The 144,179-nt window shown below is 42.1% G+C and overlaps 4 protein-coding genes across 13 annotated transcripts in view; 1 reads left to right on the top strand and 3 right to left on the bottom strand.

The window, feature by feature from the left end:
* The window catches only part of NDRG2 (NDRG family member 2), a 41,014-nt gene extending 2,253 nt beyond the window's left edge, over positions 1 to 38,761 (top strand). For 3 of the 7 annotated variants that reach the window (XM_063301018.1, XM_063301016.1, XM_063301019.1), the window contains exons 2-16: positions 6,319 to 6,401; positions 10,320 to 10,364; positions 16,649 to 16,754; positions 19,054 to 19,174; positions 19,273 to 19,335; positions 20,965 to 21,025; positions 23,365 to 23,451; positions 24,510 to 24,566; positions 26,160 to 26,263; positions 27,456 to 27,500; positions 30,643 to 30,694; positions 30,870 to 30,917; positions 31,822 to 31,857; positions 35,059 to 35,110; positions 36,680 to 38,761. In XM_063301018.1, coding sequence (XP_063157088.1) covers positions 6,324 to 6,401; positions 10,320 to 10,364; positions 16,649 to 16,754; positions 19,054 to 19,174; positions 19,273 to 19,335; positions 20,965 to 21,025; positions 23,365 to 23,451; positions 24,510 to 24,566; positions 26,160 to 26,263; positions 27,456 to 27,500; positions 30,643 to 30,694; positions 30,870 to 30,917; positions 31,822 to 31,857; positions 35,059 to 35,110; positions 36,680 to 36,840 — 1,116 coding nt within the window. In that variant the 5' untranslated portion in view covers positions 6,319 to 6,323 and the 3' untranslated portion in view covers positions 36,841 to 38,761. Of the gene's footprint in view, positions 1 to 6,318; positions 6,402 to 10,319; positions 10,365 to 16,648; positions 16,755 to 19,053; positions 19,175 to 19,272; positions 19,336 to 20,964; positions 21,026 to 23,364; positions 23,452 to 24,509; positions 24,567 to 26,159; positions 26,264 to 27,455; positions 27,501 to 30,642; positions 30,695 to 30,869; positions 30,918 to 31,821; positions 31,858 to 35,058; positions 35,111 to 36,679 lie in introns of those variants that run through there. The other 4 variants (XM_063301020.1, XM_063301021.1, XM_063301022.1 and 1 more) reach the window with 2 other exon arrangements.
* An 8,531-nt stretch (positions 38,762 to 47,292) lies between these two features.
* On the bottom strand, positions 47,293 to 60,869 carry TPPP2 (tubulin polymerization promoting protein family member 2). Its single transcript, XM_063303028.1, has 4 exons — positions 60,761 to 60,869; positions 49,772 to 49,946; positions 48,466 to 48,619; positions 47,293 to 47,557 (listed from the first exon to the last, which is right to left on the bottom strand). Exons 1-4 carry the CDS (start codon positions 60,786 to 60,788, stop codon positions 47,375 to 47,377), a joined length of 540 nt encoding a protein of 179 aa, XP_063159098.1. The 5' UTR covers positions 60,789 to 60,869; the 3' UTR covers positions 47,293 to 47,374.
* Positions 60,870 to 81,570: 20,701 nt separating this feature from the next.
* On the bottom strand, positions 81,571 to 103,361 carry ZNF219 (zinc finger protein 219). The gene is made up of 5 exons (XM_063301034.1): positions 101,872 to 103,361; positions 93,692 to 93,792; positions 91,005 to 92,373; positions 85,127 to 85,246; positions 81,571 to 84,045 (listed from the first exon to the last, which is right to left on the bottom strand). The coding sequence occupies exons 2-5, from the start codon at positions 93,695 to 93,697 to the stop codon at positions 83,225 to 83,227; spliced, it is 2,316 nt and encodes a 771-aa protein (XP_063157104.1). The 5' UTR covers positions 93,698 to 93,792; positions 101,872 to 103,361; the 3' UTR covers positions 81,571 to 83,224.
* Positions 103,362 to 103,505: 144 nt separating this feature from the next.
* Positions 103,506 to 143,121, bottom strand: ARHGEF40 (Rho guanine nucleotide exchange factor 40). Of its 4 annotated transcripts, none has more exons than XM_063301031.1 (20): positions 142,954 to 143,121; positions 134,527 to 134,724; positions 131,975 to 133,742; positions 125,336 to 125,456; positions 123,389 to 123,494; positions 122,569 to 122,667; positions 121,277 to 121,393; positions 120,845 to 120,943; positions 118,821 to 118,948; positions 117,690 to 117,807; positions 116,370 to 116,962; positions 114,189 to 114,435; positions 112,375 to 112,461; positions 111,627 to 111,851; positions 111,171 to 111,332; positions 110,050 to 110,212; positions 109,108 to 109,263; positions 108,918 to 109,024; positions 108,282 to 108,335; positions 103,807 to 107,501 (listed from the first exon to the last, which is right to left on the bottom strand). In XM_063301031.1, exons 1-19 carry the CDS (start codon positions 142,954 to 142,956, stop codon positions 108,297 to 108,299), a joined length of 4,536 nt encoding a protein of 1,511 aa, XP_063157101.1. In that variant the 5' UTR covers positions 142,957 to 143,121; the 3' UTR covers positions 103,807 to 107,501; positions 108,282 to 108,296. The 4 variants fall into 4 exon arrangements, 3 of the variants coding, with proteins under 3 accessions (XP_063157102.1, XP_063157101.1, XP_063157100.1); XR_010067820.1 differs by having other exon boundaries at positions 107,457 to 107,501; positions 108,282 to 108,813; XM_063301030.1 differs by lacking the exon at positions 108,282 to 108,335.
* Between the last annotated feature and the right edge of the window lie 1,058 nt (positions 143,122 to 144,179).

Below are 144,179 nucleotides of genomic sequence, written 5' to 3'. Positions count from 1 at the left end.
GAAAGGGGAATTTTGAAGATCCTGATGTTGAACCACAGTTCCCAGCATCCCTCATCATAGGCTGTGTTGGAAGTTGGAAAGCAATATCTGGAAGGCTTCAAAGACTCCTCACCCTTAGCAGATGAACTATTCAGCTCAGGATCAAATGCATTCAGCTTCTCTATGTGTATCTGCCTGTGTGTATATGATTGGAGGGAAGAGACAGAAGATACTCATTGCTTACCACATAAACAATACTTAACCCACATCTTAAGTTTTGTGTAACGCTGAAGATGCTGCTCAGACACCTTTGGCTTAGCATATGGAAACCTTATTCTTAGCATGGCTTCTTTTGTATTTAACTGTTCAACAGGTGGGGTTTGTCTAGCAAAGCAGCCCTAGGCTGCACAAACTGCACCTGTTGGTCTTTGGCTTCTTGTTGAGCTGGTGGCAAAGAAACTGGAGCCCTGCCAAACCAGATAAGAAAAAGAAGAAAGGCAGCAATTTTAGAAAGCATGCTGGGAAAGAATGAGGCAAAGAAGCCCAGAATCCTCAGTGTCTGGAACCCAAAATTTAATCTGTTAATCTAGAAACAGGGCTACTTTTCCATCAGCAAGTGCAGATCTCCAACTCCCCTGGCCCATGCTTTCTTTTGCACCTTCTTAACCAGGAGTGGTGGAGCCCTGATTCTTGGCAGTAGCCTAGTCGTCTTTGTACAGGGCCGGGGGTATCTATTAAGCATAGAGTTGTTCCATCATGGAGGCTGGAGTCATGATTTCCTGGATGCCTGCTCTTTACAGGCCCCATTAAGGGCCCCTCAGTGGCAAGGAGCTCCTGGGGAGCTGGATGGCTGCCCGTGTCATGGTGATCGAAACAGCTATTTATGGCCCAGGAGGGAGATCCTTGGATGGAGCCCAGAGTGGGAAACAGACATAGTACCTGAGGGGTGGGGGGTGAGAAGCAGGAGGAGAAAGCTTGAGAATGGAAGGCTGCCTGTTCTTACTGGCCCCTAGGGAGCCTACCCCAGTGCCAATGATGGAGCAGCACTAAGGGATGGGAGAGAGGATGGGCTTGCAGCCAGGCAGAAGAAAATAGGCTAGTCGCTAAGAGTGAAGGGGGGAATGCTTAGTCATCCACTTGTATCCCTTCAGTCCCCTCTTTCTGCACTGCAAGAGAATGCCAATGCAAAATATTTCTGTAGCATGATAGGGCATGTAAGTGTTCTCTGAACTATGTACTAGGGACTGGGAAATAGAGATGAGGGTAGATGGTGATCCAATTGGGAACAGACAGTGCAACATTTCTCTAATTGCTCTTTGTACTGGAATGGACAGATCCATAGAAGAGGCCTTCCCAGGATTCAGATTTCTGCAGCTATAATTCAATATACTATCATATTAGGAGCACATGTATTTGTGCCTGTACAGTTCCCTGTTCCAAGTTTCCCTTGGGGCAAGAGGAATGCCAGTTCCACTTTTTAAGCTGAAAAAGACTCATCAGGATACAAGTCTGTGTTGGCAGAACATATGTGGACACACCTCTAGCACAGTGCAGTTTATTACTTTTTGTTCTGGGCTTGTAAAGGTCCCTATTTTTTTTTTAAAAGTCCTCATAACAAGGTTGTAAACTAGATATATAATGACTGTTCCACATTGGATTTCAGCATTAAATGATAATGTGCAGGTATCAGGATGTGATGGACGAAAATGGTTCCCACATTCAGAAGGATCTTCTACATTGTATTTAGCAACTGCATCTTTAAGCAGAGTGCTATCCTATGTATGATTCATAGTTAGTCAGGATACAGTTCTAAATATTAAGGCTTTGCACATTCAGAAATTATTTGGAATAGGGCTTTGGACCTCAACCTAGGAAAAAAAATGCATGAAAGCGTGAAAAAAAAATGGAGCGACTTTAATGCATACCAGAGAGGCACTGTGGTCTCACAAAGCCCAAAACACTTCTGAATCATTTTCAAAGCATGCACAGCCATTCTAAACATATGAATGAGAACAGTGATACCATCATCAGATAGCCATCAAAAGTTGCATGAGCTAGTATTAGCAATGAGGCCCTGTGGGAACCATGCACAATTTATCCCTTCCAGATGGAGTCCACAAAACCCCAAAATTAAATTAGGAATAATAATTTTTTAAAATAAAATTAAATTACCATAGAGCCAGTTTGGTGTAGTGGTTTAGGTACCAGGCTAGAAACCACAAGATTGTGGGTTTTGGTCCTGCTTTAGACACGATGCCAGCTAGGTGACCTTGGGCCAGTCACTCTCTTTCAGCCCTAGGAAGCAAGCAATGGCAAACCACTTCTGAACTCTCCAAGAAAACCGCAGGGACTTGTCCAGGCAGTTGCCAGGAGTCAACGCTGACTTGCAGGCACACACACACAAAAAAAGACCAAAAGCCTGCAAGATTCCTAAATCTTATGAGATTTATCCACATCTTGCAAGATTTTGGTTAAGAAAGCTAAAATGTGTTGAAGTTGGTGATATTTTGGACATATATATCCTAATATGATATATTTTACATTACATTAGTGCCCATACCAAAGACTATCACAGTACCCTGACAGATCATCAGTGATCCTTGGAATCATCCTAGTGAAAAAGCTTAACTGGACACAGAGGGTCTTGCTCTGTTCACTATGTTGAATTAGCAATACATGAGCATGGATGAATCAACTCTGAAGCAAATGTAATTTGCCCAAAACTGCCAAGTGAACAAGATAGATAGCTTTAACCAAGGTGATTTAAATATTCAAAAATAAAAACTGATTTAATTTAAACTTCCCATTTTGAAATGTATATGTTTTGTCAATAAATCCAAGCAAATTATCAGATGGCTGTAACACAATTAAAATATACTGGCTAGGTTCCACATCATGCATGTGGTTTGTTTGGTTTTAGCTTGGTATGTTGTTTGAACACCAGCCACTGTGGTTTGTAAACTATGGTTTGTCACTCACCACACTAATGTGAAACCAGCCAATTGTTATTATAAGCTAAGCCATGATTAAGCAAATTATGGCTTAGCATAATGTATAAGCCTAATCAGGGAGTAGATCAATACATCATAACAAGCCAGAGCAAGCCATTGTTTTGTTTTAACTTAATATTTTGTGTTATGTTTATATTTAAACCATGATTAATCAAATCATGGCATAGCATAATATGTGAACCAAGTCACTTTGCTCAAATCAACAGTCTTATTCTCTCCTCCTGGGAGTAAAGTGGAGGGAGCTTAAAATGGACATACAACATTGTGCTGTATGTAAGTATGTGCCCCCTGATTCAGCAAAGTGAACTTATCCTAGATCTGTCCTGCAAATTGGCAGGACATTTAATATACATATTTGGAGCACATTCTAAAATGTATGATTGTGTTCCCACACACCATACAGATTCACCTATGTTAAAACTTCTCTTTCTTGAAATTTAAGGATGCATACCCTACACATGTGTATTTAGAAGTCCAAAATGGGATTTATTTTTCCTTCCTAAGGAAGATTTCACATTTAGAGTTTAGACTATTAGGCAAATAATATCAGTTGGGAAGTAAATGGTCATCTTGTTTGCTAAGCAGTTCCATAAATGTTCATTGTTTAGGATCCAAGCACAAGGTAGTTGTTGTATAAAATAGGAGACAATCACTCTTATGGTGTCCTTGGATGAGTGCAACCAGAGATTTCCTAATTGCAGGGACAGGCAACCTGGTGCCTTTACATGTTTTGGATTTCAACTACTATTAGGGGCCTGGCATCATAGACCATGGCATCGATTGTGGGAATGGTGATCCAAAAATCTGGAGGGCTCCAAATTGCCAACTTCTACCCTTGTACCTATAGTAGTTGGCTAATGTTTGAACACAATAAAACATTCTAGCAGGAAACAAAATGCAGGTGACATACATTGTATCATTATAATACTTAATCCAGTCCACATATCTTAAAGTTGCCATGGTTGAGAAACTCTGACTTAATCCCCAAAGTCAGGTGTTCTTACTAATTGTTTTCTTTATGCAAAAGAGTCTTCAGCTGAGTTCTTTAAAGATGTGCTCCCATAACTCCCAACCAGTAAATTGGCTGAGGAATTATGCGAGTTGAAGGTCATTGCATCTAGAAGGCAACAAGTTGGAGAAGGCTGTTTTAACTTGGCCACTCAAAAAATGGACATGGTGTCTTATGTCAAACAAACCTACTTATATTTACATTTCAGTCAGAATCTCTTTTATTTCAAAATGAGCAGCTTTAATGGATCTGAAGTGCCCTTTATCACATTAATATAAAAATTTATTTATATGCAACCTGCATGGGGAGAACTTTTCTTCTAGGAACTGAACGTATCTACTGGGAGAAGACAGAGGAAGGTTTGAGGAAAGGGACAGATAGGGAATCCTGAGATCTGAGAGCGGTTTCCTGAAGAAGGTTGAACACAACTTTCCAGCTTTATGTATCTGACCATTTTGCTGCTCCAGGTGGCTACTAAGATCATATTAGATCAGGGGCTGTATAAAAAAATGGGTTTCGTGTATTATTATATGGCTAATTCCAGTGGTGTTTGGAATATGCTGAAAGTATTGAAGCCTCTCTCGAAATTCTCTTTTTATTACTGTACTACTGATGAAGCCACTTTTACAGTTCTTGATCATCTGCTGCCATCCTAGCAGGAATTAACATTTCTGGTGCTCTCCCGCATGCAGAGTGAGCCGTGGCATTCTACGACCACAGGCCAGTTACACTGAACAATCGGTTGGGTGCATTGGACATTTTTGTTCGAAGCTACCAAGAACAATAGGGTGCTGCTTCTGGAACACTCTTAGAGGTGCCTGATCAGAGAATTGCATCTTGAAACCTGCTAAAATATTGTAAGAGTTCTGAAACAATGTCATTGCAGCCTCTGAAACTTAGTGACTACTGAAAGAAAACTGTAGAGCTCAATGGCAAAGTGCCTGTTTTTCTGGAAGGCTGCTGATTCAGTTTGTGGCATCCCCAGGAAGACCTTCAAAAATATTTTCCATTGGGGGGGGGAGAAATGGGCATGCAGTTGTCAATATCAGTAGATGGTCTGTAGAGGACCAGCAGTTCAACTTAGTAGAAAGCAAGCGCTTATATTCCTGTGTTGTTGGGCTGGTGCTGGCCATGAGCCAAGGTGTGGCTGTTTATATGAAGTCATGCCTGGTTACATAAGCCGAGGGTCTAGACCTAGATGATCAGGGTTGACTTCATCACTGTTGTGGCATTCTGTCCCAGCTTCAGGTCCCCTATCTGCAGAAAGCAAAGTGGCTTTCTGTACTATAATGTGGAACAGAAAACCACCTCAACTCCATAAAGTTAAAGCCCCATTCAGATCAAGGCATGGTGTCTCACAAACACCACAAGGTCACAAAATACCAAGCACATCAGCCTGTTTGCAAAACAAATATTTTTTTCAAACATTTGGCCCATTAAAGGCTGCTTAAAAAGACTATTTTTGAGGTGGTAGACAATTTGTGTTATATTTTAATTCAAGTCTGTTTTGGAGAACAGCCATAAATGGCTTTTCCCAATCCGGCACTTTTCAGGGGTACTCAGACCACAGCTCCAGAATTCCTAAGAGCTGTGCTGGCTTGGAATTCTGGGATTTGTAGTCCCAACCCAACTGGAAGGCAGCAGACTAGGGGAGGCTGATCTTAAAAGTGTATAAAACATATACTGGAAAAGACTTTAAAGATGAAGCTTTAAAAATAAGATGAAAAACTGGCAGTTTTCACAATTAATTGGCCATTCTTTTCCATGTCTGATGTCTCACATTTACAGCAAAGATTAGTGGTTTCAGTGCTGATTTTTAATATGCCCTGTTACACTTTATAACATGTTCATAGGTGTGCCACAGTCCAGAAGAGGTCCATAAGCAGCTAAGTGTTATTCATGGTAGAAAAATACATTTGATGGATGGCAATGTCCACCTCTTCATGTCTTGATGACCTAGGTTTTCTTCCTGAGGACATTTCATTACCTGGCTAGGTAAATCATAAGTGCAGGACTACTAGTATTCTCCACTGTGGTTAGACATGCATGACTTAGCATTAAGTTGCTAGTTGACAGCTGAATGAGAGAAAAGATGATGCCACGTTGGAAAGTGCTGTATTGGGGTGACATGGAACCTTGTCCACATTCTGTTTGTTTGGGTTAGCTCCAGTATGACTCAACCATGTGTGCAGTCATCATTTGAGGATGTCATTATTAAGTGATGAAGAATGCAAATGTGATACCCCCCAATCAGTGCCTCATTAGTATACAGATTTCCCCAACTGACACGTCCCCTGATGTCTTTGTCTTTTGTCCCAGGTGCCATGACAGAACTCCAGGAAGTGCAGATCACTGAGGAAAAGCCACTACTGCGAGCCCCAGGAGCACCTGATCCGGGCAAGGTCAGCACAAATGGAGGCCTCCTCTGTCTCTCCCCATTCTCTTGCTGCTGCTTTCTTCCCTTACCAGCCTACTCCCAAATTGTGTCCAGTCCCGCTTCTTTCCTTCTTTACTGGTCCTACTTCTTTCCCACCTTGGCAGAGCAGTTGCATTCATACCTGCCTTGTTCAAAGCCTATCTTATAAGTTCATCAGTCTGGCAGTAGTTTTCTAGGTTTTCAGGCAGGAGAGTAGGGTCTTTCCCATCCCTTAGAGCTGCAACCTTTTAAAATGGAGATGCCAGGGATTGATGTTTGTGAGCATGCTGCCCTTCATTTATTACTAGCTACAAATGTTGTCCTTTGTCAAGTTGCAAGCTTTCTAGGCCCAGGTCCATAGGTGGTCAAGTGCAATGCCTGCCTTTTTAAAGGGAAGGTAAACAATGTGTGGTTTTCTTTTAATATTGTTGGATTGCAGTTTCCATCAATCCGCCATGCTGTCTGCGACTATTTGGCAATATTTGGAGAGCAACTTGTTGCTCATCCTTACTTTACAAGTATTAGAGGGCCAAGATGTAACAGCTGTTATGTTCTTATTGGAGAATGATCAAACCTGTATCTAATTCCAGACCAGCAGTATGCAATAAATTATAAGTGTTTATCTAAATATAATTCATAGCTGAGGACTAGAGGACCCATGACCTTCTTGAAGTTGCTGTACTTCAACAACCTGCAACCTCCTGCTCGTGTGGAAAGTTGGTGAGAGATGGAAGGCAGTGTAGTTTAGCATATATCTGGATGGTCACAAATTTTCTACCTTCTTATAGCTAACAATATAGATACTATACGATCACTGGGATCCCATCAAACATGACATAGTAATATTCTTAGGTTCTTTTGTTGCAACATTAAAAGATTAAAAGCTACTTGGAAGTACTGTTGTTAGCTGATTAGGACAGAAAAATCAGCTTGACCTATTTATGTTCCTAAAACAGCTATTTGGATGTACAGAATTCAGCAGATAAAGCTTTCCACAGCCTAGATGCATGTGCAGTGACCTGCAAATACATGCACATAATGACTATTCAAGACACTTGTACAGAGCCTATGGAAAAACTGGCAGTTGTTTTCTAAGCAATAGTTAAGGTCGCTGCCAGAAGTAAGATTGATCAATCTGCCAGAGTCCTGCTTCCTCAAGGCCTACTTTTGGCATTCCCTGGAACTTCCTCTTTGCTACTAAAGCATTCATCCAATGACAATAATAAGTAACAAAAAGGAACATCTTCCAATTGCCTTGTGTTCTTCCAGTGGGGGTTAGCAAATAGACAGCAGTGGGGCTGGCAAAGAATTAGGCAGACCTCTTATCCAGTGGAGCCAGTAAAAGGAGGGCAATAAAATAAAATGTCCATAAAAGAGGACATTTTAGCAGATACTGGACTTTTGACATGCCAAACTTGCTGAAAGTTTCTAGTTTCTACCCAACTAAGAAAAATGCAGGAACTTTGTCATCTTTCATATCAGAATAAACCTGTATCCTTCACTCCCCATTGTCAAATATTAGTGCAATTATTGGCAATGAATGTTGAATAGATTTGATCCCTAAATAGTGGCATAATCCTCTGTCCTTGCTACACAAAGATGAAGTGTTTTAAATTAAGTTTAGAGATACACCTACATACGGTGGTTGATTGCAGAACAAACATATAGGGGCTAGGATTCTGAAGGCATGCAATACAACTTTGCTGAAATTAGTGAAAGTTGGGGGAGCTGAAAATCCAGAACCCAGTGTGTTTTACACCTTGCTTTGAGGTCTCAACAGTGGAAATTTTGCTCATTTGTTGTTACTGTAATGTTGAGGAAGACCAGTAGGTGAAATATGATCAGCCTGTTGAAATCTTCTGGAGCTGCACAAACTAGGAGGAGTGGTAATTTAAACTTCTTTGGCAGACCCCTTCTTCCAAGGGTTCCCTATTAAAATATATAATTATAGTTGGTTACCACCAATCAGGCTGAACTCCCTGACACATCCTAATTTGTCTAGCTATAGAGTTCTGAGTCATTCAACTGGATCTGGGAAAACAGAAAAGAAGGTGTTTTGGATCTTCCTGATCAAAGTCGGCAATGCAGAACTTAAAAAACATTGTACCAGTTCTGAAACACAAGATGTAGCTGTGTAACCATGCAGTCTCATACATGGAGGACGTTTTAGCAAGAAATTCTCTTTTTAAGGCACTTTAAATGAAAAGAGGTTTATTGGGAACAGGGCTGCAACTAGGGTCTGTGTCACCCGGGGCAAACATGGATTCCACGCCCATTTTGGCGCCCCCCTGGCACTCATTTTGGTGCTCCCCCCAGCGCAGCGCCCAGGTCACATGCCCCACTTGCCCCCCTGCCCCCAGTTGCAGCCCTGATTGGGAACAGGGTATATAAGGAAAAATAAGGGAAGCCAACAATCACACATGCAGGATTCCAGATAAAATCAATATAGCCAGCCTAACTAAATTAGTTAGTTACTATCTGTTGTATAAAGACTTCAGCATATGTTGGCTGTTCATTGCAGAAAGGATGGTTGGAGAGAGAATACCTGAGTCTGTTATTTGGATGTTGTTAGGCAGGCCTTCCTAGCTGTTACTTTCTTTCTCCTTCTCTTTGAACACTATATTTGCTCTTACAGAATGTCAAGGATAACTGAAAGTCATCCTCTATAGAAAGGTTGAGAGCTTTCTAAAGACTCTATCTCTGATGTCATGGTCTAACCAGCAAATCAGGAAATTATAATCTGGTGCCTGAACCCACATTCCTAACAACCCAGTAATTGGATGGCAAAGGTGCTGAATAATTTTCACAAGCTGTGCTATTGTCCAAAAATAATTATATGGGAGAGGCATTTTTAAGAAAAAAAAGATTAATTCTATTTAGGCCTCTCAGCATGGATCTGTACTAGATGCTTTACGTGTAACATCAGATGTGCTTGTATAGTATCTCAAATGAGGGGCATGATATTTTTGTAATAAACAGCCAGGTGTTTATATGATACACATCTAATCATTGCTTCTACATGCTGTTACAAAGGAAACCCATTTGCAATTATGAAATTGTCTGTTCTTTGTTCAGCTCCAAGCCATTTTTTTAAGTTCTATGACACCTATACAACTACTGAAAGGCATAGGAGGAGAAAAACCACACATACACACGCACACAGAGACATCCCACTAATTCTAAGTACATATTAAAGGCAGTTTAGCCATTAGGAGAAATATGGCTTAAGAATTAGTACCACTCACTCCCAGCAGTGTTTCTTGAATCCAGGGCATCACTTTAATTAAAGCTCCAATAATAGCAGATGTTCCCAATATGTCATGGGACATAGAGCTGGGAGAACAGTTAGTGCAGACACACAGCTTGCCCAGAAAAAACAAAGACAGCTGTGTTGGTTCAGGAGAGAAGAAAAAAGTCCAAAATCCATACCAAAAGGGCATCAAAAACTATGCAAGCTCTTGAGTTCTCCAAAACTTTAAACCAGGGAAGGTGCTACAAAAGGCAACAGTTCAATTGACATAAAATGCATTGTATTTTTATGTGCAGCTGGTCTGTAGTCATAAAAGTTTCACAAAGAGTGAAAACAGGCAGGTTTTTCTCTTTGCCAACGGCAAGCATTTGGCTGCCTCAGTTGAGCAAGTTTCCAGTTAAAAACATAGACTGGAACATGTGAGTTCTTGGATCAATAAGCTGCAGCTCTATAGTGCAACTGCTTTTCCAATGAGTTTATTTGCTGCTCGCAACCCATGCTGTTTTTTAAGGGTGCCAACCAATGACAAAAAGACTGCACACTCTGCTTCTTCCCCCCACCCTTCCCCATAACTGATTCTTCTTCCTCTTACTTGCTACCTTCTTGCCCCCTGTCTGTCTTTTCCCCTTCCCCCTTTCTTTCTCTGTGTTCTAGGATGCTGAACTGATAACAGCCAAACTTCTACAGGAATATGGCCAGGTAATATCCCCACCCCATCCTCTCCATTTTATTCAAAAGGGCAGAACCCATGCCTCCCTTCTCCCTCGTCCTGTAGGGAGCTCTAACTTCAGAAAACAGGCCCCTGCTGGTTATCATGGTCCATTCTTTCTGGCCTTCTTCCACAATTGAACAAGAGAATGGATACATGTAGACTTAGTATTACAGCTATCACCTGCTTTCTTGATGGAGGAATTGCATAAGTCCATCTTTCTCCAGCCTGGAATTTGCAGGGAAGAAGAAAATTGTCAGGTACATAAGTTTAATGGCTGATTCCCCAAAGGGGGAGAGAGAGGGAGGGGGGAGATGTAACCAAAGGGTTTTTCCTCCTTATTTGTACTGGAAAAGAATAGCCCGTCTGGGTAAATTCAGCAAAAGCAGTGACTTCTTTGTTCAGCAGGGGATATTCCTGAAACAGAGATTATGAATCAGGAACATTTTTAGAGCAGTCACTTTTTTCCTGGCTAGACGCTTTTGCGGAAGAACTGACAACAAGGTTTTCCAGGTAGCTTTGTCTCTGTGCTGAGAAGGTGGCTTTATGCTCTGTCAGATCAATATTATCTGTTCCAAAGATGGGCAAACCAGTTGGGAGGTCTGTGTTGGTGTTTGCTTGGTTTTTAATTAGACCAAAAATGGTAACTATAGGGAAATTATCTACTGCGTGCTGTCATGCATCATAAACTGGGAGATATGGAGTTCACCAGTTTGTTACCATCAGTCAGAAATAATAATCTCTCCTGCTAAACCTGGCAAGCAGAATTAAAGACCCAGGTCCAAAACAATTAATGAATCTTCCTGTTTATAACTGAGGCTATGGAAGCAGATGGATAAGCAGTGAACATGAGATTAGCTATGGCAGAGGCTGTTTTTGGTTTGCTGTATTCTACCAGGAGATCTTATTTATGCCATTAGGCCCTGGTCTTCTCTCTCTTGGCTGGGTTCAAATATCACACTTTGCCATAATGTGGTTTATTAGTTTTGGCATAGGTTGTTTTGTGAAACCAGCCATTTGGGTTTATAAATAACAATTTATAGCTTGGGGTGAGGTGTGAACCTAGCCATTTATGGCTTATTCAGCAAATCATGGCTTACCACACTCTATTAAACTATCCACAGACTGATAACAGCTCTCTGTGGTTTCAGATGAGGCTTTCCCATCCTGGAGATTCAAAAGACCTTCTGTAGTCAATGTGGATGCCCTACTATGAGCTTTCCCTTTCCCCCAAATTGACCCATTATGCAATTGTTAAATATACAAGAGCCTTGCCAAACAAAAAAAACCAAAGTAACAGTTATCCCCTGGAATCTTGGCTTTAAGCCAGCCTGTTCCTTGTTTGCTGTCACCACTTTGTAAGATACACTGTTCCAATGGTAACTTTCCAACCACTACACTTACTTGCCATCTGCCTATTTGCCACAGAATTGTGGCATATGAAGTCAGCTTCCTTGCTTTATGATCTTAAATAGTTGTACAATGCCATGAATTTCAACCCTAGCAGCTTGCTTCATCATTGTGTGGTGGGGTCGCCAAATGTTCCAAGCAACTTGTTTTTGTGTTGGTAGCAGCAGCTTAAGCTGTGGACACTAGCAAGAGACTGTGCTTATCACTTCACTTTACCCTGAATACCAAGCAACTTTCAAAGACGTAGGAGCAGACTGAGCTGTTTATTTGATCCATTGGCAGTTCTGTTGCATCATCATATATTTGTTGGAACGTCTGCCTGGCAGGCACCTAAAGAGATAATGAGTTAGTCATGAACCCATTGACTGGACTAAAGCTATCATGTGGCCTCTCTTTCCCCATGTTTACAATAGGAATATTTACGTACAGGGTTATAGTAAGGTTAGATGACACAACAGAGATTTTAAAAAGAGAGAGAAAATCTTCTGCCTATTTTAGATACCAATCAGTGATTTCTCTTTCTTGTTGCAAAAGTTTTATTACATCATCTGACCTCCTGTGAGGTGAGCCCATATCCATGTTCCAAACCAGAAGACTGAGCTTTAGACATTTGGCTAGCCTGGCTTTGCAAGCAAATGCCGGTTACTTTGAACTGCTTGGCTCTCTTACATTCACATTCGCATTCACATTCCATCCCATCCCATCCCATCCCATCCCCTGAACTAGAGGGTGAATCCAGGAGACTTGGCCCCCAACCATTACCAGCTGTTCAAGTCCTGCTCAATCAGCTACACATTTAGTTTTATTTATCATTCCCTCAGACAGTAAATGGTGCTGCTGAGGGCCAAAAAAAAATGGAGCGAAAGTGATTTCATCTTAGGTCTGGAGACATACAAAACATCAGAAACAAGCAAATAATAAGCAAATCTAAGCATGGATACAAACCCTCCAAAACATCTGAACTGAAAACTAAACATGTTTGGGAGCTACAGAATGTTAACAGCAAGTTGGGAAAGAAAAATGAGGAAAGATTAGGGAGAAAAAAGAGTTTGGAGGAAACATAACTAGGATTTGGATGGGAAGGGGAGGGGGAAAGGTTAGAATTCAGCACAAAATTTTGTCCCATCTCCGATTCCTTTGTTTGTCTATGACAGCGCTGTACAAGAAGTCAGCTTATGGCATCCTGCCAAGATGCCACTGAAGCTTAGTATTGGCTTTGGTATTTACTAAGGACCCATCTTCCATTCTGAGGAGAAGCACAGCAACAAGCCAAGCCAAAGAGGGATGCTGCTGTGGCACTCTTTTAATGCCCCACAATGTTTCAAAGATTGTCACTTGAAAAGGGTTCTTTTTGGGGCTGAGATGCACCGTGGGTGGATAGAGGCATTCTCAGGGGAGAGGGGCACTTAAAAGTCAAAACCACATGGTCGTGGCTATCATCTTGACTTTTTCGACTTGCCCTGGGGACACCCCTGTGGGTGGAATAAAATAATGTTAGCAACTTGCTAGTGAAACTTATTATTTTGCCTCTGCTTATCCCAGTCTTAGCAAAGGAAGGGAAAGGAAGGAGAGACCATTAGAACTACTGGCAGACTATCCTTCACTGTGCAGAGGCAGAGGGCCTTTACTAACCTCACCAGTCTTGCCCCTATCTGGGAACTTCACTGGCTTTTCTATTTGTGGGGAAGTGACTTCCTTGGACCTGATGAACCTATGCAGAAGGGCTGCCAAGGGCTCTGCCAAACTGGCACCCGCTCTGAGGCTAGTCATCTAGAGTTGCTACAAAAGTAATAAAAACTACAACTGATAAAACGGAATGCAGGAGAGGTGATAAGACAACCCAAGATTAGATTATACTTCAGTCCTATAACAGTAGCTGATGTAAAGCAGCCAAAAGAAGGCGGGAGAAATAACTTTGCAATTACTCATGTCAACAATACACTGGAATATGGAGCAGTTTTCACCTGTCACCTAAATGGCTGCTGAGTCTAAAACAAACTGCTTGAAGAGATACAAGTTTTCATAAATGGACAAGCCATTAGCTGGGAAACGGTCTCTTGTACTTTTTAAAAGGGACAGAATGTTAGAACTGCAACCTTTCTCACTGCTGTACATTATGGATTCCTGTCTTTATCTTTGACCATTCTTGTACAGGCTAGTAGAATAGTTGACCCATCAAAAGGAACACTACTGACATTTTAAAAAAAAATCCATGGGGGTCTGCCTGGACCTTTACAGTCATGAATACTGTTATATGCCCATGTGGGTTGTGTTGTAAATACAACTATACAGACTCCCCACTTTGATCTTCTGTTGATGTTGGACAAACTGTGCTGTAGGGCATCATTAAGTGCTGTACCAGAGTTGTCTATATAGCCAAATTAAATAAAACTGCTACTTATTACCAAGTCAGTCAGGAACTGTAGACCATTTCAGAATTTTCAGAACATGCTTATACATCTCAACTGTTGGATAATGGGCCAAACATGCAGGGCTGAGCCAAATATGCAGATGTATGAGTTCTTCTCTTGGAAATACTTGAGAAGAACCATTACGTGGTTCTTCTCCCCCAGCGTGGATTCATCCAAAAAGAAATAAAGATTGCCTATATATGCAATAGTTAAGATACAACAAACCTGACAACCACAATGCATAAGTAGTGACCTATATTTGGCTTGGTGGAACTATGCTAGGGTATTCAATCTCTACTTATAATAATAATTATTATCTGCTCTTCTCTGAGAAGTCATATCTACTGCCAATTTCTCCCTTTCCTGTGAGTAGGTTGGGTTGAGCTGAGTCAACAGAGAACTTGAACCTAAATTTCTTCAGACCAATCCAACACCTTAACCATTATATAAGCCCCTGCTCTTTTAAAAAAGATGGGGAGAAGCAAAGTTGTTAACCACAATGCACACTCAGCCTATGTTTCATTTGGTGAGCTTATTTAAGACTCTTCATCTCAGTCCACTAGTTCCCACTCCTTTTTTATTTTTGTGACCACCTTCCGCATGGTCCTCATTACATCTAAGCTTGCTGCTGTCTTCCGAGCTGCCTTCTTCATTTCCCGCTTTCCCTCCTTTTCACGCATTGTGTTATTTTGGTTCTGGAAAGAAATAACTGTGGGTGCCAAATGGCACAGCCCTTCCCTGCTTCTCCAGTTGCTTTTGAACAAGCTGAATTCATTTGTGTGCCATCAGAGAAAATCTTAGCAGGAAGGGCTGGGAAAATAAACAGTGAACTTAAAGCAAAACAAAACAGTACTTGATTGTTTTTTAATATTGACCCAAGTTCTTCTCTGTGCATTATGGGAACTACAAGGTGGAAATGGTCTGTTCTCCATGGTGAATTGAGCACTTGTTCTGAAATGTGGTAGGAGAGACAACATCAACATTACAATTCACAAGTGCCAAGCAAGACCTGATCTATAAATCGCACCTTCTAACCTGCCAAGTCCTTCAGGTGCACAGTGTTTTGAAGATAGGTTTTACTATTATGAAAATACACAAACACCCTTATATCGAAGGGTGAAAACTGGCATAAGGACATTGAACTGAACTCCAATTAGGAGTAAGAAGAAAAATCACCTTGGTTCAATTGATATCCTGAAAAACAGGCTATTGGGAACTGTAAAAATTAATAACAGATATGGCTGTTTAGCACAATGTTTCTCAACCTCAGCAACTTTAAGATGTGTGGACTTCAGAAGTCCACACATCTTAAAAGTTGCTGAGGCTGAGAAACACTGGTTTAGCCAAAAAGCCTGCCAAAACAGAGATACACAGCTACAGTATTGATTTAGATGTTTTCTGTGAGGGATGGAGGAATTCAGCATTCCAACAGTATAGTTTTCATTAAAACAGAAGATTCTGGAACCAAGGTTCCAGCCCTTAAAGCTGGAAATATAGATGGTGGGAGGGAAGCAGGAGCAGAGATCAGTTTTTCAGCTGCCCTGTAGGCTGCGTCTTTAGCTATAACAGGACAATGTGCAGCTCATAGAAGGAAGATAATGCTTCCTTTTATCAGTGCCTTGAGAACTTCCCTTTGACACAGGATCTTTTAAAAATCAAACTTTCATTAAAGATACAGAAGTACTCCATGCTGAGTTTTTTGGTGTTTTTGTTTCTTGTTTTGTTTTGTTTTTGGGTTTGGTCTGGTTTGGGTTTTTTTTTTGTTTTGTTTGGGTTTTTTGAGGGGGCATAGGGCAGAAAGATTTAGGTGACAATCCTGGAGTAGAGATACTGAGCAGGATTTCTAGTAATTTGACTAGGCTGAACAATTGGAAGGAGGCAGATGTCAATTTGCTTCTTTCTGTTACATGGATAAGTAGAATACATTTTGCAAAAATAAGCTAATTAATCTGCAGAAGTCAGGCTCTTTACATTCATGTACAGTACAACTTTTCGTATAAATACAGCTTCTTTTATATGCAGACACTTTATTTACCTAACTTCACATACGTAATTGGCTTGGCCCTGAATAATGTTTGAACTTGTGCCAGTCCTCTGTTGTCTCTTGGCCCCAGAAGGCATTTTTTTCCCCCAACATGCTGCTCTGGCTTCTTACATGGAAAAGCTGTGATTGACACTGGGCTCCATAGGAACTGTTCTTTATGCGTGTATAAAGGCATGCAAGCTTTATTGACATAGAATTTGGACTGCCTCAATTTGTTGCATCCCATATCACAGAGTGAGTGTTTGCGCACATGAAGATTTTTCCCAAATGTTTGAAGGTCTTGCCATCCCCCACAATTTAACTTCCCTTTATATGAATTCAGCATTACCCTCATTGCAGTTATTCACACAGGGCTAGGATCTTTGCAGTCTTCCCTTTGTTCATCTTAGTCTCTCTTCTTCTTCTACAGAAGCACACAGTGGAGACACCTTATGGGGTTGTGACCATCACCATCCATGGAACGCCCAAGCCCAAACGTCCAGCCATCCTCACCTACCATGATGTGGGACAAAATCGTAAGACTAGAACATCCACTTGGTTGGGGCTGTGGGTTGTGGGAAACAGTGAGTTTCACAGTTAGCATAGTTCACTAACAGAGTATATAGAACTTCAGTGAAACTTGTACAAACTTTAAAAGATCTTGTTGTTCTGGAAGAATCCCAAGAATTTCTCATTTTGGCAAGGTCAGAAACTTATGTATGCATGTACATGCAGTGTTGACTTTGTGTTTTATTAAAAGTTCAACTCAATCACTAGATTCCAAGTGGTAACTGAGGGAAAGGAATGGATATGGAAACCAATTTACCTTTTGCAATTTATGACCTACATACTCAGATGACCTATATATACAAGTACAAATGTATATCTGAATTATTACAAATTGAGGATTTTCATGATTGGATCACCTTTTTGTCAATGCTATTGTTAAACAACTGAGATTTGGAGGCCCTTGCTGGCATCCTGCAACTTGACCTACCAGTGACCTGCAGATAGTAGGGCTATCAGACCTAGGCTGCAAAAATATAGACAGATACTAGATGGCAAGAGGGAGGGAGGGAGGGAGGGAGGGAGGGAATTTCTGTAGCCCTAAGTGTGAATGTTCTACTTTCCTCTGATCAATGGATAATGTTCTACTTTCTTCTGCCCTCTGTCTATATTCTACCAGACTCACTCAGGCAAACCCACCCCTGCCACTACAAACCAACCTTTAGTAACACGCCAGAGTTCCAAATCTGATTGCTTGGTGAACTTTGAATAAGAATAATAGGCAGGTGATCCTGAGCCTGCCTACCTGCCTGCCTGCTTCAAGGCCTGACCATGCAAAACTCCTGCGAAAACTCCTCCACCAGTGTTAGGATGTTAGGAGAAAGAAGTGCTGCTGGCTGAATTTCCTGCTTATTTATCACTCCTTATCTTAGTACAGTAGCTAATTTTCTATCCTCCTTTTCTTCCTCCTTCCAACTATTAGAAAAAATTGGCCACTTAGTAAAAGGAGGTAAACAGGAGACAAAGTAAGGAAGCTAGCTATTCTTTTTCCACTATACTTAATGTTTTTATTCCGTCTGGCTATTTCTGCTTATGGGTCAGGAAGTATTCAATTTCCCAGCAGACAGTTGGAACAGCTATCTTTAAGGCATGTGTAATGTGGAGTCAAACATGTAGTTCTCCCTTTGGAAAATAGGAACGATAGCGTGGTCTCTCATAGGATTGTTGCAAGAATTACATGTGCATTAGGATAGCATTCCTTCCACAATCAAGAGTTTAAATAATCACATAATGTGTTTGTTTATTTTTATTCTGCCTTGAAATAACTCAAGGCGGCGAACATACCTAATACTCCTTCCTCCTCCTATTTCCCCCACAACAACAACCCTGTGAGGTGGGTTGGGCTGAGAGAGAGTGACTGGCCCATGGTCACCCAGCTGGCTTTCATGCCTGAGGCGGGACTAGAACTACAGATCCTGGTTTCTAGCCTGTTGCCTTAACCACTAGACCAAACTGGCTCTTTTTATTGAGTTCTTTTGGCCCTTTGGTAGCACCCACTCAGAATTAGGGATACCAGATCTGAGCTGCAAAAGACCAGCTGGTCACTAAGTGGCAGAAAAGTGTTACAGAAAAGTAACTTTTTGCTCTCCTGACCAAAAGTGCAATTTTAAGAAAGAAAACACCAATTCTACGCCAACTTTCTTCCCCCCTCCAGATGTATTGGGGCCCCACCTAAAATTCAGTTGCAGCACTTCTGGAGGATTTCAAGTTCAGAGAAGGTTGCTCTACCACAAAAGTACTGATTTTTGCTATTTTTTAAAAAATTGATTTACCCTTTGAAATTAAGATTCCAAATTCAAACTCTGATATGACATTTTAAAAACGGAATTTTTTATGTTTTCAGTGTGATTTGTGGCCTCTTCTGCAGTTCTCCCTCCACCCATTTGGTTGAGTCATCCCATTATGGCGTCCCTTCTTTATTTTTTCATACCAGGAGGGAGTGGAAGCTCCCTAACTCACATTTACCTAGACTTCTGAACATTCCACTTTCTTATCAGACATGTTTGTGGCATATACTGCGATCCTTTATGTATTTCCTAGATGCTGGTGAATACTGGAAGATGTATTTCTCAATAAAGATGCATAGGACTGCCTTGTGAAGCAGAATATTGAAGTGGCACATTCATTGGCACCCAGGAACTTATGCCTGCTTCCCAGTAGGGCTGTCCCAGTTTTGATTAGGCCTTGCCCTTCTGATGGCATGACCACTTGCCCTTCTGCAGCCTGACACCCCCTTCTTCTGTCTCCTCATCCCCACCCCCACCCCAGATCATTCGTGCTTCGACACCCTCTTCCACTATGAGGACATGCAAGAGATCATAAAGAACTTCGTGGTGATACATGTGGACGCACCTGGCATGGAGGAGGGGGCCCCGGCCTTCCCTCTGGGGTGAGCCTTGCAGCCTCCATTCCTGCCCCACCTGTAGTGTTGGGTGCGAAGGGGATCAAGCTGTCTAATGCAGCCCCTACTCTCTGCTCCCTTTCTAGGTATCAATATCCTTCTTTGGACCAGCTGGCTGACATGATCCCCTGCATCTTGCAATATGTCAAGTGAGTCTGGAGAGGATGATGTGGCATGTGTCTGTCAGGGCGGGGAAGGAAGTCTTGCAGTGGATTCCTCCTGGCTACCCAATAGGAGATGGATGGAGAAAATCAGAGGATGCAGAACCTTGCATCAGAAACAGTACTCCTCCAAGCAAACACAGTCTAAAAGCTGAGTTAAAAACTAAGTGGCCTGCTTTCTACCCAGTTCTCCAAATAGATGCTTTTAGCATGTTTAACTGCTGGGCCAAAATTCGTCAGGCACAGCTTCTCTCATTCTAGAGAAGCTTTGATGTGGTTAGACATACCTGTTGAGTATCTCCTCCTCATATTGCTCCGAAACGATGATAATATCTCAACAAAACCAGTTGCATGCCAAACCTGCTCTGTCGCTTCTTGCTTTTTACTTGCTGAATTCCATGCCATCTCAAAAGCTGGGCAGAGAACGTGGGACCACTGGCTGCAAGCATGAAATCTTAAGCTTGTACTCATCCAGGCATGAACTTCATAGGGCCTTTTCTGATTTTCAGTCCTAGAAATTCCTGGGACTAGAACCAGAAATCTTGTGCACTTTGGGAAAGCACAAGGTCTTTTGGCTGCCTATTGCTTCTTCCCCAAACCTAAAAACTCAAGAGCTATGGCAGAAACCTTCTAGACCTCTGACCTAAGCGCTCTAACTTTTACATCTTTGGGTACCAATCAGTAGGGCACCTACCAAAGCATTAGTGAAATGCTTTGAATTTAATTCCAAAATGCTGCTTTGGAGCATGTGAGACTGAAAACATAATATCTGTCTGCGGGTGTTTAAAGCAGTCATGTCTTAATGTTACCTGGGAACACACAGCAGCTGCAGCGGGCAACTGAACAATCTTGGGGAAAGAGATGGCTGCTTTAAAGAGTTGAAAACAGGTGCTATGCTCACTCTTTGAAGCACTGCACAGCCCTACAATCAGTATTTCTCTGCTTCTGAAATGTAGGCATAGTAGTTCATAACAAAATGGTTTTGGGGCATCTTAAGACCTGATGAATTTATTATGGCCTGAGTCTCCAGGGTGAGACCCATGCCTTAAATGGGTATGTAAAGGGGTTAAGTAATTTTTGGGCAGAGCCCATTTTTTGTTTTTGTTTTTTGAGTGGGGAGCCAAGGGCTGCAGTAAAGGAAAACACTGATACACTTATAGTCAAGACTGGGTTTTCATTTTTCTTAATAGAGGGCCCTTTTAAAAAAAAAACTCTATTGAGTCTGTTTTAGGGCTTATGTTACAATTGTATATCTCAGAATGACTGAAACTGCACCAATGATTTCAACTAACAGGGTATCTGAAGCAACGAAAAAAAGAGAGAGATCTGCAGCCACAAGGCCCCCCAGGCTGTAGTTGCCAACCCCTGCTATGTAAAGAAATTAACATAGGCAATAGGAAAGAGTGAGAAAAAATGTAAACAGTGGAGCTAAAACCGCACAGAATGAAAAGGTGTCGCCTGTGACTTTTCAAACTGCGCAATCAGTGCCACTTGCAAAGGTACAAAATCAGCAAGTCTAAAAAAAATGTTGAAAACTCTCTCTCCTCCATTGAAGGATCGAGGGCGCCAAGACAGCCCCTGCTCCACTGCCCTTTACAGCCTCCTTTCTTTCCACAGCTTCACCAGCATCATTGGGATTGGAGTTGGAGCTGGAGCGTACGTCCTGGCACGCTACAGTGTAAGTGGATTGCGGCCTAGCACCTGTCATGTAGGCAGACATGTTCAGCTTGCCAAAGGGGCATGGCCAGATCCTTTGCTCAGGGTGACTTGATCGCCTCTTAAAGTCACAAGCAAATCAGGCCTCTGAGTGGCTGGTTTCTGGGTGTCTGACCATAACAGGACTAAGGGGGAAAATAATCCACAGTGAGGTTTTAGTTGTTTCAGCTGGGGTGTGGTACTCAGATGGGTCTACTAGAGAGGTATTGCCTTGTCTTGCAGTGGTTAGGAGAACAAATCCAAGAGAATCCACAAGAAGAGTAAAAACAGTCAAGTTGGCAACTGGATTTTATTTTCCCTGTGGGTGTCCCTGAATGGGCTGTAAAGCCAGAAACTAGGGTTTTAGTTCAGTGGCTAAAATTTACATCTTGTCAAAATGTGGTTGGTTTTTTTTTGACTTATGGATTGAATGAACTATTGTGGCTTGTATATCATGTTTTATGGGTGAGCTTGATATGTGAGTCCATCTACGGAAGCTTATTCAACAAACCACAGTTTAGTGAAGTATATAAACCCAGTTTCTGGGTTGAATTAGATAAACCACTATTATTCACCTCAGGCATAAAAACCATATTCTATCCTATCTGACCAACTATGTATTTTGTATCTATCATGTTCTCCTTGAAGTGGCATGCATAATCCCCCACTCCATTTTTTTATTTTTATAACAACCCTTCAAGGTAGGTTACATATTAAGTTTCATGACTGAGTGGGGCTTTACTCCAGGCCTAATTTGAGACTCTTTAACACTTAACCCTACCTCCACTTACAGAAGGTTTGTTGCAATCAAACGTAGTGTCATTTTAGTGTTTAAGAGATTATAATAATCTGCATGCATAGTGGGGAAGAGAGTGAAAAAAATGATGTGGTTGAAGACTTTCCCCTATCAAAACCAAAAAGCAGAAGAAGAGTAGTATTAAGGGTATCAGATAAAGAGTACAACAAATGCTACATCTTCTGCCTATCCCAAACTTCAAGTTGCTTCTGTTACCTGATAACAGATGTACTGAACATCTGTACCACTTCAGGACTTAAGGAGGTTTGATTATCACAGCCCACAATTCTTGGCTGACTTATCTTCCGTTTTCCATCTCCTTTAATGCATTTTCTTAAGTTGCTTACTTGTTTTCTGTGATTTATTTATTTAATTTTTACCCTGCCTTTATTATTTTTATAAATAACTCGAGGCGGGAAACATATCTAATACTCCTTCCTCCTCCTCTTTTCCCCACAACAACAACCCTGTGAGGTGGGTTGGGCTGAGAGAGAGAGAGTGGCCCAAGGTCACCCAGCTGGCTTTCATGCTGAAGGCGGCACTAGAACTCTCAGTCTCCTGGTTTATAGCCCAGCACCTTAACCACTGGATCAAACTGGCACCCCAGATTGTAGTAGCCAAAGCCACCAGTTCCAAACTGGCAGCCATCACCACATCCTGTGTGGTTGCATTCCAAAATTTAACTACACTTTCTGTGAAATAAACCAACAGTGCTTCCTTTTGTCCATGCGGAACCTTCAACTGATCTGTTTCAGTGGGCAATCCCAAACGTTCTCATGACAATGAAGAAGCTGCACTCTTCCCTGCTGATTGTCTCCCCCACTGTCCCAGATCCAATAACTAAAAAGTCTCCAACACCCTAGCCCAGGGACATGCATCCATGCGTCATTCAGATATTTTCAACTATAATTCCCAGTGTCTTGCTGATGGGAATTGAAGTTCAAAACTGTTGGCAAACACCAAGTTGCTTTAGCCTTTCTATTTGAAAAACGTACTTTAACACCACTAGTCATTCTAGTTCTTTCTTTGTGCCTTTTCCTATATTATGATATCCTTTTCCTGATCAGTGGCTAAATCTCACAACAGCAATCCAAATTTAGCTATAGTATTTTAGTTCTCTTCCCAACTTGTTGCCCACTTGGTTGGGCGTCAGTGTTTATTATGTCTAACCAAAAATCTATTGGCCTTATTACTTTCAATAAATGTGGTTAATATGTGGTGTCAACTCAGGCCATTTGGTGAGCTTATGTTCAACGTATCATGGAAACTCAGGGAGTGGATTAATTCAGTAATGAGATTGAGCATGTTATGTGAACACAGCCAAAGTGTACATTGAAGTTTGGACATGGACCATGCAGGCTGAAGGGTACATCTCATTCTGTAGTCTGCTTCTACTGTGTTTTGGCATATCTGAAAAGATAAGTGGGGAGTGTGATGAATACACTAAAGCACAGTTGAGCTGTGTCATTGTGGTTAAAATAACATCGTGGTTAGGGTTATTTCTAATTGTTCTTATTTTCCCACAGCTTTCTCATGCAGACACTGTGGAGGGGTTGGTTCTGATCAATATTGACCCCAATGCCAAGGGCTGGATGGATTGGGCTGCTCATAAGGTAAGGCTGAGGGTGATGCTCATAGCTAGCTATCAGCAAACTGTACACAGGACTCTATTACAGCAAGGAATTAAAATGACCATCAGTCTCTGGTTTAAAGCAGGGATGGACAATCTGGTACCCCCAGAATGTTTGCACTGTCTTACTATTTTTCACTTATTCTCTAAAAGTTTTAGTTATCTTGTTCAAGATCTGAAACACCCACATGCCTGCCTGTCATACTTCTGTAAAACTATAAAGTTTGATATCAGTAAAGCCATGCAGTGACATGTTGGCCACATGGCTCAGAGAGAAGAATCAGCAATTGCTTATGTGCATGCATCAGTTCACTGCTGGTACTTAGAGAAACTAAAAACAGCTTGTTGTTTTCACATAGACATATATTGATAGGTGGGCTAGTGGACCTTAGCACGTTTCATCAAGTATTAAGAGACTTCTTTCTCTTCTAGTTCTTCGCTTAAGCCATTTAAATGCTCATCTCCAATTCCCCACAACAGTTCCTGAATAATGAATGGATCAGTTCCTATTTATTCCTTCCATCCATTCTTAGTTGATTTAAATACATGCGAACAAAATTGACACATTGCTCATGTTTAAAAATACATACTTTATTATACCTTAAGCCAAAGCCTAATCCACTGTCCCTTCAAAAAAGCAAATCACTTAACATCTGGGCAAATGCACCATAAATTATTCTGATCTTGTTTCCCAAACTTTTTGGGAGATAGGGCAAAAAATTTAAAAATACAGGAGTGGAAAAAAGCATCTAAAGGCTATTCCTCTGCAACAGAACGGCAACTTCTAGATCACAGGAATATCAAAAGTCGGGTAATTCAAAGTTGCAAGAAAATACGGTTTGCATATATTCAAAAGCACCTTTTCTGTGGTGCTTTGCATATTGGCAAACTCTGAGCTTGGGCACTGTTTAAGCTGTGGATGTGTAAGTCAATGACTATAGTTTCAAAAACCTTACCTCTTCCTGTTATACAAATACCAGTTTTGTCCCTTCAGAACAGTATCCAGCTTGTCCTCTGATCACATTCTGCTTTTCTCTTAAGCTAAGCGGCCTCACCTCCTCCATTTCTGAGATGATCCTAGGACACCTCTTCAGCCAGGTAAGCATGAACAGTAGGAGAATAAAGGGATGATGGATGATACATAAAGAAGCAGAGTAGGGTAGTTAGTCTCACTTCACTTTCAGCTCCCTGGTAATCCTAGGATTGTATGTTTAAAATGCACATGTATTGAACTTTATTACTTCAAAAATAAATATATAATAGACTGCAGGTGAGTTTCTAACGCAGCTACGCTGGCTGGGAATTTGAATGATTCTTGGACAGCAGCTGATATTACAATGAAGAATTTAAAAAATAGGAAACAAGAAAGTAATTCCTCTTTTAAAAAAGCAGCCTAGGTCTATTCACTTTAGAAGTTTAGGGTTTTTTTCTATTATTTGCATTGCTTACACTATTAGTAAATAATTATTGAGGACAGAAAATCAAGTGCTTTCAAACTAAAAATATCAGACACTCTTAAGTAAAAGGAAAGGATCCTATTCCCCAAAAACATAGATTCTAAATTTCCAGAGGTGGGGAATTTTCAGAGGAAGGAAGAAGGAATACACATAAGGGGAAAAGGGTATTTAGGAGGTTACTACTGCCTATCATCACCTACCCCATTAAATGGTGTCTTTTGCAAGCTGGTTTTCCTCAAAGGTGCTGGACTATAATTCCTGTTATTCCCAACCATTATACACCACAGGCTTCTTAGCCAGGTTACACATTCCCAATTCTGCTTCAGGAAAAGGACAGAAAATACACAAATTTGGAACATCTTCCCAAAAATTCCATTTGAATGCACTGAGGTTTCCACTGCATGTATATTTCCGTTAGCTTTGCACAGAAGAATATCATGCAGTGGATCTGATCTCTCCTTCCCAGTGGTGCATTTAATACTCTCCAGTCCTGCCATTTGACAGCCATGCTCGCAACAGAACCATTGTAAGGGGAAAATAATATTTCTTCCACCATGGAACTTCCTTTCTTTAAGTAAAAAATGGAGGAGGACTGTATTATTCTCATCCCAGTATTGCCTGCTGAAGAGGGGTTAAGCCATCATTAGGGAAGAAGGGTGCACATTGCTTGAGATTCTACTGATAATTGAGTTGGTTGTTCAGAATCAGAGCGGGATGACACAGAAGAGAAACCCACTGCAAAGTCCATCACCATCTAAACTCAAGAGCCAGCATGCTGTCTTTCTACATCTAGATGAATAGATGGTTTTCCTTTGTCAAAAAATAGTGCTTAGATTTGATGCCCATTGTGCACCTCAAAATAAAAGAGACCTTAAGATATTTCATACTTCTGGGTTTTTCAGGGGAAGAGTTGGTAATGGCACTGGTATGACTTCCTTTGCATTTCTGCAAAATAATAATAATAATTACTATTATAATTATAGTTGGCTTAAGAGAAAGTGATAGAAGAAATCTGCATCTATTCTAGTGCTTTTAACATCAGTTGGGGGTGCAGAAGTCAACAGGCAGAAATTTTCTTAGCATGGAGAGCAGCAAATCTCCTGCCAAAGGGGATTGATATTAAGCCCCAAGCAACAGAGGTTGGTTGAAAAGTTGGCAGCCCTAGAGGTTAGATAAATTTAATGGAGTAGCAGTGAGATTTAGTTATAGGAGTAACACTCCTCTTCTTCTGCAGGAGGAACTTTCCAAGAACACTGAGATAGTGCAACAACAGCGGGATATCCTGAGTCATGCTACAAATTTACCCAACATTCAACTCTACTGGAGCAGTTACAACAGGTTGTGGGGGCAGGGAGGCCAGGGCAAGGCTGAGTCCAGGTTAAGCTCTCAGCAGCTGCCAGAACAGTCCTAAGGGTGGAAAACAAGCTAGGACACAACAGAGATAGGATGGCCAAGCAAAAGACCCAGCCCAAACAGGAAACCTTTCAAACACTTTCCTCTTAATGGCTAGCCTATGCAGGTAGGCCTAGATCAGTGCCTGAGAAGAATGTACTCTTTACAGAGATGCGTCAGCTGTCCATGGTCTGCGTCTAAAATAGTCAGACGCAGACCTGTAGGTTGTCCAAGTAGGCCTGAAAAAGCCCCCTACTCCAAATGAAGCTGAGCCTGGATGGGTCTTTCAAGAGTTCAAGATTCTGTAATTATTTAATTGATTTTTCCAGGCCTGTTCCAGGAGTCCCTTCATAGTTTCCAGCTTAGGGAATTGCCATTCTAATAGGGTTGCGACTTTCATATGACTCAATCATAAATTTAGTCTCCGTGCTGTGCAAACAGTGATGGCGAGCCTATGACACGCATATCAAAGGTGACACGCCACAACATCTTGGATGACACGCCAGTGTTCACCAATACCCAACAACAACTATTCTCCCTGTTTGAGTTACCAAAGAAACTGAACAAACAAAAGGCAGACAACTCCCCCCACCCACCTATCTCCCCACCCCATCTCTCCCCAGGAAGCCACAGCCTTCCCAGCCCAGTCCCAGCCACAGTCGCCCTGGACATCTCCGAACCCCCTGCTGCCCTGCCCTTCGCTGTCCCAGCTCACCTTGCTGTCTACTTGCTCCCTCTTGTACGAAGCCAGTTCTTAATTCGGCTGAGCAAAGGGCAACCTGCTCCTTTTTCAAAACATTCCAGCGCTGCAAAAAAAAAAGCCTTGTCTCCAGGCAAAATATCTGCCCAAACCACCCACAAGAGAATGAGGTTGGCAGGGTGGGTCTGGCCCACCGGCCCGTGGCGATTTCTGCAAGGCAAGGAGAATAAACCCAGGGGGAAGACCGATGGCTCTCCAGGTGGGCGCCCAGCTCCTATCATCCAAGCAGCCTGGCCGGTGGTCGGGTACGAGGGGAGTTGGGAGATCCAGACCCACTTGGAGGGCATCAGCCCCCCCTCCCCTGAGCCAAATGAACTCGCTGTTCTACCCTAAGGAGGCTGAAGCAGTGATTTACATTCCTTTCCTTTTTCTTCACAGCCGCAGAGATTTAAGCTTGGAGCGTGGAGGAGATATCACATTCAAGTAAGCTCCAACCAGTCTTTGACCTTTTTGCATCTTCTTGAGCTTACGTATTTGTCCTATGCCTATTCCATTCGAAACTGCCACTAACATTTCTGACAGAGCTCACACGTAATTAACTTATGTACAGCTGAATTCTTAAAACGGAAAGCTTAGTAATGGGGTGAAACTATGCATCCGTACAGCTTGGTCTAGTTCGGCACTAAAAATCATGGCTGTAAGGGGTTGCCAAGCTAATGAAAAATATGGGCTAACCTGCCCTTATGGAGTTTAATATCCTGCAAATGAAACTTCTCACAGTGTGGAGATGGAAATGATGGTTTCTCATTGCCAGAAAAAGTGTGGTTTAAAGCATTAAAATCCGGCAACTCTTTTTACAGGTGTTTGATATCTATACACCTATACCTGGGTTTGTGGGGTTGAAATCATTAGGAAGAAACACTCAAAAAGAACTTTTAAAAAAATGAAGCAGTGCCCCCATCTGCTCTTTTGCTTTTCAGTCTAATTAACTGTATTCTGATTAATCTTACATTTCTCTATTTTTCTATTTTCTTTGTTCCTCAATCCAAAGCCTCAGGGACTTGCTTGCATGATTAATTAATCCAAAATAAAAGGTGTCACCATGTGAATAACTTTTAGAAGTGGCAAGAGAAGTCACAGTGCTAGCTCAAAGAATGTGGGACTAAAAAAAGACATGCTTAAGTTAGGTATGAATATAAGAAATATTTTTTTTCTTTTTCCTTTCCGTGGGTCTCTGTTTAGACCCTCAACCTTTTGACCCTGGAGGAACCCTTGAAATATTTTTCAGGCCTCAGGGAACCCCTGCACATTATATATGTATTAACAGTGTTCTTAAACAAAAAATGAAGAATGAAACACCTCCTTAATGTGAAGTTGCCTAAATTTGAAATAATTTTTAAAATAAATCTTGATCTCCCAGAGAACCCGCCCAGAGTCCCTCTTTTGGGGGAGATGGGTGGTAATTAAATTTGAATAATAAATAAATAAACCCCTAGTGACCTCTCACGGAACCCTAGGATGCCACAGAACCCTGGTTGAGAAACCCTGGTTTAGAGGGCTGGACTGAAAGATTCTTTGCTTGCTACTGATATTGCTACCGTTAAAGTCCAAATACCCGGTATCCCTTTGCTATTCCTAGCTGTCACCTACTAGCTTTCTGGGTGATACAGGAAATGCCTGTAAAGACAAGAAATCCCCAAGGAGTGCTAAAGGAGACAGCTATTCCATTTTTGTTTGCACAGCTCAAAATCCAGAATTTATATAAACTCAGCAAGACTTCTGTTCAGGTGTTCATGCCAGCAACTTTGGTAGAATGCAAAGGAGTCCTTTGATCCACGTGGGACTTGGTTTTTCTGCCAAATTCAAGAGGGAATTGGGCCTCCTTGTTCTATATTTTTGCTCTAGGGGAAAATTAATTTGCTGCTCCTGTCATCTGATATGTAAGTCCGACATAGAAGAGGCCAAAAGGGAGGTGAGGAGGAACAGCAAAATAATTTTTTTCTCTCTGTCAAGGCAGCCACAGAAATTCAGCAGCAAACCACTTCAATTAACATAAACAAGCCTGGCTCATTTCTCTTTGAAACTGTGATTTAAAAGGAAGGGGATTTCTAAACTGAGCCTCCTCACTTATTGTTACTGTTGGAGCTAGGACCCACAGTTTGTCTGTTTTAATTTTTTCAGAGAATTATTATTAAATTCAGAGAATTTAATTTTCAGAGAGTTCAAAGAAAGATCATCTGACTAACATGATTGATGTCCCTGCCAAAAATCTGAGGCAATATGAGGATGCATTTTTTGGGGCCGCACAAATTGGTCTAGCAATGTGCAATCTGGGGATTGCCCACCCCTTAAATAGAGAGAGGCTTTTGGCCTTTTCTTTGAGGGACTTCCAAATGCAAGAGAATGAATGAACCCTGAAGAAATCTTGCTGGGACACTGGCCCTATGTCCTGTTTTCCCAGGTTTCAAGGGGAATTTTGTTTGTTTGTTTGTTTCTTGAAGATTTTTTTTTTTACAGTAAAACTGTCATTTGGAAGTTTGAGACTCTTTCAGCAACTGTTTCTTGAGCTGTGCTAAGTTGGCTGGGCTCATGTCACAAATAAACCCAAATCTAGTTTACTTATTTGTGACTTAGTGTGTGGAACCCAGATGTTGGGATTTTTAAACATGGTTAAGCGAACCAAGTCATTGTCTGAACATGATGGGGCAATGGGGGTGGGAGTCAAAGGCACCCTCAGACAGAAAGAGATGGGGGAAATACAAATAGCACATAAGGCATGTTTTTCTGTCTCTTGTTTATCTCTCCTTATCTCGCTTTATATTAAGCACGAATGTTCCCTGTGCCTCCCTATTCTGGCACGAGGGGAAAATTCATTACTAGAAAGATTGATATGGAAAAGTAAACAATGGAAGGAGAAAAGAACAGATCAGCCAGCTATTATTTTTTGTGTGGGAAGGCAGAGAAAGGAAAGGATTCAAGTCTTCAGCAGCTACTTTAACTCTTGCATAGCAGCAGCCCAGTGGTCTGAATGGTAACTCCAGCAATCCACCTTAAGCCCCTTAGAATTCATAGACACTGGCTGGGCTGACACAGCAGGTTTAACTAGGTCACTAGAGAGAGAACCTGTGGGATGCATTGGTGCTGCATTCAAATCTTAGTTTTTTGCGGCTTAGCATGATGTACCAACCTGGACCTGTTCATTAGTTTCCGAATCAAGGTATTGTATGATTCTAAAAACAGTTAACTCAGTAACCAAGTATAGTTTTTGTAGTCTCTGTGACTTCGGATTTTCTCCTCGTTGGTCCCTCCCTCCATATTTTGCTTAATATTAGCCCAACCTTCCTGGTCCTGACTACTTCCAAATGTTTTGCCCCATAATTCCCACTCATCCAACACACTTGGCAAGAAAAAAGTGAAAGCTTAATTGTTCTTGTTTTTTTTGTTTTGACATTTTGATTACTCAGTTGCTTTTTCCCCTGTGATCAGACGATTTATGCTCTGTTATGTAACTTGGAGTCAGTCTCTAAGTTTGTAACTCCAGAACTGGTTACTGCAAGCAATTTATAGTAATTTGGCCTCCAATTCTAACCTTCTACCGCTTTCCTTTTCTCCTGCCCTTTGCCAGATGTCCTGTAATGCTGGTGGTGGGAGATCAGGCTCCGCATGAAGATGCTGTGGTAAGTGGTGAGGGCCTCTCTTTTTTAAAAGCTTCACAAAATGATAGGAAGCTACTGAATATGTCCTGTTGGACCACTAGTCCATACCTCTTTCCTTACCTAGAAACAAAGATGTGTTCCTTCTTACCTTGTGTTTATTTTAGATTCATGCTATCTGCCTTTCTTCTCTTTCCAGGTGGAGTGTAATTCCAAACTGGATCCCACCCAGACCTCTTTCCTCAAGGTAAGCTATGCATTTCAAATGTATCCAAATACCAACTTGCAGCAACTCTTCCCAGGATTGTTTTGGGCTAACCTGACCTTCCTTAGTCACCCATGTTGTCTGAGCACAAAAGGAAAAGGTTAGCAAAGTGTGCCTCCTCCTGGCACACACTTGAAGTTCTAGAGTGGCCTACCAAAAGAGGAACACTCTACAACTTTACCTCTGGAGCCCTTGGTGCTCTCTGAGCCTTGTTGTTTTCTTGTAGACGTTTCATTGCCAGACTAGGCAACATCTTCAGTGCGAAGAGGGAGTGGGCCTTGCTCTCGAGAGCAAGGCCCACTCCCTCTTCGCACTGAAGATGTTGCCTAGTCTGGCAATGAAACATCTGCAAGAAAACAACAAGGCTCAGAGAGCACCAAGGACTCCACAGTTCAACCCTGAGCTACAAATATTTGCTTCGATTGGAACTTTACCTCTCTTTTCATTTTATTTTTCACTTCCCCACCCTGCAGTTATGTGAGATGGTAAAACTGGCAGAAAGGGACAGAAGCTTGGTAGGCTCCCACTCAGCCACCCCCGTTTCAATTACCATTTTGCCTATGGTACTGCTAACTTGATCATGCTACCATAGATTATTTTTCTTTCTTTAATTTTTTTAAAAGCAGAAAGTGGCAATTTTCCAACTACTTTTTTTGCTGCCAAAGATGGGCATTCCCCATTTGACTGTGGCATCCAAGATCATATACCCACAGGGTAGCTGCAGACCAAGTCAGCAGTCTGGTGTAAACACACCCTACTCTAGTTTTCCCCAACATGGAAGAGTTCCCAGACCTGTCAATCAGCACCAAAGATGGCCAGATTGGGGACAGTTCCCCTACTTTTTAGGCAAGTGTGCTTATTTAGGTTTTGCTTTCTTACCTTGCAGATGGCAGATTCAGGAGGACAACCACAACTGACCCAGGTAAGATGTGCTGATATAACCTGGTGCTCAGAAAGATGATTCAGAAATAGAATTAATTTTGCATTTCAAAATATTAAAAGAAAATAGTGCTTTGTTTCTTAATATATCATTCCTCCTTCCCTAAAACTTTGTTTTAATGTGGCTGCATTTATGTCATATACTTACCTATGGTAGCAGACCTGTAATATGCTCAGTTAATCCTGTTTTCCATGCACCACAGACTGTCTATGCACAAATCACAAAACCAGAGTACACTGGAGTTGGGCAGCTAATAAATTTAAATAAATATTAAACTTAGATAGACAGACAGACAGACAGACAGACAGATAATTAGATAGATAATGCCATTAGCCACTCACATTTAAATCTACCGTTTTGCATAAACCCAACCTGTCTGGTTAGTTTATGGTTCAGTAGGTAGCCTATAGGTAAAGGTTTCCCTTGACGTAAAGTCCAGTCGAATCCGACTCTAGGGGGCGGTGCTCATCTCCGTTTCTAAGCCTTGGAGCCGGCGTTGTCATAGACACTTCCGGGTCATGTGGCCAGCATGACGACTCGGAACGCCGTTACCTTCCCGCCGAAGCGGTACCTATTGATCTACTCACATTTGCATGTTTTCGAACTGCTAGGTGAGCAGGAGCTGGGACGAGCAACGGGAGCTCACCCCGCCACGCGGTTTCGAACCGCCGACCTATAGGTAGCCTATACACTTGAGTTAAAATGTGATTGCATCAATGCAGAAACATTAAATTATAAACTAATCCGAAGGGCTAAATTCACACAGTGCAGTAGGTTGAAAAAAAGTTGGCTAGTTCGAACTTTAGTTTGTAATTCAATACAGCTTATACCTTTCTTGAGAAACCGGAAGAAATAGTAGGTAATTACTATTGAGAAGTTGTACACACCAAATAAAATCTCATTAAAGTGTTGGCTTTGTTAGGGGAATAGCCTCTCCTTTTCTGCTCTACTCCCCCCAATTTAGCCCTGCAAACATATGTCTGGAACACTGCAGAGGGAAAAAGGGCCTGTTGAAATGGAGAAGCAGATGAGGAATCTATGGGCACTTCTGGACAAGTACTCCATGCCATTTTGAAAACATCAGACATTCCCACATCAGCAACATTGGAGAACTGAGCTGATTGATTTCCAATGCAGTTCTGCAATGTAGTTGAACCCACTATGAAGCTAGTGGCTCTGTTTCTCATCTGAGAGGAACTTTGCTTTGCTCCCTCCTCTTGGATCTTGAGTTCCAGGACTTTTATGGGAAAGGTGAACTGGATGGCTTTGCAGCTGCCCTCAGAAGCCCAGTTTAAAAAAGCAGAAGAGAAATCCAGAAGAGTTTTGACAGTTCCCTCTAATCTTCAGCACTGGACTAGACCTCTTCTAAAGCACCAGGGTCCTAGTTTTGTTTTTGTTTTTCTGTTCTTTTGTGGAAAAAGATTGAGAAGGTTTTTCTTGCTGTACAACCTGCAGAGAAGTAAGTTTCACTTCTCATTCTTAGCATTTCAGGTCAGCAGAGGTAAAAATCACAGACTACCTTCCAACATTTTCTGAGGGTCTGGAGAATATGGTGGAATTGTTCAATAAAGACTGAGACAGGCAAAATTTCTGAGGCTGAGGATCAAGCTCTTATTTTAAAAAGGACCCATGGGGGGTGGAGGGGTACAGAGGGAATGGCATCAACAGAAAAGGTAGAACATGAATTTTTTTGTTTGTTTGTTTTTGTTTTGTTTTAGGAGTGAGGGTGCGTTGAACTTTTTCAAAAACAAAGTGTGCTAAATCTAAACAAAATGAAACATCTTTTTCAAGTTGAGCTCAGTTCTTGGTGACTTTATAGAAAACCACATCCATGTAGTTTTCTTGGCAACAATATGGAATTTTTTGCCATTACCTTTTTCTGAGATGTTTCTTCAGTTTCTCAGTCTGACCTATAGTCCTGTAATTCCCTGGTGGTCTCCCATCCACATGCTAACCAGGCCCAATTGCTTAGTTTTTCAGTCCAAAGCTCTCTGGTGAGTGGGAACTACTAAATCTACCAGAGGTTTAAAAACACCAGTTTTAAGTTCTTAACTTGCTAAAAGTAATGTGCCATTGATTGGGTGGGCAATAGGGAACTGTGGGAGTTACAAAAAAGAGCCTGGGGGAAGGCATGAGGACAGTATGTTGCCCACCTCTGATTTAAGAAATTACTTTGTTTGTTGAACATTTTCATCTCTTCCCCAAGTACAGGAAGACATGGAAAAAAATAGGGCCACGTTCTTCCCAATCAGCATGTCTTCTTCAGCATTGACTCTCTGCCCACTGATGAGCGGAGGAAGTCTGAAGAGACCCAAATCACATGAAAAACCTAAACTTGTAGTTTAATTTTTAAAGAAACTTATAGTTCTATGAAGTTTTCAGTTATTCTTAAAATTGGCAGTAACTACCTGAGGCTGTTCCTTAAAGAAACTATATCAAGTATTGCAAACATGGCTAAAATGCATTTCGTGAATACAGTGGCTGAGTTCCCATTCCTCTGATGGTGTGTCAGAATCTGTGCTTTGTTGAATAAACCATAATGCCTGGTTTTACACACTAAACTAAGTGGTAACCCATAGTTTACAAACCACATCATGGCTTAGCAAAAGATGTGTACAGTACAGTATTCTTTAGTGTGTACATCTAATCTAGTGGTGAAGGTGCTGGATTAAAAGTGGGGAAACCCAAGTTCTCATTCACCTTCAGCCATAGAGTTTAACTGGGTGACTTTGGGCCAGCCATTCTCTCTTAGCTCAACCTACTCCACAGAGTTGTTCTTGTGGGGAAAAATGGTAAGAGGGAGCACTCTGTACTCTGTCCTGAGTTCCTGAATGAAAGGTGGAATATAAATTTAACAAATAAATGTGGTAAGAGCTTAAAGGGTGTCTTATACTCAAAATGCAAAATAGGAAGAGGGGGAGGCTTGAAATGGACCTTCTCCCACAGTGTGAGGAAATCAGGATTTGTTTTAATGGATTTCATAAAAAGAGCTTTGGAGGGGTCCCCGTGTCAGATGCTTTTCTAATCTTTGGGGGTCCCCTTCCCCACAAATGTACTCAATGAACAGTAATTTGGAAAAAGAAAGCAAGTAATTGAACTATAAGAGTTTTCCATCCCACCCCCCCTTTCCATATATGAACTTTTATTAATCTTTTTCTCTGCTCTTTCTTTTCTATCCTTCAGCCTGGGAAACTGACGGAGGCATTCAAGTATTTTGTGCAGGGAATGGGCTACAGTAAGTATTGAATCTGAGATCCTCTGTTGCACTCTGTGCCCGCAAAGTTCATGAGTTATTGGGCTGCAAAGCCTTGTATTTCATTTAGCCAAGGGCAGAGGCATTGCTGACAAGGTCCCTGTGTACCCTAAAGCTGTGTTCACAAATCACACTGAGCTGTAGTTTGTTTATCTGTGGTCTATTGAATAAACCACAGTTGAATAAATTTGCATAATACATGAAGCTATAAGTAATGGTTAACAAGCGATAATGGCTGGGATCACAAACTAAACCAGGAAAAAGAAGACGACATTGTGGCTTGGGGCAGTACATGAACCCAGCAAAAATTGTACAACTTGATTACTGGGACTACCTGTCCATTTTTTCACCAGCCAGCCTTAGTGCTGCCCCCAGTTTGGCTGGGCCTTCCACCCAGAATGCTTCACGATAATTGAGGTCGCTTGGAAGTTGTCCTTCTCTTTGGCCCCTCTCATCCCCTCTTTCTTCCCCGCTTATATATCCAACTTCTCCCCATGGCTCTTTAGAGCTCAGTTAGAGCAACCTACCAGTTCAGTCCTTGAACAACAGCCAATGTGGACCATTCATTCAGAGGCCAACTTCTTTGTCATTTTAGCCTAAGGGTATCCTTTCCTGTTTCTCCTCAGTCCCTCATGTACTGGACAAGAAACTGAGTCAGGGGTCAGGTACCTTCTGTGGTATTTCTCCCCCATCATCCGTAATCCTCTCCTCCAATATGTCTGCTCACCCTTCCTATGGTTCCTTCACTCCCCAATGCACAACCTCCCCTTTCCATTAGGGAACACTGAGTTGTTTGCTGTGGTAGTAGGAAAGCAGATGTTGCTTTGTTTGGATTTTTGTTGTGTGCCCAAGTGCTGGGGATGCTCCTTGGTATGATATCATACAGGGGCTGCCAGCAATCCTGCACTATGGTTTGATTTCAAAGTAAAACCGCTCACATGATTAACCATTTTATGCCAATGTACTAATTGCGTACAAATGACATGTTGCACTCCATACCTTTAAGGGGCTCTGTTAAATATTGGGGAATGCAGGGGCTGATGGTATGCACCTTCATTGTTTGGGGCCAAAGCCAGCAAGCCAAGATGGGGTTTAGTGCCAACTGTGTGGAAAAGAGTGTGCAGTTGCAGGCTGTCAATTGAACACCTTTGCAAACAATCTGCAAGGCCTATAAGCTTTCTAACTCAGGAGGGTTTAGAAATTTTCTCCTTGACTTTCTCTTGCACACAGGAGACCCAGATAGGCTTCTTTTGAGAGGTGCTTCCCTTTCTAGGCCCTAAGCAGCTCTCGCTTCCTCATACTTGCTCTTGAGATCTCAAAGAGCACCCAATTCGCAAGGAATTGAGCTGGGCCGATTCTAGACAATTCCCTGATTTTTCCTGGTATCTTCCTTGCTAGGCTTGCTCCTTCCCACACAAGGGCCACTTGCTCCATCATTGGCTCAGTTCACAACAAGGTCTTGGCAATTGAGGTTGGGATGGGGATAAGCCTTCTATAATATGCAAGAACTTTATCTGACTTTGCCCCCCCCCTTTCTTTTCCTCTCAACAGTGGCCTCGTCCTGCATGACGCGCCTCTCTCGCTCCCGCACCGCCTCTCTGTCCAGCGCCGCCTCGGGGGACGGGAATCGCTCCCGGTCCCGCACCCTGTCCCAGAGCAGCGAGGCAGGAGCCCCCCAGCCACCTGCCCCCACCATGGAGGTGTCCTGCTGAGCTCCAGGCCAGGGGATGAGACCGCCTCCCACCTCTGAACAGGACTCCTTCTGCTATCCCACAATGCACTCCGGCCACTGGGCCAGGTGACGATCTCCCCTAACGGTACTAAAAGTCCAAGGAGGCCCAGATGGGATGCGACTTTACTCTTTTTAAAACAAACATTAACTCCCCCAACCTTTTAATCCAGCACATCATACACGCCTTCCTTGCCAGCCCTGCCTTCCTTTCTCCCGTAATTTAAAGCTAGTGTTGTCAGCCTTTGGTATCTTTAGTGATCCCCAGTACCTAGAAAGGTATGGATGGAAGGCTACACGTTTTCTAAACTACTAGAGACTCCGCACTTCCTCTGATGTTCCCCTGTGTCCTCCAATCCTCTCGCACATTTAGCTTCCTTGTTATAGGAGGTCTGGATTATCACTGGGCGTTGTTTTTTCCCCCTTGTATAATCATAACTAACCCTTGTTCCTCCCCTTAAATCTTGAGCTATATATTCTTGGAGTAGCCAGATGGCATCTCATTGCCTTGCTAGCTCTCTTTTGTCCCCTCCGGAGTGTACATAGGAGGAAAAATAAATAAAAGCAGGACCTCACAAGAGAGATGCACAAGCCCCAGTAAGGACTTGCCTTGCTACTGTCATGCTGACCTAGTGCTCCCAAGTAGGAGTTCCTTTTCCACCAGCCACCTCATTTATACCCTTGTACTTGTCTGCCTCGGTCTCATCTCTCATGACTTCCATCCATCCAAACTGTCCTTGAGGTTCTGGTTCCTTCCAGGGGCTTAGACACGTTTTTGTTTTCCACTGACCTTTTAAAATTAAACCAAATCCTCCATTTCCGCCCTCTATGATCTCTCTTGGCTTTTGTTTTATATCCTTCCCACCCCCTGTGCATACACCCTTCCCTGGTCAAAGGGTACACTTCCTCTTTGCCCTCCATCCCTTCCAATTTCATAGATGGTAGCTGCTTTGTGGTGTGCATGTACAGTTCCTGCTAAGACAGCAACTGTTTTTGGCGATTAGGGGCATTGGGAGGCTGGGCAAGATTGAAATGGGGGGCTTTGGGGAGGGTGGGACTGTTCCTTTTGGGAAACGCTGGGGGCAGCGGGCAGCTTGAGACAGATTGCACTGTTGCAGCTGTGCCAGGCACAAATGACATTAGCCAATGCTTCTGTGGTTTCACGTTAAGGAGATGAAAGGAGGAGACTCCAACCGTCATTGGCTGTGATTTTTTTTTTTTTCCTTTGCACCAAGCGCTGATTTAGTGGGTTCTGGCTGTTGGCTTTGAGCAGGGCTCTCATAGTGCCATGGAGGATGAACTCTGTAATCAGATTCTGACTGTATCAGTTCTTTGAATGTTACCAGCTGTATTAAAAACCTAAATGTTTAGATAATGTTTGCCATGTTGATCTCACAGAATAAGGAATGCAAGATATTTTAAAGGGTCAAACTTTTAACTTTGGACCAGCTGCTGAAGGTGAGAGTATTAGTAAGGCTTTGTTCTCAACCTTGGCAATTTTAAGATGTGTGGACTTCAACTCCCAGAATTCCCCAGCCAGCCTTGCTGGCTGGGGAATTCTGGAAGTTGAAGTCCATACATCTTAAAGTTGCCACGGTTAAAAAACACTGATGTAAGGTTTTGAGTGGTGCCCAAACCTGAATAGGGCCCTAAGGCATCCAGTGAAACCTGAAAGTTGTTGGTCTAACTAGAAGATATCTTATTCCCTAACCTGAATAGGCACTGGGAGTTAATTGCTCAGTGGCCTGTAAAAAGGGGAATTGTTTGAAAAGGACTCCAGCTAGAGCTTTAACTCCCACATGTAATGGGATCCTTGTATTTGAGAATGTGTGGGCTCTGCTTTATTTTTCCCGGAGCAGTCAGTGGTGAATCCCCACTCTTAATAATAAAAATGTCTACAGGAATGAGTTTTTGCTTCTTTTCTTATGACAGAGGTAGTCCACGCATGCAGGGCACAGACGACAGTAGCTTCTGTTCAACAGGGAAGCTCACCAAAGACTGCAATAAAAATCAAAATTCAGGGAGTCAGGCTGGATGTCAGATCAGCATTCAGTATTTCAGGAATGGACAATTTGGATGCCTCCCAGAAATTCACAACAAGCAAGATAGATCCTCCTAAATGAACTAACGGGTAAAAGCTAACCTCTGACACCAGAATTGGGCCATAGGAAACAAGAAGGAATCACTTGTCGCAAGAGTTGGAAAATATTCTTAGAAATTAAATGAGGAGGCAGCTTCCCCCTTCTCCCCCCCGCCCAAAAAAACCAGCCCTACAAGGTTTGAGGATGCTTAGCTACCAAAAGATGTTCAGCAGAAAAGAGAAGCAGATAATGGAGCTCCTTACACATTACGAACTGGAAACAGATTTAAGCTGTGGTTTGCTTATATACTTAGTAAACCATATTTGGTTGGGTTCATGAAGCACATTGTTATAAAAAAGGGTTTACAAATCACAGAGAGTCACCCATCACCCCAAGTCAAAACCAGACAAACCACATAATAGCTTAACATATGTGAATCTAATACGGCCATGGAGGTGTTGGGAAGTGTTGGCTAGTATTTTCTTGCAGGTCCCACTAGTAATATTTCAGTTACAGGATATTCATATACAAGTTTAGTAATGTATGGATGGTAGGTACATGTTATTGTCTTACTGCCAATGAGCTGAGGCTGAAAGTATTCTCATGCCTACAGATGCCCAGCAAGTTGGCAGCAAGAACGAGTGTTGGACTGCCCTGCCCACACATTCCACTTTAATCATGGCATTCTAACAGATGCAGCTTCCTTCCTTTCTTTAGCAACCTTTTGCTCCAGCCACCTTGGCTCCAAGATTCTGTAATAAGAAAATAAATCCTTTGGTTGTGGGCCAAATCTAAAATTAATCACTGCTTACTACGATTAGAATTCCCACTTCACAGCTAAACCTACCCTGAAAGAATTGAAAAACATGCTCCAAGTGGCTCTTCTCATTGAGAGGTCTGTATTTACTATCTGTATCAAAGCTATCTCCTGTCCTCCCATTTTTTAGATCACAACTTGCCACTGGCCCTGCTGATTCAGGTGGATGATTGCAGAAGGCCAACTATATGAAGCTACCAGGTTGTCTCTTTCTGATTGACAGTTTATCCAAATGTGGTGTGATGCATCAGGGAAGGTTACAGACCAATGATTAGGGACCTTGTCTTGTTCTTACTGTTTATTTTGCTTTTACAGCCTAAGACTTAATGCTCTGGGAGATAATGTTTAATGCTTTCTGGCCATTTCTTTATTCTTCTCACCACCTACCCCAAGTTGCTATTAGCAATGAAATGAAAGAGAGTACCGTACAGAAGCCACTTGGATTCATTCTCTCACTCCACAAGTAATTTAATAGCAGCTTCAAGTGAGAAAAGTTTGGTTTTAGTTCAAGAAAAAGATGTTAGAGGAGTAAAAAAGACCAGTTGCCTGATTTTCACATCAGTTTTAGTAATTGACAAGCTGAGGATAGAAACCCAAAGGACCAGGAAATGTGAAGATCTGATCAGATTAGACCAAAGTAACATTCTGGACTGTACAATTTCAACCTGCAAAGGGAGGTTCAGGGCCACCCAAGCCATTTTTTGCTGCAAAAGACAAAATCCAGTGAGCACCATTGATGCCAGTCTGAAGTTGACTGAATAAGCAGTTGCATACAGCAATGTCTCTGTTCACCCCCCTGGAAAAAGCCTAATTTAAGGGGTGCAGCAAAGGCAATGTTCCCCCAACACACACACACGCGCACACACACTGCTGCTGTTGCAACACACGCACACACACTGCTGCTGTTGCGACACACGCAGCACACACACTGCTGCTGTTCTCCTTCACCACTCATCCTGTCTTGAGCCAGATGCATTGCTCTGTGAAAAATAGGGCCAGTTCTGGTTTTCATTTAAAAAAAACTAAGGCAAAAAACCCCCAACCTTCTCCCACATTAAAGAAGTCCCTTCAAATGGCACACATGGACACAGAGAAATGGGTTAATTTATTACAGATGGTGATTTTTTTTAAAAAAATGATGAAATGGTACCACTGTGCAATGTGTTGAACCATCTCTTACACAACCTTTGGTCCGAAAATCTCTCTCAAGCACCCAGGGAAGGGATTTTTCAAGACTCGGAAGGCAGGGCTGTTTTCCACCCAAACTTTCTGTCCAGTAAAGCTGACCTTTTCTTCAGCGCCAAAAGTGTAAATCTCCCCCACTTTTCTGCCAGCAAATAGCCCCAAGATCAAAACAGCACGCACATTGCCAAGTTCTCTCCCTCCTTGCCCGCGAAGGAGGACCAAAGCCTCTTATTGTGAGTTCTCGGAGAACAAAAAGAATATCAATCTCTGCGGCACCGAGAAGTTCTCAACCTGTTTCCGCAAAAGGCCTCGGCCCGGCGCCAGGCCACGTGACCGCGCCCGTTGTTTTCACTCCACACTGAACGAGGGTCGGGTCTCCAATTCCGCGAGAGGGCGGGAAGGCCCTTTGTTTAGAAAGGCGGCGGCGTGGAGAGCGGAGATTGGTATGCAACAGCAGCGTCTCAGGCAGAAACCCTGCAGTCCACTGGGAGGGGGAGCGGGGGGGGGTGCTGTCAAAGTGTCCCTTTGGAGGCACGCGCACCAGGGCAGGACGAAAACAAAACTGCGTCTCGGATGGGCCCAATCCAGGCTAGTTCGACTCTGGGTTTTGCCATTTGATGGCACCCATTTTGAGAGGTTTAAACGGGGAGCGGGCAGATTCGCGCGCGGAGGAGAGTAGGGATCGCTGCGCGACTAGTTCTGATGGCTATTTGCTAGCTCCAGAATCACAGGAGCCATGCCTTGAATATGGAATCACGACGCAGAAAGTGTCCTTACTCTCCTGCCCATCCTAGTGAACTTCCTGGGTGCAGCTGATGTGACACAGAATTGGCTCGATCCAGCAAAGTTATACTGTTAAGAGTATGTTTACACCAATGTAAATAAAATCACCTCCCCTTTAAATTAATGAGGTGAGCGCCCAATCTGTGCACAGCCTGCGGCGCAATTCATTCAAATCTGGTGATGTGTATCAAGAAAGCTGTCCTATAATCTGCATTGCTTCCATTGGTATGTCCATCCAGATACATGCCTGTGTCTTGTGCCAATTATTTACATGTAACTGTGTGCCACCACAGCACAACTGGGCATCAGCTTCTTCCCACCATCACCATCCAAGCAGCTTGCCAACTCCCCCGCCTTAACTAATTGTGTTGTAGTCATGGTCCTTTGAGTCAATCCTGAGTTCTGATAACAAGGAATCATAGAACTAAAAATGATCCCAGAGATCACCTAGTCCAACCCCTGTTCCCTGCATCCAAAATTCCAGAACTGGAGCACTCTATAACTGAGTTGCCTCCCTCTGTTGCTCAAGGGTTCTGTGATTCTCCAGAACTGGGACCTTAGTGGTCAGGAATACAACAAAGAACCCACCAACCCATGCTGCTAGGGCTCACCATTTGTGTGCAGAAAAAGATAGGGGAAGTAGGCAGAGCGTGGATATGGGGATCTTTCTAACCCCTTAAAAATAGCTCAGCTTTGAATCATATGATTGGGAAGAAAGAACAAGTGGGGCATAGAATGAAGGATTGCCTCTCCCATGGGGATGCATGGGTGGGTGGGGTTTCTCCTCAACCCCAGGCCAGTTCAGGACCACTTTCACACTCCAGCTTTCTTTGGTTGGGCTTTCCCACCACCCCAAATTTGGTCCAGTTTTGTTCTGTTTTCAGAGAGTGTCCCTGCTGACAGACAAATAGTGTCCCAATTCCTTTACATAATTTCTTTTCAATATTCCATTGGGTTGCAAAGAATAAAGGCCAAGAATTGCCCTCTTTGACCGTTCATTCGGCGCCATCTGGTGGCCAGCTCCATACAGGACATTGAGAAAAGATGAAACTTCCTCCGGTTCATCTTTTCCATCATGTTTCAGGCATCCCCAAGTTTCTTTTAACGAAACATTTCTAAGCTTGGCCTTGACAATCCAGGGACATTGTAACACCATTCCAGAGGGTCTGATTACACTGTCTCCTCTCTCCCTACTAACAGGGAGATGTGGAAGAAGCAACCAAACTGTTCTTCATTTTAGAATTTCACAAAATGCTGGGCATCAAAGGGGATGCTACCATCCTCTCTGGACCCTTTTATTTATTAGATTTATTTACTGCTTTCCTTCAGGAGCTTGAGGTGATGTACGTGGCACTCCCTTCCCCAATTTTCCCCCCACAATAATGCATTGAGGTAGGTTGGGCTAATAGATTGGCTCAAAGTGAGTTTCCATGGCTGGGTAGAGACTTGAGCTAAGAGCTCCCCATTCCTAGGGGAATGCCTCAACCATTATATCACAAGGACTTTTAGCTCCTCAACGGCAGAAGCGCTGCAGCTTCTATCAACATTTTTCCATTTTTAAATAGGGGCTTGACCTCCGAATTGCCCATTCTAAAGTTTGCTTTATGCCTTTCCCACTTTCTCACTGCTCCAGACCAGTAAGTCTGCAGAGCGAAGAGAGATTACCTGTATCATCAAACTGGCCAGGAGACCCTGATTCTGTGATCTTGTCATCTTTTTCATCAGCCCACCATAATTTTGGGGGTCTGTATTGGCAGCTCTCCTGTCCCAAGAACTCTCTCACTTGGAGCTGGCCTGGCTATGGTGCCCCACCCTGAGATTGAAAGGGATCGCTTTGCCCAGCTAGGATGTAATTCTCATTCAAGTAACAATTCTCACCTCACGCTGCTCTTCCACCATTCACATCTGCAAACTCACCTGAAGAGCGTTTTGTTGGTGTGAAGGAGGAAGGATTTCTCCTATTGTTTTTTTCAGCAGTCTCAAGTCAAACACTCTACAGATATTTTTCTGTGCTGCCTTTAGTTCTACAGCAGAAAGGTGAATAGCCAGTAGCCTCCCATTTATACATCAAGGATTTCTGTCTGGTATAACACTCCTGAAGCCTCCTTTGGTACACTGCTTCCCTTCTGGGGAATTCAGTTTGGTTCTAAAGATTCTATCACATCCTCCATGGGAGCTTTTGCAGCTGATGTCCCTAAAGTCTCTGTCTTGGGAAGTTGTCCTCCAAGTAGCCTTTATTTTAGCCAGAAGGGTATCTGCATTGGCCATCTGATCTTCCAAAAAACAATGGTATGTCATAATTTCAGACTCTATTGTACGAGGTGGTAATCTTACTTTCTTCTTTCCATTACAACCAAAAGCTAGTTCTGCATTCCTCTTGTCCTAAGTGCAAAGCTCTGCTAGAAAAGCAGTGGCAGAAGCTGCTGAGCCATTAATATTGACGTGTTGAGAATTGATCAATTCAGACCATCTTCATATCTTGTCAGCTGCCAACTCTGGGTTGCAGTTTCTGTGGGGACGATATCCATGTCTATCCAGGATGCATTTTGCTGGCTTATAGATCTCATGCGCTGTCTTGTTGCTCAGTGGCTCCTGCCAATCAAAATGTGGCAGCTTTGGCACCTTTGCTGTCAGCGCTGTCTTGATGGATATCTAGAATCTCTTTCATCTTTCATGATGCACTTTCTGAAGCCTCTTTCAACCGAGGGGTCATTTAAGGCATAACTGTTTGATTTTGTATTTCCTTCCTAGCTGGACAACTTTGCTAAGTCCCACTGTAGTGCGTCAGCCTTCACTGTAGGAAAATGGAACATTGAACTTATTGTCCAAGTTCCTTTTCTGCAACGGAGAGTACATCTGTCCTCTTCCTAGTCTTGGTTTGTTATTTTGTGAATTTTGTTATTTGGGGAAGGGAAGGTATGTGAGTGTGTATCAAGAGTGGAAGTTAGGCTTCCAGCTGTTGAAATCAGTGGTCTTTAATTTGCTTCATTCATTGTCCAATTGTGGACTTGATGTTAAAACATTTCTCAACACTTATCTCTGTGTGTTCTTGTCAAATGAAGAGTCACATCTACAAAGTGAAAATAATGCTGTTTAGTGCATGATGTCAATATTGTGCACATATCAATTCAAATACCTTGAAATCAAATGCACTTTGCAAATCATAGGAATGTTTTAAGAGGTACATCATTAATCAGACCATTACATCTATACCGATGCACTTGAAGATACTACTAAGAGAAATGAGATAACTGGCAATTGAATAAACAATAGCATTCATTGTTAAGAGGGAAAATGGCAGATTTTTCTATTCCCCATTTTGATAGTTCTAGCAATGCACCAAAATCCAAATATAGACTCCTAGAGTTGGATGAAATCATTTAAGTTCCTGAATCCAATCCCATGCTCAGGGCTGGAATCTGAATTAAAGCCACCCTGAACTGGTTGTCTAGCCTCACATCGAATACATTCTGGGATAGATGGAAACAGCTCACAGCCTTCTGTTTTAAGTAGCACTCTCCCATTATGTTTTTCAACTGTGCTATCATATCCCTCCTTGTTTCAGTCTTTTCAAGGCTAAGCATATCCAGGGCAGGGTCCACAAGAATCTCCCTTTTAGTCCTAGCCCCACTGATTGTTTGACTTGATGAAACTAATCAAGGCTGTGGGTCTAAAGACACATACTAGATAGACTTATGGACAGTTATCCTCTTAAAGCTTATTTGGGGACTGTACTTTTGAAGAAATGTGCAGAAGTCTGAGCAGGAACTGGGAAAATGAGAATAGAACTCAATCTAGTGTCTATATTTTTTGTATTGAAAGACAGATCATTGGTTTCTCTTCTGTTGGCATCAGGTGTGTTATGAGCACCATAATTAAGTGGAGACATTCAAGAAGTCCTAGAAGGGGAATAAGAGGTTCTGAAGTGATGAGTTTGGGGAAGGAACTGGCAGCTTAGAAGCACCAACCAAGAGAACAAAGAATTTATTTCTGAAAATAGAGATCACAATTGCTTTATGTCAATTAAATGTGCAGGCAAGAGTGGATAGATCCTCAGTATAATAAAACCTGTAAGGGTTTTTATTTTAAAAATAATTCATGAAAGATATTCCAATGGACATGGTAAGAAAAGTATTTTATTTCAGTACTAAAGAGCTAATGGCTTGGAAAGCAGGACTCTTAGCAATCAAACCCTAATGAGGGACATTGACTAGATGAGACACAGACTGTACCAGCTCTTCCTATGGAGTGGGGAGACAATTTAGGATGGACGTATTTTTTCATAATACCTGAGAACTTAAGTAGTATCTATTTCACTGCTTCAAAGAACTGTGGGGGTTTGTGATGAGCTACTGCTCTCTGCTGGCCATTAAGGGAACTATGCAGTATGGATGTCTATTGATTAATTAAGTGCCACCTTGCTGTTGGTTCCTCTTGCTGCTCTGCTCCCATTAGTTCGTATAAGTAGTTAGGATTTTTGGCACCAATGTGCATCACATAAAACATATGACATAAAACAAATTCATGCCTGTACTTGAACAGCATTGGGAGAAAGTTTCCAAGAATACCAAATAAGCCCAGGTCATTTATCTTCTATGCTTCATGCCTTGCCCTGCAGAAACTTAAGCTACAATAAATTGCAAGCTACAATAAATTAGGACATCATCCAGTAACTGTTTGTTCATTGGCAGCAAGATACAGAGCCTTCCACAAGCTCAAACAAGATCTACACATGGGGCACTGCTGTTCCTTCTGTGTATTTCCTAAAGACTAAACATACATTTGAGAAGTCACACGCTGTTTCTCTTATTTTGGGCTAATCCACTATTTCCTGGCTAAGAACAGGAAGCAAGACTCAGATTCATAGTAGACACTGGGTAAGGCTTTGGAAGCCCTGGTTGACCTAGTCATAGATTTGGCTCAAGCCTAAACTATGTGGAGCATTCAGTCAGATTAAGTCACAGTGGAAGATGGGGATTCCTTCAGTAAGGTGTCTGAGTGATGGAGTTTCATAGTCTATACCAGCCAATTGAAGTTTGGGCCAGGGAATTTAGATGAAGAAATTCAGGATGACAATATATTTGGTCCTCCAGAGTTTAGCTGCAAGAGAGGATAGCATTAAGTGGAGGACTGAGGCCCCAAGGTTTCAACCTTATGGACACAGATTTAGAAGTAAGCACTGCTGAATTCTGAGGGCCTAACATCAAAGTGCATAGAATTGGCATCTTTCAACATCCCATAGGTCAGTTTGACAGCTCAGAGTTAAGCTTTGCAAGTGGAAGTTGCAAGTTTATTCTTTTACCAATAAGCTTTTTAGGAGAGGCCTAGATGAGAATCTGCAAGAAAAGTACATTAAAAGGCAGTATGAAGAAACTCCTGTGTATTTGATTTTGGTAACAAAAGGAAATGAAACACCAGTATTAAAATGTTGATATTTTCTTCTATGTATTGTGGATTAAGACATGGTAGATAAAGAAGGGTCTTCCAAATCAAGGGAAGAATTCTAACTCTTTCCTCATTTTGATACCAATCACATGTAGTCCCACAAACACAAAACAAACAAATACAATGATTTAGAGCCGGTGTTTATTGGCCTCTCATTCCAAGGCCAAGGAGGACTGGCAGGGTTTCCAGGAGACCCCATTTCACATCTAGTGGGACTTATCATAAGTCCCAGCTCCCTTATAAGCCCCAACATAGCCACTGTTGTCAGCCGTCTCTGCACGCCCAGCCATCCCTTTGCCTTTGCCACTTTCATCAAAGCGTTCCTTGTGAGAACCTGTATATTTGCTGGTGTCGGTCAGTCTGTCTACTGCACCGGCTGCAACGGTTTTCTGCAAGACAATTAAGCAAAGTGTTAGCTGCCTGCTGATGGGCGGTGGGAGGGAAGATGATGGGGGCAAGCCGATTCTAACACATGGGAATTTCACAGGTCAGAGCACATGAGCCACAGGGATAAACAACAAGTTGGGTGTATGACCTCTATTCATACCAAGAGGATCTATATGTTGGGTGAATTTTAGGTGGCTTACATGAAGGCAATCTATATTCTGTCTTTCCCTAATCTATTCTGGGAGGAATATTAACAGAGAGGAATCTTAACAGAGAAATCATTCTAGATTATGGGATTTTTTTTCCCACTTTAGGGCCAACATATTTGTGTGTGTGTGTAGATAGAGTTAGATATGAGGTGGAGATACAGGTATATAGCATTTGGTTACTGATCATTTGACTAATAGCTGAAGGTGCAGAGCAAAATCAGTGAAATATATTGGATTAGAAGAAATAATAGTTTCTTCTGAGCATCATGTGGATTTTTTCCTAAAAAAAAATCACTGTTTTTGTTTCAGTGCCATTTGGCAAGCCAGAAATAATTGGTTACAGCCGTGCCACTAGTGATGGACCACCAGGAAGAAGCCCAGACCTTGCAATCCATAGGGGCCTCCCCTGCAGCTATAATGCGACCAGTAGCCGAATGAGAAAAAATGAGTAGGAAGGAAGAAAGTGAGTATTGGTAGGTAGAGCAGGTAGGTGGGGGAAGATAGAGCAAGAAAAGTGGGGAGACATCATAATGGCAAGATGGGCAGCCATATAAATCAAACTAATAAATAAAAATAAATTGGGTATGAGAGATTACAGTTAAAGAATGTGTGGAGTCTCATAACAGGTCTTGCTCAGGTCCCCCTAGCGGTATCATCGATTGGCTGCACCCAATATGTTTATAGAGCTCTTCTTCACTCACGGTTGCCCCTACGTTGCCTGGTTCCTTGCCCTCCATCAGCTGGTGAATGGCCTGCAAAGCCTCATCAGGGGACTTCCCTTTGAAGCGTTTAGCACTCAGCTCCTTTATCGCTTCTTGGAATTCTGGAAATGTGATGTTGCGAGCACCCTTGGCCCTGGGAATATATAAGAACATCAACTCTGACCCTCAATTCAGTAGAGACCCTGAACAAGGCATCCAAGAATCTACGAAGAAGATAGTGTTATAAACAACACCTGAAGACAACTATCCCATTAATAACACATAGAAAAAAGCCCACAATTATTTACAAACAGAAGGTGGCATATTAGGAAGGTAACTTCTAGTGCTGTTAACACTCTGCTGGATTACAGTGGGTTTCTACTTGCATGAAGTTCTTTTTAATCATCCAGTATAATTAAAGAAAGACATTTGTCCTGTAATAGTATGTGGGAATGACCTTGGGGGACAGGAAGAAGACCTGCAGCCTAGACAAAAGAGACTAAAAAGAGAGGGAAGAAATACTTTCAGTCTTGCAAGGTAGTCCAGACAAGAAGCACTTCCAGATGAACTAATCCTACTTTATTGTAAGGTTACAGTAACAGAATCTTGCAAGACTGAAAGTATTTCTCTCTTTTTAGTCTGTGGAAAACAAAGGAGGGAGCCTTCTGAAATGCTTCCCATGCTTTTCCCTCACCTGTGAACTGAGCTGCCTCTATCAGGCCATTGCCTAAACTGAGGGTCTTCCTCCTGTCTCCCAAGGTCATTCCCACATACTATTACCCTTCCACACAATTCTACCACATTATTTTGCTTCCTGAGTAGATCTTCCCTCAGCTATTTATAATTACAAGCATGGGTTTTCTGCCAAACTCATACTGGCAAGATCCCAGGCAGCCCCATGTCATCACCCTGGTCACTGCTAAAGCCCCACAGATTGTGCATTTATGAAGGTTTATATGGGGAGAAGAGGGAAATGCCACTTTAACATTGGATCAGATAAATAAACTTAGGTGAACTGAACTATGGGCTGGGGATGAGGAACAGGCTGTGCGTTGTGGACATATCATTAAGGAATGGCTAGCAAGGCATCTCTGAACCACAGTGAAGGGACATGACAATGTGTCTTGAGTGAAACAAAATTACTGGTTCACAATTTAAAAGGAAGAGAACTATAACAGTAGTAACTCTTTATTTGCACACAAGCCTTACTGAGGTTGGATGCCTGTCCACAAATATATATATATATATATATATATATATATATATACACACACATATATATATACACACCAACCCTTCAGCTCACTTGACTTTATTGAAGACAATGTCCACGTCAGTGCTTGTCACAGCTTTGCCATCCATTACACCACATTCCTTCAACATCTTGGAGAAGTTCTTGCCTGTCATGTCATTGCCTGTGGCAGCTGTGTCTCCATACGTAGCAAATTTACGGAAGGCTTTTTCCAGCTCTGACATCCCTCCTGCACTTGGGAAAAGGAAGCGAAAGGAGTAAACAAGGGGACTTGCAGTTGCCTCAAACAGAAGGGAATTTCCCCATGGCCAAAGCAAGGCCAGGAGGTGAGCGGGTTGCTAATGATGCTATTGAGGTTTCATAAGAGATGGAACCTCCTGGGTAGCAGTGCAGCAGGAAAGTAACTGAGATAGACAATTTGGTGCCCTCCAGCTGTTCTGAACAATTCTGAGAGCCCCAGCCAGGAAAATTCTGCAGGATTTGATCCCATACGCATTACAGCTGTGCACACATATATATTAGTGGTTCTAAAATGGCAGACTATCAGAAAAGAGATCAAGCAAGTATTCTAAACTGGAGACTCCTACAGTGCCAATTGCATCAGGATCCTGAATACTATAGTCCAGTGTTACTCAACCTTGGCAGCTTTCAGATATGTAGACTTCAACTCCCAGAATTCCCAAGCCAACTATGGGGAAATCTATAGCCCATTAATCACGTTTGGGTGTTCCAGGAGTCCAAAACTAAAACTATCGATTTATTATAGAATATTTTAGGCTTGTGGCATACAAGGCAACTGAATTATCATTTGGTATTCAGTAGTTACAGTTAGGAGTTATACAAAAAGCTTTGACAGTTAAGCGTCTATAGGGAATTTAATACATTCAGTTGAATAAGAGAAAGTGTTCAAAGAAATGTGGGGGAAGCAGGTGGTTTTGAGAAGTGATTCACTTTAATGGTCAAGTACAGCTATAAACAGGCAAAGCAGAAAAATTAAAACAGGTAATGTTAAAGGTCCTTGCCCCAGTTTAAAAGCATAGCATTCACACATACACACATCTGCTGCGGGGCACTGGGTATAGCTTTGGTTCAGAACAGAGAAAAAGTATTGATGAGAAAGGAATTTCTAATTTAGGACAATGAGAGAGAGAGAAATATTTACCTTTCTGGGCAGTGTTTGGTGTGATGGAAGATAGTGTGTTTTAGATAAGGAAAATAGGATAGAAAGAAATAGGAAAAGAAAGAAATGTTGCCCACTTGAGCAGAAATTCATATTCTTCTGACTTGCCTGATGGTTGAGGATCATCTTTATACTCTTCTTAGGGAATTTAGCAAATTAAATCAAACCAAATTCTCACTTTGTGATATGGGAAATCATTAATAAGGTGTCAGACAAGAATATTTTTTTCTCTTCTGACTTCCTGGGCTGAGGGGAGGGAGAAAAGGAAATGAGGGGTGTTTTTTTTAGCAAAATGAAGGGTATTTTTTTAGCAGAACAGTTGGTTTTAGACAGGATTTTGTAAAAGATGGTATAAACTGAAGATTTTACTAAGTGATTGGATTTAGCAACAGAGAGCAGAACAAAGCTGAACACTTGAAAAACAGATTGCTCCTATTTCTCAAGGTCTGTTTGTTTCATGTTCAAAATCAGAAAACGATGTGAGTTCATTCTTCCTCACAACTCCTTTTGTTATAGCAACACAGGCAATCTGCAAGAATGTCCAGCAGACCAAAGCTCTCCCACTTCCTCCTATAATCACTTTGATAGACAAATATTATCACAGTAGTTTAAATTACAGCACAATGCATTGGGCTGAAGGAGTATTTTTCACCAAAAGGGATCACAAACTATTTCTTCTTGGGTTAAAATATGATTGATTAGTACTTAACATGATCAATTTCTAATATTGCCTCAGTTTAAGTATCTTTCACTGCAAGAAAAGGTGAAAAGGACAATTTTAAGGGCTGATGGAGAGTAAACCCAAAAGATTTCAGATAGGAGAAAGGCTGTACTTAAAAAGAGATTCTAATGTGAAAGTAAAACTATTGAAAAAATTATCAGTGAAGAAAGACATGTATTTAAAAAGGCCATGTTGTAGAAGATGTGTGATATAAGTAATACAGTTCAGTGTCTGGTCTGGTCATAAATGAAGGGTATTGCCAGACAGTGTAGATCCTTAAAGTCATGCCTGCTTGGAAGGTCACCCTGCAGTTCTTTTCAATAACTTGGGTCCCATGACTTTGACCAGAACATTGAGGCTTAGGCAAGGTTGAGCCAATTGGGGTGCAGTTGGGGAGGGGAACAAATCAGGTAATGTGAGTGTGCAGCTGCTGCAAAAAAAGACAAGAAAAAGCAAATTCCACGCATGATACCGTAAAGAAGGGACCTGAAAATAAAACAGCCAATATAGTAAAGCCCTTTTATCATCTATGGTGAGACCACACTTGTCTCACTGTGTGCAGTTCTGGTTGCCACCTCTAAAACGGGATATCGTAGTGCTCAAAAAGGTGCAAAGAAATGCAGCTAAGCAATTTGGGGGCTACAGCAACATCCATAGGAAGAAAGACAACAGTGCTTGAAGCTTTTTAGCTTGGAGTGAAGGCAGGAAAGGAGACACCTCATTGAGCTATATAGAAATTGTGCATGACATAGAAAATGTAGATTGAACTTTTTCTCCTTCTCCCACAGTGATAGAAATGTGTTCATCTTTTAAGTCTAAATGCAAGGAGATTTAGGGCTGATAAAAGAAGGATACTCTTTCGAATACCATACATAGTTAATTTGTGGAATCTATGGCCATAAGATTTGGAGATTACATCAGTTCATCAGGGGAGAGTCAAAAAAGGCAAGATAGAGGAAAGAGCCCTACAATCCAACCCATGACCTGCCTTTATAATAGGAGCAGGGTTGGATTGTGATGCCTCTTCTGCCATCTTGCCATTTTTGACACCACCCATTCAGATGGTTTTTAAAAGGAGATGAGACAATTTCATGGAGGATCTGGCTATCAATGGCTACTAGGCTTGATGACTGCTGGGTACCATGGTTTGAATATGAGCTGCTGGAGAACAACAGTGGACAAGGACTATCAGCCTCACATCTCTTCCTGAAAATATCTGGTTCCCCATTGTGGGACATTAAATGTCAGACTAGATGCACCACTGGCCTGATTTAGCAGGGCATTCTTATATTCTTATAGACTCCACAGCATCTGGACAGACCTAGTGTTAAAGAAAAGCTGTCAAGTGCACTTTGACTGGCAATGTTAGGACCCTCTGGAATAGAGATATTGCTTGTATGCATTGAGGTGTATTTGTGTGTACAAACATACACCTCATCTTCCTCCAGCATATATATAGTCCTTCCAATGCACTTTTAAATTTTAACAACACTATAAAACAGAGTGACTCTTCCAAGTTTAATCTGTGAGTTCCATAGTAGAATGGTAATTTGATTCTGGATCTCATCACTCCTACTATTAATTGTCCAACATCACCAAGAAAAATAATCCCTCCTCAAACAACCAGGGCAACATGGTCTATAACTAAATTCCCCTTTTTCCTATATACAAATAGATAGCCACCCTTTTCCCACTTCCTTAATCCTCTCAAAAACCTCTGCACAACTGATTGCAAAGGGTATTACATAATTTTAAGTAGAAAGGGGCTCAGCTAGGACTTGGAAAGCACCAATGGACTTTTCACTGTGAGAGGAGGCTGGGCCCAGCCTGCATATTTCCTGCCCTCAAAGCTGTATTAATAAGATTTTTGAAATAGCTGAAAACAGGAGTGGCACAAAATGTGATGCTCCAGCTTTCACAGTCTTGCTTTAAACTTGAGAAAAGAGTCGGCAAGGCGTACAGATTTTTCTTCTTTTACTGTGCATGCATCTTGACTTTCACCAAGGGTTCACGCGGATATCCAAGGGTCTTGCTCTTTTTCTATTCATAACAATGCTGCAAGGTAGACTGGATAGGAAATGTCTAAGTGTACCCAAGAAACAAACACCTTCAAGAGCCTTGGGTATGCTAGATGACATCTATCCCTTCCTGGTAGCAAGGCTGTGAAATACAGTTTAGAGGACTTTCCTTCAAGAATAATTGGTTTGACGTTGGGCTTACCTGAGTTACTAAACGGCCTTGGGCCCCCTGCCTTACTCTCTGTTGAATATGTTCCTCCTTGGGAGAACAAGGCCTGCTCTGAGTCTGAAGCACCAGAGGCATTGGAGTTTACTTTACAGTCCGAATTGTGACTTTATCAAGTTGTCTATGACATCATGGCTGATCTCACTTTGGTAGTCTGACTGCCTTTTGGCTACAGATGGCCAGGGGCAAGAAAGTTGACTACTTTGAGATGTCTTGCCATTTCAGATCCAGCATCTTATCATTTTCTAGGAAGAAGCTGGAGAAAAGTCACCATGATGGAATAAGGTAACTCATCCATAATTGTTGTCATACATGCATGATAATGAGATGGTATTTGAGTGAGTTATACAAAGTTCTCTGTATGCTAGCTTTAAAAGTCTTTGAATGTCAGTATTGAGGCAAAATAAACCCTGATTCCTGTTAGAGGAAGGGGAAGGGAGGGGAGGGGAGGGGAGGGGAGGGGAAGGGAGGGAGGAAGGAAGGAAGGAAGGAAGGAAGGAAGGAAGGAAGGAAGGAAGGAAGGAAGGAAGGAAGGAAGGAAGGAAGGAAGGAAGGAAGGAAGGAAGGGTGGAAGGGTTTTAATTCCCAGTCTATATAATTGTTTACATTGGTTTATTTTCTTTTACTGATGCCTGTGATAAGGGAGTTGGGACCTTGCTATGCAAACAGTTAACCTGAAAGAGAGATGGAGGATGGGAAGAATAAATGGGGGTCACTTGACAATTTTACTGCCTGCTTCATTATGTCCAGTCAGTCTGGGTCCACATATCACACTGCATTATGTTTAAGTGGTGGTTTGTTGAAGAAGCCACTGTGCTTTGCTTTATTCGTAATGCTAAGCCATATTTCAGAATGTACTCACTACAGTGTCTGGATTCACACACCTCATTAAGTCAGAAGCAAAGCAGACACACACACACACAAAAAACTACTTTTTGTCTACTGTAAATCCATGAGTTCATGATAAAGTTGCAGTTCCAACAAGGTCCTGAACTGCCAACTTCTAGCAAAAGACAGGACAGGACAAGATTATAAAATAGTTAGGATTTTTGCTGTAAATAGATGTTGTTCACTGTTAGTATGAATTTATTGGGTTTTTTTTAAGGAAGGATATTTCATAAGCAATGGAATGAAGTGGGTAAAATCAAAAGAAACAGAGCTTTCTGGGATAAATTTGGGGGAAGAGCTTTCTCTAAAAAATTGGTTAAAAGTTTAGCTAGAAGTATTGTGTAAGATTACCTGTCATTTGGAATGTGTGTTGCTAATTAAAGCTTATTGTCTCAGGTATATATTGTCTAGACAAGTTCAGTCATTGCAACTTTTTGTGTAACTTGAAACCTGTTTAGAGTTCCTTATAATGTAACTAGAAGCAAACCACCATTAACTTGTGATCTGCCAGAATTCATTTTCCTGTATATTGTTCTACAGGATGTTGTAATTCTAATACCTATATATATTTCTTTCATCTGCCATTTAATGTTCAGCATGCAACTACTTCAAAGGAATTTTCACCTTTCCTCTTTTTCTTATTTAATAAAGCTTGATTCTGTTTATACCCTGTGACATTGAACATCTATCTCCAAAAGGAACAAGGGTGAAGGGAGGCTGGTTTCCCTAGTCACACCCCTCAAAAATACAGGGCCAGGAGGTGGCTATCTAATTTATTTTGCTTTCCTCATCTTTTTTTCCAACTTGCCAGTAAGGTGCCCAGCTTATGGGAGCTCTTATCTCACTCACGTACCAGAGTTAGGTGATGGACACCAGGTGAGACCATTCCCAGGACAAGTGGTGGCAGCAGTAGCTACCAAGCATCTATGCCAAAGCAGGAAAATGAGGCCAGAGGGCTTGTGGGAGAGAAGGCTGGAAACTTCCATCCTGTCACCCCTATTGCTACAAAAGGCTTAAACTACAGCAACCAGATATTCCTGAAAAATCCAGATGGCAGAAAGAATTTTTTAAAAAATCATAATTCTTTGCTTCCATCTAGAAGTTATCCAGATTTTTGCAGCCCAAATCTGCCTGCCCTATTTAAAATTTGCAAATACTTTATGTTAATAAAATAACAACCCATTTGCTGACACAACAAGTGTGCTATTTTCTAAGACTACAACTATGCTGTAAGATAGGGATAGGGAATCTGTTTAGAGTAGGGAATCTATAGCCCAGGCAGCTGAGAGGCTGCTGGAATTTTAACTTAGCAACATCTGGAGGGCCACTCATTCCTAATGTTAAAGGGCTTGGAGGTTCCTCTATATTACCCAGGGACCATTATTTCACTACTGGTTTCTATACATAGCCATATTTTCAAGAATAGCTAGAAATGAGCTAAACTGAGCTCAGCTTCTTTCCCGGGTAATCTCTCAAAGCTTGCAAACCTATGATTAATTGACCTTTCATACTTCTGGATCTTTTCCTATAAGAGCCCTCTGAAATCCCATTACCTGCTATATTGATGTGCAAGGCTCTGAAAACAAGAACCAAGTATAGAATTTCCTTTTCTCTAAGGTGGCCAAAATATGCCAGGTTGTCACAGATAGTCAACATGTCTTACATATGATCAGGAATCCTGACTCTCTCCTCTTAAAGTACATTGAGTTTCACAACTTCAGGAAGAGAAGGGAACCCATGATTTGAGCACAGAAATCTCCCATAAGAATACAAATCATGCAAAAATAGCATGGTGCTCTATTTTGGTGTGGATTGTTCCAAGATTAGTTGCCTTGATCTTCCAGCATGAATTTCTCTGCAGGTTTGTGCTGGCTGAGAGTTCTCCAGGGTAGAGTTAACTTAGTTGGGCCAAAATGGATGATCCTAAACAACACACACACTGAATACAGAGTACCAGGGGAGCTGTGCTTTATAGGCTTCCTCATCCAAGGACATAGGGGGGTTCTCAGAAGGTGCTACAAGTTCCGCCTAACATCTGGAGGTCTGTATAGGTTCTGGCCTTGCTGGGGGTTGCAACGTAGCTGCCACTTTGTGCTAGATGGTCTGCATGTTCAGCTATCCCTCTGGTCTTGATGCCACTTTTGTCCAACTTTTCCTTGTGAGAGACTTGTGTGTTTGTCTGTTTCTCAATCTACAACAGAATTCTACAAGAAAGGCAAGTCCAGATGAGGGTTTTAAAGCTGGGTTAGAGTGTTTCTTTGCCTTTTTGCATTTCTTTTAGTATTAGACATTTAAAAGAATATACACACTTATACAGACCTAAAAAGGAAATAAGAATAAAGATAAAAAAATAAAATACAAAGAATAAAAGAGGGATCTGAAAACACATAATGATTCTGGTTTTCCAGTATATCTTTAGTTATTTATAAATAACTATATTCATTTAGATTAAAATCACTACTAAGCTGTAAGCTAAACACGAATATTAAGAAACATGGTCAACACAGTATAAATCACCAAGTAAGATTATGTGCTACAGTAAATTCAGACCATGTTACAAGATTGTATTCTAATTCAGAAATCCTGTGAAATTGAAATATGGACTCTGTGCTTAGAGAAACCCAAATTTTGCATGTCGTACAAATCCATGTATTCTGCTGTAGTCAAGGAACGGTTTCCATTTAAACTGATATCTATATCAGATTTACTTTTAAGACATGAAGTTATTCTAGACTTCGAAGCATGCTCCCACAATTTAGTTAGCTATTCTTTTAATGAGAGAAGCAAACAACCTTTCCACTAGAAAGCAAATAATATCCTTGCAGCAGTTAGTATGTACAAAGTTAACTCAGTATACCTTGAAAGAATATATGGTTTAGTAAAATTCAGAAGAATATTGCAGGTTGAAATGGGAATTCAAGTTTTAAGATTTGTTTCATTCTAGTATGAATCATTCTCCAAAATTCTCCTTTATAACATTGCAATCAAATATGAATGATCCAACATGCTAGTTACATTTCCAGTGAATTTTAGGGAACAAGTTGTCAATTTTGCAGTCGAAACTGAAATAATATACTAATGATAAAACATTTTGCCATTTTTCTCTAAATACAGTATTCTGAGTAATTTTAACATCCTTCCACTGAAATTCCATTGTTGCATCTCTGTTACTGCATGGAAGGGCTGGATTACTTTACTTTATAATGACTATAAAGTAAAAGGATCAGGGTCTGCTTCGTGTGCTTCTTGCTGCTTTTTTCAAGGCAAAGATAGCTAAGCAGAGCAAAACAAATCCATCTAGATGGGATAAGAACAGACACTGAGAGCAAATGCCAAATCATTAACCAATATCTTCTATATCATTCGAATTGGAAAAAAATAAATGGCAATGATAGGTATCAATTATTGTTGATTAGAAAAAGTAGAACACTTCTTAATAGAGGGGTGAGTAACCTAAAGCCACAGGGCCATGTTAGTCCCAAAAGCATGGGGTGGTCACCAGAGCCTTCCAGAAGTTACTTGTGAATTATATAACAGTAAAATTATTGAGCAGATGATGATGATGATGATGATATCCGTAATACTTGAGCTGATTTGTCTTTAATTAAACTCAATTCTAAATCAAATCCAGATTTCTTCCAGGCCAGTCTGCTGTAATTTTGAATTATAGCTCTCCTAATTCTATACCAAGAGGTGAATTCTGTAGCATACCAACCTGTGTACCTTGTGCAAAGAAAATGCTTATTTGCATAATTTTTTACAACAATTTGTTTTGCTCAAAGTGAATGACATTATTCCCTTGCTGGAAATCTTCATTTATGCTATAAACTTAGATTCTCAAGATACTGAATTCTGTGCCTGGCATCCCATTCCATACTTATTTCCTGTATTCCCATGGGAAAACAACATACTATATCCCTGTGCTTAAATAATACAAATGCACAGTGTTTTGTTTTGAAGTGCAGCTGTCTCTGTCCCCTGGTGTAAAAGGACCTTAACTCACTTGTGCCCCCAGGTTGGATGGCCTTTTTCCTTCTATCTGCTTCAATATGGCCTGCAGAGCTTCCTCAGGGGATTGTCCCTGAAAACAGTTTCTGCTCAGAAATTTAATGGCTTGCAAGAACTCAATATAGTTAATGTGGTTGGCCCCCTTGAACCTGCAGGAGACAGAGGGGGGAATCAGTTACCCATAAGTTACCATAACCTGGACCCAAGCCCTACATGTCATGGGTCCAGGTTACCTAAGGGACCGTTTCATCCCCGTTACATCAACCTGTCCCACCCGCTCATGCAGAGAGGGCATGCTGTGGACCCCATCTGCAAGAGAATTCCATCTGGCAGGGTCCAGGAGGTGGGCCTTCTCTGCAACAGCTCCCGCCCTTTGGAACACTCTTCCCCTGGAAGTGAGGCTAGCCTCCTCTCTTTTGGACTTCAGGAAACAATTGAAGACCTGGTTTTGTTACCATTCCTGGAGTGGGGAGAGGAAGAGCCACTCTTGGGGTTGGTTGGCTCCCTAGTCCTGCCGAGGCCGGTTTTGTTTCCCTTTGGGTGGTATTAGATCTGCCATTACTTGGAACTCATTACATTTTATATGATATTATTGAATATTATTGAATATTATTGATATTATTGATTTTATTGAATTTTAAACTGTTTTATTGTGAACCACCCAGAGTCCCCCGTATGAGGGAGATGGGCAGTGATAAAAGTCTGATAAATAAATAAATAAGCAAGCTAGTGAGAATTTCAGCTCTTCCTTCTGGAAAGCCAGGAGGCTGAAATATACCATCTGCCTCTTCAAACATTGCCTACCACTGCCATAAACCATAGACCACTGAAATCACATAAGCCTCTAAGCCAGCAGGTCTTAATTTCTGAGACAGATGTCAGGAGGTCTGTGAACTTGGATGGGAGAAAAGTTACTTTATTTTCACTAGTCTCTAACTGAAGTTTAGCTTTTCATGTAGGCAACATAGTAATTTATAACCTCTAAATGCCAAAAATGTTTAGCTTCAATAAATCTGTCTAAAACTATTAAAGTCTAAAAAAAGGTTTGTCTTGTTGATTGAATTAATTAAAAAAATTATTACTATTACTATATTATGTATGTATTAATTTCTAAAAATATTTTGATAACTATATTTGAGGACAATTCGTTTCCTTTGCAGTAGAATCTCTATCTATGCATTTTATTTTATGCATTTAAATACATTCTTCTGAGAAGGACTCCATATCTTTCACCAGATTTTTGAAGAGGTCCATGACACAAAAAGGTTAAAAACCCCTGCTGCAAGCCAAATACCTGCCAAGCACACAATATAGAAACACAGCCAGTGACTCCTTACTTGAAGTGAAATTTCAGCCTGGAGTTTACTAGCTCATGCTGCATACTTTCTGCCCATATTCTTATGCAGCTTATAGTTGCTATTTAAAAAAAAAAAGTGAAGGCTGAAAAAATGGCTGGGACATATGCTGCCATTTTTCCTCCCCCAAATAGCCAGCGTTCAGTGGCCACTGGGCCTTCACATGGTGATTATGGAGTTTTCTCCCCACTGCCCATTTGTCCTAGATAATTGCCTTAGGCTTTTGCAAAACGTGTCCACATCAATATTCTTCTTCTGTTTTGTCAGGACCCCTTCTGTTAGCTACACAGCTGTTAACTCAGCAGGTGTTTGCTCTCAGTATATATGATACAATTTCATCTTGTATTTGCAAGAGAATGAAGTTGGAGAAGATGTGGCTAAGAGAATCACTCTGCAAGTAGAAAACTGTGTGCTCACAAGCACAGTAGAGAGCCTACTTATTTGAAGCTGTCTCCTTAATGTGCTACGTTTCATTTGCATATTCATTAAGGCAGGATGTCTTCTTAGAAAAAATGGTTTATGGGTGCAGAAAACTATTTCTGGGCTAAACACAGCTTGCTGCATTCAATTACTAAGTAGTCTTAGTGTTTTCAGCATTCCCTACAAGCTTTTTCGTGATGTCCCCACCACTACCATTCCAAGCTCACTTGACTTTGTTGAAGACAACGAGCACATCAGTGCTGGTCACGACTTTCCCATCCATCACACCACACTCCTTCAACATCTTGTAGAAGTTCTTCCCAGACATGGTGTTCCTGTGAGCGGCTGTGTCTTCATACGCAGCAAACTTAAGGAAAGTTTTTTCCAGTTCTGACATCCTTCCTGCAGGAGTGAAGGGGACATGATGTCCTTAGAAAAGGATGTACAAACCCGAGGGGCAGAGGGAGACACCTTCTGAAAGGTAACTCAAGGTCTCTTGCTGGAAAGCAGTAATGGGAGCTAAAGACAACCTCTCACCAATGAATAATGGCTATGGCACCAATTCTCACTTCTTGCTGAAAAAGCCACAATTTTTCTCAATGTATGTGATCCCGAGCCTGCATTCATTTAGTTAAAAATACCAATTGCTCCACTAGCTGAAGACACTTCTATTACAGCTGCATAGCTTTATAAGGAAAAATATAAATGACGACTCACCAGCGATGAGTTTTAATCTTATTTATTTATTTATCATATTTTATCACCGCCCATCTCCCCCACATGCATCTTTCAGATGTGCACCTTTACTGGCTTCTGACAATCTGTGACAAAATAGCAGTAGCCCAGCTTCCACTAGGAAGGATACAACTAAGCAGTTTGTTTGAAATCTCGTTTTTAAAAATACACTTTATTACAATTTTAAAAGCATATTACATTACATTTCAAAAAGTATAAGCATTTTAAGTTTTGTCCTGGTTTGTCCTGGTATCAACAGCATAGGGTTGGAAGTGACCTTGGAGATCATCTAATCCATTGTTTCTCAACCTTGGCAACTTTAAGATGTGTAGACTTCAACTCCTGGAATTCAACTCCCAGCCATGGCTGGCTGGGGAATTCTGGGAGTTGAAGTCCACACATCTTAAAAAGTTGCCACGGTTGAGAAACACTGATCTAGTCTAATCAGCATGACTTCCAATCATATACCTAATGATAACTCACCATCTTCGATCCATCTGATCAATATCGAACTCCAAACCACAGATCTTGGAAATGAAAAATATACCTACTTCCCTGTTAACTGTAGCCATTGGCTGAGCTTTTCTTAGGTTGCAGAAAGTACAGCCCCTTTAAGTCCTTTTCACACATTGCCTAGAGGCAGGAGGACACGTAGGCATATAATTTGAAGCAGTGATTATGACCTTGTAGTTTGCCTATGAAGTCATCATTAAGGTAAGCTTTTGATTCTTCATCAGGAAGTGAAGCTTTCTGGAGAGAGGAGGACTCTTTTTGAAACATTTTAGCTTTTCTTTCTAATTTGCATCCAGACTAGCAATAACCACAGGCAGCTCAAATTGATACAACATCCAATGTGATGTCTGTCAGTAAAATCAACATCATAATCTCAAGGATTCTATCATACACAGAGTGCTGGTCTTTTAAAACATGAGTTTTAGGTTCTGGCAAGTCAATCTAGTAAAGTACTACCCATTCAAAACTGGGATGTCAAGAAGGTATTCCAAAGCATACTGTACTTTCTTCTAATACTAAGTAGTAAGTTGTATTTCTGAGCTATCCTATTCTTTCTCTGAAAAACAAACAGTGTGACTCTCTCATCTGCAATCCATTTTGAGAAACACTATTAGACTGTATCCAAAATTCATTATGCTTAGAACAGAACCATTTATTTTAAAAGTAGTGGATGCAACCCACTGACTACAATAGTCTGCTCAATCTGATGTCCTCTAAATGTGCTGGGAATTTTGGTTAGCTCCATCTGGACTATAGGATCTGCAACAGTCTTGGTATTTGTCTACTAAACCCTTGTTTGCTGCTCTTGGTACTTGCAACGTTGCGAAAACTGAATTAAGAGCCTGCCATATGTGCAGCATTTGCATGACAATTGTGCTATATGGACCATGTGTGTGCAGATGCGAAAATTGTGTGAAAACGCTATCACTTATACTGTACTTGTAGGCAAGGCCTGTGCAAAGCATCATTAGATGCCTGGCTAAGTAGAAATGCTACATCATCTGCTTTTTATACATGGCATATCAGTATGGTTCTCCATCCAGTTGCTGCGAAGGTGCGCAGTCATTGAATGGATATTGAACCATCTGGGATAAGCATGTGGCCTGTTCTTCCCACAAATTGGCATGCTTGATGAACCTAACAAAACAGCTTGGGCAATAAGTCCACTTGAACTCTCACTGGCCAAAGATAAGGGTTAACCAAGATGGTGGTGCATGAAATAGGCATCATCCTTCACAACATTCCTGGCTGTTCCACTTGTAGCGCTTAGGATCATGGGCTTAATTTTGACTTTTTCAAAAGAACTCAGCATAGATTTCAAATCTCAAGCTGGTTGTGATGTTAACACTGAAAGGAGACAGTACCTACATTCCCATTAGAGAGAGATTAGGAGGGATTCTTGTGAATTTGATTTTACAAATTCTATTTGGGAGAGGCGGCTTAGAATTCCCAGTATCTGTAGTAAGACATCCCCCTCTTTTGGAAGCTGTTAGATGAGCATAAGATTTGCAATACTCCCCAGAACTTGGTATGGAAAGACAGTGCACAGAGATTCCTTCCCATGCGCATTTTTGTTACCCTAGCTACCTTCTTTTTCTTCTACTTCATGGCCTTTCTCCTAAGTTTTTGGTGTTTCAGCAGCTGTACAAAACATATGAATTGGCACCCACAAATGGCATGATAGGTCTGGACTCCATGTATGTAAACATCTTCAGTGAAGTCAAAGACATACTAAAAGACTGCATTTATACTGGGCAAGGTCAGGAGGCCAATGGAATTATTTTTCCACTGCAGCCATAAGTCCTTAAGTGTGTAATTTCTTGAGATTGATGCATTTCTGCATTGTCACTTTGTCCTGGAATGAATCTGTTGGTGTTGGGCAAGCTCAGAAGGCCACTAGAAACTTTTTCCACACTGAGGACTGATGGAGGATTTCTGCAGCTTAATGCACTTGTCACTGGCTAACTTTTCTTTAGAGTGAATCCATTTGCCTCTCATTAATTTTATTTTGAAGTAAATGTGTCTATGTGGGGCAAGGTCAGGTTGCTTCAAGAGTTTCCCAGTGTAACCATAGTAGTACTGTAGAATTTCTTGAGTATGACTCATTTCTGCCTTAATTTTTTTCTGGAATGAATGTGCTGATGTTCCGCAAGCTTAGAAGGCCACTGGAAGCTTTTTCCACACTGACCACAAATGAAGGGTTTCTGGAGCTTAATGCATTTATCATTGGTTAACAATACTTAGAGTGAATCGGTTCATGTCGGGCAAGGTCCGAAGGCCACCGGAAACTTTTTCCACATTCACCACAGATGTGGGGCTTCTTGAGCTTGGTGCATTTGCTTCTGGTTATTATTCCCCTAGGATGAATGCATTTATGTTGAGCAAGGGGAGAAAGCCCCTGGAAGTTTTCTCCACACTGAGTGCACACATAGAGTATTTGAAGTTTCATGCATTTATCTCTGTGTAACATTTCTCTAAAATGAGTGCTTTCATGTCGGGCAAGGTTGGAAGGCCACTGGAAGCCTTTTCCACACTGATCACAAATACAGGATTTGTTGAGCTTGGCATGCTTGCCTCTCATTAATTTTTTTCTAGGATGAGCGCATTCATGTCGGGCAAGGTCAGGCCACTGGAAATTTTTTCCACACTGATCACAGATATAGGATTTGTTGAGCTTGGCGCACTTGCTACTCTCTAATTTACTTTTAGAATGAGTGAGTTCATGTCGGGCAAGGTCAGAAGGCCACCAGAAACTTTTTCCACACTGATCACAGATATAGGATTTATTGAGCTTGGTGTATTTGTCTCTCATTAATTTTTTTCTAGAATGAGTATGTTTATGTCGGGCAAGGTCAGAAGGGCACTGGAAACTCTTTCCACAGTGACCACATGTGCAGTATGTATTGAGTTTGGTGCACTTGCCTCTCACTAATTCCCTTCTAGAATGAGTGCGTTCATGTCGGGCAAGGTCAGAAGGCCACCAGAAACTTTTTCCACACTGATCACAGATATAGGATTTGTTGAGCTTGGCACACTTGCCTCTCCCTAATTTCCTTCTAGAATGAGTATGTTCATGTTGGGCAAGGTGAGAAGGCCACTGGAAACTCTTTCCACAGTGATCACACGTGCTGTATTTGTTGAGCTTGGTGCACTTGCCTCTCATTAATTTTCTAGAATGAGTGTGTTTATGTCTGGCAAGGTCAGAAGGCCACTGGAAGCTTTTTCCACAACAACCACAAGTGTAGTATTTATTTTTCTCAGTCCACTGGTTTGTCATCAGATTGGAAGGATGGTCACCTTCCATGAGGCCACATATAAGACCAGGTAGCAAACCATTTTGACCATCTTTCTTTGATGGGCATTGTTTCCCTCCAGCTTTGCCAGAGTGCACAACTTGATGTCGAGCTAAGGCAGATGGCCATCGGAAGTCCTTTCCACATTCCTCACACATCCCTAGACTCTTGATATGAGAGCCTGAGTCTGTTGTTTGAAGTGACTGTGGTTTATGTGTTTCAGAAGATCCATTCATTTGTGATGGGTGGTGTTCCTCTCTGGCTTTGCCAGAATGCACAACTTGATGTCGAGCTAGGGCAGATGGCCATCGGAAGTCCTTCCCACATTCCTCACACATCCCCAGACTCTTGACATGGGACACTTGGGTTGTTGTTTGATTTGACTGTAGTTTAAGTGTTTCAGAGGATCCTATAACTTTAATTTCCATTTGCAACTGACTTAAACTGCTTGCTCCTGCTTTAAATTGGTCCTGTGTGTCTGCTTCCTCTCCCAAGGGAACATGTGGATGATGCCTGGCCAGCAAACAATGACACTGGAAATCTTTCCTATCACAGTTACAAATGTACAGATTCTTGGCATAGGTCCTCTCTTCCATGAAGATTTTTGAGTTTTCACTTATTGTCTGTGCTTGCAAAGGAATGGGCACTGAGTTTTTTGGAATGTATGCTCCCAAATGGAACAGTTCATCTCTATCAGCTTTCAACTCCAAATGTTCAAGCTGTTGTTGAGCAAGTGCACAAAGACAATGAAAGCATCTTCCCCATTGGTCATAGATGTGCTGTTTCCTGGTATAGAGACTCATTAGCATTGAGATTAGGTTGGATGTTTCACAAGAATCTGCAAACATGTTCTCTGTCATCTGGGGCACAAGTAACAAGGGACTAGATTTATTTACTTTTGACTGACTCTGTCCAGCCAGTTCCCTCTTAAAGAATATATACCAATTATGTAGGGCAAGTGCAGAGGACCTGCAGAAATCCTTTCCACTGTGATGACAGAGATACAGCCTCTGTATCTTGGCATGAGTGTTGTGATGTCTTGACATTTGTTGGAATGTTTCCCAGGAGCTTGTACATGGATTGTTTTCCTGCAAGAGAATGGGGACAGGCACCAGTCGACTTGGGTTTCTACCTCCCAAAAGGAATGGCTCTTGCCTATCTGCTTTTCCTCCAAAATGTACCAGCTGATGCTGGACAAGCTCAGAAAGCCACTGGCATTCCTTTCCACATTGGTCACAGATGTGCAGATTCTTAGTCTCAATCCTCTGGTCTGTCATTTGTATTGCACTTAAACTGACTGCTTCACCAACATATCCTATTATATTTTCTGCCTGTAGAGGAACAGGTACTAATAGGCTTCCATTGCATGCTTCTGATGTCAGACTGCTTGCTTCTGATTCAGGTTTTTGATACTGCCAAGCTGAGTTTTCATTTGGAAGCACAATGTTATAATATTGGGAAAGGTGAGATGGACTTTGGATATTTTCCCCACATGCATCACCTATTAAACAATTTTTAGTTTGGCTGCTCTGGTCTGACACCAATGAGTTGTACATTTCCAGTTGTTCCCAGATAAGTTGCTCGCTCTGTTTGGGCACTTTATTTGCATAGAATAAGTTTTTATGTTGGGCAAGTGAAGATGGCCACTGGAAGTCCTTCTTATGCCTATCACAAAAGTACAGATTCTTGGTTTGGTTGCTGTAGTAATTAATTTGTTTTAAGCTTTGGCTAATCACTTCCTCATCTCTCACAGAGATGATCTTATTCTGCCAGGGTACCGAAAGATTCATCACAACTTTGGCTGGCTGCCACTGATACTTCCAAACTGCTACTGCCCTTGCTGAATCCTCCAATGCTACTTTCTCAGCAGTTGTCAGCTGATTAGTTTCCAAACCTCCATCATCTGCCAAAATTAAAAACACTGAAAATAATATCTGGGTCATTGGGGGACAGCTTGGGCATAACCCCTACATTTCAAACCTTTGTTTTAATTGTGGGAGAGACAAACATTTACCCCATCCCTTAGATTTAGGGAATTTGCTCTGGCAAGTAAGCTTGCCAACCTTTGTTTATGTGTAGCCATAAAGTCTCGCCATTTTAAAACAATCATCTCATGGGAAACTGGAGATTTAGTGATCTCATGGCATCTCAGGTGATTTGGGGAAAGTGGTAGAGTCACTTTGGTTATGGAAATGTTGGAAGTGCCAGCATCTGACAGAATGACAAGGAACTTGGGATAACATCACCTTCAAGCCTTAAATTACACAATCGGGCAAGCATATGCCTCAGCTCCTTGAGGCAGAACCATTCCAAAATGCTTCTCTGAATGTTTCTTCAAAACTACCCTGTACGTAAAATATCAGGGAGACAGGCTGTAGCCTGTTTTTAATTCTGACATTATAGCTTGTCTAAGCCTGTAAGTTGGATTGTTAGGCAAAGTCAGTTTTAAAAAAATATTAAAACATATTGTCAGCCACCCAGAGTCACTGGCTGAGATGGGCAGCTATAGAAATTGAATAAATAAAATAAATAAATATTAGAATAGACTGAAGATGATAAAACGCTATTTTAAACACAGGTCCCCAAGTATTTACAAAGTGCCCAGGTTTTTCAACATATTTGATTATGGATATGTAATTAGGATTGAAAGGGAAAACAGGACTAAGGAGGTGTGGCTGGTAAGCACGGATCACTTTTTATCCACTGGGGAGTTTTATCTATTTCCTTTGGATATACATCAGCCATTGACTCACCCAAAATTTCAGCACTGTGAGGCTGACGCTCCAGGATCCATAGCTGACCTCGTCTTCTTAAGGAGGTGGCATTAAGCTGGAATTCTGAGCAGTCTGCAAAGGAGAAACAGGTAGATGTTATTATGGACTGCCCAAAAAGAGCTGCCAAATGGTAGAATTCCCAGGAACCAAATCTGGTCTCTTTCACAGCCATAGGCATTGCATTTCTTCTGCTTGATGAAGTCCTAAATCGTGTTTAGTTCCTTGGCTTGTGGGGCATGTTGGCTGGGTTCATGAACTGCATTAAGCCATTATGTGGTTGGTGTGGTTTTGTCTTAGCATGGTATCTGTACCCAGCCATTGTGATTTCTAAACCAGAAGGGCACAATTTGATGCATGTGCTTCCCAAAGATCTTAGGTGTTGACCATAGAGGTCTCCAAAAGCTGTAATTTTTAACAATGACAGAGAGATTAAATAATGAAATAGATGACTGGAGAATAGTTATAACTGCTATATTTAATGTTACTTAAATTTAAATTTAAATCACTTGAAATCAAGTTTAGCTTTTGTTCTGGCCCAACCACTTGGGAGTCCTCCTTGGAGAAACATATCACAACACAACACACAAAAGCTACATGTAACCTGAGATGTCAGCTGGAAAATTTTCCACTACAGGCAAGTTTTGCAGTTTCAAAGCAGCATGATAATTTGCTTTTCAGATGACTTTTCTGAAAAATTGAGAAGCTAAAATTACATTGCAATTACCTATTATTTTACTGCCTACTGCCCAACTTTCAGTAAAGCTAACTTTTATCCAGATATGAAAACTTTTAGTTTCTTTAAATGCAATGTTCAAGCCTCAAAAGACTAGATGCATTTTTTCTCACAATCAAAGAATGTAGGCCCATTATTTGTGCAGACAACAGATATCGAAACAAATATGTGAATTAGAAAAATACTAATTTGCACAGAAAACATTTCCAATTCCAAATGTTCTGGAAAATCAACATCTTTTAAGTGTGGCCCTCAACATGGGGAAAAAAAAAAAAACTGGCTTACTGCTGCGTACAATCAGCCAATACGGATTTGTCTGCAAAACCATAGTTGAACCATAGCTGAGTAGAATGTGCAAAACCAGCCCTATTTTAATGATGTTATATGAGAGTACCATTGAAGAAATACAGGATACCCTTTTTCAGGTAAAGAAGATCACTAAGAGGAAAAAAGGGAAGGATACTGTCTTCCCCAATGGCATTGCTTAATAATAATCATCATCACAATAATGTTTTTCCCTCAGCCAGTAACACCAAGCAAATGAAAAATGAAATTGGTCGAAAGCCAACTCTGCTCAAAGTAGACATGGTCAGAAGTACAATATTTGCAGCTCTCCAAAGTCTTAGATCCCTCCAAAAGTTCATGTTATATTGTAACAATAATATGATCAAATATAGACATTTCCCTAGTTGCCAGTTCTCTTCCTAGCCCAACTCAAAATTTCAGCAAAACTGCATGAAGACCAGCCTAGTAAAGGGCTGGGTGGGGGTGATCAGAGGGGAGTATCAAAAAAGTCAAGATGGCAGCTGCAACTATGCAGTCAAAGCTCTACCTCTTTGTGTGCACTGCATGCAGAAAAAGGGATGAGGCTTCAATCACCCAGTCGTGGCTGCCATCTTGACTTGTTTGACACTCCCTGAGGATAAGCCCAAGGTCTTGACAAGGCTGCTTGCTTGTGTACAGCCTGTTTCACATTGAAATGACATCTCTATGCCAGTTTTATGGATCCTTTCACAGGAATGTTTAATCCCAGGAACCAGTTTAGTTTTTTTCATGGCAGGACCCAAATTATGGAATAAATAGCCAGATACCCTCTTAGGGTGGGATTTAAGGATTGTCCTCAAAATGTATGTTATTTTCCCAGGCTTTACCATGCTATACTTTTACTTTGGGTTTTATATTAGTTAATTTGAATGTTGGTTTTAAAAATATTTCTACTGTAGTTTATATGCCATTCAGAGCCATTTCCTAAATCAGTATGAATGCTCCAGTATTAGGTTGGGCACTGTAATATATTCTGAGATAAATGCATAAGCATTTTATATAAATGCATATCAAAGTTTCTGATCCAAGCTGAGTCCTGAAAGAACGCAGCATTTATTTGCTAGATTTATATCTTGCCTTTTGTTCAGGAGCTCAAGGCCGTGTACGTAGTGTTCCCTCCTCCCACTTTTCCCTACCACAACCCTGTGAGGTAGGCTGGGCCAAGGGTGGACATGAGCTTGGCTTGTCCCCAGTCCTAGTCCGAACCTTTAACCCAGTTCCCTTAACTCAGAATCCCAATCAAGCTTCATTTTAGAGTCCTTTGGTGGGTTCACCCTCCTCTCCCTCACCTGTTGCTGCCCAGCTCTCTCCATCCAAGGAAGGATTAAGGTCAGCCATGGCCGCTTCACCAGATACTGATTCTAGGGCAGCCATTTCCTTCTCAAAGCCAAGTACAGGCCAGGCAATCTTGGAGACAGGCGCACACTGGATACTCAGTCCATAAGGCAAGGCGATTCAGACACCTGCTGGAGAGATTTGAGGAGAAATGTGCAGGGGGATATTTAACTCTAGGCATGTCAATCACATTTTGCAACAAAATCCCATTATCCGATCATAATTAAATATGCCATAAGGTCAACAAAGCCAGACTGCCTTTTAAAATTTCATTATGTTATTTGTTAGTAAGGATAGAAGATATTTGCTACCATAATTCTACAGAACTCAGACAACTCTAGCAGTGTAGAAAAACTCCATTAATTTGCTTTAAATATAGTGCTTGTAACCAGAAAGAGAAACAGCCCTTGGTGGCAAAGGTCGCCATGATGCCATCTTGCTTGATCAAGGAGCTAGGGGATGCCCATCCCCTATAAGCTGGTATTCTTAAATATTTGCGTCTTCATATTTTATTTATGCATAATAGATACATTTCTTCCACAGCTATACTCTCAGACCACAGTAAACCATAGTTTGCTTAGCCACGGTTTACTGAATAATCCACAGTTGCTTAGGTGTAGGCAACTTGCGAAGCCATAAGCAAGCAAAGCATACCATGGATTAGCTTAGTGGACAAGACTTCTATATTGATGGCAGTTGTAACTGTTGGCTGACCCTGGTCTTCCAGCATAAATTTTAAATGGAAAAACTATGTAATGAATCACCTTTGTTTATTGACACCTTATACAGCAGCAAATACTTGCCTATTTGGAAATAAACCTAAGTTTATAGAGCTTGGTATGAGACGTTGGTATGAGACCATTTTTCCTTACAACAGCTCTGTGAAGTAGGTTGGGATGAGAGAGATGGCCCAGACTCACCCAGTGAGCTTCCATGGTTGAGGGTGCACTTGAACCTGGTTCTTGCCAGTGCCACTGCCACTTAACCACTACGTAGGCTTTGCTGTGAATTGCAGCTGGGCCATAAATTACAGACTGCATTCTAAGGTTTTCACTTTCTGTTAGAGAAATCATGTTAGTATTTTAATTTTCACTCTGCATTACAGAAACACATTAGAATGAAAATGAATTTGAAAACAAAAAGCTAATACCCAAATAACTATGCCCTTAACTGCAGCTCCAGACTTTCTCCATTCTGCTTAAAATTGGTCCAACTGATTAGCAATGAAGATACTGAAGTGGTAAATAGCTTCTACCTTTTAGGATCAACCATCCACAGCAAAGAACCAGCAGTCAAGGAATATGCTGCTGATAGCTCTTGGTAGAGTAGCCAAGAAGGCCTTGGAAAAGATACTCAAATACGTTGATGTCTATGCCCACAAAGATCAGAACAGGACAGGCAATGGCATTTCCCATGACACTCTATAGAAGTGAAAGCTGGACTTTATTTATTTAATTATTTGTCAGGTTTATTGAAGAAGCCAGTTAAGCGTATCAACACTTTCGAACTTTAGTGTTGGAGAAGACCCCTGAGAATACTGTGGACAGCCAAGAAAACAAACAAATGGATCATCAAACAAATCAACCCAGAGTTCTTACTTCAGGGGAATAACCAGGCTCAAATTATCATACTTTGGTCATATTATGTGAAGACCTAGCTTTCTGGAGAAGGCTCTAATGGTGGGAAAGGTGAAAGGAAAGAGAAGAGGATGATCAGCAGCAAAGTGAATGGACTAAGGCACAGTGGCAATGGGTGCAACATTGGAAGACCTGAAGGACCAGGTTAGCAACAGATCATCATGGAGAACATCTACATATACTGTATGTCACTAGGAGTCAACACCTGACTTGATGGCACATAATCAATAAAGTTAATCAACTAAATTTTATCATCTATTAGCTAAAGTTACCTTCATGTCAATGAGCCACATTAACAAAAACTCTACCAAGCAAGTTTGTTGGATGAGCAAACTTAATATCTTATGTGTTCTATTTAAAATGTATGCTGCAATTGATTATATTGGCCCTTATAGCAATCAATATTAAACTGAGTAAGGTTTTCCATGTCTCCTGACAAACTGTTCTACTAGGGCTATTGTATCTGAGCTGCAAAAATCCAGATGATGAAAAAGAGTGTTCTGTGATGTACTCGTTTGCTGCAATACACTGATCATCTGGCTTTCTGCAGCCAGATACAGGTAGCCCTAGTTCTGCAATATTTAAGATTGCATATTCTTAAACATAAGTTGTCTAATATTAGGAGGGATATTCCATTTTAACTTTCTAATACACATCACTCCTACAAAAAGTATTTTACCTTAACCAGGTAAAAATCCACCCATTGCACTAGCTCTTGTTTGTTGTTTATTCGTTTAGTCGCTTTCGACTCTTCGTGACTTCATGGACCAGCCCACGCCAGAGCTTCCTGTTGGTCGTCAACACCCCCAGCTCCCCCAGGGACGAGTCCGTCACCTCTAGAATATCATCCATCCATCTTGCCCTTGGTCGGCCCCTCTTCCTTTTGCCTTCCACTCTCCCTAGCATCAGCATCTTCTCCAGGGTGTCCTGTCTTCTCATTATGTGGCCAAAGTATTTCAGTTTTGCCTTTAATATCATTCCCTCAAGTGAGCAGTCTGGCTTTATTTCCTGGAGGATGGACTGGTTGGATCTTCTTGCAGTCCAAGGCACTCTCAGAATTTTCCTCCAACACCACAGTTCAAAAGCATCGATCTTCCTTCGCTCAGCCTTCCTTATGGTCCAGCTCTCGCAGCCATATGTTACTACAGGGAACACCATTGCTTTAACTATGCGGGCCTTTGTTGTCAGTGTGATGTCTCTGCTCTTAACTAGTTTATCGAGATTTGTCATTGCTCTTCTCCCAAGGATTAAGCGTCTTCTGATTTCCTGACTGCAGTCAGCATCTGCAGTAATCTTTGCACCTAGGAATACAAAGTCTTTCACTGCTTCTACATTTTCTCCCTCTATTTGCCAGTTATCAATCAAGCTGGTTGCCATAATCTCGGTTTTTTTGAGGTTTAGCTGCAAACCAGCTTTTGCACTTTCTTCTTTCACCTTCATCATAAGGCTCCTCAGTTCCTCTTCACTTTCAGCCATCAAAGTGGTATCATCTGCATATCTGAGATTGTTAATGTTTCTTCCAGAGATTTGAACTCCAGCCTTGGATTCCTCAAGCCCAGCATGTCGCATGATGTGTTCTGCATACAAGTTGAATAGGTAGGGTGAGAGTATACAGCCCTGCCGTACTCCTTTCCCAATCTTAAACCAGTCCGTTGTTCCGTGGTCTGTTCTTACTGTTGCTACTTGGTCGTTATACAGATTCTTCAGGAGGCAGACAAGATGACTTGGTATCCCCATACCACTAAGAACTTGCCACAATTTGTTATGGTCCACACAGTCAAAGGCTTTAGAATAGTCAATAAAACAGAAATAGATGTTTTTCTGAAACTCCCTGGCTTTTTCCATTATCCAGCGGATATTGGCAATTTGGTCCCTAGTTCCTCTGCCTTTTCTAAACCCAGCTTGTACATCTGGCAATTCTCGCTCCATGAATTGCTGAAGTCTACCTTGCAGGATCTTGAGCATTACCTTACTGGCATGTGAAATGAGTGCCACTGTTCGATAGTTTGAACATTCTTTAGTGTTTCCTTTTTTTGGTAACTAGCTCTTGTACTATGGAAAATTAACCATTTACTTGGATTATAACAGGATGTGAATAAAATACTGATACAGAATATTTATGAAGCTAGGTTAGAAAGCCATTCCTTTTCCCTAGAGTGAACCAAAGTGGGTGAACTTTGCAAGACAGAACAGAAATTCCTTAGCAGAAGCATAACAAAAGTTCATTTGATTTAATTTACCTTTTTAAAGTATTCCTGCCTTGCTGATACCATAATACAAAGCATTCTGAAATTTGAAATGTTTGAATTTGAATATATGTTCAAATATTTATTGTAATCTATTACGCCTTTCCCACCAATAGGGAAACATTCGGGTAGGAGCTGGGGGTAGATAGCTCCACCTGAAGTGTCTCTCTCTCTAGTTCTTTATTAGCTTTACAAAACGTGAAGCTTTGAGAAGTAATTATGAAGACACCTAGACTAATCAGAAATATGTGTGTGTATAGGCAACATGAAAGCCGGCTGGGTGACTTTGGGCCACTCACTCTCTCTCAGCCCAACCCACCTCACAGGGTTGCTGTCGTGGGGAGAATAGGAGGAGTATGTTCACCGCCTTGAGTTATAAAAATAATAAGGCGGGATATAAAATAAAATAAATAAAACCCGTCTTATGTTAAAAAGATGGGTGAATAGTGCTGCATTAATAGAGATAAGACGAAAATAGTCCCGTCAAGTTTCTCTTAAAATAAGCTTTTTTTTAAGGTTAAACACCGAACATGCCCCGTATTTCACAGATGAAATCCAAAGCTCAGAACAACAAAAGCAAATGAAAGCGTATCTTTATTCCAAAATTCGGTAGTTTATCATTTGTAACTACGTGCCATTAATAATCTTTCAAAGTAACGGATGTTCGTTCCTAGTTTACAAGGGTTACTGCTATTTTCAAAGTTCTGGGCTGCTGTTTCGCATTTTGCCCTTCACCGTTTTGCATTTTCAATTCTCCGATCTTAGGAACATTTCTCCTAAGCTGCCTTGGTGCGACTCGAAAGTTGCTATAAAAATATTTAAAAATAGTAACAATGAAACATCCACCTTTATGTCATGTAAGTTCGGGAACATACCCATCGACTATTTCCGACAAATTTGTGCTAAGTTCCCTTGGTCTCCAGCTCATTCTAAAACCCCGGGATATCGGCAGGGATTGGACCCGAAGCGGAAAAGAAACGGGGGGAACGTGGGCCCCTCCGCGTCCTTAATGGCCCCCTGCCTCTTCCTGGGCTTGCCTGGAACCGCGAGCCAGCCCAGCACTGGCAACGGCGCGGCTCCTTGGAGGAGACAAGGAGGGTGCCCCCGCCCCCACCTAAGAACCTTTTGAGCCCTGGATCCGACTGATTGCGTATCCCTTATCGTGCCGAAATTCGGTCGTTCTCTTCCCGCAACAAAATCCAAAATGCAAGCTGAGATACATCAAGATCCAGTCAAGAAACATTTCCCTGGCCTTACCTGATTCTCCTCGCATCTTGGCTCCAACGTTCTGCTCTTGCCACGTGAATTTCACCTGGGAACCAGGGCAGGCGGCCAGACTACCCCTTCCGTCTTACTCCACCTTTTGTGAACCGATTGTTTTCAGATAATTAGACCTAATCGGAGGCCTCGAGGGAAGATGACTCCTATTCCGAGGCGCTCACTAAACAAAATGCCCAAATGCTTTTGCCACCACCCAGCGTGGCCAAAACGCATCAGTCATTGGGCAATCTGATATCCACCGTGGGGTTAGCTCTTCCTGGCTAAGAAAGATGCTTGTGTAGATGGCCTGGGGCTTTTCTCTATAACGGGCTATTAAATTATTGTTATGGAAATTTAACTGTCATCAGGAATACAAAGACCTTAGATGAGTTTTACTACTTACAAAAAGGAGATACCCTTTTTTTTTAGGCACCAGATGAATGAACCCCCATTCTGGGATTTATTGCATTTATTGGAAATTTATGTCCCAGGTTCTCACTTATTTATGCTAACACCACTGATACATATGTATTTCCCATGTTTTGTCATTTTTGTCCTCAAGATGAAAAAGAGAAGCACTGATTTGTAGGGCAGTGGGGAGTGGGATATGCTCTTTTGGAAAATAGCATTTATACCTAGTGAGGTGGAATTTGACTCCTGTTACCTATTTCTGTCCAAGATGACAGAAATAATTACTTTGTTATTGCTGAAAAATTTGCACTGTCCTTTTTATGCATCCTGAAGAAATGAGCAGAGAACAGCATTTAACTTCCAGCTGCACTTTAATACCCAATTTTCATTGCAAGGATCCTATTTCTGCAGGTGAAATATGGAATTTGTGGCCCTCCAAATGTTGCTGAGCTACCTCTCCCAGTATCCTTCAACACTGACAATGCTGGCCGGAATTTTGGGGAGTTGTAATTCAACAAGACATAGAGAAATGGAGATTCCCAACTCTGCAAAGGAACTTAGTTCTAGTAATGGAACAAGGTACAGACAGACTCCCATTTTGTTCTTCTTTATAATATTAACATTTAGCATTTTTGTAGCACTTCCTTCTTTGACAAAATGCTTCCTGTAAATCTCCCCAGCTCACAACACGTTCTAAACCATGCTAATTTTGTGTCTTAAAGTATTTTATTGATTTATTTTTATTTAATTTTTATCCCTCCTTTATTATTTTTATAAATTACTCAAGGCGGAACATACCTAATACTCCTTCATCCTTCTATTTTCCCCACCATAGCAACCCTGTGAGGTGGGTTGGGCTGAGAGAGAGTGACTGGCCCAAGGTCACCCAGCTGGCTTTCATGCCTAAGGCACGGGACTAGAACTCACAGACTCCTGGTTTCTAGCCCAACACCTTAACCACTAGAACAAACTGGCTCTCGTTTATTTATTGCATTTATAACCCATTTTTCTAATTTATTGCATTTATGACCCATCCATCCATAGATTAAAACCCTTTAGTCTTGTGGGAGCCCAGCCAATTATAGCCTCAATAAGCTATGGTCAAGCAAGCCACAGCTTAGGGTGTTGTAAAGCACAGCCTATTTTAGTAAAATTGGTTTTGATGGTCCCTGGGGGAGAGGGATTGTCCTATATCCTGGAAAATTAAGGGAGCTACGTTTATACTGCAAATCTAATCCTCCTGATTGGGGGTAGGGGTAAATGCTATTGAAACAGATGGCAAAGAAAATATGCACTCGGCTCCTGACTTTTCAGTGTCTAAAATATTGTCTAAGCCACAGTAGGTTCTTCCCTTCTTGGAAAACTGAAGATCTCCAATCATTGCTCCTCATGCATGCTTTTGGTTTGCCTATTCTAACATAGTTGGAACATAATTAACATAGGCTAACATAGTTGATTGAATTAGCAGAGTTCCTTGAATTATAAGTTACTATCAGCTGGGGGGAGGGGGACAGGAAGTATTAAGTGTTTCTTCCTTCCTAAATGGCTGAATCAGGGCAACACTTACCCTCCTCCTTACCCAGACATCCATGTTGCTTGAGAGAATGTAGAAACTTGAAGGGGCTATATGATTATTTTATGAAGAACTGGCCTAACAACAAGAACAATATTTACAGTCTCAAATTAATGGAATTTACCATTGTTATAGAATATACAGAGAAAGGCTCCCTTTACAGTGCATTAAATTGAAGAAAGATATAATGTGAACTGGATTATCAGAAACAAAACTACTAAATGTAAGATAACAGCAGTGCCTATGACAAACTGATTTAATTTTCAGAATTGTCTCCTATTTTTTCTCCCAGAGAATGAGGATCCTGCTTTATACTATCCACACAGCAACGAACAAACTTTTGACTGGTTCAAAATCCCACAGGGAGTTTACATGGCAGTAGATGGTCATGAGCCATGTCAAACACCCTAACCATTGCACCACTTTGACAGTTCTATAATCTTAAGTGGCCTTGTGTAAACTATTTGTTTTCCCACCTTCTATCTGCAAGACAACAAAAGGTGATAATGCCAGAGTATAGCATTGAAAGATGTAAAGGAGTGGAAATTCCATGTTTCCCTGGAGGCAAATTCTTTGTTGTGCTCAATGGACCTTATTCCCTGACAAGTCTGGAAAGGCAAAAAGTAAAGTTTCCTTCAGATAGAACTCAACTCCTATAAATAGGAGTTAATAGAAATGTCCATGTAGTTTTCTTGACCACAGTATGGAGAGGGGTTCCTGTTGATTTCTTCTGGGATGTATTTTGGCTTCCCGATCCAGACTTTAGCTGGGGCATTCTTGGAGATCTTTCATCCCAATACTTAGCTTTCAAGCCCAGGTAAGGTCAACATAGTGTTGCCACCAGATGAGTGGGTTTAAGAGTGAATCTAAAAGTCCTTCTACAGTAGTGCATTTCTGATCACAACTTCGTATCACAGCAAGCTGTAAGACTTACAGTACTTTGCTCCACACTGTTGAGAGAATAAAATCTAAGTGGGTGGAGATATAGGACCTCTGAGCGCCTTAGAAAATTGATGGGATGTATGTAGATCTGCAATGACATAAGAACAGTAGTCACTTTATTAGATATTACTGATGTGTATGAAATATTTTGAAAATGATAACTATATAAATATTCCAGGTGAGTGCTAATTTTCATATGCTTCAAAAAATGTCTGAACAATTATTTCTGTGGGTGGAACCTTAACATCTATAGCTTCACTTTTGGCATCTGGAAAGGGAATCCCAGTGCTATACATTTTTTAAGATACAGCTTAATTGGAGTTTTAGCATAGCATTTCTAGAAATGTTGGCTCCAAAATAAATCCCATTGAGTTGTATTCCAAAAAAAGGATTGCAGTCTCATATTGTGCTAAGATTTAAAGTACTTGGGGTAGCTTGAGCCCTGCATGACATTTGTGTATAATCTTTGTGGTTTGGAAAATGTGCTTTATGACTAGAGTTGCCAGATCAGAGCTGCAAAAAATGTCCTGGTGGCCACTAGATGGGGGCAGAGGGTGTTTTCTGTATCTCTTTGCTGCCAGCTAGTGGTTGCCTGGACTTTTGCAGGCCACATGTGGCTACCTTATTTATGACTTAGCTCAGTGAGAACATTGAAACAACTGTGATTTAGTCAGTAAAATATGGTTTAGTGTATTACGTGAGCCAAATAGCGAGTTTCTATGGCCAGTTTTGCAATCTATTTTTAATCAGACTTTAATAATATAATTAAAAGCATTGCTTCTAAGCCCACACAGAGTGTAGCAGATTGCTATTTAAATAAAGGCATTCTCTGCTTACAGAACCAGAATGAGGAAAAGATTTTTGGTCAGAGGATCAAGGTTTCAGATGCATTTGATTTCATAAAATGTGGATAATAATTCTGCCCATCCATATTTTGGCAAGTTTATCATAAACACTATTAGGAAAATTTAATAATTTAGCATTAAAAGATAATGCCTCCTTTGAGCTGAGCTTGACTTCTGGTGACTTCATGCAGTTTTCTTGGCAATGGAGCCAAGCAATTTGCCATTCCTTTTCCAATTTAACTTACAGCCCTACTATAAATACTAATTGCTGTTTTCGTCATTTGTCCCAGGCACTCACCCCTGTCATGGATGCCTCTGCAAACTTTGTGGTTTTCTTTGTGGTTTACTGGAGAAAGATTTAAAAGTGGGGGAGAGGATAAAAAATAGAACCTTACTTTTTTTTCCAACCCAAAAGAACGTTGGAAAGAAATTAAGTTGGGACTCTTTCCATCCATCTGTCCTCTGAAAACTGAACAGAACCGGACCATATTTGGCGTGGGGAAGGGAGTTGGCAAAAGAAAGACCAGGCTCAAAAATGAGCTTCATCTGGCCAAGAGCTGTGGAGAAAAAAAGTATTGCAATTTTCCCTCCTCGCACCTCTATGAGAGCTAGGCACTCGGGCAGCTGTTCAGAATAGTAGTGATGGCTCCATTCTAAGCCTCACTCCCTCCTGGTCATGTGACTCAAAGCAGACTGCAGGCAGCTCACCCTGTGTTTCCTGGTTCACATGTACAGGCCCAGACATAACAGGAGGGGAGAGTAGAAACACATACAAATCACAGGTGCAACAAGTTGCCTAGAAGAAAATACAGACCCTCCTATGGCCACTGCTGATTAAGGGATTTGGAAAGCATTATGGAAGCCATGCCCTGCATGCCTCACCTGCCTTGTTGCAATCCTAAACCTTTCCTTCTGCTTTGCTATGCAGCTAGAATGGAGAAGGGGAAAAGGCATAATAGGGAACAGTGTGGTACAGTGGTTAAGGGGCAGGGAAGCCGAGGTTCAAGTACACCCTGGGCCCTGGACGCTCACTCCATGATTCTGGGGCCAGTCACACTCACTCAGCCCAAAGTTACAGGGTTGTTGTGGCAGAAAAGCAAAGGAGCAAATTTTATATATACTGTACTCCTACAACCTGAGATCCTGGAGGAAAAGTGATATATAAATCTAGCAAATACAATACAGAAATAGGATACTTTTTAACCTCGTGACAGGCATCTTTTAGCCTTTGCCTGCCTTTGTCACTTAATTTCTCCATTTTCCTTAATCCCTTCCTTAGAGCACACACAGCTGTGTGCATTTAAGCAGGACATGTAAAGACTGTGTGTACTGTCACAACATGCTATCATTGCTTAGCTGGATGAGTGTGTATGTCTGTGAGGCTTAGTGTAGTGTGTGATCCCAGTCTGTTGCTTAATGTGTGAATCTAGAAAATGGGCTAAGCAACAGGTTAGGTATGTTGTCTAAACAGAGCCATTGACTTTTGTCAGGCTACTTTAAGTTAAAACAAATTAGAAACTTAATATACTTCTATATGTCTGGGGAATGAGGATGTACAGTAGAAGCCATTACTTTATTTTTATGTAGCCCTGTTTCACTTCTAAACTAATACGCATCAGGCCACCAAAGTTCAACAATTGTCATTATTTAGTAAGTTTTAACCTTGAAAAATACTATTTTAGAAATTATTGAGATCTTTAGATATTTTGACAAAAATGATTTGTTAGAAACTGGTTAGTCCTTGGCACCTGCTTCTAGCAGGACTATTTAAGAATGTAATAATAATGGCAGATATTCTTCTGATACTTCTTACAGATGTAGCTGTTAAGGTTGCAAATTGTGTATTTTGTCGTCTTTGAAAGCTTTTACTTGTTTTGTTTCTGTCTAGGTTGCCTTGAGATTATAAAAAAGGCAGACCACAAATTATTTTAATGTATAAATTGGAGATTCAGTGGAAGAATAAATTTATCATGAAATTCAAACCTTTAGGTTGTCAGTTGCTGGGTTTTGCTGCACCATGCTTTTGCAAAACTCTCAATTTTGCTCTTTTATTCTCCACCTGGTTTCTAGGATTGGACTCTTATTTTTCCTATGCACCCAAACCCATGCAGCAGCCATTCATATTTATTGCATACATATTTTCAAGTGCCATTAAAACTTCTGCAGTCTCAGATCAAAAAAGAAAAGGAATAGCAACTCAAGTGGAAGGGAGGGGGGGCTAAAACAAGTGAAACTGAAAGCTCAGATATGCTGTCTCCTTGATTAAATTTATGGTTCTCAGGTAATCTGTATTAATCCTTCAAGGGGAGAGGCTTCCCCCCCCCCAACAAAGGTATGAAGAAATAGCAATACACTATTGTAGGACATTGTTGCTTAAGAGACATTGTTTTAAAATGCAGATTTGTACAAACCATACTTCATTTTTCAATGTAACTTTTATTTCCAGTTTCAAATTTTCTACAAGAAAACAATAAAAAAATAGAAAACTCTAGAAGTTGTCAAGCACCCTGATGTGCCAGGTCACTACAGAAACACAGCTCTGTTGCTGGGTCGCTACGGAGATAAGATACTGGCATCAGGTAGCTTGCTACAGGAACATGAGAGGCTGAAGCACCTGGATGCGATGGAGACAAAGCTGCATCCCTGGTGCTTGAAATCCCCTTGGGCCAAGAATGGTTGGTGAAGCCTGCCCTGCCTCTAGGACACATGGCAGGGTAATGTGGACAGGGCTCCTGGGTCATTAACAAATGGAGAAGAGAGAATTTTAACAAGCTGAGCTCCTCCCACCACAGAAACACTATGGTGGGAAAAGCTACAACTGCAGAAATGCTCCCCTTAAAAAAAGAAAAGAAAACTTCCAAGAACTACTACAAGCGTCTTGTCCCCATGAAGCCCAGCAACCCTTCATGTGCCAACAGTGGGATCCCCAAGGGGCCAGGTCCTCAGACCATGGCACCTAAAAGCAGCATCATCAAGCTCAGAACTGAGGAGAAAACAAGGGGTTGAATTCTTAATACACCCCACTGATATCATCCCCAAACCCTGTTTGACTAAATAGAACTGCTACAGCAGCCCTTTCAAATATCCAGTGCATGGAGAGGAGACAGGGATAGCGGTACCAGCAGCACATTCTTTAAACCTGTCCTCTTCATGTTGATGGGGAGTTTCTGCAGGGGGTGCATCAGGGTGTTTCGTTTTTGCAACTGGGAACCCCCAGCAAGCAGCTTTCTTGATCATGCAGAGGACTGTAATCCCATTCAGCTGAACTGCAACGTCCCCCATCAACCCAGGGCATGAATTGAATCTCCTCGCCATGCTTTCCCTGGCCCTCAACCAGTCCTCCAGCGCAGCTACAGCTTTTACCTCCCAGGGGCCGTACTTAGTTGTATTGTAGTTTTGTCTTTTTAACTCCTGGGGCTCTTGTGCTGTTATTAGCTTGGCAGGTAATACCTGTATCTTGCTAATGTCTGTCTTGCTGCTGTTAAAAATAGAGAGAACTATTTCAAAACAGTCAATAACTCTACTACTTCTTACTCCAAAACCTCTTGCAGACGGCTGCATGACCCTGTCATATGTGAGGTGACCTCTCACAAGCTGCCTTCCCTGGTCTCTACAAGTCTACGCTACACATGTAAACAGGTCTGAAACTGCTTTCACTGTCCTATGGAGCTGCTTTTTCTTGAGGCAGACCATTGGTCCATCTAGCCCTACTATCTGCTCAGAGTGGCAGCATCCAGCCAGGACCACAGGCAGGGACTTTTCCCAGCCCTGATACTTTTTTGTTTTAAAGATAGAGAGGAAAAATTGAACCTGGGAACTTAATGCATGCAAAGCATGTGTTCTATCACTATGCTATGGGCTCTGCAAAGCCCCTGCCTATGAACTCTGGGAAATGTAGTTTTGTAGCAATGCATTATTATTATTATTATTATTATTATTATTATTATTATTATTATTATTATTATTATTTGCCAATAGGTAGAACAAAGCTACAATTCCCAGGTCCCTTGGTTGAGAGTCATCATGACAGCTAAACAGATTCGGAACTGGTTTATATATGCAGAGCAGACTCAGGCCTGTACCGGCTCCAGCTGCAATTCCATGAGGCCTTGGCCTGTCTTTGAGGCCTCCTGATGTGGCCCTTTTTGGACCCCTGGGCCAGACAATTCCTTCTCAGGCTCTGGCTCCTCAGAGTCTTGTGACAGGTTCTCCCACCCTTGCTGATTCAGTGCAGCTTCAGAAGAAAGACTGGCAATTATTGCTCCCTCGGAACTCGGTTTCCCTTGAGGCAACTTGAGACGGAGAGAGTCTTCCTGGTCTTCTGAGGACCAGAAATTGTGTGGCTTGGAGATCTCCCCCTTTGGTCTTGGGGATTCCAGTCCTTTCAGCAGGGATCCCTGGGGCTCAACTATTTCCTCCTCCGACTTCACCCGGGATTTAGGAGCTGCGTGAGAGCAGCGACGGGTACGAGTTTTCCTGCTGTGGTGAACTTGAAGGTGTAATTCCATAAGCTCAGGAGCTGAGGTGGCAAAGGGGCAAAACTGGCAGCGGTGGAGGGCTCCTCCTGCCAGGGCTGGGCGCAAGGAAAGATCCAATGGCTGGAAATCAGCCTTCCCGTTCAGCAGTGGCTTGCGGCGGGAAGGGCGGGACCGAGCTGCCCCCAAGCCACCTAGAGGAAAGAAAGGCCCATGGCTCTTGGTGAGCTGTGTAGGGGGAAAGGCAGGGACGGCAGTAGGGGCGAGGGGCAGGTGGCACTGTTCCATTGTTGCTGCAGCTGCAGCAGCTGCGGCAGCGCTCTTTTGCTCCCGATGGTGGCGCTGCAGGTGGTATTTGAGCGAGCCAGACTGAGTGCCAGCATAGTCACAGTGAGGGCACTTGTATGGGCGCTCACCTGTAGGAAGAAAAGGGGAGAAATTAATTGGCACAGCAAAGATTCGCTGTTGGTTTTTTTCTGGGTGGTTTTTTTTCCAGTTGGTTTCAGAATATAGCAAGAGAGTCCAATTTAGGTGTCTGATTGATTCAGTTCTCCCAATCCGTGAAACAGGAACAAAAAAATGTCAACTTGTTTTGACAATGAACCAAAACAGCTCTCTGTATTATAACCTTCAAATCATGAATATCTTTTCTGTTAAGATCTTATGGAAGAAGCCTTGCTATAAGCTCTGTGCAATTAAGTAAATCAGCAAAGGAAGGCAAGCACATCCATAAAGTGTGGGATGTGTGTGTGTGTATTGTTGAAATCAGAGCAGCATGGCTGGAAATTATCTTTTCACAACAACCCTGTGAGGTAGGGTGGGAGGAGAGGAAGTACTGCCATAAAATCACCTAGAGAGATGAAGAGGGGACAAGGTCAGACAGCCAAAAAGGACAGGAGAGAGACCTGACAATCCTCATGGAAGTTCTTTTGCAAAAAAATCTACTAGAATGAACAAGAATATTTTAGTGCTGTGCATTTCAGCCAGGCTTATGCATAGAGATTTCTGACTGGTGTGAAGAGGCCCATGAACCAGGCAACTTAACTGAGCCCCTTCTTGCTGTCAGCATTTTTCATTTACTTGCCACTCCCTCTGGGCCCAGTAAGTACAACCACTGAGGGCGAGAGTACTAAAAAAACCACTGCTTTCTGGGCTCAGTCTTATCATTGCCTACATCCACAGAGAGCGCAAATAAACATGCAACAACAGCAAAGAACCACAGGGACAGGAACTCAGCAGTTCCAGTCCTTGAAGCAGCTCTGGTTATCTGCCATGCTAATGGAAGGGTGTTGTTAACCTACCCAACTTGGGCACTGAAATTTATGGGCAAGACCAAATGGTCGTCCTGTAGCATACCTTCAAAAGGAATTGTTTTCAGCATGGCAGCATATAAATTGGGAGAGATGATTTAATGTGAAAGTTTGGGTAGTGGGCAAATGAACCTTACTGCCTACTTCAGTGCCTTACTTATCACATCTTGCCACTCCTGGCTCTTACCTGTGTGGACACGGAGGTGAACTTTGAGATGGTGGGAAGATCTGAAGGACTTTCCACAGAATGGACAGTCTTTCCCAGTGCCTCGTCGGGATCCATCCAAGTGTGACTGACCCTGCATATCTGGGAAAGGCAGAGTGAAGACAAAGAGAGATTTTTAATATGAGCTGAAGATTGCTTGATGGTTCTTGTTTCTTTTCCATATTGCTTTCTCATAGCATTTTGTACTATCAGTTCTCTAGGGCCAGCTTCTTTTTCAAAGGGTTACAAGCACATATACTACAGGTATTTCATTTCACTTCTCTAGCAGACAGCCTCCTTTAGACTACTCCAGATTTAGATTTGTACTGATCTATCATTTGTATGAAGAAATATACCCAATGTTAGCAGCTGCAGCATTTATGTTGTTCTAAGATTCCAATAAAGATCAGATTCTTTAGAAATACAGGAAGGAAAATTTACAAACCACAGATGTTGGCAATGATGAAGACATCTGTGGTTGGTTGGAATTTGTCAAAGCCACATTTGATTGCATTCTAATCTTTTTCTCTACTTTTTATTGTTATATGGACACCCCTTTAAACAAAAATATATAAAAATGTCCCAGCACAGCTGAACTGTAAGAATTTATATTCCCCACAACTATCTGGGTAGCACTGGTTTTAGAGGCAGTAATTAAAAAAAAAAATCTGTTAACTAAAATAGTGACACATCTCACAGCCCGGGCACCATGGCAGAGGAAGCTCTGGGGTGGGGGAGGCCTTTTTACAAAACTGTGACAAAAGGATTTCCAAAAACCAGTTTTGGGAAGACTTCAAATGTGTAAGATCTACTTGCTTTTTTTACAGCTGTATAAATCAGAGCCAGAAAAGAGGATGGAGAGAGGAGAGGGAGTAAATTCTTGTCACAAGATGGAATCATCTGACTATCTGAAAGCTCTTTTTGTTTTTCCTTCCTGACAAAGTTGGGAGGGAGGAGGAGGTGGTACTTCCCAGTCATTCTAATCACCATCCTTAAGTATTCTCAAGATACTTCTCTCCTTCTCTCCTCTTTTCTCTTATAGACTGTAGAATGAAAGAAGATACTAGCAAGAGGAAAGGGAAAATAATCCTTTAAATATAAGTTAGTGTGCTTAAAGATCATGGTGTCCCAAGTCATTTCAGGATGGTGAACATCACCTGAAATTTTGAGACTATGTTATGTGCACTCCTGCAAAATAGCTATCAAGGGAGAGGTACAATTCTTTGAAAGAGTAATTGCCCTCTTTAGGGCTTTCTGAATTTTTGCATAACTTTGCCAGTGAATGTTATCAGAGCTTCATGTGGGGCATACAGATATAGAAAGGAACTCTGATTTAACAAAGTGTTGGGCTCCCCTTTCATTTATTTTGCAACCAAAGACATTCATCTTTTCATTTCATTTCATTTCACTTCATCATTTCATTTCATTTCATTTTATTATTTTATTTTGTTCAGTGTATAAGTCACCTAACTGGAGGACAAAAGGTGACATGCAAATAATTAAAATGCATTATAAAATGTATTATTAAAAGAAAAACCACAAGGGAACCAATAAAATCAAAACCTCATGTTGGAAAATTAAAACACACACACACACACAATGAAAATATATTGCTAAGCAATCTCACAAAACACCCTGGCCTAGGGCTTGCCAGAAAAGCAAACTGATATGCTAGTGAAAAAGTAATCACCCCCTTAGTTTCAGTAACTGATTGCACCTCCACTATCTGCCTTAACTGTAGGCAAAGCTTCGTATCATTTGTAGGATTTCTCATCATTCCATGATAGCAAACTGCTTCAATTCAGTAATATTTTGTGGTTTTCTAGCAACAAATGCTCATTTCTGATCCTGCCACAGCACTTCTATGCAATTTAGGAACATAGGAATCCCGTTTTTACCCAGTGGTTTTCTGCTCATTGAGTCATGAACTGTATCTTTAGCCAAAGCAAGATAGGCCAGTAGATCCCTGGATATTGTTCTAGGGCTCTGTGTGACTTCATTGACAATGTTATGTTGAACCCTTGGGAGCGATTTGACAGGATAGTAATTCTAGGAAAGATTCACTATTCACTATTTTTTTCCATTTCAAGACAGTGTCTCAAAGAGTTTTCAAAATGGTTTTTTAACTTTTCCAGACTGAAAAACATCAATAATTCTTTTATGGAGATCTTCAGAAATTTATTTTGAAGGGGCATAATGTGCCTTTAAATCTGTGTAGTGAGAACTTCATTATAATGAGGGGAGCCAAAGTTTGTGAGACTGTAGGGGGCAGGGCTGACAGCCCTGATTGTTCAAAGAAGTGCTGGCCCTACTTATCCCAGCTGATAAAACATAGGGAGGCTCATTATTTTCCATACTGGCAGGCCCCATGTTAGATGTCTTTGTTTATGAAATAAATGAAACAACACCAAACTTAAGTGTTATCTGTTTTCTGAAACTTCCTTTACGTTACTAGGATTCACATGAAGTTCCGTTAACATTCAGTAGCAAAGATACACAAATATTCAGAAAACCCTACAGAGGACAATTACATGTTCATCCCGACAACCATCTTATGAATGAGAAAGTCTCCTTGCTCAGCAGTTTCATCCAGCAGCAGATAACAAAAACATTCAAACAAATCTGGCAAGATATTTTTATACTGGTGCTTTATACTGGTCTTATAATAGAGATGAAATGTATGTATAATACAGAAAGAGAGGATAGGATGATGCCCTGCATTTTTGCATTAATGTTTTGTTAAACACAGCCTCAGGTGAAAAGTATGCAATTTACCAGACTACATCATCCCAGAACCTAATTCCTAATTATTGTATCTAATGTGATAAATTCCAGCTCTTGCCACCTGAGGGCATATCTAAACAACATATCCACCATGCAAACTGACATGGCAAAATCCCCTTGTAAGTAACGTGGTGTGATTCCAACCTTATCCTGTAGGGGTTTTTTTTCCCCCAAAGAGGCAAATAGTATGAAAATTAGTCCATCTTTATACCACAGATTTAATCTGGTTTAATAACAAATTATTTATCATCAAGAATCTCAAGAACTGTAGATCTCTGTGGAGCTTGGAAGCACTTAGAAAATGCATAGCACCTTCACCAAGATATATTCCCTGGACTTTCTGAAAAATGCAGAACAAAGAAATGAATGAAACTGGTTTGCATTTATGCTATAAAAATGTACTGAGAAGCAACATTACAGAATTACTGTACATCATGCCGTATTCATTTGCACAAAGGTACCCTATGCTTTGACAACATACTTTGAATTTCCTTCATGCATAATTTGAAGTGGGAGGGGCAGACAAAATCTCTTTAACTGATCTCTAACTAGGAAGTAGGCAATAATGTCAAAGCAGCCGTGTGTTGAAGGGCTGGGGAAAGCACTGGAAGAGGTGCTTTGAGAAGTGTGTCACAGCGAGTGAAATTATCTTCTACCAGTGCTGAGGAAGGGTACTTCAGTTCCATGGCACATGTATTACCTGGCATATCCTATCAAACCAGTTTGGCGTGCATAGAGCATTGAAAGCCAAATTCTGCTTGCCCACAGATGTTTACAAGTTGGCATTGGCAGGAACAAATGACATCATCTTGGTCAAAGACCAAAGGCTAAAGATTCTGCCTGATGTTGCTCTCGATTGAAACACTAAGGATTTTTTACACTGGGGGCAGGCAGAGGTTTCCTCCCCCCCCAAATATCCCATGCACAAACACACATCCCATCTTCCTTTGCAGTAATTTGGAAGACACAGAAAGTGGCTGCTTCCCAGCTGACTCTTGATCATGCAGTGTATGGGATGAGTAATCAGGAGAGCAGCTGGCTGGATCAGCCACATTGTGCAAACATAGCTAATATCTTAATTTCTTTCTGTATTGTTTGGGCAGGAAGGGTTCTGTGTGACATAAATACTTGCTTGCAGTATTTAAAGCACAAATCAGTTTAGATTCATGGGCACATGTGCCCTACAAAGTACTTTTTGCAGCTCTGATCATGATTGCTGAACATTTCCAGTGTGATTTTTCCACCATTTTGAGACTGGAAAACACAAGAATAGTGTTCAGTGAGCTTTTAGTAACTTAAGTTGCACGCAAAAAGTTTGGGTGCCCCTGCTCAAATTGCTTATTTCAATAAATTCCTAAGTGAACAGAAGATGATACAACTTCTACATGGTACAAAGTTCTGCAAATCTGAATTCATGCTTATTAGTTATGTGCAAGTTGCTTGAGAATAAACAGCAACATTTTAGTTTCAACACCCAGTTGATTCATTGCTTTTTTATTACTGTCAAATTGTTAAAGCCAAAAAAGGTGATTGATTTGTTAGGCCTACAGTTACTCAGGTGAGCAAATGCTCTAACCCTTCTAACTTCTCAAGTTGTGACTGTTCTGTTTATTTTCAGCAACCAAGAGTTCTTCTAAGCAGCTGCCTGAGCATTTGAAAATGAACATAATTTACTTATGAAGCAGGGGAAGGCTATAAAAAATCTTTAAATGTTCCCAGCTAACCATTTCAATTTTGAGGAACACAGTTAAGAAATGAAAGTTACATGGAATTATTGAAGTCAGCAAGGCTTGAAAGACCAAGAAAAATCTCTGTAATGATTGCATGAAAGCTGGTTAGATTTCCAAAACAACCTGCTGAAAAGTTTAGCTGATACTGGATTAGTTATCCACAGTACAGTGTTGCTTATGCAATAATTATCTGCATGGGAGTATTATCAGAAGGAAACCTTTTCTCTGACCTCTTCACAAGAGTCACCATTTAAAGCATGCAAAAGAAAACCTTGACAAGCCTGAAATGTTTTGGAAGAAAGTGCTTTGGACTGATGGCCGCACCCGCAAGATACATTTGGAGTAGAAGGATGAACCATTAGCAAAGAAAAACTTTACCATCTATTAAGCATGGGGCTGGCTCTATTATACTTTGGGGTTGTATCAGCCAGCTTATGGGAGGAATCAGCTAAATATCCACATATTCTAGAAGCTCATATTCTAGAAGTGAGGAAATTGAAGGTGAAAAGAGATCAAATATTTCATCCCGGTTATGATATGGAACAAGCCTCTGAATCACCTATGAAATGCTTACAGGAAATAGAGATAAAGTTTTGGAGCGGCCTTCATAGTCCTCAACCTTGAATATTTTTGAAAATCTGTGGGAAGATCCCAAACAAGTCACACTCTCTCAGCCCTAGGAAGGGAGGCAATGGCAAAGTACTTCCGAAAAACCTTGTCAAGAAAACTGCAGGAACTAGCCCAGGCCGCTGCCAGGAGTCAGCACTGACTTGAAGGCACCAAAAAAAAAAAGAACCCCAAAAGAATTCTGCAATGAAATATCCAAAAGAATAGAAAAGCTTAGTTGGCTTCAGGAAATATTTGTTATTTTTGTCAATGGAAGAATTGCAAAGTACAGCCTGAAGGGTATCTAAACTTTTGTACGTGTTTTCTTATTTTGAATATGTAAACAGCTGCACGTAAAACAGTAATTATGCATTCAAATTTGCAGGAAGATGGCCTCTTTAGGTTTGTACCATGTAGAGGTTGTGTCAGCTTCTGTTCGCTTGGGGATTCACTGAGGCATATAATTTCACCAGGAATGCCTACATTCATGCATGCAACTATAGGGTTGGTTTTTTTTTTAAAGAGAAAACATCACAAATTTCCTCCCAAAATTCAGGACAGACTTGGAAAACTCAATTCTGCCTGGGTTAAGTGCAGCCCTTGGCCACTGAAAGGTTGTCTGCCTGAGACTAAATGCAAGTCTTGCTTCTTGCTCTCTGTGGCCAAAGTCAGTCACCTTCACCCAGCACACTAATTCCCATAAAATTGCTAAGTATGGTCTGGACTCTGTCCGTACTTGCCTTTTTCCTTCTGGGCCAGCAGAGCTGGGCTGGTGTTGGCTGCAGTAGCAGCTCTCACATTTGTTGGAAGCCAGTGTCCAGTGATAAGGTGAGAACTCAGTGACTGCCCCTTGTTCCATTCTCTCTCTCGGGACAGGTGGCTTTGCCGGTGCAAGGCCATCTGCTGGAATGTACCGAAGGTCCGGTTGCAGTCCGGGCAGCGATGGTTCCCTCCCGAGTCCTCTCGCACAAGCTTGGACCCTACTCCATAAGAACGTTCCCTCCACTGCTGACTACTCTCCACTGCTCGAGCCGTGGCCTGCAGACGTTCAGCGCAGCTCGCGTCGCTGTAACCCAGGAAACTGCCTGTACTGGCTTTGTCTGTTGGCCGAGGAGAGAGAAGGGATGGATACAGGGCCTCACAACCCACGAGTAAGCTCTGTGCTGACCGTCCTGGCCCTGACCCTCTTTGCTCACTCTGGAGGCCCAGCTTGCTGAGATGAACCTTCATGTGATTTTTCAGGAACCACGGTTCCTTGAAGCCGCGCCCGCACACCTGGCACTTGTGGTCAAAGGAGTCTTTGTGCTTCCGCATGTGACCCTTGAGGAACCAGGACTGGGTGAAGGCTTGACCACAGACCTGGCAGCGGAACTCCGTAGGGGTGGAGGCAGAGGAGGAAGGGGTAGGTGTGGAGGCAGGAGGGGTGGGTGGGGCTGTAGTGGTGGGCACAGGGGCAGGAGGGGTGGGTGTCCAAGCCGCTGGGGAGTTATGAGCCTGCTGGTTGTGCCACTGCAGTTCTGACTCTTGTGTGGCAGCGAAGGAACATTGCCCACACTTGTACGGCTGGTGGAGGATGCGAAGGTGGCGCTCGCGCTCCCCTGCAGTGCGGAACTTGCCCTTGCAGAAAGAGCAGCGGAAGGTAGGTAGGGGTCGGGGCGGAATGGGAGTAGCCAGCTCTTCTTCCTCCTCCTCCTTTTCCTCTTCCTGACCCCGCAGAAGTGCCCGCTCTTCCAATTCAAGCAGTAGGCGGCTCTGGTGACTAAGCCGGGCATGGGCCTCGGGGCAATGGGAGCGCAGGTGGAGACGTAGGCTGGCGCGCTGCCCTGCCCGGTGGCCGCAGTAGGGACAAGTGAGTGGGTAGGAGCTGGTGTGGATGCGGGTGTGCAGTGCCAGGATGCTGTTGAAGCGGAAACGCTTGCCACAGATGGGACAGGGGTAAGGACGAGCCTCCCCCCCTGGCCCCCCTGGCCCATTAGAGTAACGTTGCAAGTCCAGCTCCCCATTGAAAGCCATAATGTCAGCTTCATCACTGGAAGAGGAGGAAGAGGAGGAAGGGGAAGGGAGGGCAACACTGGCTGGGTTGGCAGAAGGCAATTGGTAGTCTGCACCCTGTAGGAAAGAAAGGAAAAAAAGCAAGTTAGGACCTCGGCATTGAATTATTTCTTTTCATAAGTCTGTTTTTCAATCAGAGATACTGCACTGTAACATAACAGCTTGTTGGTACAGGAAAAGAAGAATGACATTAACTTCCTTGCAGAATGAGACAGAGCTCTGGAATTCCCACAGTGAAGTTTACAAGCTGGTGGCTGACACGCACTCTTTCTACAAAACAAACAGAAACCCTTCTGTCCTCGGCCAGCGACTTTTCCACTCAGCATTTTGCAAAGCAGCAGCTGAGAGATAACACAGACAAATAACTTTCTTTCCTATGACTGAAAAGCAGCAGTTTTGCTTAATTGTTAGGGGAAATAGGAAAATGGAGACTCCCAAGAACAGGTGTCCAAACCTCCTTCACTCAGAGCATTTTGGAAAATCAATCATTGGAAACTAGCATTTATAAATCTTTGTGTCAACAAAAACATGAGTAAATTTGGGGGATTATATTCTGAGGTGGTAAGACAGTAAAACATGGTTGTGAACCAAAGAATGGCTAAGGCCTTCAGACCAGTGAGTGGAGTGAGAGAGATACACACAAAACTAAACTGCAAAATGAACTTAATGGGATCTGCCTCAAAGACAAACCTCAGGATTCTTTTTAGCCTTAGAGTAAAATCAGTAATTGAGAAGTATTATTGGGATTTCTTGCTCTTCCTTCCTTTTTCCCAACTGAATGGAATAATAGATTGGAATTGTCCCATCCAAGAGTTTCCTAGTGGAGATGGGACTTCTGCTACCTTGGTTATTACCCATGAAAACACCTACTCCTATTTCCACCACACTACGCCCCATTCTGACTCTAACTGATGCCAAGAGTCCTATGAGAAGAAGGAACTTGGGGCAGGCAAGTGAAAAAAGCTTCAATTCCTGCTGGCCCTGGATTGCCATGGCAGGATTCTGTTGTCCACCCTTTGAGTATTTGATTGTGATCTAGTTGTTAGCCACCTTGGAAAGAAGTATATCCATAAAAGTGGATATAATGATTAAAATCAAGAATATATAAATATGTCCTCTCCATCCCGCCTCCCATTAAAAGGGATTCTTTTTCCAGCCCTCAAGTGGTTTTTAAAAATCAGTATTTCACCAAGGGGGAGCAGAGAGGAGGATAAGAGAACTTGGACCATTGCCATGTTAATCTGATGTGAGCCTAAAGGAACTTACCTCTAGTTTGACATATAGCTAATGATGAGAATGGGGAGGAGGGGGAAGCACTTCAGGAGCTCCTCATCTAGTTATATTCACCCCTGGTTTTCTTACTCAAGCCACTTACCTCCATGGTGCTCCTGATCACATGCTTTAGTCCTTGACTGGTGATGGAACAGCCAGTGAGAGCCAAGTTGACATGTCACCCTTGATAGGTAGACGCATCAGCTGCAACAAAGGGGGTAGTGGTGATGGTAGTAGAAGAAAGGTAAGAGTTTTATCAACAAAGGGTGAGGCCACGTTGAAATTCATAATGACTATACTCATACCATAATTGGTTAGTTCACATTTGGCTCTGAGTGTTGTTCAAACCCAACCAACAGTGATACATTCTGTAAATGATGGTTATCAAGGCATGGCTTAGAATGGTAAGCAAACCAGGCCAGTAATTCGTAAGTATGAAATTTTCATCCACACATGCTCCCTCAGAACTTAATTTCTTCTATAGCTATGTCTCAAACCCTCTGGTGTATGTGGAACAGAACTAAGTATCCATTAAATTGTTCACAGTGCATTTTCTTCACTATTACACAGTTGAGGGAGACTTCACCTATCAGAGATAAGTCTTCCAGTAGACTGCAAGGGTTGTTTCCAGGTGGAGCTGAGTTCCAGCATGACTTTAAGAACTGAAACATGGCTACTACATCTCTCTTGGGGACCAGCTTCATTGGGCTCCTTTCTCAACCATCTGTAGCAGCAACAGAGAACTAATAAATGGAGATCTAGCAACTGAGCTGAAAGATCAATTCCATCAGTCTCTTCCCTGAACTGTATGAAGCTGATGATTTCAGTACCACAGTACTATTTCAAAAAATGGATGCCTGACTGCTTTTTTCCGCTTTCCTCCACATCCCTTTTTCCTTCTTTTTAAACTGTAAAATTGCAGTCGGGGCTGTCCTTGCAATAAATAAATAAAATTATGCCCTGATGTTCCCCAGAGACTGGAGATAGAAATGAAAACTTATTTTAAACACTGATGTGACACAGCATGGTAATCTTTAGTCCACTGTCACAAAATAAGTGATTCATAGAAACCTGGCAAGAATTTTATCTACAGTGGATCTTGGACCAGTATTTCCTGGGTTGTCAAAGCAGGAGGAATTCAGCAGTGAGAAAACTGGAAGAAAGACATCCAAATAAAACATTTTAAAATTGCAATTGGTAAATGTATCCATTGCAAAAGACAGTGCAGCTAGCTATTCTTTTCCAGCCCTTGATTTCCACCTTCCATAACAGTTTTATATTTGCTGCAGGCAAGTTCAAACCAGGCAGAATTAGGGAGCAGATGTGAGCAGCAGTGCAAGAGAAGCCAAGATGCATCACCTTTCATTGTGCTTCATCTCATACAAAGATTAAAAGACATGTAGAGAAAGGTGATATCTCAAGTCCAGCTGACTTAAGTCACAATGATTATTTCTGACAACTTTTAATCAGATCCATCAAAACTGACCCCACTGAATCTTCCAAAGAGAAATTTGTGTGATGGAGATAAACACTTTAGTTGGGTTGGAGCAGTGATCTAGGTGGATGCCATTGTTGAAATTTGTCCTTGGAAGTGGAAAAATCAACATTACTTCAGCTTAGGATCATGAAACTCAAGAGACTACTTTGGGCAAGTCACCATCTGCATAAGAGTTAAGGAAGCTTGTCGGAGTAAAACTGGAATACCAGCAGGGCTAACTCTGTGTTAAGGGCTTCGATGTTACCAAATATCTTCCAGTGTTTCAAAGAATCTCACAGTGCAAGCACTTGCATGTATAATATCCCATTACGTTGCAGACTTCAATGGAAAACCTACCCAGGATTCTTGAGTAACCGAAAACCTATGTTTCCTGTTTTTAATGCCAATAAAAACAGGAGCACACAGCTTGGGAACTCAAAAAAGGGGATATAAATAAATTGTGTTGGCAACATCTGTTACACAAGGGCCTTCCACTGAAGGGACCCCTTCTGGATATTACTTGTTCCTATTCCAGAGATATTCTGGAATATTATACCTATGTGTGGTTTACAATCCCTTCCTCCTCTCCCTGATGTTAGCTTACCTACAACAATAGCAGGGAATGTTCACAAGCAAAACCATTACAAGCAGAATGAAATAATAAAGTAGCTTTTATGAAAAGATTGCTTTGGCTGTGTAGAACATTTATACAAAGCTATGAGCAAGAAGGAAACAAGGCAACTGAAGGAAGGGAAACAGTGAGCTGGCAAGGATGGGCCTATGAAGAAAAGAAATGACGGCTAGAACCAGAGACCAATCTAAGGAAGCAGCAGATAAAGTAGGAGGTGTAGGGTTGTTCAAGGGAAGGCAGAAACTGACCCAGTGCTGCTGTTTCCCCCTTGACAAAAGCTCAATGCTTTAACAGCTTTATTTCCCCTGCATAATTTATGGACCTAGTATTAAGATGTGGAAAACCATACTTGGGTCTCTTGCTAGCCTGCTTTCCCCACACAAAGTCTGATAATATAAAAATGCCAAAGCCAGTTTCGTCTAGTGGTTAAGGCACCAGGCTAGAAACCAGGAGACTGAGAGTTCTAGTCCTGCCTTCGGCATGAAAGCCAGCTGGGTGACCTTGGGCCAGTCCCTCTCTCTCAGCCCAACCCACCTCACAGGGTTGTTGTTGTGGGGAAAATAGGAGGAGGAAGGAGTATTAGGTATGTTCGCCACCTTGAGTTATTTATAAAAATAATAAAGGCGGGATAGAAAACAAATTAAATAAATAAATAAATAAATTCTGGGCAAAGATACATAGATATGATATGCCCCAATATCATATGCAGGTGTTCTCTGATTGAAAGGTGCACTCCCCTCTCACCCCCACTGCCTTAGGCAAAGCTGTCATCTTTAAAATTATATTCATGTGGATCTAAACCTACAAATGTTGGCAAAAGGTCTCTGGAAAAAAATAAAAGGTTGGAAAAGATAGCTGTCCTCTCTTTTCTTCCATAGGCCCATCCTTGTCAGCTCCGTTTCCAACCTCCTCTTCTTTTGTGACCCATACTCTGCTTGTGGATGAAAGCCTTAGCTAAGCCCTGCTCCAACCAACTGTACTACCCACATCCAGCCTAAAATCCCGACCGGAGTGGGACAGGAGCTATACAAGAGAATTAAGGTTGATTTATGTAGGTCTCTTCCCACCTTTTAATTCACACAAGCTATGTTGGGTTCAGAAATACTTCCTGGCTCAGGGTTGCCTAGTGAATTTTATAAACGAGTGGGAAATTATTTATTTATTTATTATTTAAATTTATATCACCGCCCATCTCCCCATGGCAAATCTAATCTAACACACTAATGCATGCATCTTAGGCCATTTGTGTCATTTTTTTGTTTTGTTTTTTTGTAGACCGGGAAACAGGTAAGAATCTCTAAGTATGAATATCAGCATCATCGCCAATTCTTAGGATCCTTTGAGGAAGCCACCACTGTTAAAAGTGTTATAGGTCGTGTAAAGAGTTCATTTTTGTAAGACTTTGGATATAAAGCTGGATTTCAAAGGCTGAATTCTGGGTTCACAAATCATGCTAAGCCATGGTTTATCTTAACCAGGCACTGATAATCAAACTATAGTATCTAGGTTCACAAATAATGCTAAACCGTAAATCAGAAGTCTGAAACTTCTGTTGAGTCTAGGGCTTCAGTAGGCTTTGCAGAACTTCCTGAAGGCTATATTCCAAAAGTGGATGGGCCAAGACTGTTTTTTGCAAAGATTTCAGCAGTTAAATGGGCAAAATGGATATCTTAAATCCATGCAAAGACATGTGGGCCCTCTCACTCTGGGCAGTGGAACAGGGATTATGGTGGAGCTGCATGCCACTCCCAGGCTACATTTTTTGCATCCCTGTCTTAAAATCTGGTTTATAAACTTATAAAAGGCTAGGTCTATACACTAGGTCAATACCAAGCAAACTACACTAAGGTTTAGCCCAACATGTGAACATAGTTAAGCTGGAACTGACAGCAAGTTTAGATTTGCCACTTTTGTGATACCATGCCTTGATTGCAAGGTATCCTTTTTATTTTTGGAAGAAAAGTAGCCTGCAATGGATAAAAAATTGGAAGAGTGATTGTCATACAAACTGAGTTGTGAGCCCAATTTAATTCACTTTTTCTAAGAAAGCAGGAGAGAATATCCACTATACCTAATAGTGTGTTTTAGGCCTCTGAGCCAACGTGAGTTATTCTTTTCTTTCTTCATCCCCAGCTTAATTAACCTAAAATAACTATTTTTTCAAGCAATAATCTATAAAAATTAAAACCATTCTTCAACCACTGTGATTTATGAATGTCAAAGGCCAGCTGAAGTGATAGATCAGAAGGATGTTATTTTGCATGTATGCCTTTACAATCTTGCATACTGAAGAAATCTGCTGTGTGACAGTTTACTCCTTATGAATCTTGTTTTAGAAAAGAAAGGATTTGTATGGTGTGTGAAAGCTAACAATGAGAATGTAAGAAGCAGCAAGGTGAAATGAGGTAGTCTCCTCTGCATTCAGGTGATCTGGAAAAAGGAGAAACAGTTGGAGGGCAGAAATCTAAACTTACATTCATAGCAGGGTTGAGCATGAATGAATCAGAGCTGTGAACTCATGCAGTTATCATATGACATACTCACCCTGCCCCCAGATAGCAGAGAGTTCACAGAAGAACTGAGAAACATTATGAGAAATTATCTATCTAGAGGTTATATTCACCGTAGTAAGACAATACCTTCTACGGAACTGACTGTGTGTGTGCATGGCTGAGTGCTTCCTCATCTTTTGTTTTGTTTTGTTTTGTTAACTTCCTGTACTTACAGAGCCATCAGATCAGAGAGGCTAGACTTACACCTAGTCGCTTGAGCCTTACATCTGGGCAAAACATATATTTTTCAGAAGAGCAGTCATGCCAATCCCAAACTCTCCAGATTGAAGTGGCATACATTCCAAGTATTGCTTTAGCAACGTATCTGTTTGGGCAAAATAATTCACAACTAAAGAGAGATGTCACAACTATGAACCACTGCTTATAGAGTTATCGAAGGTTGACTGTTTATTTACTGACTTGACTCATACGCTGCATTAAGTCAGATTCACTTAGTTGTGGCTTATTGAATAAACTATAATAAACAGGGTTTATGCACCACACCAAGTCATAAACTCTGGTTTTGAAATCAGAAAGGATGGGTTGCACCACACAGTAAACCAAAACCAAACCACCACATTGTATTTTGGCTATATTCTATGAATTCAGCCTATCACTTACCTCAAAAACAAGTCTTCCTTAACCTTGCAGACGTCATTCCTTGTTATTTTTCTTTATTATGTACATAAAACATGGTAAGACATAGACCTTATCTGTGCCCTCAGAATTATAATCTAAAATAATGATATACATATCACTCAGGGCATATGCTTTACCACTGATGTGCACTGCAAATTTATATGGATTGTGCTGATTTTACATGTGTCAAAAGACAGTTTTACAATGAACATAGATAGTATTGTAAGGCTCTTGTTAAGCAAACTCCACACTACAGATATGCATCTGTTTCATAACAATATAACCATAGGGTCTTCTGTCTTTCCCCAGGGAAATCATGGGAATTGTATTTAGCAAGAATCTTGAAAATGTAGAGGAATCTAGCCCTCCTCAGACCCACAGTTCTGAGGAGGAAGATGTCAGTTAAAATTATTTACATCCATGGTGTATGTATCTATTAATTTGTCCTAACCCTAGAATGGCAAGACTTGAGTTTTCAATAAACTCTGTGTTCTGTTAGACATTCCCTGGATAGGTTGAAAGAACAGAAAAAGATCTGACAACCAATGACAAGATCAGGGGCTTTTGACATTATTTGTCTTTATATTATTATTATTATTATTATTATTATTATTATTATTATTATTATTTAAATTAAATTTATATGCCATCCAACTCACAGCAACTCTGGGTGGTTTAAATGCATATTCTTGGGTAAGTCATACTTTGAGTTGGTGCCCTTCAAAATATTAGTCTACTTTAGCTTCCATCATCCTAGCCTGTACAGCCATTGCAGTTCAGTAAGATGAGAATTATAATCTAACCAAGTAGAGAAAGAGAGCTGTAAACTCAAGCAGATCTGTGACCACTTGTAGAGTTCAGAGTTCCTAGCCATGTAGAACACCTTTGAATGAACCAAGACAATAAACAAGAGTGTGGTAGAATCTTACTCATGTTTTTTACTTGTAGAGACAAAGGTTATTATTTCAAGATAGTGATCTTACAACAACATCACAAACTTGTACAAACAAGCCCCTGAAGCAACAGGCTGAGCAACGCATCAGGCTTCCAGGATGCACAGAAACATTCCATAGGCAGTACAGGCATTACATAACTTCCTTTTTATTATTGCCTGAAGAACAGCTCTGTGCCACTTGACAGCTGACAATCTTGAAATAAGTACAATTTAAAAACGTACATCTCATCTAACAAAAGGCATTCTTAGGAAATGTTATTGTCTCAAAAAGAGGAGGCTCCTACCCAGTTTAGTTTTTAATAAAATAGAGGGCAGGACTCAAACCTGCTTGGAAAACAGTCTGTTTGGAAGATCTGTCCCAAAATCTCAGCTAGTTTTTGTTAGCAGCGGAGGGAGAGGAACCCTACTTGTCCTTCAACTCACTCTTTTATTTTCTTATTTTTGATAAATTCCAGGATTATGCACTGAGGCTAAGCCCTGATTTAGGCACTATACATCAGATGTTATACTGCCACCCTTATTAAGGAATATCTGGCTGCCTAAAATGGTGGCGTAGCTTGCTGTACAAGGGTATTGCTCAAATCAAACAGCAACGCTGGTGGTATTCACAGGCCTCAAGAAAAGATAGCTGAATCATTTTGGCATCATGCCATGCTGGGCCTATGACAGTAGTATCCTAATGACGAATGTGTTATACACACACACACATACACAAATAAGATCTTTGGGGCCTGCTCAGTGCAAAGAAGGCAGATTGTCCTGTTTTGTTTGTACATGACATAGGGAAGGAGTTACTTTTTAATTCAATGCAACTGTACCAAGGGGTGCTGTGGATAGATACTGCCAATTCAATTTTTCTCCTAAATAAACAAGATGGCTACTTCTTAGAGAAAGGCACCCTAAAAGAAAACAGTGGCAATTTTCAAGGGGTCCCCCCCACCCCCGCAGATAGGAGGATGGCTGCCAGGCCTCAAGCCAACTCCCGCCAACTTCCAAGCCATGGAGTAGGGGGAGGAGGATATATGAATGGTAGCAACCAGTCTCCGCACATCACAGCCGTGCCTTGGCCTGTGAGAGAGACAAGAGAGTGACTGTCCCAGCAAGACACAGATCTGCCCCCCCTTCCTACCCCACACGCCCTAAACAAAGGGAGCAGCTGCCTCAGCAAATGCTCCAGTGCAGGGGGGGGGGGGAAATGGGAGGATGAGCCAAGGGAGCTGTTCCCAGTGACTAAGAGCTACTGATCTTCCCCCCACCCACCCTTCAACCCCACCCAACATAGTTTTAAATCTTTGAGAGCCTCAACTTAACACTGGGTCATTAGACCGCCGACTCTTCCACCCCTCACCCTTTCTTTCCGTGCCCTGAAAAGACTCAGAAATGTGGGGAGCAGAAACCCACTTCCTCCAAACTGTGCATGTTGGGGAGGGGGTCTGAAAGGGGAGAGGACAGTCTTTGGGCCTCCCCTCTGCAGCACCGACCGTCCCGCGCTACTTTCCGCCTCCCCCTCCGCCCCCCACCCCCATGGCTGCAAGCCACCTGCTCTCGCAACCTCTTCCATCCCTCTCCGGAGAGCTTTCACCCCAAATGTCCTCCGCATCCCCCCATTTCCTTATTCTGATTTCCGTGGAAGAGATCACCCCCCCGGCAATATTAGTCATAGTCACGTGGATGGGGGGCGAGACGAAGAGCGGGGGGGCGGGAAGGGATATAGAAAAAAAGAGATGGAGGAAATCGTCCGGGTCATTCGGGGATAAGGAAGCCCGAGGCCGAGGCCGGGCGGTTTCCGTGCGCCAAAGCGGTGCGCGCCCAGAGCGTGGCCCGCTGCGGTCCCGCGGCCGGCTGCCTCCCGCCCCCGCGAGAGTGGAAGAGTGGAGCCTGGGCCGCGCTTCCCCTCCTGCCATGCACCTGCTCTGGGTGCCGGGCGAAGGGTGGGGGGAGAAGAGACGAGCGGCCGGGCGGGCGGGTTTTCTGGGGAGGGGGGCGCACGGTGGGCGGGCGGACGACGCGGCGCAGCGCAGCTACTCACCAAGGCGCACGGCGAGGCGGCGCGGAGGAGGGGGCGCTCCGGGGACCCGCCGCGTCGTCGGGGCTGGGCCGGGGCGAGCAGCCTCCCCGCCAATGGGGCTCCCCCCTCTCCTCTCCTCCTCGCCGTCTCTCGCTCGCTCGCTCGCTCGCTCTCTCTCCCTTCCTTCCTCCCTCCCTCTCCCTCTCTCTCGCTCCCTTCCTCCCTCCCTTCCATTGTACGGAGCCGCAGGCAGCGGCGGCGATTTGCATTTCTGAGCCTTGCGCGGCGAGGGATCACCGGGCTCCATTGTGCGCTCCGGCTCGGCCGGGACAGCCCTGCCTCGAGGGAGGGGGCAGCCCGGGTTGGAGGGGAGGGGGAAAGAAGGAAAGGGACACCCGAAGTCGGCCACCGCCTGCTCTGCTCGGGCACGGATGATAAAGCAAGAAACATTCATGCCATGGAGGTGGGCACCCCACTCCGACGCGTCCAAGGCTCCTCTGGACAGTTTTGCCAGGGTGGCCGGAGAAGGTGATCGGAAAGACAATGCCCGAGAATAGTAGGTTGCCATTTACTCCGTTTGCCCCCTGGAGAGAAAATGGCAGGAAGATGGGTGGCACTACTCTGACACAAGTTATTGTCTGCACTTTAATGGGGGCCCGCGGAGGGACACAGCCTGTTCTGGTTGTGGTATTTGATACAGAAGGAGAAAAAGTAGCACCATCATAAGCCAAGAACTCCCTGCTGCTGCTAGAGCCAAGCAAACAGTAGTGCAATTGAAGATTACAGAGCAGAGGATTTGAGAGGCAGGATCAGCCTGTCTCGGCCTGCTCGGTTGGGCCATGAAGGGGGGTGGGCAGAGATGCTGTTAACTTGGCACAAGCAAGCATTGTCTGCTTTACTGTACATTAGTGGAAGGGATCAGTACAAATTTTTGGGATGACAGAGTGTCCCTGGCAAGAGAGGGAGAGCAGCAGAATGTTAGCCCAGCATAGCTAGGCACAGACAGGCTTTGTTTTGCTGTGCCCTGATGAAAGCAAAGGCCAGGATTGGCATCACTAGCTGGTATCTAACCACACAGCCACTTTCAGGTTCCAAAGCCACCTTCTGTCCTTTAAGGCTGGTAGACGGAGAGTGTTGCTGGGACAAAGGGTGGGATGCTGGATGGCTTGTGGAAGCCTAGGAAGGAACAGGAAGGCAAGATTCCACTCTGACGTTGCACTTTGCTGTGGACAGAAGCCAAGTTTGTGAGCAGCAGCAACAGGTAGGTTGTGCTACCACTGAGTAAGAGTCAAGCCCTGTCTGCTTTGTTACGCTACACTGCTGACAAGCAGACCTGAATGGTCCTTCCAGGCATGTGGTCTGACGGAAGGGCCTCTCAGTGTTGCTGCTCAGCCACTCAGGTCAGTCGGGGAAAAGGAACAGTCTGGTTGCCAGGCAACCACAAGTCAGGTTTTTATCTACCTCTTATGTAGCCCTCTAAAGAATGGGAAAGTGAGCATACAAGCCAAATGTCTAAGTCAGGAAAACAGATGGGAAAGAGGCCAAATCAGCTTGGCATTGTGTTCCCCCTAAAGGGGGAGGGGGGACTATTCAGCAGCCAGGGCAAGTAAATGGATATATGACAGTGTGAGCATAAAAACCCTGCTTTGCTGAGGGAGGGGGTAAAGGCAGGTTTAATAAAACTGCGCATATATAGCTATGTACATTAACAACCTATTTGTAACTCAGAGGTCCCACTGATTTCAATGGGATTTCTGTCCACATGAGTACCTAATTCCAGCCTTGTAAAATTAACCACTACTTACAAATAAAGAGTTGCTGAAAATAGCCTTTTCTCCATTAGAGACCCCTCCAAGTGAAAGAAAAATCTAAAGGATGGGAAGGTTGGTGTAATAGTAAAAGCCGTATATAAAAACAGAACTACCCAAATCTGAGAACAAACAAAATGAGCCTGGCTAATTATAATCCATTTAAAGTTGGTAGAGAATCAAGATAATGTGAAGAAAAAATACAGTAGCTTTTAGAGCTGAAGGACAGAAATGACTATTGTTTCAGCATGCTTTTATAAAAAGTATAATCTTGTTAGGTAAATCTGATGGAGTATCAGCTCTCTGCTTAGTACTTACAATGCCTTGCATTTATAGTAGGTAATAACAATAAATCACTTCTCAAATAGATTAAAATTTGCATGATATCCCCATAATATTTTACTTTTCCCATGAAAGTAGGGCCTGAAAGTTCTAAAATGCTGAACATTCCAATACTGATTTATCCATTTTGATTTTTCTAAAGCATCAGACTTAAAAGCATTCCCCATCTTCACAACCCACAAAACCACCAAAATCTCCCTCAAATAAGCTCCCATCTTCCCTCATCAGTTCCTCAATATATAATATTGAAATACAATGTAAAACTTGAAACCAGTATACATGTAAAGTTGCAGACATCACAAAAATCTGGGCTAAATACACACTAATGACTGGATGTTAAAAGTGTTTTGCTCCCTGCAAAGCCTTATTTCTCACTCTCCCATTTTGTCCAGGCAGGAAATATTTGGAGGGGGGAAGGAAGAGTGAGAATACTGTTAACTGTATGCTGCAGTTCCCTCCACTTAAGCATGGAGTGGCCCAAATATGAAAGGGGGAGGCAGCTTCACTGATTATAGCAGCAAAAGGAAAGCTGGGGTAAAGACGTTGAATCCTGTCCCTTGTTCGCTATCAATCACTTCCACTACTGGAGTTACTGTAAAACTCAAATTAGGCATTACTCTTAATTGTGTGTTAATAACCAAAATGCTGTTTGTATTTTAATACTAGCAGGGGGGCAGGGAGGAAAAAGGTCATTGGGACTAGATTACACAGGAACGGACAAACAGCCTGAGGGGAACAGTTCCAACTGCTACCCAAGGAAACTTTCTCTATAACTAATTGCAGATATAGGTGATTCTCATTGGGACTATGGCTCATGGAAAATTATACCTCCTTAATGTTGGTCCTATTGAATGGGTGGGTATATAAACAATAAAAAAATACTTCCTTGTCTCCTATTGACTTACTAGTAATGTCTGCTTAGGGGTTTGAGGAGGGCAACAATACAGAAGTGATCTTCTTCCAGGATGCCTTTCTGACTTCCCAGTCTTACCTATATCCCTTTTATTTCCTGGTGGTCTCCCATCCAACTTTCCTAACTAGATCTGATCTAGCTTAGCTTACTATGGTCAGCTAGGCCTGCAATTTAAAATGAAAATAAAACAGTTAACAATACAACTGGGATAATCCTAGTGTTGGGCCTTTTAAGAAGAAACTGCATATAAAAAGAATATGCAAGAAGATATAAATGATTTATAAGAGATAGTTTGTACTCATCTCACCCATCAGTCCTTTTCGCTCTTCAAATCAACACATACATTCTTTTATTGTTGGCAGCGTTTTAAGCATCTAGTTGCCCTTCAAGTCATACAGTTTTGATACATCTTACAACTTCATGTACTGTGTGGTGAGAATTAAACCTCATTGGTGCCATTTTAACAAGGTTTAAGCAGCTTTTCAGCACTGTAGTTTACGCTGGCGGGTTAAGGCAAAAAATAAACAAGCACCAGTCCATCCAAAAGTGGTTATAAACAAAGGAATTAATTCTATTCCAAAAAGGGAAAAAATACTGTAGGCCCACATCATTAATAGAAATGAATAGCAAAAAAGATACTTATGTGCTGTTGCAATCCTTTTAGTTGAAGGGGACTGATAGCTCAGTGTTTTTTAAAAAAGTGGAAGAACAGGTCATATGGCACAATAAGTTTAGTGGCATTTCTGACAATGCTCAAATGTCTACGAATACTGTTCAGTCTCAGTGCATTATATCAATGCTACAGATTTATATTCTACATTACATCTTCTTGCATCTTCTTACAATTTTTGTTTGTTTTTGAAGGAATATAGTATGATCACAATAGATATGACTGATATTAAATTGTCCTTTGTTCCAACTGAAAATCATTGAGGCAAGTACAATGATCTTAATATGGATTCAACCCAGTGATTTTTATCACCTGTTCTACGTGGGCATAAGCGAAAGTCCTACATTAAATTCCTAGAGGACGTATAAAAAAGAGACAGATGTCAAACAACTCAACTTACCAAATTAGAAAGAAATTGCCTGTATCCACTAGTAGAGTCACAATACTACCCGAAATCGGTATCCCTTGCCCAACTCTAAATATAGCACCATTTGTTAGCTCTTCATAGATTAGTTCCCACAATCAGAATCACAGCATACCACGTAAAAAAAACCAAACAGCTTCACTAGAGGAAGACATTTTTCAGAGCTCCAACAAATAAGCCAAACCTTATGCCACAGGGAAAAGTAACCACCCCTCTCCTCTAGTCTTTGATGTTTTCACTCACGCTGCAAAGGAGTTTTTCACATGGGAATTGGTTTTGTACAAATCTTGTCCCTTAAGCAAGCCACGTGGTATTATCTATTCATCTCAAAATCAAACTAGAAAATTAAAAGATGTATGTGTATGGTGCAGGAATCTCTTCCTTATGCTCAGCACAATCATGGAACAACCATTTTTATATGTTTTCAGGCTGCAAGAATGTTAGGGGTGTAGGATTCCTTTAACCAAGTATTCTTGCTCATCAAAACTCCCTGCCCAGAAATATTAGCAAACATAAAATAGATATCTAAGATATCTTAACTCTCCTTGCCATGCCAATTAATTTACAAATGAAGATGCAAAATAAAAGAAGCTCAAAATCCCAAAATTATATTGGCAAGCATCCCCTTTGCATTCTAAAATGGCACAGTCCCAGAAAAATAGTTATCTTGTGATGGTCTACAGCACCATGCATACTGCCACATCATTCCTGTACTGTCATACTGCTCTTCTGATCTTGAGTGACTCACCTGAAGCTACCTGTCTCCTATTTTAGATGGGGATACCTTTATATTCTATAGCAATCATATACCCCTCCATGTAGCCCAGATGCCCTCTTTCTTCCTTTTTCTCTAGAATTAGCTTGGAGGAGGTTCAGGAAATGGATGCTGTAGTTGCCTAACAACTGCAGCCCAGATTCTTCCTTTCATCACCCACTGGACTGAGCAAAATACCAATCAATCTTAACACTGAAGCTGTGATTAGAGATAGGACACCCAATAAATGCACAGATCCATACACTGGGTATTATCACATTTGATCCTCAGTAGAAGATGATTCAGCCCACCAAGTTCCCTCTTCCCAGCAACCTTTAATTGGGGTCAACTTGGGAGTTTCTTGGTTGAGCTTCCTTGCCTGGTAGCCCCTCTTACTAGCTACTGATAGTAGTTCAGCTTGACCAAAACTCTCCAGGAATTTCACAATCCAAGAAAATGGTGGAAAAGGCACTCAATGAGTAGTAATCAGGCAGGATATGGACATCCCATAGTAGGATATGACCAATCTAGATGCTTCTGTGGAGTGGTAGCAGAGCCATCAGGAAACTGGGTGGGAGCAAGTCACAATATTGTTGGATATGAGCATCCATTTGTGCCCCATTCCCCAAGTTTCTGCAGGGATCTCAAACTGTCCTGTTCCCAGAGTCCCTAGGAACCGAGTCCTGCCTTCCATGGCTTCCTGGAGAAAAGAGTTTCCGATGCAGGCTCCACACCCAACGCTGAAAAGAAACAAGAGCAGATCAGAATCTAGAACGCCACCAAGAGTTTTAAATACGTTTTCTGGCCACCTGTTTTTCCCTCTCAAGTGTTCAGTCCATATATCTGTAGTGTATATTTGAATCTTTAAAATCCATCCTGGCCTTGTGAAATTTAACATGAGCTTTAAACCTTAGAATAGTATATAGCGCTAACCAACATGCAATTTAAAAGCAGCACTTTATAGTGCACTTTTTTCATAGCATTTCAGCTCAATTGCTTTCTAACTTGATGTCCTGCAGATGTGTTCCATTTCTGCTCTCATCAGCTCCAATCAGCATGGCTAGGGCAAGAGATGATGAAACTTGTAGTCTACAATACTGGAAGGCATCAAGTTGTTCACAATGTTACAACAACCCTGCAAGTTTGGTTGATATATTTCATTATTCAGATGGAGGGCTAGTAAACTCAGCTCACACTGTTAGCCATTGTTAGCCAGCTCTATAGATATTAGAGGAATTTAAAAAACAGTAGTAATATAAAGACAACTGCATGGCAGTGGCACACAGGACAGAGAAGCTAAAGGATGGTGAAACACAAAAGGAAGAGCACCTGGACATAAAATCACTTAGTTAACAGGGATGAAACAGACTTCCTGAAGTATCCCTGTAATACAGACTAAAAGAAAGGCTCTTGGGAATATTATGTGGTGCAGCTCAGGGAAATGGGGATGGCAGGGAGTAGGTACAGGAACAGGGTGGGAAGTTGCACAAAGGCAGAGAAATTTGGCGTGGGGGCTGTACCTGGCCGCCCCAACCTCAGAGTGGGGTCACTGGTTCGCCGGCAATGCCAAAGCTCTGGCAAATAAAGAAAAAAATAGAAGCCATCAGGGATGGCCTAGTGAACCCTGGAGAGGAAGGGTGGAATAGCTGAATCATACCATTTGGCACACAAAACACATACAATTCTGTTCAAACAGCCACAAGGTTACCAGCAACTGAAAGACGGTCTTTCATAACTTTGTGAAGGGACAGAATTGGCAGTCGTAGGTTATGCAGCTATGAAACACCTAGGGGCACTCTTCCATTCAGGGCAGTTTACAACCTTAACAATGATCTCAATAATAGCAGACTCAGGTGCTAACAACTTCCCTGATTCACAGCATTTCAAGTTGTAAGCATCTCTCCCCAGGGAGTGAGGGGTGTCACTTCTAGGGGATGTTGATTATAATAATGAGACATCTGGATTGAGACCCTCCCTCTGTATGTTTTTGAAAGAAGAGCTTCTCCAAATGGAAGGCCATTCCTGCACAATTTTCCTTTCCCCACGTAAACCCTGAAATAATACAGTCAAGAAAAAGCTTTGTCATGAGATTCTAATGAAAGAACTCAATTACAGACCCTGTGACCAAAATGCATTTTAACACTGAATGAACTCACTGACTGATGGTGTCCTAAAGCAGAGCTGCTGCCAGGCAGTGAACTTCTCCCCTGCCTAAGTGGTTCATGGTGGCTCGGGGAGGCTCCCTCTGATTCTGAGGTGTGAGCTAAGAGGAACACAGAACACGGTTAAGTACCAGCAAAAGCAACTACCACTCTGTGAGGGTTGAGAGAACAGCAGTGATCTTACCTCTCGGGATGGGCTTGACATCTAAGTCCCATTCCTCTTCCTCAAAGTGGCCAGGCAGTGACAGGCCAGGAGGAGGGGGGCCGGGGCCAAGGCCCAGAGGAGCTAAACGCTGAGAAGGGCAGGAGGATAAGCTCATTGAGACACTTGGCTGGGCAGCTGAAGAGAGAGTGAAAGAAGAAAAACAGAGACAAACATCCAAAGCATTTTGATTCTGTACCCCTTCCCTTGAGAACACCTTTCCCTCTACAGTTTTCTCCCACCTCACTAACAGAAAACATTACTTCAACCACAAACCTTTTTCTGGCCTTTCTCCATCTTAAGCTCACATTGACCAAACAACAAGGTGTTTATTTCCCCCACCCTTGGCTTTCTGATTGCAGATAAAAAGGTTCTGAGATTGATCCAACAGTTTTTACTGTTTGCAGATCTTATGCGTATAGTAAAGGAGTAGGGCTAAATTTATTTAGAGTTAATGCACCACAGCACTGTCTGTTCCAGTTTGCTTGTTATTGCTTTTTTCTCCTTGTATCTTATCAGTTCTGAAGTGACCAACTGCCTCGAAATGGAAGTTCCCCATCCAAAAAAACCAGTGGGAATGTATCAAGATTAGGCCCAACCAGAAGCCCTGGTCATGATGATGCTGGTGATCAAATGACACCATCAAAACTGCACCTTTGCTTCAAATCCCTTGGACCACAGAAAGTAGCATTTGTTTTGTCTGACAGATGTAGTTCTGTAAACTTATGGAGATAATGACACCATTAGAAAACCGCACTGATTTTTTTAAAAAAATAAAATGATTGTTAAACTTCAAAATAGATTTTATATAACTTTTCCTCACTTCCTTTTCTTTCAAGAAGAGAACATTTTCAGAACCTCGCCCACCCCTCACCAAAACATTCCCCTATTGAGCTGACCATCCTCTCTCAGGCATGCTCACACCTTGTCTCCAGAGCAGCTGGGCTATAATGTTTGTCCACTGATGTTTGACCTCAGCAGAGGCTGCCTGCAACGTATAGGCCTGCCGGGCCGGTCCCCGTCCAAACCAAAGCTCAAAGCGTAACCCATTAGAACCCACACTCTCCGTCAAACCCATGGAAGCCGTCTGCATGAAGAGAAAGAGAGGAAGTAATAGAAAAGGTGGTAGTAAGCTACAATGTAGTTTGGTTTTCATTTAACTGTTATACAGCCTCAATCAGTTATGACTTTTGCAGTACAATGGCTTAACAACCATTTGTTTAGTGATGGTTTGAACTTACGACAGTGCTGAAAAAACTGACTTACAACTGGTCCTCACATTTATGACTGTCACAAAGTCTCTGCGGTCATGTGATCACGATTTGGGTGCTTGGTTTGCATTTATGTCCATTGCAGCATCCCGTGGTCACATGATCACTATTTTCGACCTTCCCGGCCAGCTTCTGGCAAGCAAAATCAATGGGGAACTGCGTGATTCACTTAATGACCACATGGCTCACTTAACACTCACAGTGATTTGTTTAACGGCCACTGCAAAAAAGGTCATGAAATCAGGTCAGATTCGCTTAATGACCACTTCATTTAGCATCAAAATTTTGGTCCCAATTGTGGTTGTCAAGTGAGGGCTACCTGTAAATTATCATTAAATACATTGCTCACTGTAATGTATGAACTAGGTCTCTGAGTAAATATTGTTGAACCATCTGCAACAGGAAGTAAGTCTACATGCAAAGCTGAGAGGCAGGTGGTCCAGGAGAAAAGAAGCCCTTCTTCTTGGAATGATCTTTCACCAAGAATTGTAATTTTATTTCCTGATGTCAGTTGAGCTGTAGGTGAGTTAAGCAATCCCTTCCCCTCCCCTACATTTTTTTTTCCCCAATCCTTCTTTCCACACTGCATTTGCAGTGGCTTTCAGCTGTCTGTCATGTGCAAGTTTGAAAATCATATTTATTTGTGAAATAGATAAATAAGGCAATCTCATTCCAGGCAACAATTTCATCAGTCTGGATTAAAACAGCCCCAAATTATACCTCTAGCCCCCGAACCCTGGGAAAGGATTTATTCAGGAGAGTCACTTTACCTACCTGCAAGGCCTGTTTGCAGACAAAGCCACCCTCAGCCCCCTTACATTTGGTGAAGAGTAGCAGCTGCTCAAAGAGAAAGACGTGCCGCTGGCACTTACGGCGTCCGGACAGCAGAGTGAGCTCCCCACGCTGCAGTAATGGCCCTTGTTCTGACAGTTTCATCTGCAAAGGAGTAGGCACACTCGTGAAACTAAGGCTGCCCTTCCCTCCAGTCCTCAGAAGAGTGGAGGCCGTCAGTTCCCCCAGTCTGCTCACAATTTGTGTTTGCTCTGAGTATTCAGAGCTTTGCACAGTTCAGGAAGATCAGAGTTTGGCAACAGCCCAGAGCTTTGCAAATATCAGAGAAGAAGATTAATCTGATGGGTTTAGGACAAGCGGCATTGGAGGAAACAGCACATGCACAGCAAGCAGCAGGGAAGATGCAGCACCGTACGATGGGAGCGCCCATGCGCTCACCTCGCAGCCCCGGATCTGCTCTGCGGCCAGCAGGTCTCTGCCTCGCTGCTCCTGGGCCTCCAGCAGTTGCTGGGCCTCCTGCAGGGCTTGGCGGTCAGGCCCCTGCTCGAGCTCACATTCGTGTAGCAGCTCACCCAGGAAGCGCTGGTACCGCTCCAGCTGCTCCAGAGGCACCTGCAAAGCGTATGCTGTTTGCCCATCTTCACGTGGCTCCATCAGGCCTTTCTGCAGGAAGGAGAGGGTAAAGGCAGATAGTTAGGACGAAAAGCCAGAGCCATGGCACTCAGTTGCTGTCCCTTCTGCCACCCCTTCCTGGAAATCCCGTAATCCTGATCCCTACAGTGAATGAAAATATACAAATGCTGCAAAGCCAAGCTTGTTTTGGATGGCCAGCATGCTGTACATCATACTCTCCCCCCTTTGGGGGGAGATGGGTGGTGGCAAAATTTGATAGATAGATAGATAGATAGATAGATAGATAGATAGATAGATAGATAGATAGATAGATAGATAGATAGATACATTCATACATACATACATACATACATACATACATACATACATACATACATACATACTCTCAATGCAACAGTAAGTATACCAACCTCAGGTACACCTGATCCAATGAGTGAAAAAGGAACTCTTATGAGCAGAAGCAGTTCCTTTTGCAGTTGAGCAATTCATCCTGCCTCCCAAGATCAAATGGGAAATTCCACCCCTGCCTGCCACGTGGCCACAGCTCATTTACCTTGCTAGTACTTCGAAGCAAAGCCAGGGCAGCCTGGAATTTGTGGTGATCTTTGGCATAGGTTGCATACAGTTGAAGCTCCTCTCTCTGAAGGTAGGAAAGAGAGAGAGAAAGAGACTCCTTCATTCATCAGTGGAGCAAGTCAGGCAAATTCCAGGAAAACTGGCTACTGGAACAGAGCAAAATCCTCTTCTCTCCAGCCTGTGGGACAGTTTATGCTTGTCTTTGCCTTTCTTCCCTCCATACTTTTTAACAGGATAAATTTTACCTCCAGGCAAGCTCAAAAGACAGAATTGCCATCTCTTTCTTGTAAGCCTTGCTGCTTTTGAATTCCATGCATTAATTAAGGAATTAACATTCCTTATCAATTTATTTCCATGTTAAGTAAAGCTTGTCCTGATGATGTGCATTATCAGACTTTTAAAGGCTCAGGAGAAAACAGAACATTTTGATAAGGTGACAGCTCTGTGAAGGAAAGAGCGTTTTTTTAATTAATGGAGAGAAGCAAAAATTGTGTAGCAGGCATGAAGGCGAAGGTTTCCTGTAATGGCTCAGGAACACAGGTTCATGGAGAACACAAGAGCAAAGAATAAGCATAGTTCTGACAAAACAGAAGGGCAGTGCTCTGATGCAAAAGAGACATTTCCAAACAACTGACCAGAAGGAAAGGCAGTTTGGCCATTATTTTGCTTTCTGCATAGCCTTTAAAAAAACAAAGGTAGGAGCCCCAAGCTTTAAGTGAGGAGGGAGCTTTTGCCTAGCTTCTTAAAGGTGGACAGCCCTGCATCTACTGTGAACCAGACTGATATATCTCCAGAAATAGTAGCTATCTGTCCTGCTGCTATATTGAAGACTGAGGTTGTTTACTCTTACCAATTAGAGACAGATTTATCCAAGCAGCATCCTCTGGATACAGCAAGCAACCAAAGACTGGGGCTACTATATCTTGGATGCAAAAATCAAGATGGCCACTAAATGACAGCAAGGAGAGAATCTTCTGTACCTCTTTGCAACCATCTAGTGGTTGTCTGGAGCTTTGCAACCCAGATCTGGTATCCCTATCAAAGGTTAAACACAAAGAAACAGAGAAGGAAGAAGTTGAGAGAGCAATGACAGTCGAGGGTTGTGGCACTGGCAAACCACTTACGTACTGTTGCCTGAAAAAAAAACAACAACCTTGCATGGCCATGGCCATGATGTTAACAGGAGTCATGCTCTACTCAAAGGAGATTTTACCTACTGTTAAAGACTTAGGTATGGACATTTTGAAAGCCAGTGTGATGTACTGGACTGGCATCAGGTCCACCCTCAGCTACTGAAGTTCATTGGGTGACTTTGAATGAATCACTCTCTCTCAGTCCAACCTACCATCGGGAGTGGTTGTTGTGGAAAAAATGGGAGGAAAGAATGCTAAGTTCCTTATTTTCAGCTCCTGAACAAAGGTGGGATATAAATTAACAAATAAATCAATATGGCTTATTTCTAAAAGAATGATGCTGAACACAAAAGCTATTTGGAAGCTATGCCCTCTTCCCTAAAACGTTGCTATCACACTGATAGACTCTTAAGCTAGAGTGGTTGAGCAAAAGGCAATCCTACATGCTCAGAGGAAATCTTTGCTCTGCTGCTACTTCACATATGCCAGAACATAAAGGAAAAAAAAGCCTTTCAGAACCAAGGGACAGATGTGGTTAAGGAAGCTTTGTCAGTGGATGGGTGAGAAAGGAAGGAAAGAAGGGGGTGGAATTCCGACACGGGAAATGGGCCCCAGCATGCAGCAGGTGGAGTAGCAGCTGAGGGAAGGAAGCACTCACGTGGTGCAGGAAGCAGCTGCCAGCACGTGATGGGTGGCTCATGCATCCTTCCAACTCGCTCAGGAGGCAGCTGGAATGGAAGGCCAGCAGCCGGTCCCGCGTGGCCTGGAGGGCATTGCCCAGGCACCTTAACTCAGCTGTCGAGGCCTGTCCCCCGGGCTCCTGAGACAGAGAGAGGGGCTGGGTAAGGGCACCCACATACTCCCGCTCACACTCCAGCAACTCAACCAAAAGCTGCTGTTGGACCCTAGGGAGAAAGAGGGAGGAATGGTCACATATAAAGTCACTTGGCCATGCCTGAACCATCTGGTGAGAGCCAACCTGTCAAGTGAGGAATGTTACATCTGGCAAGAGAGCATCAGCACAAGGGTTATCAACTGGTTCTGGTCCCAGACTGTTCCTCCCCCACCAAAAAATCTTGTGCAATCAGTATTTTGAACCATATTACATCTCTATCAATATATAATTTTATTTTCATTGGGTGTGATTCTGGATGTTCAAGGTGCCTCCCGGTTATTTTATTTGTTTAAAATATTCATATATCACCTGTCATACCGTGTTCCTCCAGGCACTATGCAAAATTTAAAATGCATTCATGTATGCATTTTGATTACATTGGGATATAATCAAAGGACACACATAACAGAGCAGTGCATTCAAAGAGGATGCTTCAGACCTTGCACAACTATAATACCTCTCTGCTATTCATTAAAGCAGCTCATCGTTTTTCATATTTCCGTGCCAGGCTGAAAAAAAAAAAGATATAGTTGCTTTAAGATTAGCATTAACTGTAATGAGTCAGCTCATTAAGGTAGTAGCGTATTTTTTTAGGCTTGTGTAGAAACCTAAAAAGCAACTAGCTGCTTTAATGAATAGCAGAGAGGTGCTGTTTTCACCAATAATTTTCTAAACATGTACAGTCCTAACACAGAATAGGAACACAAAAAATTCCAGAAAATAGAACAAACAATAGTAAAATGTTTATTATGTTACGATGTGGCTGACCACTGCGCTAGCAGATTAGCTACTAGTAACAGATTTTGGCCACCACAGAGCTGGCAGAATGAAAGACAGCTTATCTTGTCTCTCGAGCACAGCATAGCATCAACTTTGCTGAGCAAGCTTCATCAAAATATTTGTTAATAACCAATTCTATGACAATGGATTTTTTCTAGGGTAATTTCTTAGAGGACTAGGCCCCGTGTGAGTGACAGAGCAACAGAGGCGGAAGAAACCACGTAGGCCATGAAGTCCAACCTCCTGCTTAATGCTAGAATCCAAATTAAAGCGCCCCAGAAAGACGGCTGTCTAGCCTTTGCTTGAACACATCCAGTAAAGGGGAACCCACCGTTTCTCTGGGCAACTGGTCCTGCTGTTGAACTGCTCTACTAGGTAGTTTTTCTCTAACAATCAATTGGGATCTGCCTTCGTATAACTTGAATTCATCATTTGGTATCCTGCTTTCAGGAATGGTGGAGAGTAGGTCTTAATTTTCTTTGGTGTGACACCCTTCCAAGTAATGCTACTCTACTCTCCCCCGTACCCTTCTCAAGGCTAAACATTTCCAGTTCCTTTAATCTCTCATCGTAAGACTTTCTTGGTACTCCCCTGATTAACCTCATTGCTCTTCTCTGAACCTGTTCCAGTGTCTGTTTCTTAAAGTGTGGTGCCTAGAGCGGGATACAATACCCAAAGCCTGGAAACAGCAAAGTGGCGTTCTTATTGAAGTGGAAGGAACCATTTAGCCCATCAAGTCCAATGCCAGTGCTCAGTGCAGGAATCCAGTTAAAACTTCCCCGACAGATATCTATCCAGTCTCTGTCTGAGAACATCCAGCACAGGGAAGCTCTCAGGATAATTGGTTCCACTGCGGAATTGCTCTTACTGTCTGAGAGGTTTTCCTAATGTTCAATCCATACCTTGTTCCCTGCAACTTAAAAGCCATTATTACATGTTCTGCAGTCTAAGATGACAGAGAACAAGTCCTGAATGGAAGAAGCCATTTAGAGTTTCTGCTCTAGTACCAGAATGTCTTGAGCCAAACCTACTTGTAGATCTAGGACTTTATAAACATGGAGCCTTCAGGCAACCAACAACTTCTTAATCCTACCATCCTGTTGTGGAACAGCTAAGCAAATGATAGCTACAAACTCTCCCCCATTCTCTTGCCCCCTTACTCACCCAAGGCAACGCCTTCTTTCCAGGCGAGGTGTGGCCCCCCAGGGTGCTTCAGCAACGTGAGTCCTGCTGCGCCCCAGCAGCACATGTTCACGGGGAGAACAGCTCCTGTCTGCCAGTTCCCGGCTGCTCACCTCCAGGCCACGTATATGCACTCTAGGGCGACCCGGATCACTCAAGGCTCGTAATGCCAGCTGGGTAACTGGAGATACGGGGGTTTTGGGAGTGGTGAGAGGCCCCTGCCTCTTCTTCCTACTGCCTAGAGCATTGTTTCGGGCAGGAGAACAACAAGGGGAGGCCATGGGGCTGGCAAGTGGCTGGAAGAGGGAAGTTAAACTGCAAGAGGAGCCAAACTTGGCCCCCAGCTCCCAGCCATGCTTAGGTGAGGAGGAAGCACTGATGCTGCATGCGCGGGCTCGGGGAACGGAACTGTCTTCTGGTGTGACCTGTGTCTTGCCTGAAGATCTGGGGTTTTGTAACAATTTCCTCTCCAAAGACGCTTCTTCAGCTAGCCCCTCAGCTGATCTCTCCCCTTCTCTCTTCTTTTCTACACTGCTGTCACCAGACTGAAGGCATGTTTTGCCTTCCTGCTGAACCTACGGAGAGAGAGAGAGTAGAGGAAAAAGAAAATGACAACCTTGGACAATCCCAGGAGTTCTCTTCACTGCCTCTTATAGCCGCTCTACTGATCCACTGAAATATTTAAGATGTCCTCTCTCGAAGCAGGTGCCTTCCAGCTCTGTGGGCTGCATTTTCCAGGATTCTCAGCAATGGCTCAGATTTGGAAAGGCTGACTTAAAGATTGCCCACCTGTTTCAGCTTTTGAGGAAGATGGAGAAATTCAATACACTCCCCCATTCTGGCATCTCTGCACATCACTGGAAATACCTGTCTTCATTCAACAACTCCTACATAGCCTTTTTTCTCAGCCAACTCCCAGCTCCTCAGAGCTGCTTTAACTCCCACTCATCTGGAGCATAAAGAAAATTATGCTTTTGAAGCGATGGCCTCTGCAGCCATTCATCTCATTCAACAATCCCTAGCAAGAAGGCTCATGATTTCAGGAAGTCATAAGTCTTGACTGCTAGTGAGTGGATTACCAAAGTAAAAAAAAAAGAAAAAAGAAATGAAAGCTATGAACCTAGGATTTGTCCATTACATTTGGTGAGAATATCTGCCTGGCTTCATTATTTTAAGCTCCTGTATTGAGGACAAACTTCAGGGAAAGAGCTAATTATTTCCTTTGCTCAATTTTCCAGAGCAGCAGATGACATTTACTACAGCCAACTCTTCCTACAGAAACAAATCTCAGAAATTAATTACCCGTGTGTTTTTTTTCTCCTGCTGCAAAACCTCCAGACACCGGTTGCTGAGCTGAACAAGTCCATGGAGGGCTTCATCCACCTCTTGGTAGAGTCTTGTGGCAGCCACAGCTTGCATACTACAAGATAGGGGGAAAATATTACTTTGGGGTAGCACCAAGTAAAGAGATCATTTACTCAACAGGGCCAGGTTAATTCCAGGGAGGACCTACTTGGACATAATGAATTTATCTCCAAGTGCTGCCAAACTACAGTTCCCAGCAGTTCCCACCAGAGTCACCAATGGGTCCTAGGAACTGCAGTTCATCAATAGCTAGTGGGGGGCACCGATTGCCCACTGCTTGTGTTTTAAAGGGTAAATGTGAGAAGAATGTTTTCAGAATAGTTTAGATAAACATCTATCAAGCATTATCTAAGTAATTCTTCATATCTTCCTATCTATGAAGAACAAAGGCAGAGGAGAGGGAACTGGCCTTGAACTCAACATGTTCCTGGGCTGGGGGTCTGGGCTGCTTACAAGGGTGTTTTGTTGTTTCTTTGCTGGCTTAAAACAAGACAAATGTTGTTGCCTCTCCACCTCCATTCTTATGCTCTACAAACTATATTGGTTACCTACCAATGCATATAATGCCTTCTTAATGGACTTTCTAAACATATATACTTGTTTTTCAAAGGAAAATATTTTTTGTGAGACTGCCCTTTTAAGGAGAGAAGCAAGAGGACAAAGGAAATATAACCTACAACAGAGAAGAAGTAGGGGACAAATATTAAGATAAAATGTAATTAGTACTTCAGCCCACTTACTATGGTGGCTATACCCACATAACTAATGGAAATTGTTTTCATTACAATGGCAAGCTGCCAAACTATGTTATTCCACCCCACACACAAAGCAGCAATATACAATCACCTCCTGAGACATTAACATATCACTTTATTATACAAATTCAATGCACAGGAGAGCTCATTGTACAACATTGAAGAGTACTTAAGTGTTGTGGTTTTTTTTATCCACAGTTGGTGATGCTATTTTATATACCTTGCATAACCAACAGGATTGTGAAATGTTTTAGAAAGGGAGGCAAAGGGCATCTGTACTAGTGTAGTGTTGTCCTCCAACTCTGCTCCTCACCTGCAGGGCCCCAGTGGAGGTAGCCGTGCCAGCAAGGAGCCTCCATGGCGCTGGAGCTCCAGCAGATGCGGCTCTGAAAGCAATTTCTGCATAGTTTCCTGATGCAAGGTGATTTGAATTGACAGTTCCTGTAAAGATGAAAAGCTAGAGCTGATAACAGAGCAAAGAGATATAGACAGGACCAACAAAGTGGGTGGTAGCATAAGGCAGAATTTTAGTGTGCCGTGAAAAATGAGCAACAAGCATCACACCACCCTAAAAGAAATCCACTGAGCCTATGTACATTCTATGCTTTAAAGATCAATAAATTGGCCATACTTGTATTATTTAGCTTGTTTCTTCTGGTCACAAGGAAGGGCAAAAGTCTATACAAAGCCCACTTGGAAAACTAGTTCCTATGAATGACCTAGTTCCTGTGAGTAACAGGCTTATTTTTCACGGAGATGACAAACATTACTTGGCCTGTACCATTTCTAACTGAAAAAGTGGCTCTTAGAACTGACTGCTTCTCCACGGTAAACAAAAATAGTCCTTCCTTTTAGAAAATTGGAAGACTAGAATTTTATATGCCAGGTATCTTTATTTTATTCTGTTTCTGTGAACAGTGCACCATATGATTCTTAACATGTGGTCTAAAGTGGTACAGCCCAGCCACCCTTTTACCACTTCAATGAGAATTGTTTTGATCTTATGACTGTGGAGATATATTGGTCAGATCCTCCAGGGACTAGCTGCGGAAGATCTCAGAAAGATTCTTTCTGGTGGGGAAGATGGAGCTTCTCTGAGCCATCTGATTTTTATTGGGATTCAATACAGAGTAAGTGAAGTATGTGCAAGATTATTAGGAAAAATTTCAATTATCTGCTCTGTCCAGTTTTGGATGCTCACTGAAATCGCCATGTGAGTAATGGGGCTGATAGGGCTAGACTACCTAATGCAAGTCCACTAACTGCCACCTGGACAGTTTATTAATTACCAGTCTGATAAGAAGAGGAATGGAACAATGAATAAAAGGGGAGGAAGGGGAAAGGAAAAGAAAGTATTAGAAGGATGAACTGGGCAGGAGGAAGAAAGATGATGCTCTCAGGAGCAGGTGTGCGAGACCCAGGGAACATATTTCCTAGGATCTCACACCTGGCAGCACCACTGAATGCAAATGATTTATAACAGACTACAGTGCAATTCTATACAGAAGTGAGGTCCACTGTGTTCAGCATGACTTACTTTAAGGAAATATAAATCCAGTTACAAACCCAAGGAATGTTTGATAAAGTCATAAACAGATACAACACTGCATACATTCAGAAATCCATACAACTTATTATCGTGCATCATTAAAAATGGGTATTTGTGCTGCTTCTCATTTTTATATATTTTGCCTACTCTGTTAGCAAAAAAAATACAGCATACAACGAATATCCATATTTCTGATTTCAAATGATAACCCAGCTTCCTGCTGAAGTGTCTTTTCCTAAAAAGCAACTATTCAGATACTTATTGTGTCTTAAACAATGTTCCACTACACATTTTCATACAGTATATTGGAGAAGAAAACAGAACAACGCACCTTGGATTGATTCTGAAGGTGTCCTCTCCCAAACAATGTCTGAAATCTCACACAATAGTAACATTTTGGGAAATATTGCTCAGGATTGAGAGATTTAATGATATTTCAGTAATTTTTAAAATAATGTTTCTTTGAATTTCAAGGTGTCCCATATGCTATTTAGAGTGTTGGTAGATATATTGTGCTCATAGGTGCTGTTTGTCTACCCTTTAAATTACTGTAAGTTCAGAGCCTTCAATCTACCCAGTCCTCTAACTCTTACTTTTATTATTAGTCTCTAATGAAACCCCTCAACCCGGCAATGAATCAGAGACAGAAGTAAGAGTGAAAATTGGTCTCCCATGATGACCCATGCTGAAACTCTACTCCAAGTGCTAGCAAGAGGAGAGGGTGCTTCTCATTACAGAATTCAGTTGCATAACCTCATAAGTTCTGTAGAAAAGTCACATGCATTTACCTCCTGACTTGATGCTGTTTCCACTGCCTTGAGGTGGTCACTGGCCTCACACACAGTCTGGAGAACACTACAGCAGAGATCCTGTAGTTGCTCAAGAGCCTTGGCAGAGAGAGAGAAAGGCAGGCAGTGATAAGTGTTATGGAAGCAGAGAGTTACAGTATATTTTAAAAACATCATACACTACAGGAATGTCAAAGTTAAAGCTATGTTCCGAAGTGGGTGATGTGGGGCATTCCTGTAAATATGAGGTATGTGCTGATATTCAGAACATCCATTATGAAAAGCTGCCTATGGAAGGTGGAAAAATTAACCAAATGTTCTTGAAGGAAAAAGGCAAGAAGGTTTCTTGCAGGAAAGGAGGGAGGCTGGTTTAGTTCTCTGGATGAATTCTGTGTGTCAACATAAGGTCCACTCATTATTACTTTCCCTTACCTGGTGTTCTCTAACCCATTTCGGTGGCGAATGGCTCAGAGTCCCACCTAGTGCTGGGGTCAACTGATCCAAGGCCACATAATGTGGAAGTTCACGCAGAGAGAGAAGCCGGATTTCCTGCAGAATAAGGAAGAGTCATCAGATACAGAAAGTCCCCAAATTCTTTTCAGTAATATCCAGCATCTTGTCACCACTCCTCCTTACCGCAGCCATGAACCCTAAGTCAAGGCTAGACCTAAAGTGATATTAGAAATGGTTAGTAGTAGCTCATCATAGTCTTTGAAGGACAAAAATGCACAATGAAATGTTTATTTTGGCCAAAGAAAATATTATGCCTTTCTCCTTTGTGCAGCAACTTGCATGATAGAAACACTATTTTGACTTTTCCCCTCTTACTCCCAACCCTATTCTAATATTAATTGCATGCCTCTCACATTTATTTGCTATATCCTCCAAATTGCTCAAGGGAGTATATACAAAACTCTTTATCAGTCCATTGATTTTTATCTAGGAATGTGTTAAATAAATTAGACACAGAGACACTATGAGCTAGATTTGGTTGAGAGATAATGCCCAGCTCACACAATTCTGTCTAGAGAATGTCTAGAGATTTATATAATCACACAATTATAAGCTACCTCCTTCACATGTCTCTTGGTTTCACTGTGATTTCAGCAAAAAACTTACCAGCCCTAAAGCAGAAAACAATACATTGCATAGCTTTTTCTTCATTATCAGAAAGAAGCATTATTGACTAATGTCTCAACTGGATGGAAAGCTAGAGCTAAATAAACAGTAAACCTTATGGAGCATCTCAAATGGCCAAGATTTTGTAAGTTCCTCTCATCTGTTCAGAGTTCTTCTATAGTGGACTCACCTCCAGTTAACATGCAAACTGGATTCACACTTCATGCTAAACCATGCATTAACCAGGTTTATTGAATAAACCACAGTTTGCTGGACTGCATAACATACTAAACCATTAACCACTGTTTATAAACCACAAAGATTTATACCAAACTCTAAACTAATGTCCAATCAAACTACATCACAGCTTAGCAAAATGTGTAATCCCAGCCAGTGTTATCAAATGATCATCCCATGTGACAGTGGTGCATGTATAAAAGGGGCAGAGCTTCAATCACTCAGTTGTGACTGCCACCTTGACTTTTTTGACCCCTTGGATACCCCTGACCATGACCTAGATATCTCACTCCTCCTGCCCCAATTCTCCCTCCCTTTCTGCACACATAGCTCCAGAAAAGTTTCCAATACAAACCCAGAGTTCTTACCACAGCAGGTTCTAAGGTCAATTCCTCTTCATGGGGTACAAAACGATCATCAGAAGGTAAGATCACCAGCAGCTGACTGATGGGGGTTGGTGTGCTCTCCTAAATGATAAAGGATCTAGCTTCACAGGCTCATAAAAGCTGCATACAATAGGCAGATGGCAGAAGGAAGGGAATTCTGTTCTACTGGCTCAAAAAGTGAGGACCTGGGAAGGATTTGAAGAGTTCATAGAGCAGAGCAACCATCTTCTCTAACATATGAGAGTCAAAAGAAGTCACAACAAAACACTGTCAGGGTCCAGGGTTCATCTAAAGCTTTGCCATGGCTTCTGTTATAAAACAATAAAAAGTTTTGATTTTTTTAATCTACCACCATTTTGATGCTTATTTTGATATGCTGTATATCATATCACAAATCACTCTAATCTATACAGATTATATTCCATGCCTCCTGAATATGAGATGTAGTGACACTGTGCTTACACTTTTCTGTTTATGTTCATATTTTGAAGTGATTACAAAAACCAATTACAGTGGCTTGTGGTTTGGGGTTTTGCAGAGGAGGGATTGATTTTACCAAAAACATACTTTTTATTTATTTATTTATATTTATTTATTCGATTTCTATAGCCGCCCATCTCAACAAGTGATTTTTATTAAAACAGTAAATAGATCCTCATGCTGCTTATTGAGGGACAAGGAAATAAAATTTTAGGTTCACTTTCCCCACTCTGGTGTCCTTTACATGCATTGGGTTGCATCTCCCATCATCCCAATTGGAACTACAGGGGAGAGGGGAGAGGTGGCTGAGTCAGGATGATACCTGGAATGCCCTTAGAGCTGGCAGCAATACAGGGGCCTGGAAGGCCCAGTCATCCACGTGGTGTAGGTCCAACAGCACCACCAGCCCAAGAGTCTTCAGCTCTTGCCTGGAACATAGGTGAAAAAAACAAGATGTGTAGAGGTGCCCTTTTTTTCAGCATAAAGCTTTCCAGCTCAACTTAATACACAGTCATCAAAGAGGCTACATCATAGGAAAACTGGGCAGAATGGTTTGCTTGGTGGCATCTCTAAGAGCTTTTCTTGTGTTATCTTCACAACAATCCCATGTTAAGCCCTGATTGTACCATTCTATGAAGACCCACACATTTCCTAACATTGCTTTGAGAGTTCTGAGCTGCCATTTTAGGATACCCACTCCTCATTTAGTGACCAAGTTCCATTCCAACTACTAAGTTGTTAAGCGAAATGGTCCCTAAGCAAACATGTGACTGAGAGAGAGAGAGATGCTGCGAAGATCACTGGTTGCTGCTGTCTCATTCAGATAAAGTTCTCTCATCCAGCTATGCCAGTGTTACTCTCACTCTGGTGCGTATTGTTGTCAGGTGCATGACATTTGGCCGTAAATGCGTGCATTGGTCAGAAAATGAATGTTTTATTACTAGTTATTACCATCGTATTTGCGAATGGTTGCTAACCAAGGTAGTCGCTAAACGAAGAGTAGGTGTAATTATTAAACCCAAGTTGGAAAGTGCAAAAATCAACAGTAACTGGATGTAGAACTATAACAATGGTGCTAATTAATACAAAAATATGATAAATCATATCAAATCTTTAGTAAGGCCAGCAACAAATATGGTATCCAATGTACTCCCTAAAATTTACAATAATCTTGAAATTCTAGTATTACTATATCTATACTGTGGATAGTAATAATGCTATGTTGTTTGTTTATTTATTTGAACATTTTATATGGCTGCCTAGATTAGATTAGATTAGATTAGATTAGATTAGATTAGATTAGATTAGATTAGATTAGATTAGATTAGATTATGCAACCTAAGATGCTAAATGAACACATAAATAATAAAAACACAAGACTAAAACTCTAGTTTAATTACTGCAGAAGACAGCGGAGCAACCTATGCAGCAGGAGAGGATTTAGCTCATTCCCATACCTTTTGCTCCACTAGCTGATGAAAAACCTCTTCCAAACAAGAAAGCTCAAAGGCATTTTCAGTATTTGGGGCCAAAACAACCATCCTTTGCAAACAAAATGTTTTTAAGCTAATTGGATTCTTAATGGCTTCCCATGGCAGCTTCCTGACAGTTCTGATTTTATGTGCAGAATTTGCTGAATTCTTCACCTGCCCCAATGAATTACTTCAGTTTTTTGGAAGAGGGCCTTGATGTATCTGTTTCATCTGAAGGAGCGTAGCTATTACACCAGATAGGCTGACCAAGTGAATTTTTAGCTGGATTTTGGTGGGGGGACTTTCTGTAATAAACTAGCCAGATATTTTGCTGCCTGAGACAAAGGACAAAACAGCATTCTGACTAAGCAGGGAGCTAAGTGTATCTCTTAGTTACAAGTTTATATTATAACTTGTATATGGTTATAATACAAGTTATTATATTGTATATATTGTATATAAGAGCCTTAGGACAAGCAACTAGGTACACACAGCAGCCTCTTACTGTACCTCTGGGCATTGCTCATTTGCCACTCTGTCTGCCTATCACCTCTGGCTTAGCAAATGCTAGAGCACAGCAGAAGCAGAGCGAGGCATATTGTGAGCATCCTGCCAATGATGTGTGTGGCTTGAACTACTTTCGTCCCTAAACTCTGACATCCCAAGAGAAGGCAATGAAGCCAGACTGTAATATGGTCACCATCACTAAGACTCAGGAGGAGCAGTTCTGGATGAAGGCTGACAGCAGCAATTGGTCTTTGAGGATGCTACCCCATTTTGCCTAAATAACAGGTTACCTGAGAAGTGAGTGCATGTATCTTAAGGTATTGACCAGATCCTCCTGTCCTGGAGGCAACTCATCCTGAAGAGGCTGGGGCACTATGGTCAGCAAGGAATGGCCTGCCTTGTCTGTTCCTCCTGGTATGGAGACAAACAGAAGGAAAATATGAGGCATAACTAAATACCATTTTGCCCTGGTCCTGGCATCAAGTGCAATAAACACAAACTGTGAGTTGGCTGCTCATCTACCAAATCTCATAGTTAGGGCCTATACAGTCTGAGTTCAGCAGCCATTCAAATGACCAGTCCCAGACATTCAGAACTTGCGCCAAAAAGATTCAGGCATAGAACCACATCCCTATCACCAAACTTGGTGAATTATGATCTATAGTGCTTTATAGGATTTATACTGCTTGTAGAATTTTCTTTAACTGTACAGAAACTGTATTTGCTCTGTGCATCCTCCATTTCATCAGATTGTTGCAAACCACAAACAGAATTGCACACCAAATGGAACAGCTCCACATGGCCATTTATTTGTATGACTTGGGTCACAACCTTATAAAAGTATAATGCTTATCTACCATAGTCCATTAATAGTATGGCTGACCTCTCCAAAGCAAAAAATGAGTTCGTTAAGAAATTTACATCTTTCATACATTAACATTTCTCTTGATTTGTTTTTCCCTGCTTGCTTAGAAAAGTGAAACAGAGTGACTTCCATGCTCTGTGGCTATGGAATATGGTCAGCGTGAATAACCTACAACATTCTGATGTTACTAGGCTATAATTCCCAACATCATGACCACTGTAAGTCTGTCTTAAAAGTATATATTAAGCATGTATTATGTGAATAATATAAACCCATGGACTCCTTACAAAGTCAATACTAACTGCAGAACCACCATTTTATGAGTGTAAGCATATGGACAGTTGAAATGCAATTACTTTCAGGAAGAAATAGAGGTTAGGAGTTTTATTTTAAACAGATACAAAGCAGATGTGGAGGACAGATCTGAATGCCACTGGTGTTCATCAGCTACACCAATCTATCAGATCAAAATAGATTGTGTGTTTGTGTGTGTGTGTGTGTGTGGTGTGTGTGTGTCTTCTACAGGAAGAACATCTGAGCTCATTTGCTCCATTAAGAAAAACAACTGCTTCATCTTCGAAATGGTACGTTGCTGGAAAAAAGCTGTAATTTCCCCCACAGATCCAGTACTCCATTTCCTACAACGTATCATGTTGCAGCAAATACAAAACACATACATTTGGACTTGGGGATAAGTTAACATAAGGACATTTATAGAGGGAAAGTTTCCCATTCTCCCCTTCCACCCGTAGCTAACTGTGAATCCTAAAAGCTTCAAGAGAGGATGAGGAAAAGGATCCCCTGAACAATCAAGGAGAAGGAGTGGGGGTCAGCTGCTGGAAGGCAAAAACACCATGAATCAGAATCCCATTTTATGCTAAGTTAGCTCAACAATATCAAGGAAAGTTTTTTTTCTGAGTTTTCCTGGGAAGAGAGATTACAGGAGAAAAGATAAGATGGGATACATCTTCCCATTAATTTCCATAAGATTGCTGTTCTATCCAAAATGGTGTTTTCCTATTGGGTTGGATCAGTTTCCATCATCCCCAGCCAGCAGAGTCAATGGCTGAAAGTAAGACAAACCTCAATGGGTTTATAGACACATTTTGCTTGGGGGTGGGGGAAAGAGTTGTTATCTGGACAGATTCCTTACAAGTGTTATTTATGTGCTATTCTTGTCATCTGTAATTGGATTACAAGGGAGTCATATCACGATCATTTGATTACAGTTAAGGCTGTTGACAAGACCATTTCTTTTCTTCTTTTTTCTCTTCCTTCAGATCTGCATGTGTTCTTGGCTTAATTTCGTAAGCTCTCTGGAAGCATTCAGATCTAATAAGAGAAATTTTGTTCTTCATTGCGAGAAAGACAGAAAAGAAAGACAGGACACCCCACAATTGACTTCAGCTCCACCTTTGCTGACATATAGCCCTCACCTCAACAGAAGCCAGACAATTAGATTAGTGTATTAAACCTTAGGTCAGCTATCCATGATGATGTATAAACTCTTAACCAAGATAGGTAAAGACCTAGCAGATGCACTTTGCATATATTAATATGTGGGTGAGAACTGCAGGGCTTTAGGCAAGACAGGGAAGTCGGGAAACATCCAGGAAGAAAGCAAAAGCAAACCGCTTGTGTACTGTTGCCAAGAAAACTGTTGTGGGTGTATGTTCATGTAGTCACCACAAGTCAAGCTTGACTCAAGGGAATCTTTACCTTTTTAAAAGTTTAATTAGGGTTAACTTGGGTAAAGTTTCATAGCTTAGCGTGTTGTGCAGCCCAGCACGTTTAGGTGTTTTATGGTTCATAGTTTTGTGGGTCATGCACAAACCCAGAAAATAGGTTAATCTGGCATTCAGGGTAAGCATATTGTGTGTTTGAAACCAATCTAAAACTTGTGGAATTCTCCATATGAGCAGCAGAAAAGTTCACTACCCTTCCTACAAATTGGTTTCTGATTTTTTTTTTTCCGTATGGCATAGCAGTTCAGTGTTCATGCTGCTTTTCCTTGCTGGGAAATCCTTGTGAGGTCCAGCAGCCAGATGTGTAGACTATTTAGCTTACTATTTAGCCATGGTATCATGGTTTCTGATACCAACTAAAGATAGATGTCTGCACTGTGAAAATCTTCACCTTTACAGGTAAATGTGCTTTGGCACTACCTAAGCCTAAACTTTGATTGTACAATTTCAGGTTTGCATGCAAATCAGCACATATGCAACTGAATGCAAAATAATCTCTACAGCATAGACATCTACACTATGCACAGATGCCATTCTTAATTTGACATCAGAGCTGTGAATTATGGAGCAGCAGGGTAGCTATCTTCTGCCTGTGTGATATTTTACAGTTTTAATAATGCCTGAGTAGATCTAAGTGCCACTAGAGTTACATGCTTTCCACTTTTCCTTCGGCTTGTGCTGAAATTACTCTATGCTGAGATAAGCAATCACCCACAATCCTTTTGCCACTGAACATGCTGGTTACGACCAATGGGAACTAAACTCTAAAACAACTGAAGGACAACAGATTGTTCCCCTGTAACCTATATAAACAGTGTACATTAACTCTTTTCAAATGACTGCAGTATTTCACAGGGAGCAAAAAGGCAAAATATTCACAGGGGAATCCAAGAACTATATTTAAAGGTTCCTTCCTCCAATGGAAAGAGTCTTCCACTGATAGAAAACGTCCTTTTGTCAGAGGAAGTCTACCTTTGGATCTAATCCCAAATGTCTCAGACATTTCAGCTGAAAGGAAATGGCATTTCCCTCTCCAATTTAGAAGGTTCTTAAAAGGTATTATGGAAAACAGGTCAATCAGGGGTTATAATCATTGTTATCTAAATGTAATTTCCATTATTATGCTGTTCTTTTGAACAGCAGATTCTGGGAGTAATGGTAACTGTGACTTCTAATTTAGACCTTCTACTTAGTACTATCATCTAATTCAAACATTCCCAAACTGGCATCCTCCATTTGTAATGGGAATTCTAGGGGAGATAGCCCAAATACATCTGGAGGACACCAGAAGGCTGTTCTATCAGGAAGGAGGTCTGGGTGAAGCTTGCAAACCAGAGACTGAGGCTTGGTTGGTATCAGCTGTGAGTTTCTGGACAACAGAAGAAATACAAAAGCACGCAGATTACCCAACAAGAGTGTTCTGTACTGTAGTATGGTGAGATGTGTGGTATAGCCATATAAACTATAGTTCATTTGTTTTAAATTTGCTTCTATACATACATCTATACATGCATATGAACATATACAAGCATTAAATAGTTCCTCTTTCACGTGGATGCATAAATGGCCACCCAAGCAGGGACTGACTGTTCGCTTATGAGCAATCAGAAGCATCCAATTGGCTGCTGCTAGAAACAGAACACCAGACCAAATCAAGCATTGGTCTGTTCCAACTGGGCTGTTTTTAGTATCGCTATAGCATCTCCCAGAGCTAGGTGGGGAGGGTGGAAAGAATTGGGAAATTCTGCAGAAAATAATGGCTAACAGAGCCTCCATGTTTAAAGGCATTATCTCTCTGATGAGTTGTTCCTGGGGGCATTGAGCAGGGATGGCTATCTGTTCATCTCTGCTTGTGGATCTTCCAGGGACATCAGACTGGATGCTACTACAGGTGGTTCTCGTTTAACAAGCACTCGTTCAGAGACCAAACTTATGACAGTGCTGAACTAGTGGTAGTTACAACTGATCCTCATACTTATGTCAGTTGCACAGTTCCCACGGTCATGTGATCGCTACTTGCAACCTTCTTTGCTACAAGCAAAGTCAATGGGGAAGCCGGCAGGAAGTCACAAAAGGCAACCATGTGACATCCTCACTTAACAACCCGCAGTGACTTGCTTAGCAACAGCAACCAGAAGTGCCAGAATTTCCATTGCTAAGCAGCACAGTCACGTGACATCGGCCTTTACAACCACGTCACTTAGCAATGGTAATTCTGGTCCCAATTACCATTGTTAAGAGAGGACTACCCGCGTATCCAGGTTTTAGGAGCAATGTTCTTAAATTAGAAGGATTCTAATGGGTGCCTTAATTGTCCTTTTTGAAGTAGATTCACCAGCCTGGTGCTGCCTTTTCAAGTTTTCTTCCACCCTCTTCTTTATTTTCCCCTTCTTTCCAATTCTCCCTTTGTTTACACTTTCCATGTAGTAAGTATCTCCTCAGGGAGGCCTGCCTCCCGTTTTGAAAGCCACAGGCCTTCAGTAACACGATCAGGCCCTGGTGTCATTCTGGGTTGTGTCTTGTGGCTTTGGGTAAGAGAGCGGTTTTTGCAGAATGTTGTATGCGGCGAGTACAAAGGTTTGCCGCACAGTCCTTGCGATGTTTAGTAAGATGGCAGAAATGCTGGTTGAAGGACAACATCATTGGAAGAGCCTGAGGAGACTCATTTTGTAGAGCTGATACACACAGGAAAGTTTTGGGCTGCAATCTGAAGCCATGGTTTGTTGAGCTAAGTACACAATCCATACAGTTTCTTTATACTTTGTTTTTTGCAAGCCCCATAGCATTCAGTAGGACTTTCTGGTTAAGTCATATTGCTAGAATTGCAGCCTTAATTGGCCCATGTTATTTTACTGCCCACAAAGGAAATACAAATGGCCAAATGCACTGTTACAGAGGTAGATAACTGGGCCCCTCTGTATGTTGTACCTGAATTACAACTCCCAGCATCCTTCACCTTTGGCCATGTTGTTTGGAGCTACAGCTCACAACATCCCCACTTCTGCTCAAGGTAATACAGGGTACAATCCATTGGGATGTCATCCTGCATAAGTTCCACTGATGGGAACTAGAGCTGAACATTGCATTTACAGATCAGCTCTCATTAATATCAACGAGGAATATTTGTGTCCCGACAAAACAGGCCATCTATCATTAATGGCATCCAAAATCTGTTTCTCAACTGTCCCTGGAATTAACTTCACCCCAGTTGGTCAATGTCTTAACTTCTGACACTATGCTCCATCCTTATGAAATGGAGCAGAGGGGCAGACAGCAGTGGGCTGCCTTGCCTTGGAAAGTGAAAGGGAATAAGCAAACTGGGGGCAAAAAACTGTTCCAACCTCAGCATTTCGAAATACACAATATCCAAAGGGACAAAAAATAATTTAAAAAGTGTGGATACTTGTCAGGGACAGGCATTAATGCTCTCTAAACAGCAAAGGCAGAATGGCGCTGTGCCATTTGGAGATGATCTAGAGATAACACCCATTAGGAGGGAACTGCTGAGTGCCCCACACACTCTGAAGCATCTTTCTATCCTCTGAATCTAAAGCACTGTACAGCCTTACTGATTTGCCTAAAGCTAACTAACAAGTTTGTGGAATTGAGAGATGTGCATAGGGTGGGAGAATCAAAACTGGCAAGATGGCAGACAAAAGTATCATGATGCAAGTCCCACCAGTTTGAACTGCATGAGAGATCAGGGCTTGCAAAACTATGCTCTTTCTGCCATTTTGCTGATTTTGATCCCCTTGCAGATGCTGCTAGTGGAACCCCCTGCAATAGTTGCTGAACATGCTTCACTGGCTTAAAACTAATTCATGTATCGTATGAACAGATGTACACTTGCACAACCAGTTTTCTGAAATTTGGATGTGGAACTACAGGTCCCATCATCCCCTACTTAGTCAAGAACCATGCTGGCTGATGAATATTGTAAGTGCAGTCCTGCACATTTGAATGGCATAGTGTCAAGGAAGACTGATAAACAAGCCTCAGGCTCCATCATTATAAACAAACATATCCTGACTCTTCACTGCCATACTGTAGTAACAACCAAGGCACTAGAGAAGTGTTCCCCAACCTGGAGCTCTCCAGATGTACTAGATTAGAATTCTCAGAATTCCCAGTCAGATGACTACTGGCCATACTGGCTAGGAATTTTGGGAACAGTAGTCCAATAAATCTAAGGGACACCAGACTGGAGAAGGCTACATCAGAGATTAAATTTTCGAAGCTTTATGAGACAGGCAAAACAAGCCAACTTCAAGATCCCCAGATGATTCTCTCAGCCAAGAAGTGATGACTTGAAGACTTACCTGTCAGAGCAAAAACTCCTGATTGCAGAAGATTCCAGTTTACAGATTCCCCAAGACGAGCCACCGTGGGTAAAGGGGAATTTTGTGTTTCCCCTGGGCCCTGATCAGCTGCTATGCTTATGGCCTCTTCAGCCTCTTCTCTCCCGTCAATACTTGCTAGATCATTCTTCCTTGGCAAGTCAGTAAGCATTGGTTCTTCGATGTCAAGATCCTGTTCCACCATACACTGGTTTTCAGAACTGTCCACCTCTTTTTCTGGGATGCTCACCTCCTCAGTGCTAATTCTTGGTTCACCAGCATTGGGTTTAGCATTTGGCTCTTCAGTGTTAGGTCTTGGGCCTTCAGCGCTTCGTTCTCCAGAGCTCTCTTCATTGTCTCCTACACCAACGCTACATTTTCCTGTGCTGCTATCTGGCTCTGTAGCACCAACAATACAGTCTCCAGTGTTGACAGCCAAGTCCTTATTGCTGGCTCCCTCCCCTCCAGTCTCAAGGCTTTGATTTTCCATGAGTCTGCCTTTCTCTTGGGTGTCATCACAATCTGTGGTATCAACACATGATTCTTTGATGCTGGCTGGCTCTCTGGTACTAACATGAACACTTCCAGTCCCAGAATCCTGTTCTCCTGGACCAGCGCAGGCCTCCTCCTTTTCAGCACCCATTTTAATATCAGAAGCTCTTGTTTCTTGGTTAATGAAATCCATTCCCGGTTTAATCCGCCCACCAGCTCCTCTCCCAGCACCTTTCTTTTTCCTCCGGTTTCCCTTGGTGTTGCGTTTTGGTGTTGCTGAAGCTGGAGAATGGCTTTCATTGCTGTCCTCCTTAGGAGGAGTTGGACCTCGGTGAATGGATTCAAGCAATTCTTCTTTCCCCAGAACTGTGTCTCCAGTGACACCATCATTATCACTCAAAATGGCTGGTGGTGTCTTTGCTTCAATGGGATCTAGGTTTTGCTCCAGTTGCTTAGGATTTAAGTTCCCAACTACTCTAGAAGTTTCTAAGACTAGACCCAAAGCCGGGCTAGGATTTTGTCTCAGCTGATCTACCTTCTCATCTTGGATCTCCTTCTCTTGGCTAGACCTCTCTGCCTCCTCAGTTTTGCAAGCCTGTCGCAAAGCAAAGTTCTCCCCACAGCCTGACTTATGATGGAGCCAGGCCCGGTGGCGCCGGCTCCTATTTTTGCTATGTCCCTTGCGAGCAGGCATTGTCTGAATCTGGGCACTGCAAGGTTGTGGGATTCTGGGTGCTTGATGCAAGGTGGGGCTGACTTCCAGAAGGTGAACGTATTCCCCCTCAGACTCCCGGTTCTCTCCACCAGAATGACGTCCGTCACCAGGACTTCTTGCCCCCAGTACCTCAGGAGTCAAATCTGTAGGGCAACGCTGCCCCACAATAAACCCATCCTTGTGCACAAACTGGGGATACACCAGCTCAGCCCAGGGCAGGCTCAGCACTTTTTCCCCAGCTGCCAGCAAGCAGCGTTCCAGACGCCCTATCCGACGTTCTTTGTTGATGCCATTGAGCCACTCAATGGTGAACAGGAATCGATAGGAGTCTGGGGACACAGGCAACTCCTGAACCCCACGGCCCTCCAGTGAGAGGCATTTCAAGACTAGGCGGGGAGCACATTCCCGGTGAGGCACCACTTGCAAGTAGAAATCCCCAGGACACAGGTGTTGCCACGGCAAGGAACCCAGCTGGACCAGGACTTTTTCATGAAGGCACAGTGGCCAACCCTCATGGCAAAAGACAAAGCCACTATACTGAGCCTGAGGAAGAGGGAGAGAGAAAAGAGGAGAAGGGGAATTCAGCAAGACGTTATATTAAAAAATACAGAACACTGGAACCTACATATACAATGCAAATATTGCATTAATAGGTAGTGTATCATTCTGTTTCCTCCCATCATGTAGGAACAACAAGTATCTCCTAGCTCAGCTCAGCTCTGGCATTTCATCAGGATGGAGAACTTGATTGGGGTTCTACACAAAAGCTGAAATTGTCAAGGTGGTGGTGGTGGTGGTGGTGGTGGTGGAGGAGGAGGAGGAGGAGGAGGAGGGGAAAAAAAGGGGAATCCAGTTTACAGGACACATTTTTAAGGTCTCCAATCAAAGAATGTTGGCACTTATATACCCCACCCAAAATTCACATTGCTAATACAGGACTGCCATATAAGTTTATTTATTGAAGAGTTATTCTCAGGAAGATGTGGGAACATGATAAAGATTTAAACAATACTCAAGGATCTGAGGAAAAGTTTCCTGCACTTAAATTTACATAGGATTAGAGAAGCTGTGGCCCTCCAGGTATTAGGTAACAAGTACTTTCATCTCTGAGCATCATTGGTTCCTATGTTGATGGGAACTGATGGGGGATGGAATTCAACAGCTTCTGGATGGCCACAGCTTTCCTAGCTAACTCCCACACAGAGATCTGCTGTGGGATTCTGGCACCAGCAATGATTATTTCTCTATTGCCCTGCACTGCCAAGCTAGATTTCCTGTTCAGAAGTACTCCAGACGAACAGAGAGCCAAACCGAAGCAGGAGCTCACACAGGCTTCACTCTGGATGCGAGCCAAGATGTGCTTGGCAGGGACAAGGAAGTCAAGGGTGTAGCGCAATGCATCATGTTGGTACGTTCGCTCCAGCACTTCGAAGACCTGGCTCAGAAGGGTGGGGGCAGTGGCTTCGAAAGGAGGGTACAAGGCAGCCAGTGTGCTCTGGACACATTCTTCCACAGGCTCAGGTTCCTGCAAAAACAAAGAATATGTATGGGGAGGGCGTTAGCACCCAAGAGCTTTTCACCAGCCATTCAGCCTCCCTGAAACTATGCAACCATTGAATCAGCAGCGCCATTTCCTTTCCCTTTACCTACTCCCAAAGAATTGCAATTGTTCCCTCTTTGCCCAGGTGCGATGTCCCTTGCAGTTTTGTTGTTTCTGTATAACTCATACCTCATGATGCTGCCTAGTACCAGGATCCCTTGCCTTCAACCTTTTCCATCTGATGTCCTTTCATTGCCTTGCTCAGCCAATTAATGGAAAAGCCAGGTTGTTATGGTTACCTGCAGCAATGAGCCACTGGTCACATTTTGTGCCTGGAGGAAGACCACTGCCCCCTAGCGATGTGTCAAAAGGAACAAGGGGCAGCAAGGAAATTGCTCAGGGCAATGTGCACAGAGACCAGCAGTGTGCAAAAAGAGCAGAGGGCATGAGGGGGCAGCGAGAATGAAACAGTTTGGACAAGCGCCAAGCAGTATGGAGAGTGGAGGTTCCATCTGGAATACATTAGCAGCTGTGAGCTCATTCCTTCCGCAACTCCACCCAGCAAAGGAAACTGGGGGGGAGGAGAAAGAGAGGGAGAGAGACTGTAAGGGAAGGGGGGCCAACAGCAAAAGAGACAGCCATTGTGCCTTAAACCTTCCAGTGTACCTACCAAAAAGTCACAATCATTTTTTTCACGGGCATGCCTTGGATTCAAATTTCATACTGGAAGATGCTACAGGGAAATCACAAGAACTGTGCATCCTTGCCTGGTCTCTCAATCCAGATCAAATAACTTTATTAATTGTTCCTGATTGCTTCTTTGTTTTTGAACACTCCAAAAGCTACAAAGCTAGGCTGGAGCTTGATGTGGCAATCAGACAAGGAAAATCATATCAAACTCAGGGCATGAAAATGTGTGGTTGTGTTTTGTAGGTGGCAAAGCAATTAAACTTCCAAAAACTCCTTTGAGAGAGGAAAGCAAAGACAACAAGTGTTAACCTTGACTTGCTTTGTACCTTTTACCACCATCTGGTAAACTGCATGCTGGTGAATAGAAGGGGACATACAGAGATACGTTGTACCAGCAGTTCTTTCTTTATGTCTATTTTTTCAACCGCTTACATAATATCCTTCAGCAAGGCTTTAAAAAAAAATTACAATAAATTAAAAGGACCCTTTAATTTAATAGTAGAGCCGGCTTTACCATTAGGGAGTAGTAAGAGAGCAACCCCAAGCAACTGATTTGATTTTTTTAAAAGGTCAGCTAATTTAAATATTATTATTATGCACTGTTTAGTGGGAGGGAAGAAGCATTTGTATTATTTTGCCTTGTTTTCAGAAATAACACAACCATTCTTGGGTACTAAGCACCCTATTTGGTGAAGGAAGGAAGCATCGTTTATTCTTCTGTCTTAGGCTACAAAATGCTACTGTCCAATCTTGAATGGGAGACTGGAGTATTTTAATATCAGCATTTTCCAAAATAAGAAATGTTGAACTAAAATCCAGTCTGAATGCCCTTTCTTCTATCATAGATAAATAGAGGCTACTTAAGGTTACAGAAGTTATGGGCTTATAATTCAGGGATATACTGAAGCAAAAACAGCATTTAGTGGATTCAGGCCAACAATCCAGATATCTGGAAAGCCCACTAATATGTCTGAAGCAAATGTAGACATGTTAGCCATAAGGGGAAAAGATATGTAATAAAGCAATATTTTATTATTAAACCAACCCAATCTTTACAAACTAGCATGCAAGCTCCAACTCAAGGTTCAGCAGTAATGAGCAAGCTTTCACGTTTCCAAGAACTTTTCATCAGGCAGAGTGATTAAAAAACATACAGGAAGGAGGCAACATTGTGGCTGATGTTTAAGCCATGTCTGCACATGAGGGTATTAAAGGGAGCCTGGCAATAACCTGTTTTAGACATGGCTTAAACATCAGCCACCAGTTTTCTTGCAGTTCTAGTGGTGTCCTTGTGTTTTAACCTCTGATGAAGAATCTGAGAGTTGGCACACTATTTTGTCAACTCTGAATTGGCCTGATGAAGAGTTTGCTGTTCCCAATCAGATACCTCAGTTCTTAACTACAGAAAGCTCTTGAGGAACATTCTCCAATTCCAGATCCATTACCTGGAAGGCCAGCACTTTTACATGCAAAACAGGTGCTCTGCCATGAGAGGGGGAAGCCCTCTCCCTCAGGAGTCCCCCCCACCACCAGTGGTCCTCTTCCCTCAGGGAGGTTCAAAGTCAACAACCTGGTTGCTTTTCTGGGATTTGCTCTCCCCCAACTGTAACTTGAGTTGGAAACCACACTATTTTGTAAAAGGGTGGAGGGCACGAATGGCTCAAATCCCCTCCCCAATGCACACACAAACTTCTCTCTTTTGCCACTTTCTGGCAAAGGGGAAGGAAAGTGCAGACTCGCAGTCAGCCAAGCTTGAGTTTTATATTCCTGACAGGAAGAGGCAGTTCCCCTCCCCTTCAGACACAGACACTGGCAGGAAGAGTGGGGAGGCCCCTTCTTGGCTCTGGGTCCTGGAGGGTGTGCAAGGCAGACAGATCCACGTGAGAAGTGTGGCTGATGGAAACACAGACAGATCTTCCCCAAGTATTACTGCCAATATCCAGGCCCCATTCACTCACACACCCAGTGAGAGAACCAGATGCTCTGTATTTCCATCTACTATTACCATTAGTTACTTCTCAAGCCTGGAATATCTTGGCAGCCAAAATATACTATCCTTGCACAGGAGAGAAGTCAGAACAAGTTATGTGAAATCCAAAGATGTGCAGGATTAAATCTTGGAGGATGTGGGGGGTATTAGGAGATGAGGACTGAGTGTGCTCAGTGGCCCCAAATGCTGGCTGGTCATTGACAGGAGACAGAAAGATGGAGGAGGAGAACAGAATGAAATATTCTGGCATAGGGCACAGAAGCAGTCCAGGTGGCAGATCTCACTGGAAAGCCATGCTCAAAGGAGATTTATTTTTATATTCTGGACAAAGTCTTAGAGTGGGAGTTCTCTTACCTGAGCCACTGCACATATTAAATAGATTTAATTAATTAATTAATTAGATATCTACTCCGCCTTTCCGTCAGGAGCTCAAGGCGGCGTACACAGCTCAGCCACCTCCCGTTTTTCCTCACAACAACCCTAGGAGGTAGGTTGGACTAAGTGAGTGTGACTGACCCCAAGTCACCTGGTGAACTTCCATTGCTGAGGATGGTAGATGAGAACTTGGCTCTCCCTGGTCTTACTGCAAGACATAAACCACCATACCACATTTATTTTTAAATCCTTTTTATTAGCCTTAGATGGTATCATTACAGCAAACAGCTTTTGAATGACACAGGATCCCGCCTGCCTTCCTGGAGAAAAGCTTTGGGCAGCTAGAAAATACAGAGGGCTTGATGAAAGGTATTCATGAAACTATTCCAAATAAGCTTTTGCCGAAAGCAATTGTCTTATATTATTTTAGAATAATTATATTGGAATCAAGGCCACACACATACATACACATTTCTATCATTATGACTATTAACGTAAGTCAGACTAGCTTCTCCATACGTGCCTGAGGACTGATCTGAAGCCACGATCTTTAACTTTAATTGTTGGAGAAGACTGTTCAAAGATATTTTACTGCCCAAAATGAAGGACAAAAGGACATTATACCCACTCCCCATACATATACTCTCACACAGCCATTCTGGGAGGCAGATTTATCTAAGAGAAAAACAGTTGCCGTGTTTGCACAATGCATTTACCCATGGTGAACTTAACCATGGTTTGCTCACCAATTCAAAAGACTGGATTTGCATAACATGCTTGTCTGGAAAATAACCATGCGGATTGTCACTGTACAACCTGCTAGGTTAAACTATGGTTGCTTTGTGTCTATATAGCTCAGTGTGTTGTGTGGAGCCAGAAATGGTCCAAAGCCAACCAGCATGCTTGAGAGCAGAGTTTTTGACCTGGTTTTCCAAACTTCTAATCCAACACACTAGACACTACACTGCAATGGATCTTACGCTGGCAAAAGGCAGTGGAATGGCTACAGCTAACCATGTGGCACCGACAGTTGTATCCTCTGACAGAATTGAGAAACCTGTGGTGCTCCAAATGTTGCTGAACCAGATCTTCTGTGATAAATGCGGAGGGATGCTGTGAATTATTGCTCAGTAACTTCTGCATAGTCACAGGTTCCCCAACACTAACCAACAATTTGTCCTTCCCCAGCAATAAGCCAGAGACACCAGAGTTAACCTTTCCCATAACTATGAAAGTTACCAATTGCCACTGGACCATTACCATGTCTCAGTATAACCAACTTCACAAAACACCAGTAGGTTAAAAGGGGGAGGGATGCATCTTTAGTGTGGTTCCTAGAATATTCAGGCATTACCTCAACAACCTTCACAACAGCCTTTTCAATTATTATTCCCATGAGTGGAATACATAAGCGGGAGAGGCTGAGAGAGAGCATTTTGATTAAAATTGCTTGCTAGTGAATTTAGTTGGAGGATGGGCATATCATAGTTCACCACTTTATTCACCACTCAGTGACTTCACACAGTATGGGTTCATTTGACACTGATAAACAATCATGCACATAGCCACTGAAAAATGGCACTGCTGGTTTGCTAAAGCAAAGATAGGGATTTTAGATTTGCAGAATCTTCTTTGGGTTGTTTTGGTTTTCTTTTTTAAAGAAAATAGCCAAGATCCACCAACCAACCCAGGTCCAAAAGACATGCACTTAAAATGAAGAATTCCAAGTCCACAAATTGGTTACAGAACTGAATTCTGCTTAACTTCCTTCCACACAAAAAAATGTGTTTCTGATTATTCCCAACCTTGTTCACTGCAGGACTGTAGTTTAAAGGACGTGGGAGTCATTTTGTTTCTACAAATCAGAAATTCTTGTTGATCTGCTGCAAGTCACCCAGATGTCCACTTCTACCACCCGCTTCTCAAGCTGTAATGCCATTTCAAACACAGTAATAATTTTCAGTGGAGGTAAGGCACTGCAAGCTTTCCTGGATGATCCAAAACTGCTCAAAGTGTGGTGAAGACAGCCTTCACTTCTCAATCATCTCTTCCTCCTTTCTTCTTAGATATGAAAAGTAACCACTACCTTTTCTATGAACTGTCTGGTTTGATAAGATCAGGATTCTAATCCTGAATTTTGTTTTCAAAAGCAATCAGATCTTAAGCCCAGAGAATCAGCAGTATACTGGGCAAGTGGACATCTTATTCTGTATTTTTATTATTATCAGAAAAATTGTATCTTTCATTTGACTTAAAAGTTGCCAACTGTATTCTTTTTATAAATCAGACAATAGCTGATTTAGCTTCCTAGCCTGACTTTTGGGAACAACTTCCTTCTAATACATAAATACTGGCCGCTGTTCTAAACAGGAATTATTTAAATTGCTTATCTCCATTGGCCTTACTTCTCGAGCTCAAAAAACACTGTATGTTGTCAGACAGATGTTCGGATAAAAACAATTCCTTTCTACTCTTATGAACAGTAGCAGTATTGCTGGTAAATCATATTTGATTTCAGGAACTTGCTTTATAAATGTTTGTTTTAGAATACAGTAAATTTTACTAATCTAAAACCATGTTCATTTTTAATTATTAATATATTCTGATTAAAAGAGTCCCCAGTGAAGAGTTCCTTTACTTTAATTGCAACAGGATCTGTTATCTTCTCTTCATTTCCATTTCCATTTATTAAAAAAAAATACTTCTGGCTCACTCATCTTTGGAAAGTGTCACCTTAAGCTCAAGTACTGTTGCTGGGGTAGTTATGCACCATTGGTTATCATGATTACACTTCTGCAAACGTTTGCGTACCCAGGAATGGTTTCCATGGTGAAAAAGAAACCTTGAAAAATTATCTATGAACTGCCCTCGCTGAATAGGTGTAGCGCTTTTCTCCTTAATAAATCTTCACAATAAATTCCATCCCGCAGATACTTTGGGTTGAAGTATAAGAACTCTCTCCATAAAGGCCAAATTATGAGCAAAATTATTGGATTTTTTTTTTATATCTGGCCAGATATGGAGTGAGTTCATGCATTCTACTAAGCCATAATATATTTTGCTTAGTTTGGGCTTAGCGTGCTGTGTATACTCTGCCCCTCTGGTTTGCGAAATAGGTATGCTTCAGTGTATGGTGGTATAACAAACCACAATGATTGTGCTTACACAACAAGCTAATCGCATTTTGGCAAAATGGCATGTGTTAACCCAGACTATTTATCTATTTTGCTTAATGACTTGAAATGGCACTCTTGAACCTCAGGTACACATACTGTTTTTCCTATCTGTTGCTCTCTGCTCATTTTTGCCTTGGTTGCAGCTTGGCACTTTCTTCACGCAAGACCTACGCTCTGCCATAAGTTATGGTTTTGTTTTTGACACTTCAAGCACTGAAGCAAGGTGCAGTAAACAGTCTGTGAGCACTGCCTAAGCACACAAGTCACGATGTGGGTAGCTATGCTGTTAGTGTGCCTAGCTAACCAAAAGAATTTGGTTAGCTATGACCAAACTGGATGTTGTACCAAACATGTGGAAGAAAACTCAAGCACTTCTTCAACAGTTAAGCAGTTTGGTGTAGGCATATTGCAGTGGCGGGTGGGGGGAGAAGAAATTGGAGACAAAGCAGAGGCAAGAGATACTTGATCCTTGTCCCACCAGCCATTTCTGGGCTCTAGCTCTTCCCCCAAAAAGTCATCTTCTTCCCCATCATCATTAGGCCCCAAGGATAACTCACCCATGCGGTCCAATTCCCGGAATTGGGAAAACAGCTGGCGGGGGATCTGCAATAAAGAAGTACCAAACAAGGGGGAGGGAAAGCCTTTCTGTTTTGCTTCAAAAATACTGAGATTTGAGATAATTTATGTCTTTTCCAGATACTGGGAAGAGATTCCTTTTAATATGCATTGATGTGAAATGTTAGATTTACCCTTCCTCACACTTTTTTTTTGGGGGGGGGGGATGCTGAATGAACACTAAATCCACCTCCAGATCAATCTTCTTGTAATTTTTTCAACAGGACTCCAGTTTACCACCTTCCCCTGGATCATACAGCTTTATCTAAATCCTGAAGGACTTAAAACTATTCTACTTGAAGTATCCAACTTTAGTTCAGCTAAAAGAACAGCCTGATCAAGACTCAGAGGTGCAGATCAGTTCTCTCCTAAAATCCAGCTTTTCAGACATTTGATTACCCCTCTTCCAAAACAGAAGGTATTTTTCTTAATGAGTGTAATCAATAAACTTAAGGGATGGGAAAAACACACAAAAAGCTGAATGAAAAACCAAACCAAACCCAGCATTAAATCAAATCAGATAGCATACTGATAAAAGGGGGAGAAACAGGCTCAAGATCCACTCAGTCATGAACTCACTGCATGGTCTGAGGCCAGTCATTATCTTTTAGTTCAATCTACCTCACAGGGTTGTTGTTGGAGGGGATAAAATGAGGAACAGCCTTCAAGTATGCCATCTTGAGCTTCCGCAGGATATAAAGGCAACAAGCAAATAATAAATAGATATAGGTTGTAGCAAATGTTGGTTTCATCTGACATTAAAGATGCAGGAAACACAAAGAGATATTGCTTGCTAAGCATCATGTGTGAAGAAAGAGCTTCAAGCCAGCTCAAAATTATACTTCTGTATTCCGTGTTAATTAATCCGCGGTAATTTCTAGTTCCCTATTCAGAATTACAAAAGGCAAGCTGGGCTTCACCTTTTCATTCATATAAGCATGCTCTGAAAAAAAGAGAAGGGAATCCATTTCTTTGGCTATTTTGATGAAAGGGCAGAATTGCAACCATCCGTTTGAGCCAGTTCCATCAGCAGCCCTTACTTACGAGTAAACACGGTTAAGCTTCGGCGTGCCCCAAGATAATAACTCCCTCCGATCCCCTCGGGAGTTAATGGTTTCTTACAACAGCCGAGCCTCCAACACCCGCCCCGCATCTCCATTCTGCCCCAATGATGTCCCACGGCTCTTGTCCAGTGTTGGTGTGAGTCCTTGAAGGTGACCGGGGGGGGGGGATTCCTTTCCCATATCTGCCCTCACCGCCACAAGGGAGTACAATGCCCACCCCTTTGCAATCGCCAGAAGACCGCGTTACCTCCCCCCACCCCGCGCTCCCCTCTGCCCGGGAAAATCGTGCAGGAGCTCAGCTCACCATGGCGCAGACAGGCGGACGCACAGACGGGACGGGCTCGCCTGATCTGTCCCTGCCGCCTCCAGTCGAGACTCCGCGCGTTGCGCCCCCTCCCCGCCTCGGCCTGCTAGCCCTGCCTGGAGCCACCCCCTGGCAGAACTCCCGGCCCCCGACGCCGCGACTGCCTGCAGCTGCAGTCCCCGCCGGAGACCGGGCAAGGCACGTGAAGACACGACTGCGGCAGCGCTGAGTGAAATGGGAAGGGAGAGGAGGGGGAACCAGACTCGGCCGTCGCCTCTGCTCTCCGCCTCCTGCATGTACCCTTGAGAGGAGAGCCGCGAGTCCTTCGAGAAGGTCTCAGCTCGAGACGGTTCAGTCGGCGCCCCACATTGCGTCGGATGTAGTTAGGAGAGTGCCTCTGAGCTTGTGCAGAGTGCATTTCTCTCGGATCAGAGTAAACGATGGTCCCCACTTTTGTGTTTGGCAAGCAAGCTCAAAAGGCTTGCACCACGCCAGGCCGACTAAATCTTACCAATTTTTTTTTAACCAAAACTTTACTATCTTTACTTTCTCTTTGAGAGAAAGAGAAAAAATGGTTTAAGTAAATCATATATTTGGAGAGTCACTGTGGTGCAGTGGCTAGAATGTTGAATTAGGAGGGGAAGACCAAATCCCCACTTTATTGCAGCTATTGGTTAACATGCTTAACCTGGTTACTTAATCCATTTTGTGGGTTTCTGCATGAATCATAACTTAACCAAACCAAACCTAACCTGGGTACTAAAACACCTGAAATACACACATACACAACCCCCTCTAAAGCAGCAGCCAGGCCTGTATTTCAGCAGGTTGAGTATGCTGTGTGAACAAAACCCTTAGATCAAACTGTGATTCACTTGTTGGTGGCTTAGCATGTTGCGTGAACCCAGTCATTCTGGTTTCTAAACCACTGTTCAGTGTGTGGTGTGAACAGAGTTTTTCAGTGAATATCAACAAACAATGGTTTAGCATCTCTCAGTCTAATCTATTTTGCAAAGTTGTTGGGATATAGCAGGAAGCGCAATCATGAACTCTATTTAGTTCTTAGAACAAAGATGAAATATAAATGTAATCATAAAAATATTCTTAAGTGGAGCTACTTTGGAAATTGCTAGTTCGCAATGTTTTTAGGTAGCGTTTGAATTATAGCAGAGGTGGCTGTCTCCTTGGTTACTGTTGTTAAAAGACTGGGCAGCATGCAAAAAAAG

This window comes from Candoia aspera, chromosome 4 (assembly GCF_035149785.1).
Source record: "Candoia aspera isolate rCanAsp1 chromosome 4, rCanAsp1.hap2, whole genome shotgun sequence".
Taxonomy (NCBI): domain Eukaryota; kingdom Metazoa; phylum Chordata; class Lepidosauria; order Squamata; family Boidae; genus Candoia; species Candoia aspera.
The sequence above is the reverse complement of the archived record's forward strand: the minus strand, read 5'-3'. Positions and strand labels throughout refer to the sequence as shown.

What these genes read in the sequence shown, in the direction of transcription:
- TPPP2 (XM_063303028.1), bottom strand. Translation starts at nt 60,788, where the DNA reads ATGTGCTCGTTGTCTTCAACAAAGTCAA. An exon ending in GTTGTCTTCAACAAAGTCAA is followed by an intron (nt 49,947 to 60,760) that starts GTGAGCTTGGAA and finishes TCCCAAGTGCAG; the next exon opens with GAGGGATGTCAGAGCTGGAA. An exon ending in CAGGCAACGTAGGGGCAACC is followed by an intron (nt 47,558 to 48,465) that starts GTGAGTGAAGAA and finishes ATTGTCTTGCAG; the next exon opens with AAAACCGTTGCAGCCGGTGC.
- ZNF219 (XM_063301034.1), bottom strand. An exon ending in GCTGGCCCAGAAGGAAAAAG is followed by an intron (nt 85,247 to 91,004) that starts GCAAGTACGGAC and finishes TGCCTTTCCCAG; the next exon opens with ATATGCAGGGTCAGTCACAC. An exon ending in TCACCTCCGTGTCCACACAG is followed by an intron (nt 84,046 to 85,126) that starts GTAAGAGCCAGG and finishes TTCTTCCTACAG; the next exon opens with GTGAGCGCCCATACAAGTGC.
- ARHGEF40 (XM_063301030.1), bottom strand. An exon ending in AGGAGTTTTTGCTCTGACAG is followed by an intron (nt 125,457 to 131,974) that starts GTAAGTCTTCAA and finishes TCTCCATACCAG; the next exon opens with GAGGAACAGACAAGGCAGGC. An exon ending in GAAAGAAGGCGTTGCCTTGG is followed by an intron (nt 114,436 to 116,369) that starts GTGAGTAAGGGG and finishes CTTTCTCCCTAG; the next exon opens with GGTCCAACAGCAGCTTTTGG.